This window comes from Ovis canadensis, chromosome Y, assembly GCF_042477335.2.
Source record: "Ovis canadensis isolate MfBH-ARS-UI-01 breed Bighorn chromosome Y, ARS-UI_OviCan_v2, whole genome shotgun sequence".
Classification (NCBI taxonomy): Eukaryota; Metazoa; Chordata; class Mammalia; order Artiodactyla; family Bovidae; genus Ovis; species Ovis canadensis.
The window spans coordinates 14319754-14463932 of NC_091271.1; the positions used below are offsets into that span (position 1 = coordinate 14319754).

Below are 144179 nucleotides of genomic sequence, written 5' to 3' on the forward strand. Positions count from 1 at the left end.
TCTCTTGTGTGTCTTGTATGTTCTGTGTCATTTCACTCGTAGTAACCAATATCTACCCCTTTCTTTGTGGAGTTTTCTCTTTTCCTAATAAAACAGTTCCATTCTAGCCCATGTCACACAAAAAAAATTTAACATTAAGAAAATATATATGCCTTATCTTGTTATTCTGCCTGTTACCAGTATATTATGCAGACCTAGACACAGAATCCAGCAAGATGGAGGAAAATTTTCCTTCTCCTATGGAGAAGGAAAAACAACAACAACAACTTTGCTTATCTGTCTACTTTAACAACCAGAAAGGAAGAATGAAAAGGCTGAGACAACCTACTCATTCTAGGATACTACAGTTGAGGTCTGAGACAACAGGTAAAGCTGCCAAAGAAAATAATTGTTACCAAAGGCAGTCTTCTGAATTTCTGTCTGGTAGAAATAAAATTACATTTCTTGCTGGTATGGTTTGGTCAATAGAAAATAATGTTCCCTGGTTTCATCATCTTCAAATTTAGATTAACAAGAGAAAATATTTGAATAAATTTTATCTTTAGGTTTCTGTGACTTTGGCCATAGTTTTTCTCTATTCTCTGTCAGGGTAGCCACAGTTTTCCTATGTCTCTCTCTTTTATATCAGTGATCTTAAGGAGGAGAATCCCAGGGTAAAATAGTAACATGGATTTTGTAAGCCTGTTTTTTGATGCAGACTTACACACTTATGAGCTTATAGTTTTTGTTTTCTTGTCTTTGTTTCTCCGCCCACCCCCATCCCCACCCCTGGCCAGTGTCTATCTTAAAAAAATTTGCTGAGTGAGTCATCAATAAAAAATATAGAGGGTGGTCCCAAGATAGCAGAATAATAGGACAGGAAAATCACTTTCTCCCCCACATATTCATCGAAAGATCATTTGAAGAAAGCTAGGTAACTTCCACATAACAACTTGTGAATGCTAATGGAGGATATCAGATAACCAAAAACGCTGCCCAATCTCTTTGAAAGGAGGTAGGACAAAATATAAAAGACAAAGTCTGAGACAAAAGATTTATGGATGGAGATCCATCCCAGGAAGGGACTTGGGAAGGAGGAGAAATATCCATATAGTAGGAAATCCTCTCACATGTGTGTCTGTGGGGAGCTTGGGTATCTCAGAGGGAAATATAACCATTAGGAAAAACAAAGCAAAACAAAACAAAACATAGAATAAGCACCCAACATCAGCTTCTAGCAGAGAAGTGTCTAAGACTTACAGAGGAATCAAAAATAAACAAAGTAGGTGAAACCATGCTGGAAGTAATATGTGCAACAGGTTAAAACTCTACATTTAATACCGGAGACATTTGAGGGGCATCTATATGCCTTGAGAACAAGCACTAGATGGAGCAAGGGACTTTCTGATAGAGAAATGACACTACATGGGCCACAACAACTCCAGAGAAATCTTAGATAAATCTTTACTATTATCATTTTTATTTAAAAAATTGCTCTTTTTTATTTCTTTAAGTTACAGTTTTATAGCCTACTATTACCGCCCCCCCCAAAAAAGAAACACTATTTAAAAAAGAAAAAAAAATCAAATTCCATAATTTTTAATTATTGTGATTGATTATCCCTTGCATTTTTTATAGTGTAGTTTCAATAGTCTAACCTCATCCTAGGATTTAATCTTTGATTTTTGAAAATTATTATCAGATTTGTACCTCTAAGAACCTAATATTCAGTATCCATTTTCACTTATGGGTTTGATTGCCAGCTTGATTGCTCTCTCCCCTTTTGAAGCTCCCCTTTCTCTTCCAGGTCACTACTATCATCTTTCTTCCCCTTATCTTCTCTTCATAGTCTGTGAATCTCTTTGGGTGTTCCAGGCTGTGGAGAACAGTTAGGGATAAGATTACTGGTTAGATTACTTTCTCCACTTTTGACTCCTCCCTTTCTCCTCCTAGTCACCCTTATTTCCCTCCTCCCTCCTCTCTTCTCTATATAACTCTGTGAATCTCTCTGAGTGTTCCTGTCTGTGGAGAATTGTTTCACCAATAAACTCAGGGGTTTGACCTATAAATTATGGATGGAGAAGTCTTGAGGCTACTGTAAGAGAAGGACCAAAAGCCAGAGCCAGGAGGCTTAACTCCAAAACTTTAGAACATCAGATAATTCCTAACACCAGGGACTATTAACAGACAAGAGCTCACAAAAAAAGTCTTCACACTTATACTAAAATAAACTCCACTCAAGAGCTAACAAGATCCGATGTGAGACACTTCACAATAATACATTCCAGCAAGACAAGAACACAAACCTGAACATTAAAAGAGGCTGCCTAAAGTCATACTAAATTCATAGACATCCCCAAACCCACTACTGGACACTTCATTGAATTCCAGAGAAATGAAATCCAGATCCATACACCAGAACACAGACACAAGTTTCCCAACATGAAAACTTGACAAGCCATTAGGCCAACACCATCCACAGGGAGCTCACTCCATAGTGGAAAGAAAACTCTAAATTCCAGCCTACAGAAAGGGCACCCCAAACACAGCAATCTAAAGGAAAAGGCAGATAATATTCAGCAGGTAAAGAAACATGATAAAAGACAACCAAATCAAACAAAAGAAGAAGAGATATGGAGTCTATGTGAAAAAGAATTGAGAAGATACAAGAAATTCCTTACAAGGACCCAGAAAAAATTAAGAAGCAATCTATAATGAGTAACACAATAACTAAAATCAAAGCATTCTGGAGGGAAGCAACAGTAGAATAACTGATTCAGAAGAGAGGGTAAGAGAAGTGGAAGATAGAATGGTGGAAATAAAAGAAGCAGAAAGGAAAATAATAATAATAATTTAAATTAAAAATAAAACCTCAGAAACCTCTGGGATAATGTTAAATGCCCCAACATTTGAATCACAGTTGTAACAAAAGAAGAAAACAAAAAGAAAGGGCATAAGAAAATGCTTGAGGATATAATGGTTAACAATGTCCTAAAATGAGGGAGAAAATAGCCTTTCAAGGAACCCAAAGAATCTCAAACAGGAAAAACTTAAGACAAAACACCACAAGCCACATATTCTTCAAAGTAACAAAGGTCAAACACAAAGAGCAAACATTAAAAGCAGCAAGGGGAAAGCAATGAATAACACACAAAGGGATCCCCATAAGAAAACAGCTGACCTTTCAATAGAAACTCTGCAAGTCAGAAAGGAATAGCAGAACATATGTAGAAGTGATGTAAGAGAAAAATCAACAAACAAGATTATTCTGCCCAGCAAGGATCTCATTCAGATATGAAAAAACTTGACAGACAAGCGAAAGCTGAGGGAATACACAATCACCAAACCAAGTCTTCAACAAATGCTAAAGGATCTTCTCTAGACATGAAACACAGTAAAGTTTTGTAAAAATGAACCCAAACAACAAAGTAAATGGCAAAGGGATTACACTTATTAATAATTACCTTAAATGTAAATAGGTTAAATATTCAAATCAGAAGACATAGGCAAGACAAATGTGTACAAAAGCAAGATCGCTTTGCAACAGTCCTACCTTAAACCTAGAGACGCATACAGACTGAAAGTGAAGGGCTAGAAAAAAGAGATTTCATGTAAATGGGGGGACCAAAAGAAATCATGATTAGCAATATATTTATCGATAAAATAGACTTAAGAGACAAAGAAAGCTACTACATAACAGTCAAATAATCAACCTAAGAAGAAAATATAACATTGATAAATATATATGTACCCAATATAGGAGCCCCTCAATATGTAAGGCAAATGTTAACAAAGATGAAAGGGGAAATTAACAGCAACACAATAATAGTGGGTGACTTTAAAATGCCATCACATCTGTGGATAGATCAAGCAAAGAGAACGTTAGCAATGAAAAATAATCACTAAGTGATACACTGGAAAATTTAGACCTAATTGATGTCTGTAGGTTATTTCACTGAAAAGCAAAGGAATTCATTTTTTTTTTTCTCAAGTACACACAGCGTTCCTCAGGAATAGGCCATAAATCTAACTTGGTTAACTGAAGAAGAAGAAATCATTTTAAGATGTTTTCCAATCACAATATGGTAAGGTCAGATGTCAACTACAGTGGGGAAAAGTACTATTAAAAATGCAAACATATGGAGGCTAAGCAACACGCTTCTGAATAACCAAAGATTACAGAAGAAATCAAGAATAAAATAAAAATATGCATAGGAACAAGTGAAAATCAAAACAGCAACTCAAAACCTATTTGATGCATTAAAAGAAAAGCTAAAAGGAGATTCATATCAATACAAGTCTACCTCAAGAAAAAGGAGAAGCATCAAATAAACAATCTAAGAATATTTAAGTAACTAGAAAAAGGAGAACCCCAAAGTTAGTAGACAGAAATAAGTCATAAAAATCAGAGCAGATAAATGAAAAAGAAATGGTGACTATAGCAAAAATCAACAAAGCTAAAAGCTGGTTCTTTGAGAAGACAAATAAAATAGAAAAAACCATTAGCCATACTCATCTAGAAAAAGAGAGAGAGAGAGAGTCTAAACAATCCAATAAATTTAGAAATGAGATTCAAAACGGATAACACAAAAATAGAAAATATAGGAGGGCCATCCTAAGATGGCGTAGGAATCGGATGGGAAGACCACTTTCTCCCTCACAAATTCCTCAAAAGAACATTTCAATGCTGAGCAAACTCCACAAAACAACTTCTGAATGCTGGCAGAGGACATCAGGCAACCAGAAAAGCAGACTATTGTCTTTGAAAACAGGTAGGAAAAAATATAAAAGATGAAAAGAGAGACAAAGGAGGTGGAGAGGGAGCTCCATCCCAGGAAGGGAAGTTTGTCCTGGGAAGGGAATTTTATGAAGAGAGGTTTCCAAATACCAGGAAACAATCTCCCTGCCGAGTCTGTGATGACCCTTGGAAACACCGAGAGCAACATAACAGGAAGTAAAAATGAATAAATACTTAAAACCAGCAGATTACAAGCCCAACAGTAACTCCCTCAGTGGAAAAGCAGCACAGACACCTGCATCTGCCACTAGCAAGTGGGGGCAGGGCAGGGAAGCGCAGGAGGCACGGGCTGCAGAGATTTGTAAGAATTGGGCAGGAATGCCCCATGCGTAACCAGAACGATCTAACTTGGGCTAGCAAACCAGACTATGGGATAGCTAAACGTGAAAAGCTCGAACATAAGACACCGCCAGGACCACGCACAGAACAAAGGACAGAAAGGACATAGCCGCTGCAGACCATCCCCCGCCAGGGACAGGCAGCCAGAGCCGTAAGGGCTGGAAAGGGACAATTGCAGCCCTGGAGAGACTCTACCTACCAAACTGCAAGCAGGCTTCTTTGCTAAGTCTTCTGGGGGTGCTGGACAGTCACCATCTGCCTCACAAGGGGAGCCAGCAGTACAGTCAGAAAACTGAGCAGCAGAGACAGAAAAGGTGACTAGTTGCAGCGACTGCGCTCACCAAACTCCTGAGCTACTTGGACCTGGGAAGGGCACAAAACACAGTCCCAACTGAATCTGAGCCTCTGAGGGCTACCTAAGCGCCAAACCTGAGCGTCTTAGACCAGGGAGGTGCACCGCAGCCTAGGGCCAGCCTCAGACAGTTCCTGGCTGAGCATCGTAGAACTGGAGCGGTTTGTGCACCACAAGAAGGGACAGGTCCAGCGGGACTGAGACATTGTGTGCACACGACAGTGCTATTTGTTTGCAGCATCCCCACCTCCCCACAGCACGACTGAATTAGTGAGCCTAAAAAACTAGCAAACAGAAGTTGAACAGAGGAAACCGCCTTGGAAGTGACCCCACACTGCCCACATCAGAGAAGGGCTAGAAATATCTTTATTATTTTTACAATCATTTCTTTTTCTTTTTTTCCCCTCTTTTTTATCTTTATCTTTTTTTTCTTGCCTTTTTTTCTAACTTTTTAAAAAATTATTGTCTTCTATTTCTCCTCTAATTTATATTTCTATAGCCTACTATTACTTTTCAAAAAAAAAAAAAAGAGAGAGACTCTTTTTTTAAGGCAAACACCATATATAGTCTTTATGTGGTGTGTTGGAGTTTTTTTTTTTTTTAATAATAATTCTTGTGTTTTCTTTTTTTTCTATTTTTTAATATTTCCTTCTGCTTCTTTTCTTTAATATTGTATTTTTGAAAATCCAACTCTACTCTAGATGTTTAATCTTAGCTTTTTGGGTTTTGTTGTCAAGTTTGTACATTTAAAAACCCAAACTTCACTATCCAATTTTCCCTGAGAGTGAGATTACTGGCTTGACCACTCTCTCCACCTTTGCACTCTCCTTTTCCTCCACCAGTTGGCCTCTGTCTCTTTCCTCCCCCATCGCTTCTCTATCCAACTCTGTGAATCTCTGTGTGTTCCAGACGGCGGAGAACACCTAAGGAACTGGCAGGATTTGTCTCTCTCCTTCTCATTCCTCTCTCTTATCCTCCTGGCCACCTCTGTCTACTTCCTCCCTCTCCCCTTCCCTATATAACTCCGTAAATACCTCTGAGCAACCCAGACTGTGGAGTGCACATAAGGAAGTGACTACTGGCTAGCTTGCTATCTCCTCTTTTGATCTCACTGCATCTCATTCCAGTCACCTCTAACTACCCCCTCCCTCTTCTCTTCTCCGTGTAACTCAGTGAACCTCTTTGGGTGTCCCTCAATGTGAAGAAACTTTTCATCTTTAACCTAGATGTTTTATCATCAGTGCTGTATAGATGGAGAAGTCTAGAGGCTACTGTAAAATTAAAACTGAAAACCAGAAGCAGGAGGCTTAAGTCCAAAGACTGAGAACAACAGAGAACTCCTTAATTGAGGGAACATTAAGCAATAGGAGCTCATCAAATGCCTCCCTACCTTCACAAAAACCAAGCTTCACCCAAGGACCAACAAGTTCCAGAACAAGACATACCACGCAAATTCTCCAGCAACACAGGAACACACCCCTGAGCTTCAATATACAGGCAGCTCAAAGTTACTCCAAAACTTTTACGTCTCATAGCCCATTACTGGTCACTCTACTGCACTCCAGAGAGAAGAAACCCAGCTCCACCCACCAGAACTCCAACACAAGCCTCCCTAATCAGGAAAACTTGACAAGCCACAGATACAACCCCACCCACAGTGAGGAAGGACCATAATAAAGAGAACTCCACAAATTACCGAAATATTAAAAGGCCACCCCAAACTCAGCAATATAACCAAGAAGAAGATACAGAGGAATACTCAGCAGGTTAAGGCACAGGAGAAATGCCCACCAAACCAAACAAAAGAGGAAGAGATAGGGAATCTACCTGAGAAAGAATTCCGAATAGTGATAGTGAAAATGATCCAAAATCTTGAAATCAAAATGGAAACACAGATAAATAGACTAGACAAAAGGATTGAGAAGATGGAAGAAAGGTTTAACAAGGACCCAGAAGAAATAAAAAAGAGTCAATATATAATGAATAATGCAATAAATGAGATCAGAAACACTCTGGAGGCAACAAATAATAGAATAATGGAGGCAGAAATATAAGACAGAATGGTAGAAATAAATGAATCGGAGAGGAAAAAAGAAAAATGAATTAAAAGAAATGAGGAAAATCCTAGAGACCTCCAGGACAACATGAAACACTCCCACATTCGAATTATAGGAGTCCCAGAAGAAGAAGGCAAAAAGAAAGACCATGAGATAATAGTTGAGGAGCTAATAGTTGAAAACTTCACTAAAATGTGGAAGGAAATAATCACCCAAGTCCAATAAACACAGAGAGTTCCAAATAGGATAAACCCAAGGCAAAACACCCCAAGACACATATTAATCAAATTAACAAAGATCAAACACAAAGAACAAATATTAAAAGCAGCAAGAGAAAAACAACAAATAACACACAAGCGGATTCCCATAAGGATAACAGCTGATCTTTCAATAGAAACTTTTCAGGCCAAGAGAGAATGGCAAGACATACTTAAAGTGATGAAAGAAAATAACCTACAGCCCAGATTACTGTACCTAGCAAGGATCTCATTCAAATACAAAGGAGAAATCAAAAGCTTTACAGACAAGCAAAAGCTGAGAGAATTCAGCACCACCAAACCAGCTCTCCAACAAATTCTAAACGATATTCTCTAGACAGGAAACACAAAAAGGGTGTATAACCCGAACCCAAAACAATAAAATAAATGATAACGGGGTCATACTTATCAATAATCACGTTAAACGTAAATGGGTTGAATGCCCCAACCAAAAGACAAAGATTGGCTGAATAGATACAAAAACAAGACCCCTCTATATGCTGCTTAAAAGAGACCCACCTCAAAACAAGGGACACATACAGACTGAAATTGAAGGGCTGGAAAAAGATATTCCACGCAAATAGAGACCAAAAGAAAGCAGGAGTGGCAACACTCATATCCGATAAAATAGACTTTAAAACAAAGGCTGTGAAGAGAGATAAAGAAGGCCACTATATAATGATTAAAGGATCAATCCAAGAAGAAGATTTAAAAATTATAAATATATATGCACCCTATATAGGAGCACCGCAATATGTAAGACAAATGCTAACAAGTATGAGAGGGGAAATTAACAATAACACAATAATAGTGGGAGACTTTAATACCCCACTCACACCTATGGACAGATCAACTAAATAGAAAATTAACAAAGAAACGCAAATTTTAAATGATACATTAGACCAGTTAGACCTAATTGACATCTATAGGATACTTCACCCCAAAACAATGAATTTCACCTTTTTCTCAAGTGCTCACGGAACGTTCTCCAGGATAGATCACATCCTGGGCCATAAATCTAACCTTGATAACTTTAAAAAAATAAAAATCATTCCAACCATCTTTTCTGACCATAATGCATTAAGATTAGATCTCAATTACAGAAGAGAAACTATTAAAAATTCCACAATATGGAGGTTGAACACACTACTGAATAATTAACAAATCACAGAAGAAGTCAAAAAAAGAAATCAAAATATGCATAGAAACTAATGAAAATGAAAACACAACAACCCAAATCCTGTGGGACACTATAAAACCAGTGCTAAGAGGAAGGTTCATAGCAATACAGGCATACCTCAAGAAACAAGAAAAAAGTCAAATAAATAACTAACTCTACGCCTAAAGCAACTACAAGAGGAAGAATTGGAGAACCCCAGAGTTAGTAAAGGAAAGAAATCTTAAAAATTAAGGCAGAAATGAATACAAAAGAAACAAAAGAGACCATAGCAAAAATCAACAAAGCCAAAAGCTGGTTCTTTGAAAGGATAAATAAAATTGACAAACCATTAGCCAGACTCATCAAGAAGCCAAGAGAGAAGAATCAAATCAGTAAAATTAGAAATGAAAATGGAGAGATCACAACAGACAACACAGAAATACAAAGGATCATCAGAGACTACTATCAACAATTATATGCCAATAAAATGGACAACATGGAAGAAATGGACAAATTCTTAGAAAAGTACAATATCCCAAAACTGAACCAGGAAGAAATCGAAAATCTTAACAGACCCATCACAAGCACAGAAATTGAAACTGTAATCAGAAATCTTCCAGCAAACAAAAGCCCAGGTCCAGATGGCTTCATAGCTGAATGCTACCAAAAATTTCGAGAAGAGCTAACACCTATCCTACTCAAACTCTTCCAGAAAATTGCAGAGGAAGGTAAACTTCCAAACTCATTCTATGAGGCCACCATTACCCTAATACCAAAACCTGACAAAGATATTACAAAAAAGGAAAACTACAGGCCAATATCACTGATGAACATAGATGCAAAAATCCTCAACAAAATTCTAGCAATCAAAATCCAACAACACATTAAGAAGATTACACACCATGACCAAGTGGGCTTTACCCCAGGGATGCAAGGATTCTTCAATATCCGCAAATCAATCAATGCAATTCACCACATTAACAAAATTGAAAAATAACAGCCATATGATTATCTCAATAGATGCAGAGAAGGCCTTTCACAAAATTCAACATCCATTTATGATAAAAACTCTCCAGAAAGCAGGAATAAAAGGAACATACCTCAACATAATAAAAGCTACATATGACAAACCCACAGCAAACATTATCCTCAATGGTGAAAAATTGAAAGCATTTCCCCTAAAGTCAGGAACAAGACAAGGGTGTCCACTTTCACCGCTACTATTCAACATAGTTCTGGAAGTTTTGGCCACAGCAATCAGAGCAGAAAAAGAAATAAAAGGAATCCAAATTGGAAAAGAAGAAGTAAAACTCTCACTGTTTGCAGATGACATGATCCTCTACATAGAAAACCCTAAAGACACCATCAGAAAATTAGTAGAGCTTATCAATGAATATAGTAAAGTTGCAGGATATAAAATCAACACACAGAAAGCCCTTGTATTCCTATACACAAATAATGAGAAAGTAGAAAAAGAAATTAAGGAAACAATTCCATTCACCATTGCAATGAAAAGAATAAAATACTTAAGAATATATCTACTTAAAGAAACTAAAGATTCATATATAGAAAACTAAAAACACTGATGGAAGAAATCAAAAAGGACACTAATAGATGGAGAAATATACCATTTTCATGGATCAGGAGAATCAATATAGGGAAAATGAGAATACTACCCAAAGCAATTTACAAATTCAATGCAATCCCTATCAAGCTACCAGCGATATTTTTCACAGAACTAAAACAAATAATTTCAAGATTTGTATGGAAATACAAAAAACCTCGAATAGCCAAAGTAATCCTGAGAAAGAAGAATGGAACTGGAGGAATTAACTTGCCTGACTTCAGGCTCTACTACTAAGCCACAGCCATCAAGACAGTATGGTACTGGCACAAAGACATATAGATCAATGGAACAAAATAGAAAGCCCAGAGATAAATCCACACATATATGGACAGCTTATCTTTGACAAAGGAGGCAAGAATATACAATGGAGTAAAGACAATCTCTTTGACAAGTGGTGCTGGGAAAACTGGTCAACCTCTTGTAAAAGAATGAAACTAGATCACTTTCGAACAATGCACACGAAAATAAACTCATAATGGATTAAAGATCTAAAAGTAAGACCCGAAAATATAAAACTCCTAGAGGAGAACATAGGCAAAACACTCTCCGACATAAATCACCGCAGGATCCTCCATGATCCACCGCCCAGAATTCTGGAAATAAAAGCAAAAATAAACAAATGGGATCTAATTAAAATTAAAAGCTTCTGCACAACAAAGGAAAATATAAGCAAGGTGAAAAGACAGCCTTCAGAATGGGAGAAAATAATAGAAAATGAAACAACTGACAAACAACTAATCTCAAAAATTTACAAGCAATTTATGCAACTCAATTCCAGAAAATTAAATGGCCCAATCAAAAAATGGGCCAAAGAGCTAAATAGACATTTCTCCAAAGAAGACATAAGTATGGCTAACAAACACATGAAAAGATGCTCAACATCACTCATTATTAGGGCAATGCAAATTAAAACCACAATGAGGTACCGCTTCACACCAGTCAGAATGTCTGCTATCCAAAAATCTGCAAGCAATAAATGCTGAGAGGGTGTGTAGAAAAGGGAACCCTCCTACACTGTTGGTGGGAATGCAAACTAGTACAACCACTCTGGAAAACGGTGTGGAGATTCCTTAAAATATTGCAAATAGAACTGCCACATGACCCAGCAATCCCACTTCTGGGCATACACACTGAGGAAACCAGAATTGAAAGAGACACATGTATCCCAATGTTCATCGCAGCACTGTTTATAACAGCCAGGAGATGGAAACAACCTAAATGTCCATCAGCAGATGAATGGATAAGAAAGCTGTGGTACATATACACAATGAAGTGTTACTCAGCCATCAAAAAGAATACATTTGAATCAGTTCTGTTGAGATGGATGAAACTGGAGCTGATTATACCGAGTGAAGTAAGCCAGAAAGAAAAACACCAATACAGTATACTAACACATATATATGGAATTTAGAAGATGACAGTGATGACCCTGTGTGCAAGACAGCAAAAAAGACACAGATGTGTAGAGCGGACTTTTGGACTCAGAGGGAGAGGGAGAGGGTGGGATGATTTGGGAGAATGGCATTGAAACATGTATACTATCATGTAAGAATCGAAGCACCAGTCTATTTCCAATGCAGGATACAGCATGCTTGGGGCTGGTGCACAGGGATGACCCAGAAGGATGTTGTGGGGTGGGAGGTGGGTGGGGGATTCATGTTTGGAATGGCATGTACACCTGTGGTGGATTCATGTCAATTTAGAGCAAAACCAATACAGTATTGTAAAGTAAAATAAAGCAAAAATAAAAATTAACAAAAATATATATATATATTTTGAGCTGAAACTCCAGTACTTTGGCCACCTCATGTGAAGAGTTGACTCATTGGAAAAGACTGATGCTGGGAGGGATTGGGGGCAGGAGAATGGGACAACAATGGATGAGATGGCTAGATGGCATCACCAACTTGATGGATGTGAGTTTGACTGAACTCTGGGAGTTGGTGATGGACAGGGAGGCCTGTCATGCTGCAATCCATGGGGTCACAAAGAGTTGGAAACGACTGAGTGACTGAACCTTGAACTGATGAGCAATTACATGCCAATGCAGTCGACAATTTGGGGGAAATGGACAAATTCTTAGAAAAGTGTAACCTTCCAACAATAAACCAGGAAAAAATATAAAATATTAAAAGATGAATCACAAGCACAATAATCAAAGCTATAATAAAAAATCTTCCAACTAACAATAGCCCAGGACTAGATGCTTCACAGGTGAATTCTACCAAAAATTTAGAGAAGAGCTAAAATCTTCCAGAAAAATTGCAGAGGAGGGCTAACTCCTAAACTCATTTTATGAGGCTATCATCACCCTAATACCAAAACCAGACAAAGTTACCACACACATACAAAATAAGCCAAAATCACTGATGAACATGGGTGTTAAAATCCTCATCAAAGTTCTAGCAAACAGAATCCAACAATATATTATAAAGATCATACATCATACCAAGTTGCCTTTAACCCAAGGATGCAAGGATTCTTCAGAATTCACAAATCAAGCAATGTGATGTACAACGTTAAAAACCTGAAAGATAAAACTCACATAACTAACTCAACAAATGTAAAGAAAGTTTTTGAAAATATTCAAAACCTATTTATGATAATAATTAATTATAAATAATTAATGCAGGCATAGAAAGAACACACCTCAACATATTAAAAGCCATAAACGACAATACCATTGCAAACATTATTGTCAATGCTGAAAAATGAAAGAATGTCCTCTAAAATCAGGAAGAAGATAAGGGTTCTTGTTACTCTCACTACTAGTATTCCACATAGTTTTGCATGTCCTAGCCATAGCCATTAAATAAATAAATAAATAAATAAATAAATAAATAAATAAATAAATAACAGGAATTCTCTCACTGAAGATGACATGATCCTTTACATAGAAAACCCTAAAGAAACCACCAGAAAATTACCAGAGTGAATGAATGAATATAGTAAATTTGCAGGATGTATAATTAATATTCAGAAATTCCTTGCATTCCTATACACCAGCAATGAGAAAACAAAGAGAAATTAAGGAAGAAATCACATTCACCATTGCTGTGAAAAGAATAAGATACTTAGGGATAAATTTGCCTAAAAAAGCAAAAGACCTATATATAGAAAAGTACAAAACCTTGATGAAAGAAATCAAAGTTGGCACAAATAGATGGTGAAATATACCTTGTTGTGGATTGGAAGACTCAATAAAGTGAAAATGAGCATATAACCCAAAGCAGTCTATAGACGCAATGCAATTTCTATCAAGCTAACAGTGGTATTATTATTATTATTATTATTTTAAGAACTAGAGCAAATAGTTTCACAGTTTATGTAGAAAAACAGAAAACCTTGAATGGCCAAAGCGATCTTGAGAAAGAAAAATGAAACTGGAGGAATCAACCTGCCTGACTTCAGACTATACTACAAAGCTACACTTATCAAGACATCACGGTACTGACACAAAAACAGAAATATAAATCAATGGAATAAAACAGAAAGCCCAGAGATCAATCTATGCACCTATGGACACTTTATCTTTGACCAAGGAGACAAAAATGGAGAAAATAAAATGGAGAAAAGACAATATATTTAACAACTGGTGCTTGAAACTGGTCACACACTTGTAAAAAAAATGAAATTAGAAAACTTGCTAATGCCATACACAAAGATAAAGTTAAAATATATTAAATATCTAAATGTAAGTCCAGAAACTATAAAACTCTTAAAGAAAAACATTGGCAGGTCACTCTCTGGCATAAATCACCACAAATTCTCTATGATCCATCTTCAGAGTAAAGGAAATAAAAGCAAACATAAACAAATGGGATCTACTTAAATATTTTGCACAACAAAGGGAACTAAAAGCAAGATGAAAAGGCAGCTTCAGAATGGGAGAAAATAATAGCAAATAAAGCAACTGACAAAGAAATAGTCTCCAAAATATACAAGCAGCTCATGCAGCTCAATACCAGAAAGAGAAAAACACAATTAAAAAAAAAAAGGGGGGGGGGGCAAAGAACTAAACAGGCATTTTTCCAAAGAGATACAGATGGATAACAAACATATGAAAAGATGCTCAACATTACACATTATTAGAGAAAGGCAAATCAAAACCACAGTGAGTTTCCATCTCATATTGGTCAGAATGGCTGCCATGAAAATGTCTAATTCATACAATAAAATATCACTCAGCTATTTAAAAATAATGCTTTTGAATCAGTTCTAATGAGGTGGATGAAACTGGAGCCTATTATACAGAGTGAAATAAGTCAGAAATAAAAATACCAATGCAGTATACTAACACATATATATGGACTTTAAAAGATGGTAACAATGACACTATATGTGAGACAACAAAAGATACAGATGTAAAGAACAGACAGAACATTCATGACATCAAGATCCTTTTTACTCCATAGCATCACTTAGTAATCAAAAGGCAATAAAAACAACTGTCAAATATATGTAATAAACTAAGCTGCTAAACATTCTTTAAAAAAAATTATAGACTTTTGGATTCTGTGAGAAAAGGCAAGGGTGGGATGATCTGAGAAATAGCATTGAAACCTGCATGTTATGATATGTGAAATAGATCACCAGTCCAGGTCTGATGCATGAGACAGGGTGCTCAGGGCTGGTGCACTGAGATGACCCTGAGGGATGGGATGCAGGGGGAGATGGGAGGGGGGTTCTCAATGGGGAATACATGTATACCCATGGCTGATTCATGTTAATGTATGGCAAAAAAATAAAGAAAGAAAGAAGTAAGCAACACTGCAATATTGTAAAGTAATTAGCCTCCAATCAAAATACATAAATTGTTTAAGTGTAAAAGATAAAAAAAAAAGGGATAGAGAGAGAGAGAGAAGTCTCCTAACAATAAATATTAGAGAGGATGTGGAAAAAAGGGAACACTCTTATATTGCTGGTGGGGAAGCAAACTAGTACAGCCCATTATGAAGAACAGTGTGGAAATTCCTTTTAAAATTGGAAATATAAGTGCCATACAACCCATCAATCACACTGCTGGACATAAACACTTAGGAAATCAGAACCGAAAGATATATGAGTACCACAATATTAATTTCCACACTGTTTACAATAGCTAGGTATGGAAGCAACCTAGATGTCCATCAGCAAACAAATGGATAAAGAAGTTGTGGTACATATACACAATGGATTATTACTCAGGTTTATAAAAGAACTCATTTGAATCAGTTCTAATAACGTGGATGAAAATGGAGCATATTTACAAGGTGAAGTAAGCCAGAAAGAGAAACAGCAATATAGCTTATTAATGTATATATATGGAATTTAGAAAGATGGAAATAATGGCCCTTTATGAAAGACAGAAAAAGAGACACAGATGCAAAGAACAGACTTTCAGATTATACGGGAGAAGGTGAGGGTGAATGATATGAAAGACTGGCATTGAAACATGTGTATTAGCTTATGCAAAATAGATGACTTATGCAAGCTCAATGCATGAAGCGTGTTACTGAAAACAGGTTCTCAGGTGCAACCCAAAGGGATACGTTTGGGAGGGATGTGATAAGGTGTTCAGGATGGAGAGAGACATGAACACCCTGATTCACGTCTATGTATGGCAAAAATCCCCACAATATTGTAAAGTAATTAGTCTCTAATTAAAGTAAATTAAATAAAAATAACATAAAGAAAAGATACGGGTAAGGATCTCCTATTTCATTTTGTTTCCTAGAAGTTGGCATGGATCCAGTGAAGAGTGTACTCACCCTGATTTTTACAGAAAGTAGGGTGCAGGTTGTTGGACAAGTGCCTGGAAACTAACTGTCATGTTAAATAACCCAGGAGGTAAAATGTTATCTCTGAGCTTGCTAGCTCTCAGGAAAGTTTCCTAATAAGGTGTCTCATTCTTGAGATCTTGTGCCTTTCTCTGTTCTGGGAAAATTCCATCTCAGTATCATTTGCCCTATGCCACAGATTAGCAGGTCTGTAGAGACATCTCAGCTTTATGGGAGAGACAAAATAAAAGTTTTTAAAAATATCATCCTTACCACTTAGAGCAACAGGGTTAATTTTATTTGGCTATCTTTGGAAATGGCCATTTTGGACCATGCAGGCTATATCATCTGTACCCACTCCAGGGATGGATCTTGGGTTCTTGGTAAAAATTTACTGTAAGTGGAAAGCTGCATGGAGGTTGTTCTTCCTTTTGTTCAGTGGGTCAATCATGTCCTCTTTATGACCCCACAAACTGCAGCATACCAGCCTTCCCTGTTCTTTACCATCATCTCCCAGAACTTGCTCAAACTCATGTCCACGGAATCAGTGATGATATCAATGATCTCATCATCTGTCATCCCTTTCTCTTCCTTCCTTTTCCAGCATCAGGATCTTTTCTAATGAGTCAGCTTTTCACAACATTTGACCAAACACTGAAGCTTCAGCATAGAATATTTCCACACACACACACACACAAAGTTTCCTGATTTATGTCAAACTTTGGATTCATGCTTGGAGATCCTACCCATTGATGCCCAGATAAGTTTTTTTTTGGGGGGGCGGAAACAATAACTTTTATATCTAAATTAACTTTTAGAAAATTCTCATTACACACAGGAAGATCAACTTGAAAGAACAAAGTGAAAAAAAATTCTTAAGGACTCCATTTTAAAAAAATAAATAAATGAATCTGCAAAACAAAAATTAGACTGCTGGGAGCAACATTAAGCATTACTGACAAAAAGGAGGCAAGGCCCTAAACCCTCTCCCTTTGTTCTGTAGGCATGGAACCAGAATGAAGGAATTAGACTTTGTGATTCTGTTTCGTTTTTTTTTTTTTCCTTTCCTCAGCTGAGTTGACTGAAGAGAATATTAAGGTCGTTATTCTTTTTGAGAGGAGCATGAGAAGGCATAAAGCCTTCTGGAGCTGTGCTCAAAGAATAATTCCTAAAGTTAATCACTGACATTTGTTCAAGTGCTTTTACAAAAAATAGTGTTCTAGGTTTAGCACACAGGCCACAGCTCAAGGCCATGGGAGGGATTGCTATCTGAAGCCTATTTGTGAGAAAAGTGTTTACGGCAAAGAGTTTGATGAATTTAGAGCTTAGGAATAATTAAAATAGTTAGAAGCCAAAGATTTAAGGATTGCTATAATGTTAGCATATTCTACGATAGCTTATAGAAAGAAGGGGCTTTAGAGATATTATTAGATAGAAGCCCTTTCTAAGAAATAGTGAGCTTAGGATACTAGAGGCAAACAGGACTTAGAAAGATAAGAAATAAACTGAGGAATGTGGTTTGCAGCCCAGACATTACCATGAATTACAGTGTGTTCACAAGCACGCATGAGAAAAAGTAGATAAGAGAATCACTGAGGAAGGCACTCCTTTTGAGGGGCAACAATGATTTTTGAAGAAAAATAAATATGGGTCAATGGGAACTAAAAATATCAAACCTCTGACTTAATGCTTTTGTAAAAGTATAAAAGATAATCACAAACTTGAAATAAACATGCAGTCCAAGAAAAATTAGAGGCTGCCTCAGTTTCTCGCTGACACTGCTCACCCCTTGAGGTTGAATCCCTGGCAGCTGAAGATGGACTCTGACATTAGACCTCAAAAAAGGAAAAAAAAAAAGTGAATATTCATACTCTCTGTATGAGATTTGTATGTCCCTTCTGTAATTCCCTCCTTCTTATATATTTTAATATTCAAGAAGGCTTTTTGGATTTCTAGTCCCCTACTGTAAATACCTAATCCCCAAAATCTGGCACCACCTCAAGTCTCTTTAGTCTCTAAAACTCTTATTTCTCTAAAAAATCCCTCATCCACCCAACTGCGTTTTTCACTTTCCCTTCCTTGAAAGAAGTTCAGAAAGTTCTTCTGCCTGACCTCCATCTGTATTTCTTCCAATTTAAGGCATACAAGTTATGGCAAATACTGAGAGCCAGAAGATATCATTAAGCATTAAGCTCAGAAAACACATAGTAAGTCTTATTATACTCTTACCTATTATTCCATTTACATCCCAGGTCTCTATAAAATGACCATGCCAGCTCCAGTTCTGCCAATGCAGTGTCATTCGTGAATGTGTCTTAGATAATTCATGTCAATAGACTGCCACGGATCTATTAAATTACAGAGCTCCAATATTCCCCTGGTAAGAAGATCCTATCAAATGCAGAGACAAACTAGGAAGATTCACTTCAGTTCAGTTACTCAGTTGTGAATGACTGTTTGTGACCCAATGAACCGCAGGGGTCCCTGTCCATCACCAACTCCTGGAGTTTACCCAAACTCATGTCCAGTGAGTCAGAGATGCCATCTAACCATCTCATCTTCTGTTGTCCCCTTTTCCTCCTGCCTTCAATCTTGCCCAACATCAGGGCCTTATCATCTGAGTTAAATTCATCTATTCCAGCCCATCTTAGTTCACTGATTCCTAGAATGTCAACATTCAGTTTTGCCATCTCGCCTTTGACCACTCCCAATTTGCCTTGATTCCTGGGCATAACATTCCAGTTTCATATGTAATATTGCTTTTTACAGCATTGGACCTTGCTTCTATCACCAGTCACATCCACAGCTGGGTGTTGCTCTTGCTTTGGCTCCAACCCTTCACTCTTTCTGAAGTTATTTCTCCATTGATCTCCAGTAGCATATTGGGCATCTACTGACTTGGGGAGTTCATCTTTCAGGATCCTATCATTTTGCCTTTTCATACCGTTCATGAGGCTCTCAAGGCAAGAATAATGAAGTGATTTGCTATTCCCTTCTCCAGTGGACCACATTCTGTCTGACCTCTCCACCATGACCCATCCACTTTAGGTGGCCTCCCACATCATGGCTTAGTTTCATTGAGTTAGACAGTCTGTGGTTCATGTGATCAGATTGGCAACTAGAAAAATTAGTGGCTATTTAAATAACCCCACACCCAGAGATCCTGACTGCCTTGTAAAGGGTGTCCTTACCACCAAAGAATGAACTACAATTATACTCTAAGCCGATGTTCTCCTGGAAAAAAACTCAGTTTTCAAGAGAAATAGATGGCTATGCATCCTCTGGGAACCTTGTGTAAATGACAAGGAAAAGGCTCAGCTTGAGGTTGGCATTCAAAACCTAATAGAAGCAATAATAGAGACTTGATTCCCTAAGGCCAACTGGTCTAAAATCGATGTGTCCACTCGGAGAGAGTGAAAGCATCCCCATGCCATCTTGAAACACTTTATACAGATTTTCCAAAGACACACTGCTTTAAACCCAGAAGCCCAATAATATAGAAATCTTTCTTTTTTTCCATTCTTGTAAAAAATGCACTCCCTGCTACATGAGACAAATTGAAGATAGGATAATTTAGGTGTGCAGAAAACTTACTCACAGAAAGTGTTACATTTAATGACAATTTCTCTAGACACAAAAACTCTCATATGATCTGCTTTTCCTCTTCTATAAGAAAATCGACAGGGCTAACTGACCTTCATTCAGTTGTCACGTAAATTGTTACCTAATGATTTGAAAATAATTTATAAGGAAGGGGAAATTGTAGGAAGGCAGTAAGAGAAGAGGAAAAAGGAGAGAGATGGATAAAACAATTTAAAACAGTAGACTTTGCCTAGCAATCTCTCTCTCTCTCTCTCTCTCTCTCTCTCTCTCTCTCTCGGATAAAACATGAAAATAATTCAGTCTCCTCATCAAGCTCTGGTTCTACCCTATCTGTCTCAATATTTATGGAAATACTGTTTATATCTAGACATTGAAAATACCACTTGCCCTGAAATTTTTTGAAGGAAACATTTAATGACAATTTCTCTAGACGCAAGAACTCTCAGATGATCTGCTTTTCCTCTTCTATAAGAAAATCGACAGGGCTAACTGACCTTCAGTCACCTTCCTGGAATCAATGAACAAATATAACATAGAGAATAAAAAAGTGTTTGTTTCATTTTTTTCTCTAGTTTTACTCAGGGTCAATTGATATATGTCACTGGATTCATGTTTCAGGTATACAACATGATGTTTTGATTTACAAGCATTGTCAAGTTAGCAGTCATCATCTCATATAGACAATAAAAATGGAAAATAGCTCTCCCTGTGATGGCAGTTCTCACAATCTCCTGTTTCAATGATTTTTGCATGCCAATAAGAAAACACACACACACACACACACACACACACAAAACAAAACAAAACAAAATGAAGATCATCTATGTATTGCTGATCCTGTTTGTGATGCCAGTTGTTTTGCTGTTCACACTATTCACTGAACCCAGGGTAGGCAAGAGCAATAGGCTGGAAGATGTGAGTAGCTATAGGAGTTTCAGACAGTGTTATTCTCTCCTGGCTGATGCAACAGCCATAACAGCAGATGCATTGTATGCTCTCCTCTCATGGTTGTCCCATTGGATGAACCTGTCATACAGCCTCATACAGCCTTGGCACTTTTTCAGGTGGAACTCATATAAACACACCACACAAAGTAGCCTGTTACCAAGAGAGTACTTTGTGATGAGTTTGTGTAATGCTATGTGATCTCAGATGCTCATAACAGTGGAAAATCATTGTTTACAAAATGTGGAGTGAGAAGACATGAGAGTGTGGGGCAAGAGAGCTTGACTGACAACATTACATTAATTTCTACATAAGCTACTATACTTTCAGTAAGGGTTCATTTTCCTAAAGACTATATTGTTTTGGGGAATTCCACTCACATGGTAAATACTAATTTAATTGAAAATGCACACACACACATTTACACGCACACACACACACACACACACACACACACACACACACACATATATATATATATATATATATATATATATATATATATAATGATCTAAATGTTGAAAGTTAGATTTTATTTGAGGAATTTACTGAGGATTATATCCCAGTGGACAGACTCTCTGATAGCCCTGAGGAATCAGTTTGAAGACATAACAAATGAATCCGATTATCCAGGAGTTTTTGAGAATAAAATCTTCCGTTTTTGAGAAAACAAAATAGTTAAACACGGTTCAACATCAGAGGTTTACTTCTAATCACACACACACACACACACACACTTAAAACATCTCTAATGATTTCATTGCTTTTCTATATAAGAAAGATATAATAATCTGGACTCATTGAAATTATTATCCCTTAGATATGCATCTTAAACTATCTAGCATCAGTATACAAAGCACTGAATAATAACCATTTTTCTTCACCCTTAGTTCCACCCAGGACACAATGTTGATGACAACTGCAATTGCTAATGCTTGATGGCAGGGGATATTAATGTTGCCTTTTAGCTGCCCAGTAATGCCTAACTCTTCAGTTAAGTTCCGTTCAGTCACTCAGTCGTATCTGACTCTTTGCGACCCCATGAACTGCAGCACGACAGGCCTCCCTGTCCATCACCAACTCCCGGAGTGCACTCAGACTCAAGTCCATAGAGTCACTGATGTCATCCAGCCATCTCATCTTCTGTTGTCCCCTTCTCCTCCTGCCCCCAATCCCTCCCAGCATCAGATTCTTTTCCAATGAGCCAACTCTGCACATGAGGTGGCCAAAATACTGGAGTTTCAGCTTGAGCATCATTCCTTTCAAAGAAATCCCACGGCTGATCTTCTTCAGAATGGACTGGTTGGATCAACTTGCAATCCAAGGGACTCTCAAGAGTCTTCCCCAACACCACAGTTCCAAAGCATCAAATATTTGGCCCTCAGTCTTCTTCACAGTCTAACTCTCACATCCATACATGACTACTGGAAAAACCATAGCCTTGACTAGATGGACCTTAGTCAGCACAGTAATGTTTCTGCTTTTGAATATGCTATCTAGATTGGTCATAACTTTTCTTCGAAGAGTATGCACCTTTTAATTTCATGGCTGCAATCACCATCTGCAGTGATTTTGGAGCCCCCCAAAATAAAATCTTAGACTGTTTCCAATGTTTCCCCATCTATTTCCCATGAAGTGATGGGACCAGATGCAATGATCTTCATTCTTTGAATGTTGAGCTTTAAGCCAACTTTTTCACTCTCCACTTTCAGTTTCATCAAGAGGCTTTTTAATTTTTCTTCACTTTCTGCCATAAGGCCTAACTCTTAGATGAAATGAACTTAACAGACCTACACAGAGCAATCCATCCAAGAGCAGCATTCTTCTCAGCAATACATTCACATAATATAAGTTTTTCAAAATTAGGAGAAACTTATTTGTGACTTGACTGTGCTTTCCTGGGGGTAGTGAAGTTATGCTGAGAGGGCCACTTCAACACGACATCAGAAATAGATAAGCGTAACACTGCCAAAGCCACTTTTGTGGTTCTCCCTTCTCTCTCTCTCTTTTTTTGTTTTTCTTGCTAAATTTGTAAAGAGTTTTTCCTCTCTTTAATGTAACTTTTAATTTTTCTTTTGCTCTGTTTGACTATTACTATTTTTCTTATCATCCTTTACCTGCTGTAGCTATCCCTGAATATATAGAAATCTTTATTGCATATGTCTACCTATCTCTGGTCTTCTATTTTTCTCTTTTTTTTTTTCTGACTGTCTCTTCAACTTCTCCCTTTTCTCTTATCTCTCCCTTCTTTTCTCTTTTTTTTTTCTTCAATTATTTTTTATTCACTTTTTTTTTCCACATGTAAGTTAAATTGATGCAGTTTCTTTGCTATATTCCCCAGCTGGCACTCTGCTCAGATTCACTTTTCCAAATGAGAGTTAATTCTGCTTTCAGTTGGTAAATATCACTTGGTGTTTCCTTTCCTCATCAAGTAAATCTCCTTTACTCTCTTTTGCTTAGGAATACTTTGGTTATATCGCTCTGTGTGTAAGTGTGTCTCATTATTTTTGTAATAATCTGTCTGCATATTCACTACCTATCTGAATTCACCCATTACTTCATTTTATGTTTTGCTTTTGTCTTGGTGTGTTTACTTTAACCCCGTTTAATTCCATAACAAATGACTTCTGGAATCTTGGTCCCCTAGTAGCACCTGAACAACTGAGGTGGGAACACTGAATCCAAGATCTCAAACTGCCAGAGAGCTCTGAACTCCATGGAATATTAATCAATGAGAACTTCAACACCTATACACGACTGGTATCACCCAAATGTTGAAACCATCCAAACCAGCACACTTTATCCAAACAACAAGCAAGACAAACACACAAAAACAATAATCAGCAGACAATAGTCCCACACACACTCCAAAATATACCATATCACACAGCCCTGAATATCAGAAGAAAAAAATAAAACTTGCCTCCCCCAACTAGAATACAGGCACAAGTCATGCCTAGCAAACACAATTCTAGCAAACAAAATTCAAAACTACATAAAAAGATCATACACCTTGATCAAGTTGAGTTTACCCCAGGGATGTAAGAACTTTTCAATATATGCAAATTGATGAATGTGGTACACCATGTTAACCAATTGAAAGATAAAACCATATGACAAACTCAATAAATGCAGGGAATGCTTTCAACAAAATTCAGCACCCATTTATGATTTTAAAAACTCTTTAAAAAATGGGAGGGAGTGAACCCTAAATATTCATTTGAAGGATGGTTGCTGAAGATGCTATCCCAATACTTTGACTACCTGATGGAAAGAACCAATTCATTGGAAAAGACCTTGATGCTGGAAAAGATTGGGCATAATAGGAGAAGGGGACAGCAGAGTATGAGATAGTTAGATAGCATCAATAATTCAATGGACACAAATTTGAGCATACTCCAGCAGACAAAGGACAGACAAGACTGTTGTGCTTCAGTTAATGGGATTACAATGAGTGAGAAATGACAGTGACTAAAGAAGAATTTTTAAAAAAAGTCATTTGAAAAACAGGAAAAGAGAGAAAAATACAAATGACAGTCATTTTTGTATTGTGTATATTCTACCACAGCTAAGAAATTTTTGAAAACATTTCTTTAGAGCATTCTATGAAGATATGAAAGAAAACATTGAAACATAAGAAAATAAATGTGAAAGAAAATCCGTGAGCAATTATGAAGAATGAAAAAAAATAGTCCTATTAATTATACTTCAAAAGCACAATCTAGGGGTGCAGAGTCAAAAGATAGTGGAGGAATAGGATAGGGAGACCACTTTCTCCCCCCACAAATTCATCCAATGTTAGTTTGAATACTGAGAAACTTCCAAAAAAACAACTTCTGAATACTGGCACATCAAGCACAGAGAGGCAGCTTAATCTCTTCAAAAAGAGGTATGATAAAATAAAAGAGACAAAAACAGTGACAAAATATTTAGTGACAGAGAACATTTTGGGGAGGGATCATGAAGAAGGGAAAGTTTCCACATAGTAGGAAATCATCTCACACAGGTGTGTCTGTAGGGAGATTTGGAATCTGAGAGGGAGACGTAACCAAGGGGGGAGGGGGGGAGGGGAACACACAGAATATGCACCTAACCATAAATACAGGAAGAGATGGAAAAGTGGCCCAAATGTTCCCATCTGCCCCCAGTAAGTAGGGACTGGGCAGGGAGTTGCATGCTACATCATCAATCCTCAGGGTAAAGGCCCAAGCCTGACTGCCTGGAGGACAATCTGAGGGAGCTTACATGAGATAGCAACCCAAACCTTGATATTTCCCGAAAGGGAATTAAAAAAAAAAAAATTTCCTGACAAAGACGCTAACACTGAATGGTGACCCATGGCGCCCTCACAGAAAAAAAAAAAAAAAAAATTGAGAAAATACCAAAAGAGAACAAGTCAGCTGCCATATAGGGCCCTCTCTCCCCAGAGACAGAGAGGCAGGCATGCAACACCCAGACCAAGAAGACAAGGGGCTGCTGCAGTCTCAGATCCAGAGACGACGTTTTCCACCAAACTGACAGCAAGCTCCAATTGCTAATCACATTTTCCTAGGATCCTGGAAGGTTGACATCTGCCAGGAGTGTCAGCCTGAGACCAGCACCCCAGAGGAAACATGTGGTACCCTTGGGACTGTGCTCTCTTGGGAAACCCAGGAAATGAAGGGGCCTGGACCAGGGAGGTGATTAAGATCTGTGGGCCACATGGGGCAGTGTACTCACCAAGCACCCAGTCACCTGAGCTGCTTAAAGCAGAGAAAGGCACAAAATGGATAGCCCAACCAAACCTGTACCCTTGCAAACACCTGAGAACCTGAGCAGCTTAGTCTCGGGGAGCACATGCCACCTTGGGCTGAGGCAAATCCAGTGTGGTCCATCCACTGCAAGCACTCCCATACATGTGAGCAGTATTTGTTTACAGTGTCCCTCCCTCCCCACAGCACAACTGAACAAGTGAGCCTAAATAAGCAGCCATCTTTACCCTTTTGTGTCAGGATGGAAATTAGACACTAAAGAGACTACCAACTAGAGGAAACCAAAATAAACAAAGTAGGGGGAACCACTCTGGAAGACAGGTGCAACTGATTAAAACCCTGCATTTAATACTGGAGACTGTATTTGAAGAGCACCAATAGACATTAAGGAAAAAATATAAGCCAGATCAAGAGACTATCTGAAACAATTGATCTGACCCCACACTGTCCACAGCAGCTCCACAGAAATTCCTAAATATATTTTTTACTTATTATCATTTCTTAATTTAAAAAGTACTATATTACTCTTTTAACTTTAATTTTATAGCTTAGTATTACCTTTTAAAAAACTCCTAATTAAAAAAATATTCATTTTTTTGTCTTTTCAATTGAATTTGTTTTGTAGATTTTATATTGTATTTTTGAGAGGTTAGCATCTCTTCTAGGTTTATTAATCTTTGCTTTTTATATTTGTATCAATTTTGTACCTTTAATAATCTAATCTTTGCTGTCCATTTTTCACTTAGGGAGTTGTTTGCCAGCTGATTGCTCTCTCCCTTTTCTTCTCAAGGTCATCTCTATCTCCTTCTTGCCTTTTCTCTTCTCTATTTAAATCTATTAAACTCTTTTGGTACTCCTGGCTGTAGAATTATGGCTACTCATGGCTGGAGAATTATTTCGCTAATAATCTATGGGTTTTACATTTTATGCTGAATGGATGGAGAAGACTTGAGGCCACTGTAAGAGAAGGACCAAAAACCAGAGGCAGAAGACTTCACTCCAAAACTTCAGAACATCAGAGAACTCTTGAGTTCAGGGACTTTAATATAGAAGAGATCACCAAAAATTCTCAAAACCTACACTGAAACTAAGCTCCACTCAAAAGCCAACAATATCCAGTGCAAGACACACCAGGCTAATTATCCAGCTAAACAGGCACACAAACCTGAACATTACCAAGTGGACTCCCAAAGCAATTTCAAATGCATAGAAACCACAAAGTCACTACTAGACACTTCATTGCACTTCAGAGATATTGAGTGCAACCCACCAGAAAAAAGATACAAGGTAACCTTGTAAAGCCATTAAGCCAACCCCACCCACAAGGGGCAGACTCCACAATTAAGCAAAACCGCAAACATCCAGTCTGCAGAGAGGGTACCCCAAACACTAAAGTCTAAACAAGCTAAAAAGACATATAAATTATCAGTAGATGAAGGAATATGATAAAAACCCATTAAACTAAACAAAAGAGGAACAGATAGGGAATATACCTGAGAGAATTCAGAATAATATTAAAGGTGATCCAAAATCTTGAAAACAAAATAGAGCTAAAGATAAATAGATTATAGACAGGATTGAGAAGATGCAAGAATATTTAACAAGGAGCTAGAATAAAAACGAGTAAATCAATAATGGAACATGCAATAACAGATTAGAAGCATTCTGAAGGGAATCAAAAGTAGACTAACTGAGGAAGAAAAGAGGATAAGTGGGGTGGAAGATAGAATGATGGAAATAAATGAAGCAGAGAGAAAAGAAGAAGAAAAAAAGATAAGAATTAAAAGAAATGAGAACAACCTCAGAGGCGTGTAGGACAACATTAAATGCCTCAATATTCGACTTATAGTTGCCATAGAAGAACATGAAAAGGAAGGACATGAGAAAATAGTTGAAGTAAAAATAAATAAATAAATAATTTAAAAAAATAGTTGAAGTGACAATAGTCAAAACTTCCTTAATATTGGTAAATAAATAGCCACAGAAGTCCAAAAAATCAAGAGAGATCCAAATAGGAGAAACCCAAAGCAAAATACTCCAAGACATATGTTCTTCAAAGTAACAGAGATCTAACACAAAGAGGAAATACAGAAAGCAGCAAGGGAAAATCAATAAATAACACACAAGTGTAATAGCTCATCTTTCAATAGAAACCCTTCAGGTCAGAAGGAAATATCAGGATATACTTAAAGTGATGAGAAAGAAAAACCTAGAGCCAAGATTACACTAACCAGCAAGGTTCTCATTAAAGCATGGAATAGAAATGAAAGGCTTTACAGACAAGCAAAAGCTGAGAGAATTCAGAACCACCAATCAACTCTTCAACAAATGTGACAGGATCTTTAGACAGAAAACAGAGAAAAGATTTTTTGAAATTGAATCCAAAACAATTAAGTAAGTGATAACAGATTCATACTTATCAATAATTACCTTAAATGTCAATGGGTTAAATTCCCAAAACAAAAGGCAAATCCTGGATGAAAGGATACAAAAATAAAACCTTTGTATATGCTGTTTACAAGAGACATACCTTAATCCTAGGGACACATACAGAATGAAAATGAAGGGCTGGAGAAAATTATTTCATGCAAATAGAGACCAAAATAAGCAGAAGTGGCAATACTTATGTAAGAAAAATTAGATTTTTGAATAAAGACAATGATAAGAGACAAAGAAGGACACTACATAATGATCAAAGGATCAACCCCAGAAGAACAAACAATAATTATAAATACTATGTACCCAACATAGGAGCACCTCAATATATAAGGTAAATGCTAACAAGAATGACAGGAAAACTTAAGACTACACAATAATAGTGGGGGACTTAATACCACACACACACACCTATGGATAGATCAACCAAACAGAAAATTAGTAATTAAACATAGGCTTTAAATGAAACAATAGACCAGTTAGACGGAATTGATAAATCTAAGGTATCTCACCCAAAATGAACTGAATCCACCTTTTTCTCAAGGGCGCATAGAACATTTTCAGGATAGTTTTTTTTTTTTTTAATTTTTTTTTTTTGAGGGGGAAGCATTTTCTTTTTTTCTTTTTTTTTAAAGTTTTTTATTTTTTAAATTTTAAAATCTTTAATTCTTACATGCGTTCCCAAACATGAACCCACCTCCCAACTCTCTCCCCATAACATCTCTCTGGGTCATCCCCATGCACCAGCCCCAAGCATGCTGCATCCTGCGTCAGACATAGACTGGCGATTCAATTCTTACATGATAGTATACATGTTAGAATGTCATTCTCCCAAATCATCCCACCCTCTCCCTCTCCCTCTGAGTCCAAAAGTCCGTTATACACATCTGTGTCTCTTTCCCTGTCTTGCATACGGGGTCGTCATTGCCATCTTCCTAAATTCCATATATATGTGTTAGTACACTGTATTGGTATTTTTCTTTCTGGCTTACTTCACTCTGTATAATCGGCTCCAGTTTCATCCATCTCATCAGAACTGATTCAAATGAATTCTTTTTAACGGCTGAGTAATACTCCATTGTGTATATGTACCACAGCTTTCTTATCCATTCATCTGCTGATGGACATCTAGGTTGTTTCCATGTGCTGGATATTATAAACAGTGCTGTGATGAACATTGAGGTACATGTGTCTCTTTCAATTCTGGTTTCCTCGGTGTGTATGCCCAGCAGTGGGATTGCTGGGTCATAAGATAGTTCTATTTGCAATATTTTAAGGAATCTCCACACTGTTCTCCATAGTGGCTGTACTAGTTTGCATTCCCACCAACAGTGTAGGAGGGTTCCCTTTTCTCCACACCCTCTCCAGCATTTATTGCTTGCAGATTTTTGGATCACAGCCATTCTGACTGGTGTGAAGTGGCACCTCATTGTGGTTTGGATTTGCATTTCTCTAATAATGAGTGATGTTGAGCATCTTTTCATGTGTTTGTTAGCCATCCGTATGTCTTCTTTGGAGAAATGTCTATTTAGTTCTTTGGCCCATTTTTTGATTGGGTCGTTTATTTTTCTGGAAATGAGCTGCATAAGTTACTTGTATATTTTTGCAATTAGTTGTTTGCCAGTTGCTTCATTTGCTATTATTCTCCCATTCAGAAGGCTGTCTTTTCACCTTGCATATATTTTCCTTTGTTGTGCAGAAGCTGTTAAGTTTAATTAGATCCCATTTGTTTTTTTTTTTTTTTTGTTTGTTTGTTTGTTTGTTTTTAGAGCTCTGGTTACTTTTTTTTTTTTATTTTAAAATCTTTAATTCTTACATGCATTCCCAAACATGAACCCCCCTCCCACCTCCCTCCCCACAACATCTCTCTGGGTCATCCCCATGCACCTGCCCCAAGCATGCTGTATCCTGCGTCAGATATAGACTGTCGATTCAATTCTTACATGATAGTATACATGTTAGAATGCCATTCTCCCAAATCATCCCACCCTCTCCGTCTCCCTCTGAGTCCAAAAGTCCGCTCTACACATCTGTGTCTTTTTTCCTGTCTTGCATACAGGGTCGTCATTGCCATCTTCCTAAATTCCATATATATGTGTTAGTATACTGTATTGGTGTTTTTCTTTCTGGCTTACTTCACTCTGTATAATTGGCTCCAGTTTCATCCATCTCATCTCAACTGATTCAAATGAATTCTTTTTAACGGCTGAGTAATACTCCATTGTGTATATGTACCACAGCTTTCTTATCCATTCATCTGCTGATGGACATCTAGGTTGTTTCCATGTCCTGGATATTATAAACAGTGCTGCGATGAACATTGGGGTACATGTGTCTTTTTCAATTCTGGTTTCCTCGGTGTGTATGCCCAGCAGTGGGATTGCTGGGTCATAAGGTAGTTCTATTTGCCATTTTTTAAGGAATCTCCACACTGTTCTCCATAGTGGCTGTACTAGTTTGCATTCCCACCAACAGTGTAGGAGGGTTCCCTTTTCTCCACACCCTCTCCAGCATTTATTGATTGCAGATTTTTGGATAGCAGACATTCTGACTGGTGTAAAGTGGTACCTCATTGTGGTTTTGATTTGCATTTCTCTAATAATGAGTGATGTTGAGCATCTTTTCATGTGTTTGTTAGCCATTCGTATATCTTCTTTGGAGAAATGTCTATTTAGTTCTTTTGCCCATTTTTTGATTGGGTTGTTCATTTTTCTGGAATTGAGCTGCATAAGTTGCTTGTATATTTTTGAGATTAGTTGTTTGTCAGTTGCTTCATTTGCTATTATTTTCTCCCATTCCGAAGCCTGTCTTTTCACCTTGCTTATATTTTCCTTTGTTGTGCAGAAGCTTTTAAGTTTAATTAGATCCCATTTGTTTATTTTTGCTTTTATTTCCAGAATTCTGGGAGGTGGATCATAGAGGATCCTGCTGTGATTTATGTCTGAGAGTGTTTTGCCTATCTCCTCTAGGAGTTTTATAGTTTCTGATCTTACATTTAGATCTTTAATCCATTTTGAGTTTATTTTTGTGTGCAGTGTTAGAAAGTGATCTAGTTTCATTCTTTTACAAGTGGTTGACCAGTTTTCCCAGCACCACTTGTCAAAGAGATTGTCTTTATTCCATTGTATATTCTTGCCTCCTTTGTCAAAGATAAGGTGTCCATATGTGTGTGGATTTATCTCTGGGCTTTCTATTTTGTTCCATTGATCTATATGTCTGTCTTTGTGCCAGTACCATACTGTCTTCATGACTGTGGCTTTGTAGTAGAGCCTGAAGTCAGGCAAGTTGATTCCTCCAGTTTCATTCTTCTTTCTCAAGATTGCTTTGGCTATTCGAGGTTTTCTGCATTTCCATACAAATCTTGAAATTATTTGTTCTAGTTCTGTGAAAAGTGTGGCTGGTAGCTTGATAGGGATTGCATTGAATTTGTAAATTGCTTTGGGTAGCATACTCATTTTCACTATATTGATTCTTCCGATCCATGAACATGGTATATTTCTCCACCTATTAGTGTCCTCTTTGATTTCTTTCACCAGTGTTTTATAGTTTTCTATATATAGGTCTTTAGTTTCTTTAGGTAGATATATTCCTAAGTATTTTATTCTTTTTGTTGCAATAGTGAATGGAATTGTTTCCTTCATTTCTTTTTCTACTTTCTCATTATTCATGTATAGGAATGCAAGGGATTTCTGTGTGTTGATTTTATATCCTGCAACTTTACTATATTCATTGATGAGCTCTAGTAGTTTTCTGGTGGAGTCTTTAGGGTTTCCCATGTAGAGGATCATGTCATCTGCAAACAGTGAGAGTTTTACTTCTTCTTTTCCAATTTGGATTCCTTTTATTTCTTTTTCTGCTCTGATTGCTGTGGCCAAAACTTCCAGAACTCTGTTGAATAGTAGCGGTGAAAGTGGACACCCTGTCTTGTTCCTGACTTTAGGGTAAATGTTTTCAATTTTTCACCATTGAGGATAATGTTTGCTGTGGGTTTGTCATATGTAGCTTTTATTATGTTGAGGTATGTTCCTTCTATTCCTGCTTTCTGGAGAGTATTTATCATAAATGGATGTTGAATTTTGTCAAAGGCCTTCTCTGCATCTCTTGAGATAATCATATGGTTTTTATTTTTCAACTTGTTAATGTGGTGAATTACATTGATTGATTTGCGGATATTGAAGAATCCTTGCATCCCTGGGATAAAGCCCATTTGGTCATGGTGTATGATCTTTTTAATGTGTTGTTGGATTCTGATTGCTAGAATTTTGTTGAGGATTTTGGCATCTATGTTCATCAGTGATATTGGCCTGTAGTTTTCTTTCTTTGTGACATCTTTCTCAGGTTTTGGTATTAGGGTGATGGTGGCCTCATAGAATGAGTTTGGACGCTGACCTTCCTATGCAATTTTCTGGAAGAGTTTGAGTAGGATAGGTGTTAGCTCTTCTCGAAATTTTTGGTAGAATTTAGCTGTGAAGCCGTCTGGACCTGGGCTTTGTTTGCTGGAAGATTTCTGATTACAGTTTCAATTTCCGTGCTTGTGATGGGTCTGTTAAGATTTTCTATTTCTTCCTGGTTCAGTTTTGGAAAATTGTACTTTTCTAAGAATTTGTCCATTTCTTCCACGTTGTCCATTTTATTGGCATACAACTGCTGATAGTAGTCTCTTATGATCCTTTGTATTTCTGTGTTGTCTGTTGTGATCTCTCCATTTTCATTTCTAATTTTATTGATTTGATTTTTCTCTCTTTGCTTCTTGATGAGTCTGACTAATGGTTTGTCAATTTTATATATCCTTTCAAAGAACCAGCTTTTGGCTTTGTTGATTTTTGCTATGGTCTCTTTTGTTTCTTTTGCATTTATTTCTGCCCTAATTTTTAATATTTCTTTCCTTCTACTAACTCTGGGGTTCTCAAATTCTTCCTTTTCTAGTTGCTTTAGGTGTAGAGTTAGGTTATTTATTTGACTTTTTTCTTGTTTCTTGAGGTATGCCTGTATTGCTATGAACTTTCCTCTTAGCACTGGTTTTATAGTGTCCCACTGGTTTTGGGTTGTTGTGTTTTCATTTTCATTAGTTTCTATGCATATTTTGATTTCTTTTTTTGATTTCTTCTGTAATTTGTTGGTTATTCAGAAGTGTGTTGTTCAACCTCCATCTGTTGGAATTTTTAATAGTTTTTCTCCTGTAATTGAGATCTAATCTTAATGCATTATGGTCAGAAAAGATGCTTGGAATGATTTCGATTTTTTTTGAATTTATCAAGTTTAGATTTATGGCCCATGATGTGATCTATGCTGAAGAAGGTTCCATGAGCATTTGAAAAAAAGGTGAAATTCATTGTTTTGGGGTGAAATGTCCTATAGATATCAATTAGGTCTAACTGATCTAATGTATCATTTAAAGTTTGCGTTTCTTTGTTAATTTTCTGTTTAGTTGATCTGTCCATAGGTGTGAGTGGGGTATTAAAGTCTCCCACTATTATTGTGTTATTGTTGATTTCCCCTTTCATACTTGTTAGCATTTGTCTTACATATTGTGGTGCTCCTATATTGGGTGCATATATATTTATAATTGTTATATCTTCTTCTTGGATTGTTCCTTTGATCATTATGTAGTGGCCTTCTTTGTCTCTTTTCACAGCCTTTGTTTTAAAGTCTATTTTATCGGATATGAGTATTGCCACTCCTGCTTTCTTTTGGTCTCTATTTGCGTGGTATATCTTTTTCCAGCCCTTCACTTTCAGTCTGTATGTGTCCCTTGTTTTGAGGTGGGTCTCTTGTAAGCAGCATATAGAGGGGTCTTGCCTTTGTATCCATTCAGCCAATCTTTGTCTTTTGGTTGGGGCATTCAACCCATTTACGTTTAAGGTAATTATTGATAAGTATGATCTCATTATCATTTACTTTATTGTTTTGGGTTCGGGTTTATACACCCTTTTCGTGTTTCCTGTCTAGAGGATATCCTTTAGAATTTGTTGGAGAGCTGGTTTGGTGGTGCTGAATTCTCTCAGCTTTTGCTTGCCTGTAAAGCTTTTGATTTCTCCTTCGTATTTGAATGAGATCCTTGCTGGGTACAGTAATCTGGGCTGTAGGTTATTGTCTTTCATCACTTTAAGTATGTCTTGCCATTCTCTCTTGGCCTGAAAAGTTTCTATTGAAAGATCAGCTGTTATCCTTATGGGAATCCGCTTGTGTGTTATTTGTTGTTTTTCTCTTGCTGCTTTTAATATTTGTTCTTTGTGTTTGATCTTTGTTAATTTGATTAATATGTGTCTTGGGGTGTTTTGCCTTGGGTTTATCCTATTTGGAACTCTCTGTGTTTCTTGGACTTGGGTGATTATTTCCTTCCCCATTTTAGGGAAGTTTTCAACTATTATCTCCTCAAGGATTTTCTCATGATCTTTCTTTCTGTCTTCTTCTGGGACTCCTATAATTCGAATGCTGGAGCGTTTCATATTGTCCTGGAGGTCTCTGGGATTGTCCTCATTTCTTTTAATTCATTTTTCTTGTTTCATCTCTGATTCATTTATTTCTACCATTCTATCTTCTATTTCACTAATCCTATCTTCTGCCTCCATTATTCTACTATTTGTTGCCTCCAGAGTGTTTCTGATCTCATTTATTGCATTATTCATTATATTTTGACTTTTTTTTTTATTTCTTCTAGGTCCTTGTTAAACCTTTCTGGTATCTTCTCAATCCTTGTCTCTAGGCTGTTTATCTGTGATTCCATTTTGATTTCAAGATTTTGGATCATTTTCACTATCAATACTCAGAATTCCTTCTCCGGTAGATTCCCTACTTCTTCCTCTTTTGTTTGGTTTGGTGGGCAACTCTCCTGTTCCTTTACCTGCTGAGTATTCCTCTGTCTCTTCATCTTGGTTATATTGCTGAGTTTGGGGTGGCCTTTTTATATTCTGGTAATTTGTGGAGTTCTCTTTATTATGGAGCTTCCTCACTTTGGGTGGGGTTCTATCAGTGGCTTGTCAAGGTTTCCTGGTTAGGGAGGCTTGTGTTGGAGTTTTGGTGGGTGGAGCTGGGTTTCATCTCTCTGGAGTGCAGTGGAGTGACCCGTAATGGGTTATGAGACATCAAAGATTTTGGGATAATTTTGTGCTGCCTGTATATTGAGGCTCAGGGGAGTGTTCCTGTGTTGCTGGAGAATTTGCATGGTAAGTCTTGTTTTGGAACTTGTTGGCCCTTGGGTGGAGCTTGGTTTCAGTGTAGGTATGAAGGCAATTGATGAGTTCCTATAGCTTAATGTTCCCTGAATTCAAGAGTTCTCTAATGTTTTCAGGCTTTGGATTTAAGCCTCCTGCTTCTGGTTTTCAGTTTTATTTTTACAGTAGCCTCTAGACTTCTCCATCTATACAGCACCGATGATAAAACATCTAGGTTAAAGATAAAAATTTTCTCCACATTGTGGGATACTCAGAGAGGTTCACTCTGAGAGACCCCCCAAGAACAGGACCGGGTCCTTCTGGGCCACTGGTGTTTAACACCGCCGTCGAGTACCAGGTCTGGCTCGTCGGTACTCAGTTTCCACTCCTTGGCTTCTCCAGAGGGTGGTGTTCGCCTGGCCCCTACAGGTTCCAAGTGTGGAGGAGCCGCGGAGCAGGGAGGGAAGGAAAGCTCAGTCCATCTTGTTGAGTCAGTTGATGAATCTCTAGCTCATTCCACATAGCGCTGCAGCTTCCTCTCAGGGGGCGACTTGACCTTGCAGACGGTGTCTCCCGTGCTCATGGTGCCTGCCTTCCCTCTGGCTCGGCCCAGGAATGTCTTGTTTATGTTTTCACACATTGACGTATTTGCAAATGCATATCCCATTTTTAAATGTGAGCTTCACATCTTGTTTTTCAGAGAACATACTTGATATGATTTAAAATACTAAGAATTGTGTTATGCCTTAATGTAAAGCATATTTTTGCGAATATTCCAGAGAAAACTTCAGTACAATTGGAAATATGTGTGTGTGTGTATACATTTGAGTAGAGACAAATATATACACTATATATATGTATATATATATGTATGTATATATATATATACATATATATATATGCCTATTTGAACATATCAGTTAGGTACACAATTGTAAATATACATATATGCATTTATATTTACCCTTCCTTGATTTTGAAGTGTTTTGGGTCATTTTCTTCTGATTTATAGTTTGCCGTCAGTCTCCTGTATCTTTGGGGTTTGTAGTAAACCTATATTAGGTATTTTCACATTACTTTACGTCCTCTGACTCTGATACTGGGAGGGATTGAGGGCAGGAGAAGGGGAAGACAGAGGATGAGATGGCTGGATGGCATCACTGACTCAATGAATGTGAGTCTGAGTGAACTCTGGGAGTTGGCGAAGGATAGGGAGGCCTGGTGTGCTGCAGTTCACGGGGTCGGAAAGAGTCGGACATAACTGAGCAACTGAACTGAACTGAACTGAACTGATGTCCTGTTGAAGTAGAAGCCCACAGTCAACTTATTTGAGGATGTAAGAATCTTTCTAGAGATTAGTAAGTTTTTCTGAGGTTGTAGAGAATAGAGCACACTGTGAACCAAGAAATTTGCCAGCCTTATCATTAAACAAAGGATGCTGCAGTCATCAAGTCATAAGCCATTTTATATATCCATAAATGTGGAACTCTTGATGAAATCAGGTTGCCTACTTTCAAGTCCTTAGTTACTGGACTTGCCACCTATGTTGCCTGAAGAACTGACTTGAGACAGAAAGAATAGATACTAGCCTAGTTAAGGTGCTTATCAAATGAATTATTTCAAGGAGCCCAGATTCTTGCATCTTCCAATAGGTAGAAAATATCTGAATCCATTCACTTTTGGTGTCCAGTTTTTCTTTCGTTAACCATAATATTTGGACATTTTCCATACCTGATCATTGTACCAAAACTTCTGTAAAACCTGGATCCTCCTATCCTTCTTCACAGCAATACTTGAGAAGTTGCTCCTCATGATTAAATCCTTCTTAGAATGAAAGGCATGATGAAGCAAACAAAATTTTCCAGTTTTGGACTATGCATTTTTCCCAGTCAGTGGAACACATTTTAGAATTGCAATATAAGGGATTCTTGTGCAGCACCTCAGTGTTAACCTATGTTTGCTTATTACTACTTAGCATAGTACCGAAAGTCAAAGGTTAGCTATTACTTATTAAAACTTGTGGGGATTCATGGTTTAATAAATTGGTGACATCAGTTTATGAAAACATATAACCATATATGTTTACTTTTAGAAAGCCGTTCTTTACTTTTAGAAACAATGACAAATTAGTGAAGGACACAAGTGTAGAGTCTGAATTTATTCTGACTAAAATAGCTCTGCAGTTAATTTGTTTGATTGTTTGTTTGTTTGTTTGTTTTGCTTTTGCTTTGTCTATATGTTCTAAAGCCATCCTGGGTACACATTTTACTTGACATGCACTGTGATGCTTTACTTGTCACTAGCACCAGTTAGCCAAGTACTGGTTTGCTTTATTTACAATGTTGTGTTAGTGTCTGCTGCCCAGCGAAATAAATCAGTTATTAGTAAATATAGCTGAACCTCCCTTTGAGCAGTCCTGCCATCTCCCTCTTTGGCCTCCACTCCTACTGCAAAATCAACTCCATTAGAGCACTCCACACCAACAGCTCTCTACTACATACTTGGTATGTTACATATGTCCTGGCACTGTGTCCACAAGTCTGTTTTCTATGAGTCTATCCCTTCCTACACTCGAAATGGATTATTTAGCACCTGTTTTCTGGATTCCACTTAAATGCATTAATATGCACACATATATATTTACTTCTTTATTTGGTGGCTGCAAATCTCAACCGCTGTTTGTGGAATCTAATTCCATGACCAGGGGTCAAACCCGGGACTCCTGCATAGGGATCATGGTGTCTTTGCCACTGGACTAACAGGGCAGTTCCCTGCTGCAGATTTTTTTTTTTAATGATGGTCATTTGGAATAGTAAGAGGTGGTATGTTGTAATTTTGATCTATGTGCCTTTGATAAGTTGAGGTAGATTTTGCTATGTTCAGTTTTGGAGAGTTTCTATCAAAAACACTTGTTGAATTATATCAAAATTTTTTCACCAATTACAGGTGATCATATGGCTTTAATCCTTCACTATACATTGATGTGCAGCCACTGAAGAATGTTTCCATATAAGGAATAAACCCCACACTTAATAACAGTGTTCAATCCTTTTATGGTATTGGTGGATTTTTTGCTTGTATTTTGCTAAGGATATTTGCCTCTGTTCATCTATGTGATATTGGTCTCTAATTTTTTTTTTCTGTTATCTCTGTTGGTGTTGGTATCAGTGTGATGGTGACCCTGTAGGATGAGTTTTGGGTTTTCTTTCCACTCTAGAATTTTGGAAGAGTTTCAGAAGTGTATATGCTAGCAGTTCTCTGACTGGTTCATACAATTTCCATGTGAAGCCATCTGGCTTTAAGTTTGTCAGCTGGATTTTTTTTCATCACAGTTTCAATATTAGTGCTTATAATTGGTCTGCTCATATTTTCTCTTTCTACTTAGTTGAATTTATGAGCATTTGCCCATGGATAAGACTCTAATATTTATTGACATAGTTGTTTGGTAGTCTCTTATGATTCTTTGCTATTTCTGTGGTATCAGTTATAATGTTGTCCTTTCTCATGTCAAATTTGATTGATTTGTCTGTCCTTTTTTTCATGATAAGTCTGGACCTTGATTTATCTATTTTGTTTCTCCTCTACAAGACATCCCTTTTAGTGATACTGATTTTGGCTTTTTTCATTTGTTTGTTTTCATCACTTCCTTTCTTTAATTTCTGCTCTGATTTTTATCATTTCTTCCACTTCTATTCACTTTGGGGAATTTTGTCTGCTTTTTCTGCCTTCTCTAAATGCTTCAGATTTAAGGTTATATTGATTGCTTGAGATATGTAGTATTTATTAACTCCACTCTTTTACTGCTTTAGTATGCTCCATAATTTTGGATAATCATGTTCTTAATATCATTTGCTTCTAAGATTTTTCTTTCCTTTTCTGTCAGATTTATGGGTGATTTCATGGCCAGGTGGAGTTGTATTTATTATTCTACATGGATCCGTGTTTTTCAAGTCGTTAGCCAGAAAATAAGGTATGTAAATCATATCATTGTAGTCTAAAAATTTTTTTGATACAATTGAAACAATATTAAATTTATCAACGCTTGATTGGAGATCCACATTGTGATATATCCTGAAGATATGTTATTTTCTCTTTAGAAAAATATATATTCTGCTGTGTTTCAGTGAAGTGTCCTATAAGTATCAATTAACTTTGGCAGGTAACTTGTGCCTTTGAACACTTGTGTTTCACTTTAAACTGCATTTCTAAATTGTAGGATAATTTCTTTCCAATGTTGTGTTGGCGTCTGCTGTACAAGAGTGTGTATTAGCACACAGGTGACCAAAGTCATTTTTTGTGTTTTTAATTGTTGTTACTTATTCATTTTTCTAGGCCCTTCTGAAATGTTTCTCATCTTTTCTCCATTCCATTTCTAGAGTGTTTTATGAAATTTATTACAACATACAAGTCAGTTTCAGAGAGCCTACCCATTTTTTCTTTCATTATGTTTTGAGTTTTTACCACATTCCTTTGAGCACAACATGTTTCTCTGTCTTCACATTTCCCTGCTTACTATGTTAATGGTTATTTCTTTACAAACTGCTGTGTTATAGTTATTGATCCTTGTCTCCACTCCAAGTCGATAAAGTTGATTGAGTTGCTAGCTTGGGCTTTGAAGTGGAGAGACTGACAACAATGTTCTTGAGGCTGCATCTGAGTCTTCCTTCTCTAACGGTGGGACCGTATCTGTTCATGTCATTTCTGGTGTCTATGGGATTAGTCTGACAATAGGCAGTCTATCTGCTGATGGTTGGCTGTGTTTTCCTATCTTGCTTGTGGTGTGGTGTGAGACATCAGTCCTGGGTTGTGCAGGCAGTTGGGTGCTGTGCTTCTGAGATTAAGAAAGAGACCTTCATGGAGACTGTCAGCACTTAATATTAACAGTAGAAATAAATTCTCTTGTGTCCCATGATCCTGGTCTCAGTGTGAAATGTTGTAGCAGAATGAAAATACGGCAGGATTCTTGGACTCCAGAGGAGAGGAATTCAATCCAGGCCAGACACAGGCTGGATTGCTCATAGCTTTGTATAATAAAGTTTTATTAAAGGATAAAAGAGATGGAGAATACTTCTGACATATGCATCAGAAGGGAGCAGAAAGAATACCCCCTGTTAGTCTTCTGCTGGATTTTATATAGTCACTAGCAGTCTGTTAATGAAAGAAAGGAATGTTTTAAAACTCAGAGTGATACCAGGCCCCTTCACCCATAAGATGCATTTTGGATTAATCTTGACATCAGACTATTCATCTTGGGCCATAAAGTGATTTACTTGAATCTTGGAGAAGGACAGATTTCAATACAAATAGTTTTTTACATAGATTAGGAAAATAATACATAAGTTTGTCAAGTAGGTTCTCAGTCATTAAGTGGAACTGACTTGATGATAGAGTTTGGGGTAAAAGCACAGTACAATAACATAGTTTAAGACAAACATTTCCATAAGAAAAAGGCATTGTTTATCTCAAGGTTTGAGAATAGTTAACTTCAGATGAAACCAGGTGTCATTATGGCAACACAATATTTTAAGAGAAACCGCCTTTAAATTTTGTATAGAGAGGGAGTGGGGGTGGGGGGAACAAACCCAAATATTGCTAGTTTGTCCTGCCACTTAAAAGAGATAAAAATGTCTGACATTTGTAGGCTATTTCCTCTGTTTGGAGACCCCTGGCCTTCCTGCCTGTTACCCTCTCAGGTGCTGACACCCGAAAAGATCAGGCCCAACTTATGCCCAGAGAAATACAATACCATAGTAATAGACTGAGGAGATTTAAAAAAAAGTAACATAGATAAAAGGCAAATAAATAAATGAAAGGCACCACAAGCAATAAACACTACAGAGAAGACAACAGATTCATAAAGAGAACCAATCAAGTAAATCTTAAGACAAACAACACCAGAGCAGACTGTCAACTGAAGAATAAAGAAAGATAATCTGACAAGACGATCAGAACAGCCCCCACAGAATAACAGAAAACCAGAGTTAATGTAAAAATGCATACCTGTGTTAAAAAATGAAGTGATGGAACAGGGACAAAAGGCACAGAAAATAAGAAACCAAAGTAAAAGTGGAAATAGCTATACAAAAAGTAAAAATATGATTGAAATAATCTTCAAAGACCAAATCAATTTGTAGTAACAAAGAAGCATATAACTGAGAAAAATGGTCCACAAACAACACACCAATTCAATGTATCAAAAGAATAACACATATCCCCTAGTGTCACATCTGTCAGTGTCCTAGTCCTCAACATGAGCCAGGACAACTACACCTCTTTGGGAAGTTCTCCAAAGATGGAGAGTACTGGCTCTGGATCTCTCTAAGGACAGTTCAGTTTCAAAACTGCTGTAATTCCTGTGCATTCTTACAGCTGCCTGAGACTAGACTTTTTTTTTTTTTTGACCTCTTCTCATCTTTTCATGTGTTCCATAGATACAGGGTCTGTGTCATTAATCCTGTGTATTTAATCTGCAGAATGCTCAACTGATTGGAAAATTCCCAATCCTCTTCCTTAATGGCTCTGTCCCTGGGTCTCAGGTTTAATTTTCATCCTTTCTCACATGTGGTCACCAAAGAAATCTGTCCTGAGACACTTGTGGCACACTGGGGTGTGCTGTAATAAGCACGGGAGGTGGTACAGCTGCTAGAAATGCTGGAACCATGGTGGTGTCAATTATGAATAGGACCATCAGCAGAAGAGATTTGGCCTTAATGGGATCCTTTTCTAGCCTGTGTTTTCAGGAGCATGAGTAGTACTTCTGCTGGTCTTTCTGTATTGCCTTGTGGGAAAAGGCAATGGCACCCCACTCCAGTACTCTTGCCTGGAAAATCCCGTGGGCGGAGGAGCCTGGTGGGTAGCATTCCATGGGATCGCTAAGAGTCAGACACGACAAAGCGACTTCACTTTCATTTCTCACTTTCATGCCTTGGAGAAGGAAATGGCAACCCACTCCAGTGTCCTTGCCTGGAGAATCCCACGGATGGGGAAGCCTGGTGGGCTACCATATATGGGGTCACACAGAGTCGGACACGACTGAAGTGACACAGCAGCAGCAGCAGCAGCAGTAGTAGGTGTTAACAAGTAAGAGTCAATAGCAGTTCTCTCCCAGGATGGCTCCCTAACTTTTGCCCTTCGGCTTCTGTTCTCCATGCACACTGAGTGAGCTTTATTGCAGTTTGGGCTATATAGGGCCATGACACACATTGTCTGTGTGACTCTCACTCTATCCAAATTATATTTCATCAGCTGTTTTACCTTGTTTCCTTTCAGTCCAAAGTAATTTACCTTTTAGTGAAGAGGCTTGCATCATTCTGGAAATCTCTTCCCTGCTTCTCCATCTCCCACCTGAGGCACAGGTTTTGTCTTGCTTCCTCTTATTCTCCTTCTCCCTACTTAAATCCTTTCTACCCAGGTATGTCTGGAACTCACACAGGACACTCTGGTGATCAGGGTCTTCTGCTATATATTTATCTGATTCTGTGGAAGAACTATTGTCCTTGTAGAAGTGTTATTTGTGTTCCATTCATTGAGAGAGTTGAATTTCACATCTGCCTACAATTCTGCCTTCTTGGAACTTCTCCATTTTTCCTGGAAAGCTCTATTTTTCTTTATTCCTTGACAGTAAAACCGGAAACATTAGTTGCCATGAATTAATCTGTTTGATGGGGCGTTGCTTACCTACACATATAACTGATACTACTTTAACTTCCAACATGGAATCAAGCATACTGTGTTAGTTTTTCTTTCCCCCTTGGAAAGTTCTCTTAATGAGGAATTGTCATAGCATGAAGAAATGAAGAATTTTTGTCATAAAATATAAAGGCATAATTGGGCTCAAAATGTCAGCACTTGAATATATTTAGCTATTTTTTGAACGTCCCTAACATTTTCTCAGAATACAGATGTCTGATTTCGGATCTTGATGTGTAACTCCATTCAATGGCTATCAAAGGTCAGAGACTGCCATGGGCATAATTTAGTTCATGTAGAATAAGATGTTAAGTTCATAGGAAATTACCAGTTGGTATTTGACTACTTGAAAAGAGAGCAAACGGCAAAGCAACAATGAACAAAAAATAAAAAAATAAAAACCAACAAACACAGGAATGTGTAGTTATTTAATCATAAGAGGTACTCATGAATTGATGTTTGTATCATAGAATAATCAAGGAGATAGCATACAATCAACATCTGCTTAACTTTCTCTGCTAGTGACTTGGACACTGCAAATAACACAAAAACTGAAAAAAAAAAAGAACAAAAATAATTTTGTAAAATTCTTAGAGATAATACAAGAATACCTTATATGTCTCCTAGGAAACGTGTACACTAGTAAAATGGCAACAGTTAGAATTGGACACGGGGCAATGAATTGATTCAAAACTGGGGAAAGAACAAGTCAAAGCTATACATTGTTGTCCTGCTTATTTAACTTTTAGGCAGAGAACACTATGAAAAAAAGAAAAAATCTGGATGAAGCTCAAGTTAGAAACAAAATATATTTTGGAAATATGAATAACCTTAGTTATCCCAATGACAATACTGAAATGACAAAAGAAAAATAATGATTAAGGCACATCTTGATGAAAGTATTATCTGTTTTAAGTATAGACATCTGAAATGAGAGTGTCCTACATAAAAAATGAAATTCTCAGTTTCACATATGAAACTCTAGATGCAGATATCAGAATATGAAACATAAAATTCTCTACTATTCACATATACAAATCTGGAGAAAGTTTTTCCAAATTAAAATACAGAATTATCTGTACATCATACAGGAAAATATTGAACAAAATATTCTGGAGAAAATATAGAATATTTTAGTTAGAGTTATGAAAATCAGGATGCAGATTCTTTGACAGGAAATACAAAAATGTCTATGTCACATATCCAAACATGGTCACATGAAACATGGATTTTTTCATATTTGTAATTTGAAAATGTGAAGTCTTTCATTCATGCAATAGTGAATACTGTCTTTTTAACATTTGAAAAAACTCTGTTAATTTTCCTAGAAGAAATATAGAATTTGCCCACAAATGGACATCAACAGATGGTCAACATTGAAATTACATTGATTACGTTTTTGCAGGTAAAGATGGAGAAGTTCTATACAGTCAACAAAAATAAGACAAGAAGCTGAATGTGGCTCAGATAATGAACTCCTTATTGCCAAATTCAGATTTAAACTGAATAAAGTAGGGAAAACTGCAAGACCACTCAGGTGTGACCTAATCAAATCCCTTATGATTACACAAAGGAAGTGAGAAATAGATTTAAGGGCCTAGATCTGATAAATAGAGTGCCCGATGAATTATGGAATGAGGTTCGTGATATTGTACAGAAGACAGGGATTAAGATCATCCTCATGGAAAAGAAATGTAAAAAAGCAAAATGGCTGTCTGGGGAAGCCTTACAAATAGCTTTGAAAAAAAGAGAGGTGAAAATCACAGGAGAAAAGGAAAGATATAAGCATCTGAATGCAGAGTTCCAAAGAATAGCAAGAAGAGATAAGAAAGTCTTCTTCAGCGATCAGTTCAAAGAAAGAGAGGGAAAGAATAGAATGGGAAAGACTAGAGATCTCTTCAAGAAAATTGGAGATACAAAGGGAACATTTCATGCTAAGATGGGCTTGACAAAGGACAGAAATGATATGGACCTAACAGAAGCAGAAGATATTAAGAAGAGGTGGCAAGAATAAACAGAACAGTCCAAGAAAGATCTTCATGACTCAGATAATCATGATGGTGTGATCACTCATCTAGAGCCAAACATCCTGAAATGTAAAGTCAAGTGGGCCTTAGAAAGCATCGCTACGAACAAAGCTAGCGAAGGTGATGGCATTCCACTTGAGCTATTTCAAATCCTGAAAGATGATGCTGTGAAAGTGCTGTACTGAATATGCCAGCAAATTTGGAAAACTCAGCAGTGGCCACAGGGCTGGAAAATGTCAGTTTTCATTCCAATTACAAAGAAAGGCAATGCCAACAAATGCTGAAACTATCGCACAATTACACTCATCTCACATGCTAGTAATGCTCAAAATTCTCCAAGACAGGGTTCAGCAATACGTGAACCATGAATTTCTTGATGTTGAAGCCAGTTTTGGAAATGGCAGAGGAAGCAGAGATTAAACTTCCAACATCCGCTGGATCATGGAAAAAACAAGAGAGTTCCAGAAAAACATCTATTTCTGCTTTATTGACTATGCCAAAGCCCTTAACTGTGTGGAGCAAAATGAACTGTGGAAAATTGTGAAAGAGATGGGAATATCAGACCACCTAACCTGCCTCTTGAGAAATCTGTATGCAGGTCAGGAAGTAACAGTTAGAACTGGACATGCAACAACGGACTGGTTGCAAATAGGAAAAGAAATATGTCAAGGCTGTGTATTATCACCCTGCTTATTTAAATTATGTAGACTATGTCATGAGAAACACAAGACTGGAAGAAACTCAAGCTGGAGTCAAGATTACCAGGAGAACTATCAATAACCTCAGACATGCAGATGACACCACCCTTATGGCAGAAAGTGAAGAGGAACTAAAAAGCCTCTTGATGAATGTGAAAGTGGAGAGTTAAAAAGGTGATTTAAAGCTCAACATTCAGAAAATGAAAATCATGGCATCTGGTATCATCACTTCACGAGAAATAGATGAGGAAGAGTGGAAACATTGTCAGACTTTATTTATAAGAGCTCAAAAATCACTGCAGATGGTGATTGCATCCGTGAAATTAAAATAAGCTTACTCCTGGGAAGAAAAGTTATGACCAACCTAGGTAGCATTTCCAAAACCAGAGACATTACTTTGCCAGCTAAAGTCTGTCTAGTCAAGGCTATGATTTTTCCAGTCGTCATGTGTGGATGTGAGATTTGGACTGTGAAGAAGGCTGAGCACTGAAGACTTGATGCTTTTGAACTGTCTTGTTGGAGAAGACTCTTGAGAGTCCCTTGGACTGCAAGGAGATCCAACCAGTCCATTCTGAAGGAGATCAGCACTGGGATTTCTTTGGAAGGAATGATGCTAAAGCTGAAACTCCAGTACTTTGGCCACCTCATGCGAAGAGTTGTCTCATTGGAAAAACGCTGATGCTGTTAGGGTTTTGGGGGCAGGAGGAGAAGGGGACGACAGAGGATGAGATGACTGAATGGCATCACTGACTCGATGGATGTGAGTCTGAGTGAACTTCTAGAGTTGGTGCTGGACAAGGAGGCCTGGCATGTTGCGATTCATAGGGTCACAAAGAGTCAACTGAGCAACAGAACTTAACTGAACTTCATGCATGAGCTCTTAAATTCTCTATATTTCCAATCAAGTAAGTTTGAATTAAAGTCTTCAGATATTAAATTTGGAATTCTGTCTTTTTCACATTTGATAATCTGGAGAGAAATGTTCTCATATGGAATATGAATTCTCAAATCTTCACATTTGAAACACTTTCCAGATTCACATATCAAAGGAAATTTTCCATGATTCAGAAATTAAGATCTGAGCTAAAAGGCAAACATCAAATAACTATGTTTCATGTATTTACCGAATAACATATAGAGTTTTCTGTATTTCTGTGATGAAAATCTGGGTGACGTTTTCCCTACATGAAATAGGGAATGAATATATTTTACATATTTAAAATCAAAACCCTTATGATTATAAAGTGGAAGTGATAAATAGATACAGGGGATTCTATCTGACAGATGAGTTCCTGAAGGCTTATGGATGGAGGTTTTTGTTATTTTACAGGAAGCAGTGATCAAGACCATCCACATTGAAAAGAAATGCAAAATGGTAAAGTTACCAGGCTTCACAAAGAGCTGAGAAGAGAGGCGAAACTAAATGAAAAGAGGAAAAGGAAAACTATACACATTCGGATGCAGAGGCCCAAAGAATAGCAAAGAGGCGGGACCTTCCTCAGTTATCAATGCCAATAAATAAAGGAAATAAATAGAATTGGAAATGTTACTTGTCTCTTCAAGACATTCAGAGATATCAAGGGAAAAATTCATTCAAAGAAGGGCACAATAAAGGACACAAATGGTACGGACATAACAGAAGCAGAAGCTATTAAGAAGAAGTGGGAAGAAAACAGGGATGAACTATGCCCAAAAGATCTTCATGACCCAATTAAGCACGATGGTGTGATCACTCACCTAGGGCTGGACCTCCTGGAATGTGAAGTCTAGTGGGACTTAGGAAACTTACCTACAAACTAAGCTCATGGTGGTGATGGAATTCAGTTACGATATCTCAAATTCTAAAAGATGATGCTGTGAATGTGCTGCCCTCCATATGCCAGCAAATTTGGGATACTCAGCTGTGGCCAGAGGACTGGAAAATATCAGTTTTCATTCCAACCACAAAGATAGGCAATCCAGAGAATATCCAAACTACCACTTAATTTCACACATCTCACAAAGTCGCAAAGAACTGCTCAAAATTGTGCAAGCCATACTTCAACAGAATGTGAACCATAAGGTTCCAGATGTTCAAGCTGGGTTTACAAAGGCAGAGGAACCCGAGATTAAATTGTGAACACCCTCTGGGTCCTTCAAAATGCAAGAGAACGTCAGGAAAGCATCTACTCCTATTTGACTATGCCAAAGACTTTGATTGACACAAAAAATGACACAAGCGAACAATCACATGAAAATATTGAATAATCTTCAAAACACGGGAATACATGCCTTCCAAGAAAGTTTACATCCATGTAAATATAATAAATATTTATCAACTTGGAAAAATTTCTCAGTAAATAGGAAATGTGAATTATGATAGTAGTGCAGATAAAAGAAGCTTACTCCTTGGAAGAAACGTTATGACCAACATAGGTAGCGTATTCAAAAGCAGAGGTATTACTTTGCTGACTAAGGTCTGTCTGGTCAAGTCTATGGTTTTTCCAGTAGTCATATATGGATGTGAGAGTTGGACTATGAAGAAGGCTGAGCACCGAAGAATTGATGCTTTTGAACTGTGGTGTTGGAGAAGACTCTTGAGAGTCCCTTGGACTGCAAGGAGATCCAATCAGTCCATTCTGAAGGAGATCAGCCCTGGGATTTCTTTGGAAGGAATTATGCTAAAGGTGAAACTCCAGTACTTTGGCTACCTCATGCGAAGAGTTGACTCATTGTAAAAGACTCTGATGCTGGGACGGATTGGGGGCAGGAGGAGAAGGGGACGACAAAGGATGAGATGGCTGCATCGCATCGCTGACTCAATGGAGGATGTCTGAGTGAACTCTGGGAGTTGGTGCTGGACAGGGAGACCTGGCATGCTGCGATTCATGGGGCAAAGAGTTGGGCTTTACTGAGTGACTGAACTGAACTGAACTGAGTGCAGGTTATAGAATGTGGCTGAGTAATGTGTAAAGCATTTGATTGCTTATTACATTTCTTTATTGATAATTCAGTAAGCACTTAAAATGTGTCATAGGCAGGCTTTATGTTACAGCTGATGTAAAATATACATAAAGTGAAGAGGGTAGTCCCAAAACACATTGACGACCTGATATCTCTGCTCTTTTTAGTAGGAAGGCAAACAGAAAGTTCCTTCCAATCCCAAGAAAGAGTTGAGACAAAGTTATGAGAAGGGGCTTAGCATGACTGAAAATAATTTGTGTGATTGTAGCTTTACAAGCACAGTATAAGAGAAAAATAATGAAATTACTAAGGAAAACAGATATCATGTCTTCCAAGAACTTTTTAACCACGCTGATGTGCTGCAGTCACCACCAGGAATTTATTCTGTCTCTGTGGTTGACAGATATGCAAAATCTAAACATGCATTTGGAATTATGGGATGGGATCTTGGTGTCAGGAAATAAATACGGGCCTTAAGGAGAGCAGAACAAAAATGACCCTATAGAATACCGCTTGTAAAGTACATATCTTGTGCTGACCATGGGCCAGTCACTGATTATATCATGTTGTCTTTGTTATCACAGTGATGGTATAATTGTGATCATGATTTTAGAAGTGCTACAATCTCTATATTTTCAAGTACAAAATGAATTTCTATGATGAAAACAAGCTGCTGTCTATCCTTTTAAGACTCTACCAGTAACATAATATAATATGTGAACTCAATAAAGTTCATACTGTGCAGTTTCATTTTTCTAATTTTATTTGCACACCATCCTAATTTATACACCCCTTATATCAGCAGGGATGATTTCAGGAATCACTTTACATCCATTACCTCTTTTCCCTTTGCTCTCATTTTCTTGCTTATAAATACACTAGGTGTCATTTACTTAGGATGCATAAAAATGTTTTGAACTGAAGAATTTATAAAAACGTGCAGTAAAATAGCCATACATTGAACTAAAGCCTCATTTTAATCTTGTTTAAAAATGGAAAATGAAACTGTGAAGATGAATGTGTAAATTTATTGTTCAGATAAAATAATTGTAGGTATTTGTTGACATCTCCAAATAAATTTCAATATTCTTTAGGCTCGTATTTGATAGGTCAGTCTTAATTAGTATGGTTTCCACATAATGATGATTATTGATGAGTTTAACTTGAAAGAGAGGAGGCAGATGTATAAGCGATTGTTGGCACTGAGGACCATGAGTTGCCTCTATCTTGCAGGTTAGGAAAAGGACTGTCATGGGCTGACATATCGCTATGCCTGACTGGAAATTTAGAAGGTTCCACCATCAGTCCAGAATAAATGCTCTGTATGAAAATGTGATGTGGTTCTGAGAAGTAGATGTAGTTGTAGTAGAAAAGTCCTCAACTTCGTCATTTACTTGAGTGTAGCTGCTCTGTGACTGCCAATTAAAAATGTTCAACTTTTTTAAAACAACAGATTGATCTACCACAGTCTGGTCTGTTTGTCTAATTGATGTTGATGATGGGGTAGATAAGTCACATGGAGATAGGGCACTTTTATTAGCGACTATCTCGCTGGTATGAGGCTTTTGTATGAAAGGCACACAAAAACTTGTGGAGGCTGAAAATGTGCTCTCTTCATCTATTTCTGGAAGATATTCAGAATGTCATCTTTTTTGAAATGTCATCGTTTTTGACACTTGCTTTCACATGATTCTTGTTATCTTGAACTAATGAATATATTGGAGACACATTGTTATCCCAACTCTTCTTTGCGTTCTTACTAAAAGTTGGAGATGGCCTCTTTTGAAATTTGGATTGTAGTAGGTCTGTAACTAAAATCAAAGGATTAAATTATTTAGTTTCTTTATAAAACAAGGTAAAATTGACAGAAAAAGCTAAGTTATAAAAATGTATTAATGAAACCAATTAACTAACATCAAATAAAACCACTCTGTTAGTAGTTTTAACAGGTAACATTTTAGATAGAATATGCTTCTCAACTAAAAATATGTTGTATACATACAGTAAATACCATTTTAATTAGCTTGAAGACTTATATCTAGTTTCAAGTTGCTAGGAAATTTTGCTTAACATCCAAAATTCTAAACTCCAGCTGTTCTCAACTTCAAAAAATAAAACTTTTTTCAAGAATATATTATCTTAAATTTGAATTCCGTTTTAGCTACATATGTGAACATGTTTTCTAGGTCACATGATTTAATCTTACATATTGCCAGTAAGTGAAAATGTTGAAATACCTTACTCAAAAGAGAGATGTTGTTTTCTTCTTCCAGAAAGACAGGTAGTGAAGTAGATCTTTACAAAGTTCTTCACTTTTTACTAAATCCATAAAGGTTAAGCTGTTGAATTAAACATTTTATACTCTTGGTTTCAAATATTCTGAAAGGTGATTTCTTTCCAATACTTATTTCTTAGAGTTTTTCATTGATCACTATAAATGTACCTCTGTCATCCCACCAAATACATTGAAACTGATCACTTTCAACTATATTCCAAAATTTTTGTGGAAATGTGAGTGAAAGAAAATCATTCACCTCATCTGTTTCAGAGACGGAGTATGTGTAGTGTGGCCTTTTGATCACAAGATTCTCAGACAAAGCCTGAAAGCACATTCTTCAATCATAGATCTCAAAACCGAGTCCCCAGTAAGTGTATAATCATACAAAGAAGATCTAATGGAGGTTTCTGAACCAATATATTCATCTTTAGGTAGCCCATCTTGAATTTCTGAAGAAATATGTGCCATCTCAGAGAAATCTTTCTTCAGGTACTTTTCTCATTTGTCTGATTTTACATACTGCAACTTCAAATGTTACTTGGCTGGCCTGTGGAGAGAAACTCTCTAAACCATCACAGAGATCCTCAAAGTTCAAAAGCTGTGGCATCACAAAATCACTGGTCTCCTAGCAATCGAAGATTAGCTGTGACATCACAAAGTCATTAGTCTCCTAGCAATTGTAGGGTAATGTTCTACCAGTGTTTACTTCAGAATGAACCTAAAATACAGACTTTTACAGAAATAGTAACCAAAGTTATGAAGCATGCAAAATCTCATTCCTAAAGAATTTTTACACAGAAAAATCACATCAATAAATTTGCTTGGTTTCTGAAATAAAAGTGATTTATCACACTTCTATTCACACATTCTTAAAATTCAGTATTGTTTAATCAGCTCCAGTTTCATCCACCTCATTCAAACTGACTCAAATGTATCCTTTTTAATGGCTGAGTAGTACTCCATTGTTTACATGTACCACAGCTTTCTTATCCATTCATCTGCTGATGGACGTCTAGGTTGTTTCCGTGTTCTGGCTATTATAAGCAGTGCTGCGATGGACATTGGGGTACATGCGTCTCTTTCTATTCTGGTTTCTTCGGTGTGTATACAGAGTGAAGTAAGCCAGAAAGAAAAACACCAATACATTATACTAACACATATATATGGAATTTAGAAAGATGGTAATAATGACCCTGTATGCAAGACAGCAAAAGAAACACAGATGTATAGAATGGACATTTGGACTCTAAGGGAGAGGGAGAGGGTGGGATGATTTGGGAGAATGGCATTGAAACCCGTATGCTATCATGTAAGAAACGTGTTGCCAGTCTATGTTCAATGCAGGATACAGGCTGCTTGGGGCTGGTGCACGGGGATGATCCAGAGAGATGATATGGGGTGGGTGGTGGGAGGGTGGGATCATGTTTGGGAACTCATGTACACCCGTTGTGGATTCATGTCAATGTATGACAAAGCCAATGCAGTATTGTAAAGTAAAATAAAGTAAAAATAAAAAAAATAAAATCAGTACTGTTACCTTACCAAACTTGGTCTACTGGCTTCTGTGAAAAAAAAAAAAAAAAGAAAAATCAATGAACTAACTGTGGGTTTCAGTGGGAAAAAAAAAAAAAGTGTCTATTGTAGAACCAAGGAAGGTGCCTTAGCAGCTGATGCTTCAAAGACCCAAATCCCCAAATACTTTCAGGGAAAGGATTTTAATAACAGAGTGAGGGTAGGACATTGTGTCTTTGATCAATATTGCGACATTCTACTAATGGCCTGTTAGTGAGGATATTGGGAGTCCACATCATCGACCGTCTAGTTTCAACTATGTACTTAAACTTCAGCCTCGTTGGGGCTTTAGCATCTCTAAAACTTTTCACAGGATATTGCTCAGAATGTTATTGATGGCCCTTGAGGAGAAATAAATACCCTTGACTTTGCTTAATGGCTAAATCATTATTCTATATCACTTGATTATTTTCCTTATTTTCTGTCTTTTCTCACTTCTCTGATTAAAATTACTTTCGAACACGAGGAGGTCTACAATCTCCTACCTCTCTCTTTCGGTTTTCATACTTTTCAATCTTGAGAAGGGACTGATTAATACAAGAAAGGAAATAAAATGTTGGACTTGGAGCTCGATCAAAAATGTAACAAAAAATCTCAGTTGAATGTTCGATTTCTTTTTCAGATTTCCCAGCTCTTGGAGTGCTTGAGTCAATAACAACTTTGGCTCTTTCCTGTTGAGATGGAGCATGAAGTTGGAAATATTTATGAAATCTAAGTTGGTATCAATATTTTATGTTATGAAAACATATCCCTCTGTTTTATATATGATATTTGTATATATATTTATATATCTATATTTCTGTCATTAAACTGGACAAATATTTGAAAATTGGTAGATATTTATTAAAAGGAGAGAAATGAGTGAAATGAAAGAATCCTCATATTTTACATGCAGCCAAGAAAACATATTTTGAAGTATTTCCACTTACATATAACAACCGAGTAGACTTTTGAATCATTCTACAATTGGGTTTTATTTTTTCTTTCTATTATACTTAACAATAATTAAAAGCCATTGCACATTTTTATGCACACACTCATGCATAGACAGGTGTATATATGTATATATGTCAAAATATAATTTTAGGCAACTTTATTTAGATGACCAAACTCATCGCCAGCTCCCAAGATCTTAAACGAACTATATGAGAAGCCCTACAGTGCTTAATAACTTTCTGGCTGAATCATTCAGATCCTGTTGCTGAAAAGCTCTCCTTTAATCTAGCTTATCTCCCACTATTCTTTCAGTAATAAGAGGTAGGGCTTATAAGGACACCTTGAACCCATAAAATTGCAACTCTCATTTACTTAGACATATTGTTCAAAAAATGCTGTTGGTGTCCTCATGTTTGACACAATTTTATTTTATTTATTTTTAATATAAATTTATTTTAATAGGAGTCTAATTGCTTTATAATATTGTACTGATTTTGTCATACATTAACATGGGTCTTCCATGTGTGTACATGTGTTCCCCATCTGGAACCCCCTACCACCTCCCTCCTCATACCATCTCTCCTGGTTATCCCAGTGCACCAGCCCCGAGGATCCTGGATCATGCATTGAACCTGGTCTGATGATTCATTTGACAAATGATATTATACATGTTTCAATCCCATTATCCCAAATCATCCCATCCTTGCCCTCTCTCACAGAGTCCGAAAGACTGTCATATACATCTGTGTCTGTTTACTTAACTGAACTGATACAGGGTTATTGTTACTATCTTTCTACATTCCACATATATGCATTAGTTTACTCTATTGGTATTTTAATTTCTGCCTAACTTCACTCTGTATATTAGGATTCAGTTTTATCCACCTCATAAGAACTGATTGTAATGTATTATTTTTAATGGCTGAATACTACTCATTTGTGTATATGTACCACAGCTTTCTTATCCATTCGTCTACTGATGGACATCTAGATTGCCTCCATGTCCTGGCTATTAGAAACAGTGCTATAATGAACATTTGGGTACACTTCTCTCTATTTTGGTTTTCTCAGTGTGTATGGCCAGCAGTGGGATTGCTGGGTCATATGGCAGTTCTATTTATAGGTTTTATTTTTATTTTTCTATTTTAAGGAATCTCCACAGTATTCTCCATAGTGGGTTTACTGGTTTGCATTCCCACTGACAATGTAAGAGGGATCCCTTTTCTACACACACTCTGCAGGATTTATTGCTTGTAGAGTTTTGGATAGCAGCCATTCTGACTAGCATGGAATGGTACCTCATTGTAGTTCTGATTTGCATTTATTTGATAATGAGTGATGGTGTGCATCTTTTCATGTGTTTGTTAGCCATCTGTATTTCGTTTTTGGAGAAATGTCTGTTTAGTCCTTTGGCTCATTTTGTCATTGTGCCGTTTATTTTCCTGGAGCTGTACTTCAGGAGGTGCTTGTATAATTTTGAGATTAATTATTTTTCAGTTTCTTCAGTTCAGTTAAGTTCAGTTCAGTCATTCAGTCATGTGCGATTCTTTGAGGCCCCATAAATGGCAGCACACCAGGACTCCCTGTCCATCACCAATTCCTGGAGTTCACTCAAACTCACGTCCATCGAGTCAGTGATGCCATCCAGCCATCTCATCTTCTGTCACCCCCTTCTCCTCCTGCCTCCAATCCCTCCCAGCATCAGAGGTTTTCCAATGAGTCAACTCTTTGCATGAGGCGGCCAACGTACTTGAGTTTCAGCTGTAGCATCATTCCTTCCAAAGAACATCGAGGCAGATATTCTTTAGAATTGACTTGTTGGATTTCCGTTCAGTCCAAGGGACTCCCAAGAGTCTTTTGCAACACTACAGTTCAAAAGCATCAATTCTTTAGCACTCAGCTTTCTTCACAGCCCAACTCTCATATACATACGTGACTACTGGAAAAACCAAAGCCTTGACAAGACGGAAGTTTGTTGGCAAAATAATATCTCTGCTTTTCAATATACTATCTAGGTTGGTAATAACTTCCCTTCTAATGAGTAAGCATCTTTTAATTTTATGGCTCCAATCACTATCTGCAGTGATTTTTGTAGCCCCCCAGAAATAAAGTCTGACACTGTTTCCACCATTTCCCCATCTATTTCCTGTGAAGTGATGGGACCAGATGCCATGATCTTAGTTTTCTGAATGTTGAGCTTTAAGCCAACATTTTCACTGTTCTCTTTCACTTTCATCAAGAGGCTTTTTAGTTCCTCTTCATTTTATGCTATAAGGGTGGCATCATCTTCATATCTAAGATCATTGATATTTCTACCGTCAAACTTGATTCCAGCTTGTGTTTCTTCCAGTCCAGCGTTTCTCATTATGTATTTTGCATATAAGTTAAACAAGCAAGGTGACAATATACCGCCTTGAAGTACTCCCTTTCCTATTTGAAACCAGTCTGTTGTTCCATGCCCTGTTCAAACTGTTGCATCCTGACCTGCATATAGATTTCTCAAGTGGCAGATCAGGTGGTTTGGTAATCCCATCTCCTTCAGAATTTTCCACAGTTTATTGTGATCCACACACTCATTTTGACATAGTCAATAAAGCAGAAATAGATGTTTTTCTGGAACTCTCTAACTTTTTTAATTATCCAGCAGAAGTTGGCATTTTGATCTCTGGTTCCTCTGCCTTTTCTATAACCAGCTTGAACATCTGGAACTTCACAGTCCATATATTGCTGAAGCATGGCTTGGAGAATTTTTAGCATTACTTTAATAGGTTAGATATGAGATGAGTGCAATTGTGCGCTAGTTTTCCCTGGTGGCTCAGAGGTTAAAGAGTCTGCCTCCAATGTGGGAAACCCGGGTTTGATCCCTGGGTCGGGAAGATCCCCTGGAGAAGGAAACCCCCTGCTATATTCTTGCCTGGAGAATCCGATGGACAGAGGAGCTTGGTAGACTATAGGCTACGGGGTCACAAAGAGTTGGACACAACTGAATGACTTCACTTGAGCATTGTTTGGCATTGCCTTTCTTTGGGATTGGAATGAAAACTGACCTTTTCCAGTTCTGAACCAATACTGAGTTTTTCAAATTTGCTGGCATATCGAGTACAGCACTTCCATAGCATAATTTTTAGGATTTGAAATAGCTCAACTGGAATTCTATCATTTCCACTAACTTTGTTCACAGTGATGCTTCTTAAGGCCCATTTGGCATCACATTCCAAGATGTCTGGATCTAGGTGAGTGATCACAACATCATGATTATTTGAGTTGTGAAGATCTTTTATATACAGTTCTTCTGTGTATTTTTTGGCACCTCTTCTTAATATATACTGCTTCTGTTAGGTTCATACTATTTCTGTCATTTATTGTGCCCATCTTTGCGTGAAATATCCCCTTGTTATTTCAAATTTTATTGAAGCTATCTCTAGTCTTTCTCATTCTATTGCTTTGCTGATAACTGAGGAAGGCTTTCTCATCTCCCCTTGCCATTCTTTGTAACTCTGTATTCAAATGGGTATATCTTTCCTTCTCTCCTTTGCCTTTTGCTCCTCTTCATTTCACAGCCATTTGTAAGCCCTCCTCAGGCAGCCATTTTGCCTTTTTGCATTTCTTTTTCTTGGGCATGGTCTTTATCCCTGTCTCCTGTACAGTGTCATGAACCTCTGTCCATAGTTCCTCAAGCACTCTATCAGATCTAGTCCCTTAAATTTATTTCTCACTTACACTGTATAATCATAAGGGATTTGATATATGTCATACCTGAATGTTTTAGTGCCCTTCCCTACTTTCTTCGATTTAAGTCTGAATTGGGCAATAAGGATTTCATGATCTGAGCCACAGTTAGCTCCCGGTCTTCTTTTATGCTGTCTAGGAAGAGTAAGCATCTTTGAATTTCATGGTGGTAGTCATTATCTGCAGTGATTTTGGAGTGCCCAAAAATAAAGTCTGTCATCACTTCCACTGTTTCCCGATCTATTTTCCATGAAGTGATGGGACAGAATGCCATCTCAGTTTCCTTAATGTAGAGCTTTAAGCCTCCTTCTTCACTCCCCTCTTTCACCTTCATAAAGAGACTCTTCAGTTCCTCTTCAATTTCTGCCATAAGGGTGGTGTCATCTGCACATCTGAAGTTGTTGACATTTCTCCTGGCAATCTTGATTTGTTTTTTTTTTTTTTTTCTTTCAGCACAGCATTTCTCTACACTGAAGTTAAATAAGGGTGACAAATATACAGCCTTGAGGTACTCCTTTTCCTATTTGGAACCAGTCTGTTATTCAATGTGCAGTTCTAACTGTTGCTTCCTGACCTGCATACAGGTTTCTCAGAGGCAGGTCCTGTGGCCAGGCATTCCCATATCTTTCAGAATTTTCCACAGTTTATTTTTACCCATACAGTCAAAGGCGTTGGCATACTCAGTAAAGCAGAAGTAGATGTTTTTCTAGAACTTGCCTGCTTTTTCGAAGATCCAGCAGATGTTGGGAATTTGTTCTCCGGTTCTTCCGTATTTTCTGAAACAAGCTTGAACATCTCAAGTTCATGGTTCACATATTGCTGAAGCCTGGCTTGGAGAATTTTGAGCATTACTTTGCTAGCATATGAGATGAGTGCAATTGCATGTCAGCTTAAGCACTCTTTGGCATTGCCTTTCTTTGAGATTGGAATGAAAAGTGACCATTTCCAGTGAAGCCACTGCTGAGATTTTCAAACTTCCAGGCATATTGAGTGCATCACTTTCACAGCATCATCTTTGAGGATTTGAAATAGCTCAACTGGAATCAAATCCATAATAGAGCCCTCTAGAAGATCCCTTGGAGAAGGAGATGGCAATACACTCCAGGACTATTGCCTGGAAAATCCCATGGACAGAGGAGCCTGGTAGGCTACAGTCCATGGGGTTGCAAGGAGTTGGTCACGACCAACTGAATTCACTTCACTTCACTAATTACCTAATGGATACTCTATTGCCTCTCAGAAAAAAATGAGATCCACAGCCATCTTCTATAATAACAACAACAAAAAAAGTTCCCTCAACTAGAAAAGCTTCACAAGCCACTGGTCCCACCACATTCACTAGGAGGAGACTACCCAATTAATAGCAATGATGACCCTCCAGTTTGCAGAAAATTGACCCCAAAGACAGCCTTCTAAACAACATGAAACTGCAGAGACATATCCAGCAGATGAAGTAACACAATAAAAATCAACAAGCCAATTAAAAAGGAGGAAGTAGGAAGTTTACAGGAAAGACAATTCAGCATAATAATAGTCAAAGTCTTGGAAACAAATGGATCTACAGATAAATAGACTTTAAACATGGATTGAGAGGACATAAGAGGTGTTTTAAATGGACCTAGAAGAAATAATGCATAATCAGTAAGGAACAATGAAATGACTGAGATAGAATTCACTCTGGACAATAGAAACAGTAGAGTAACTGAGGAAAAAGAAAGACTAAATGAGCTGGAAGATAAAATGTTGGAAATAAATGAAGCAGAACAGGAACATAGAGAGAGAAATGAAGACAACCTCAGAAATCTCTGGGACAATGTTAAATGCCCCCACATTTAAATCATTGTTTTCCTGGAGAAAGAAGACAAAAGAAAAGGGCATGAGAAAATATTTGAGGAGGAAATAGTTAAAAAATTCCCTGAGATGGGAAAGGGAATAGACACCTATGATGAAAAAATCCCAGTGTGTCCCATAGGGATAAATCCAAGACAAAACTTATCAAAACACACATTAATCAAAATAAAAACAAACAAACAAATACATATATACAATGAACAAATATTAAAGGCAACATAGGAATAACAACAAACATAGAAGGGAACCCCCATAAGGATAACAGCTGATCTAACAAGAGAAACACTTCAGCTAAGAAGAGAATGGCAGGATATACTTAAAGCGCTGAAAGGCAAAAATCGAAAACCAAGATTACTCTATCCAAGAAGGATTGCATTCTAATTCAAAAGAGAAAACAAAAGTTTTACAGACAAACAAAAGCAATTAGAATTCAGAAATACCAAACCAGCACTTGAGTAAATGCTGAAGGATCTTCTCTAGATAGGAAACAGAAGAGTCTTATAAAAAGAAAACCACAAAATATATAGTAAATGGTAACAAGATCATGCTTATCAACAACTACCTGCCTGGAGCCAGCACAGGAGATCCCACACATGACAAGGTCATGTGGATGGGCAAGGCAAGTCAGGCTTCATGGGCTTCTCCTGAGTTTTCCTGAACATCTATCCCCAATAACCAGAGTCTGCCTGCTTTATTACTGTGCTTTCTACTCTTCTAACATTCTCTGGGAAAAAAAGTCAACTCAGGGCTTCAGTCTCCTGCATATAAAAAGAATGTCTCGGCTTAAAGCCCCTTTGGTGGCTTTCTAACCTATCTGACCAGTCTGCTTTACAACTTGTGGATTGTTTACAGCCCCCAACTGTGAGAGGCATGAAGCTCAAAACATCTTAAAGATATAGAGCCTTTTAGAGTTAAGAATTAGTTTGGTGAAGACTATGTTGAGTTAGTGTTTGCCACCAGGCCTCCATATTCTTTATCTTTTAGGCACCTGGGAGGATATTAATCAATGTAATCGGGATGCAGAAATAGGAATATAGTAGTTTTGATGTTAGCAACACTAGACTTTTGAGTTAATTACTTTTCTCTTTGTTATAAATCACTGTACTCCTTTTTCCTTGTTATAAATTTTTGTATCCTTGCTATGTAAGAATGTAACTTTATTTAGTGCTTTCTGAGTGTGGCACCAGACTTTGGGAAGAACAACACTATTACCCTTATCAGAAAAGGGCTGTAAAATTTTAATTGGCCTTCTGGCCAGAAGATGACATAAATCACCTAAGACAGGTATGCAGAGAGAAACCTGGTCTCAATAAGAGTCAGGGCTGTGAACACTGCATAATTTTGTATTATCCATTGATCTCTATGTACAATCAAAAGTATAAAAGGCCTTCTGAACAATAAAGGATGGACCAGTTTCTCAGATTAGTCTCTCAAAATAATTTCTTGGAAATCTGGTTTCCCCCCTGTCTCTCTCTCTCTCTCCCTCCCTGCCTCCCTGGCTCCCTCCCTCCCTCGCTCCCTCGCTCCCTCTCTCTCTCTCTGTGTCTCTCTTTCTCTCTCTATCTCTCTCTCTCTGTCTCTCTTTCTCTCTCTCTCTCTCTCTTTTTCTCCCTCTCCCTCCCTCTCCTTCTCTCTCTCTCCTCTCTCTCTCTCTCTCTCTCTCTCTCTCTCTCTCTCTCTCTCTCTCTCTCTCTCTCTCTCTCTTTTTCTCCCTCTCCCTCCCTCTCCTTTTCTGGCTGAATTCCCATCTGGAGCGAGGAGGGTCGCCATGTCTGCTAATTTGCCCCGGCTTTTAAGTCCTGTGAGAGAGGGAGCACACGGCAGGGCAAGCTCTGCTAGTCAAACAAGCACCAGTGGCCTAACACAGATGGTGCAAATTTCTTGTCCTGAAGTTTTATTGGTTCTCCACATAAACCAAGTTATTCAGGCACTTTTCTCCACTAAATTTTCCTGCTACACTATTTCTTCCTAATCTCTCTTTATATTTCTGACTAAATAAATAATTTTTCCTTGCCTACCCATCTCCCCTTTTAATTCCCTGGATCCACCAGGGTAGGACCCTGACAACCACCTTAAACAGAAATGGGCTAAATGCTCCAATGGAAAGACAAAGACTGGGTGAATGAACACAAGAATATACTGTTTGCAAGAAAACCACCTTATAACTAGGCGCACATACAGACTGAAAGTGATAGCCAATAAAAAGCAATTTTGTGAAAATGGAGAGCAAAAGAAAATGGGAGGAGCAATACTCATATCAGATAAATGGACTTTAATTAAAGACCACTAAAGGAGACAAAGAAGTTTGCATTACATAACAATCAAGGTATCAGTCCAAGAAGAAGCTATATGTACCCAATGTAGGAGTGCTTCAATACAAGAGGCAAATGCCTACAACTATTAGAGCAGAAATAGACACTAAGCAATAGCATTGTATGATTTTAATACTCCACTCATAACATGGACGGATCATCCATACAGAAATAAAATAAGGAAAACTCAAGTTTTAGATGATACATTAGACCAGTTTGAGCTACTTGATATCTACAGGGCATCCCACCCCAAAAGAACAGATTTCACCTTTTTCTCCTTTTTCTCATGTGCAAATGGAACATTATATTAGGACAAATCACATCCAAGGACAAATCTAACCTTTGTAAACTTCAGGAAATTGTAATCTTTGCAAGCATATTTTCTGGTCACAATGTTGTTAGATCAACTACAGGAAAAACAAATAATAACTAGAGGAAACACAAATAATTTGGAGGCTAAACGGCCCAAAATTCAAATTTGAATTTAACACAATTCAGAGTTTTTATGAAAAACACAAACAAAACAAACAAATAAAAAACTATGCCAAATCAGTCATAGATGGTACATACTCAACATAATGAAAGCCAAATATGACAAAACCACAGCAAACATTATTGTCAATAATGAAAAACTTAAAACATTTCCTTTAAGATGAGCATTAAGACAAGGGTGTCCACACTCATCACCAATAGCTCTGGGAATTCTAGCCACAGCTTTCAAAAAAGAATAAGATATAAAAAGAATCCTCGTTGGAAAAAAAGAGGTAAAACTCTCTCTATTTAGACATAATATTATCCTTTACACAGACAACCCAAGAGATGCCACCAGAAAATTACTGGAGTGAATCAACGAGTAGAGTAAATGTGCAGGGTATAAAATTAATACACAGAAACCCTTTTTTTCCTATACATTAACAATGAAAAATCAGAGAGAGAAATGAAAAAGAATCTTGTTCACCATTGCAATGAAAGGATTAAAATTAACTAGAAATAAACTTACATAAAGAGACAAAGGGCTTCCCTGATAGCTCAATTGGTACAGAAACTGCCTGCAATGCAGGAGACTCCTGTTCAATTCCTAGGTCAGGAAGATCCCCTGAAGAAAGGATAGGCTACCCACTATAGTATTCTTGAACTTTCCTTGTGGCCTAGATGGTGAAGAATCCTACTGCAATGTGTGACACCTGTGTTTGATCCCTGGGTTGGGAAGATCCTATAGAGAAGGGAAAGCCTTTCCATTCTAGTATTCTGATCTGGAGAATTCCAAATTCCATACACTGTATAGTCCATGGGATTGCAAAGATTCGGACGTGACTGAGTAACTTTCACTTTTTCAGAAGGATTTTTTTAAAAAAAAGCACTGAGGAAAGAAATCAAAAATATATAAATGGAGAAACATATCATGTTCTTGGATTGGACTAATTGATATAGTTAAAATGAATATTCCATCAAAAGCAATCAATAGATTCAGTGCAACACCTCTCAAACTACCAATATTATTCATAAAAGTAGAACAAATTATTTTATAATTTGCAAGAAAACACATAAGACCTCGAAGAACCAAAGCAATTTTGAGAAAGAAGAATGTAACTAGAGGAGTCAAACTTCTGACTTCAGACAACACTACGAAGATATCAAGAGAGTATGAAACTTGCACAAACATAGAAATATAGACCAATGCAACAAAATATAAAGTCCAAAGATAAACTAATACACCCTTTATACTTGACAATGGAGGCAAAAATATGCCACAGAAAAAGATATTTTCTTCAAAAAGTGTTACTGAGAAAACTGGACAGCTATGTGTAGAAACTAGAACAATATCTAACATGAAGTTAAAAAATAAACTCAAAATGGATTACAAATGTAAATGTAAGACCAGAAAATATAAAACCCTTAGAGTAAAACATATGTATAAACACTGCAAAATAAGTTACAGCAACATCCTCTATGACCCATTGCCTAGAGTAAAGCAATAAAAATATTTTTTAAAGGAAACTTATTAAACTCTATAGCTTTTGTACAATGAAGTAAACTATAATTAAGGTGAATATGTATCCTTCAGAATTGGGAGGATGAATATAATAGCAACTGAAAAACTAACTAAAAAATTAATTTTCAAAATATGCAATCTGCTCATGCATCTCAATACTCAGCTACAAATACTACTCAGAAAAACAAACCACCAATCAAAACATAGCCAAAAGCCCCCTCCAAAGAAGATATACAGATTGCTAAGAGACACAGAAATGTTGCTCAGCATCACTCATTATAAGAGAAATCAAAGCCACATTGAGGTTTCATTTCACATTGGTCAGATTGGCCATCTTAAAAAATGTCTACAATATAATTGCTGGAGAGGGTGTGAAGAAAAGGGAACTTTTTACATTGTTCATGGGAATGCAAACTGGCTCAACCATTATGGAAAACTTTGTGGAAACTCCTTAGAAAGCTGGAAATAGAATTTCCATATGACCCAACAATCCCACTCTTTGGCATGAACCTCAAGGAAACTAGAATTGAAAGAAATGCAGTACTCCAATGTTTATTGAAGCACTGTTTACAATAGCTAGGATGCGAAAGTGACCAAGAGGCCCATCAGCAGATGAATGGTTAAGGAAGTTTTGCTATATATATATATGTATGAAATATTACTCTGTTATAAGAAGTCATGCATTTGAATCAGTTCTAATGAGTTAGAAGAGAGTGAAACCTATTACACAGAATGAAGGAACTAAGAAAGACAAAGACAAAGCTGTATATTAACTCATATATGTGGAATTTAGAAAGATGGCCTATACACAGACCAGGAGAAGAGACAGATCTAAAGAACAGACTTTGGACTCAGTGGAAAAATGTGAAGGTGGGTTGATTTGAGAAAATAGCATTTAAGTGTGTATGGTTCCATATGTAAAAAATAGATGACCAGTGTGAGGTTTTACAACATGGGTGCTATAGAATATCCATGTCACAACTTCTGAGCTTGCAGTATAATGCATGCATCAGCCATCAATTAGCCTGCATTCCAGTGCACATCACACATGTCTAAGCTTGCAGCCTGGAGGTCTCATTTTACCCCTTCTGACCCCACAATCCAGGGTAGGCTGAATTTGCACTTTAGGGGAAGCATCACAAAATTATTAAGCCCACATTCTAATGCAAACATGCTGCGTCTTGAAGCTGAACTCTGGAGCATCTTGCCACTGATAATGTTTATCATCATCTAGTGTTTCACCGTCATGACATGTTTCCATTGCTTCGTCATCTCTGGTCATCACTCTGTGTCGTTTATCACCATCCAGGGTTTATTTCAGTCCTGTAACCTGTTTCGAGTGCTTGTTCAACCCCCTCCAGGTCAAACATATCTAGTATTCAGTGCTGTGACAGGTTAATTGTTTCTTCATCCTTCCCTGGTTAAACACATACAGTAGTTTACCACCCTTAGTGTTTCATTTTGTGACGGGCTTCTATTCACTCCAGGTCTAACACACTCAGTAGATTATTATCATCCAATGATTCAACTGTGGAACATTCCAGAAGTCTTCTTCATGCAGCCCATGTGAAACATATGCAGTAGCTTATCACCATCCTGTATTTCAGTGCAGAGAGAGGATTCAAGTGTTTCTTCTTTTTCTCCAGGTAAAGCACACTCAGCAGTTTGTCACCAGTGTTTCACCTGAGACGTGATTCTTCTTAATTTATTTAGTTGGCTGTGTTGGGTCTTAGTTGTGTCACATAAGACAGTCCTTGAGACAAGCCAACTCTAACCATGGCATTCAGTCTCTGGAGTGTGAGAACTTCAGTATTTGCAGCTATGCAGGTTTAGTTACTCTGTAGCATATGGGATGTTCAGTCCCAATCAGGGACTGAACCTTCATCCCCTAAACTACAAGGTGGATGCTTAACCACTGGACCACCAGGAGAGGCCCTGTGACATGCTGTAAGTGCCTGCTTTTACACCCCATATCAAAAAGACACATTGTTTGATGGGAATATATCAGCATCCAGGGTTGCAAAGATTGGACATGCTTCAGGAACTTCTTCATCCGCACTGGTGAAAAACAACCAGCTGTTTCTAACCATACAGTGCCATTCCATGTGCTTCTTCATTGATTACTCACTGAACACATCTAATAGAATATCATCGTCTACTGTTTCATTGTGGTGACACCTCAAGTTATTCTTCACACAACCTGGGTCAAACACATCCAGTTGTGTATCTCCATCCAGTGTTTCACTGCTGTGACATGCTTTCAGTGTTTCTTCATCCACCCCAGGTCAAACATGCTAAGTAGCATATTATTATCCACACTTCAGAGAGGAGGTTCAGCCACATCTTTGTCCACCTCAGCTAAAATAGTTTCAGCAGCTTATCACTTCCTGCTTTTCACAGCTGTCACAAGTTCAAGTGCATCTTTATCAAACACACCTGTAGTTTATCAGTATCCAGTATTTTCAAGCTGTGACACAAACTGCTTTATCATCCAGACTGGAAAAATACATCCAGCAGTTATCAAAATCAGCATTTTAGTGCTGTGATGTGATTCAAGTGCCTATTCATCCACTGTCTGGAAAAACACACTCTGTAGTTTATCGCCATGCAGTGCTCAGTGCCTTGACAGAGGACATGCTCCAAATGCTTCTTTGTCCACCTGGTCTCAAATACTCAATAGTATTTCAACATCTATATTTCAGTACTGTGAATCACTGCATATGCTTCTTTGTCAATCCTGGCACATCAATACTTGGAGTTTACCACCCTTCAGTGTTTCACTGCTGTGATATCCTTCAGGTGCTTCATCCTCTCCTGTAAAACATACTCATTAGTGTATCATCATCCAATATTAAGGACGGTGATATGCTTCAAGTGCTTAATTGTTCATATGAGTCAAAAATTCACAGCATTTTATCATTAAACAATGTTTCATGGCCATAATTTGTGGCATATATTAGGTGTTTTTTTGACCGCCAGAGGTGAAACTCAACAAGTGTTTTATCACCATTCAGTCTATCAGTGCTGTGACATACTACAGTGCTTCCTTATCTTCTCTGGGTTAATACACACATCCATTCTTTCAGTGCTGATTAATACACAAGTGCTTCCTTAACTATACTGTTCCAAATAAGTTAAAATAAGTGGGGTGGCAACAAGACAGACTTGACGCACTCCCTTATCAATTCTGAACAAGTCCATTGTTCCTGCCTGCTTGTGTTACTTCTTGACCTGCATACAAGTTACCCTGGAGCCAGGTAAAGTGGTCTAGTCTACCCATCTCTTTAAGAATTTTCCACATTTTATGTGATCCACACCGTCAAAGGTTTTAGTATACTGAAAGAAGCTGCAAACTAGATCATTTTCTGGAATTTCCTGCTTTTTCTATGATCCAATGAATGTTGGCAATTTGATCTCTGGTTCCTCTGCCTTTCCTAATCCAATTTCTACATTTGAAAGTTCTCAGTTCACATATTGTTGAAACCTAGATTGAGGCATTTTGAGCATTACCTTGCCAACATATGAAATGAGCATGACTATGCAGCAGTTTGAGCATTCCTTCACAATGCCCCTCTTTGGGATCAGAATGAAACTGACTTTTACCTGTCCTGTGGTCATTGATGATTCTTTCCAAATTTCCTGGCACATTGAGTGCAACATTTTAACAGCATTATCTTTTACAATTTGAAACAACTGAGCTTCAAGTCTATCATCTTGTTTAGCATTGTTTGTGGTAATTCTTCCTAAGATCCACTTGACTTTACACCCCAGGTTGTATTCTTTATGTGAGTGATCACACCATATTGTTATCTAGGTGATTAAGTGGAGAAGGCGATGGCACCCCACTCCAGTACTCTTGCCTGGAAAATCCCATGGACGGAGGAGCCTGGTAGGGTGCAGTCTATGTGGTCGCGAAGAGCTGGACAGGATTTAAGTGAGTTAGCAGCAGCAGCAGCAGCAGCAGCAGCAGCACCAGCAGCAGCAGCAGCAGCAGCAGGTGATTAAGAACTTTCTTTGGTACAGCTCTTCTCTTATACTCTTGCCAACACTTCATCACATTTTTCAGCTTCTGCTAGGTTCATACCACTTCTGATTGTGCCCATGTTTGCCCATGTTTTCATGAAATATTCCCTTGGTGTTTCAAAGTTTCTTGGCAAGATTTCTAGCCTTTCCTATTCTATTGTTCCCTCTATTTTTTTGGCATTAAATACACACACAGTGTTATATCCCCACCCAGTGTTTAAGTTTAGATATGCTTCAAGTGTTTTTTAATCCACTCCAGAAGAAATTAATGTGATAGCTTATCACCATCCATTTTCTCTGTATTGTGACATGTTTTGAGCCTCCTCCATTCCCTCCAGGTAAAACACACCCTGTAAATTATCACCATTCATTGATGCTGTGCTATTACAGTCTTGAAGTGTCCCTTTGTCTCATTTAGTCAAGTACTCCCTGTCGTTTACCACTATCCAGTATTCCAATACTGTGGCATGCCTCATGTACTTCTTTATCCTCTCCTAATAAAATATGGTCAGTAGCTTATCACAATTACTGTTTCAATTCTGTGATTAGTTTCAAGTCCTTCTTTAGTCCATTCTAGATAAAACACATTCAGAAGTTTACCATGGTCCATGTTTTACTCTGTGCCATGCTTCCAGTTTCTCTTCATTCAACATGTTTCAAACACATTATATAGTTTATTGACTTCCAGTATTTCAGTGCTCTTTCCTGCTTAACTGCTTCTTCATTCTCTGCAGAAAATACACAACCAATATTTTATCACAATCCATTGTGTTAATTCTGGTATATGTTTCAAAAGATCATTTGTCCACTCAAGATTGAGCACAATCTTAGTTTATTAGCTTCCACTGATCCAGTGCTATTAATACATCTATTGATTTTTCAGCTACCACAGGTCATCATACACAATGATTTATCACGATCCAGTTTCAGAGTTGTGACATGCTCCATGTGCTTTTTTCCCTATACAAGATCAGATACAGACCATCTGAAGGGTGAACATATGGTGTTTCAGTCATGATGAAACATGTTTCAGGTGGTTCTTCACTTACTCCACAACAAATACACCATATAGGTTATCAACATTCATTGTTTCAATGCTGTGACACATTTCAATGGCTGCTTCAATAACGCTAAGTCAAATACATTCAGTGTTTTACCACTCTCTTGGGTTTTAGATCTGTGACATGCTTCAAGGGCTCCAGAAACTACTCAAGGTCAAATGCACTCAATAGATTCGTTGTTGCTGGCTATTTGTTGTTCAGTCACTCAGTCATCTCCAACTCTTTATAATCCCATGGACTGCAGCATATCACACCTTCTTGTCCTTTACCGTCTCCTGAAGGTTGTTCAAACTCAAATCCATTGGGTCGGTGACGTCGCTCAAGCATCTTATCCTCTATCTTCCCCTTCTCCTGCTCCAATCTTTTTCCAGCTCAGTGTGTTTTCTAATTGAGTTGGAGTTTCACATCAGATAGCCATAATATTTGAGCTTCTGCCTCAGCATCAGCCCCTCCAGTGAATTTTCAGGATTGATTTCCTTTAGAGTTGACTGGATTAATTTCCTTGCAGCCCAAGGGACTCACAAGTGTCTTATCTGAGATCGCAGTTCAAAAGTACAAGTTTCTTAATGTTCAGCCTCCTTTATGGTATAACATACATTGGCACATGACTACTGAAAAAAACACAAACATAGCTCTGACTATACGGATCCTTGTTGGCAAAGGAATGAGTCTGCTCTTTAACAAGCAGTCTAGGTTTATCACAGCTTTTCTTCCAAGAAACAAGTGCAATTTAATTTCATAGCTGCAATCATCTTCTGCCATGATTTTGGAGTCCAAGTAAACAGATGTCTGCCACTGTTTCCATTGTTTTCCCATCTATTTGCCATGAAATGATAGGACCAGATGCCATGATCTTAGTTTTTTGAATGTTGAGTCTTAAGCCAGCTTTTTCACTCTCCTCTTTCACCTGCATCAAGAGGCTCTTTAGATATTCTTTTCTTTATGCCTTATGGATGGTATCATCTGCATATCTGAGGTTAGTAATATTTCCATTGAATATGATAAAAATTCACTGTGTGGATCACAACAAACTTCAGAAAATTCTTAAAGACATGGAAATACCAGACTACCTACCTGCCTCCTGATAGATCTGTATCCAGGTCAAGAAACAACAGTGAGAAGCAGATACAGAAGAACAGATGGTTTGAAGTTGGGGGAAAAAAACCACTATTTTATTGTCACCCTGTTTATTTAACTTATATGCAGAACATATAACTTATATGCAAAGCATTCCTTTGCATTGTCCTTCTTTGGATTTCAAATGGAAAACTGATCTTTTTCAGTCCTGCAACAGCTGCTGAGTTTTCCAAGTTTTCTGGCATACTGACTACAGCACTTCAACAGTATCATCTTTTAGAATTGGAAATAGCTCAGCTGGTGTTCCATCACCTCCACTATCTTTGTTGGTAGCAATGCTTTCAAAGAGCCACTTGATTTCACATTCCAAGATATCTGGCTGTCTGTGAGTGATCACACCATCATGGTTAGCTGGGTCATTAGGATCTTTTTGGATAGTTGTTCTATGTATTCTTGCCACCGCTCCTTAATATCTTTCACTTCTATTAGGTTCATATCTTTTCTGTCCTTTATTGTGCCCATATGTGCATGAAATACTCCCTTGATACCTCTTATTTTCCTGAAGAGATCTCTAGTCTTTCCCAGTCTCTCATCCCCAGTCTTTCCCAGTCTCTCATCCCCACTCAGCAGTTTAGCAACATTTATTGCTTCATGGATGTGACATGCTTCCAGTGCTTCTTATTCCACTTGAATTCCGACACTCCCAGTAGTGTATCACAATCCCATGTTTCAGAACTGGGACCTGCTTTTTCTGCTTCTTCTCAACCCCAGATCAAACACATTCAGTAGCTTATTACCATAGAGTATTCAGTGCATTAACATGTGGCACTTTCCATTGTTTCCTTTCCACCTGGGAGTAATCACCCAGTGATATAAGTGTCATCCTCTATTTTAGTGCTATTACACGGTTCAAGTGCTTCATTTTCTGAAGATGAAAGACACTCATCATCCAGTGTCTTAGTGTGGAGACGTGCTTGAAGAGCTGCTTCATACACCCAGTCAAACACTCCCAGGAGTTTTTCACCATCCAGTTTTCAAGTTCTGTGACATGCTTAAAGTGCTTCTTTGTGTACACTGTGTCAAACACACGCAGTAGTTTGTCATTATCAAATGTTTCAATTATGCAACATGCTTCTGGGTTTCTTCATTCCCTCAGGTCATCACCCCAAGTAGTTTATGACTATCCATTGTTTCAGGGTTACAGCATGCTTCCGGAGCTTCTTTTTCTCCCTGGGTCAAACATACCAAGTAGCTTGTCCCCGTTCACGTTGGAGTTCTGTGAAATGGATCATGTGCTTCTTGTTCACCCTGAATCAAGCACACTCAATAGTTTGTCACCATCCAGTGTTTCATGTTGGTGACAAGGTTCAGATACTTCCCCATGCACTCTGGGTTATACACACCCTGTTGTTTATCACCTGTTTCAGTTTTTTGACATGCATCAATTGCTTCTTGTCTATCCTGGGTCAAACCAACCAGAAGTTTAGCAATGTTATTCAATGTTTCAGTACCGTAACATATTTCAATAATTTGTCATACAACACCATTCAGAAGTACTCAGTTTATCAGCATCCCATGCCTCAGTTGCCTCAAGTGCTTTTTCACAGCCTTAAAACACACCCAGTAGATTATCACCATCCATTGTTTCAGTCCTGTGGCATGTTTCATGTGCTTCTTTATCCTCTCTAGGTGAAGCACATACAGTAGCTTATGAGCATTTAGTGTTTCCATTTTATGGCAGATTCCAGGACTTTTCCATCCTCACCAGGTCAAACACATTCAGCAGTTAACACCATCCAATGTTTTACTGTGTAAGATTCATCAAGTCTTCTTCATTATCCCAAGTCAAACACACCATAACATTCACCACCTACTGTTTCAATGCCAAGATCCACTTCAATGGTGTATTCATTCTCCCCATTTAAAGACATTCACTAGTGCTCATTTCAGCAGCACATATACTAAAATTGGAACGATACAGAGAAGATTAGCATGGCCCCTGTGCAAGAATGACACGCAAATTCGTGAAGTGTTCCATATTTTTCAAAAAAAAAAAGACATTCACTAGGCTATCACCATACAGTGTTGAAGTTCAGTGACATGCCTCAAGTGCTTCTCCTTCCATCCAATGTCAAGCCCAGCTGGTAGTTATTGACCATTCAATGTTTCATTGTGTGACATGCTTCAAGGGCTTCTCTATTCACACAGGTCAAACGTGCCCAAGACTATTAAAAGAAAGAAAGAAAAAATAACTATTTAAGAGGTGTTCAGTTCAGTTCAGTCGCTCATTCATGTCCAACATTTTGTTAGCCCATGAACCGCAGCAAGCCAGGCCTCCCTGTCCATCAGCCACTCCCACAGGTAACACAAACCCATGTCCACTGAGTTGGTGATACCATCCAAACATCTCAACCTCTGACGTTCCCTTCTCCTCCTGCCCTCAATCTTTCCCAGCATCAGGATGTTTTCAAATGAGTCAGCTCCTCACATCAGGTGGCCAAATTATTGGAGTTTAAGCTTCAATGTCAGTCCTTCCAAAGAACACAAAGGACTGATTTCTTTTAGGAGGGACTGGTTTGGTTTCACAGCAGTTCAAGGGACTCTCAAGAGTCTTCTTAAACATCACAGTTCAAAAGCATCAATTCTTCAATGCCCATCCTTTTTTATGGTCCAACACTTACATCTATATATGACCACTGGAAAAACCATAGCCTTGATTAGATGGACCTTTGTTGACAAATAAAGTATCTATTTTTTAATATGATTATTAATAATCATATAATCAATAATAAGCAATTATCAACAATAATTAATAGTAATCAATAATTAATAATCTAGGTTGGTCATAAGTTTCCTTCCAAGGAATAAGCCTCTTTTAATTTCATGGCTGCAGTCACCATCTGCAGTATTTTGGAGCCCAGAAATGCAAAATCATCTTCTGTTTCCCCTGTTTCCCCATCTATTTGCCATAAAGTGATGGCATCGGAAGCCATGATCTTATGTTTTTTAATGTTGAACGTTAAGCCAACTTATTCACTCTTCCAATTCACTTTCATCAAGAGGCTCTTTAGTTCCTCACTTTCTCTCGTAAGGGTGGTATCATCATGATATTTAAGGTTATTGATATTTCTCCATCAATCTTGTTTCCACTTTGTGATTCCTCCAGCCCAGCGTTTCTCGTTATGTAGTCTGCGTAGAAGTTAAATAAGCAGGGTAACAATTAAACAGCAATGAGGTACTCCTTTTCCTTTTTGGAACCAGTCTGTTCTATTTCCAGTTCTAACTGTTGCTTCCTGACCTGCATACAGATTTCTCAAGAGGCAGGTCAGGTGGTCTGGTATTCCCATCTCTTCCACAATTTCCCAAGGTTTATTATAATCCACACAGTCAAAATCATAATAAAGCAGTAGATCTTCTGGAACTCTCCAGGTTTTTCAATGACCCAGCAGATGTTGGCAATTTGATCTGGGTCCCTCTGTCTTTTTGAAAACCAAATTGAATATCTGGAAGTTCACGGTTTATGTATTGCTGAAGCATGGCTTGGAGAATTTTAAGCATTAATTCAGGAGCGTGTGAAATTAGTGCAATTGTGCAATAGTTGGAGATTTCTTTTCCATTGCCTTTCTTTGAGATTGGAGTGAAAACTGAGCTTTTCCAGTCCTGTGTCCTGTGCTGAGTTTTCCACATTTGGTGGCACATTGAGTGCAGCCCTTTCATAACATAGTCTTTCGGAATTTGAAATAGCTCAACTGGAATTCTATCACCTCCACTAGCTTTCTTTGTAGTGATGCTTCCTAAGACCCACTTGAGTTCGCATTTCAGGATGTCTGGCTTTAGGTGAATGATCACACCATCGTGATTATCTGGGCCATGAATATATTTTTTGTGCAGTTCTTCTGTGTTTTTTTTGCCACCTCTTAATATCCTCTGCTTCTGTTAGGCCCTTACCATTTCTGTTCTTTATTGAGCCCATCTTTGCATGAAATGTTTGCTTGGTATCTCTAATTTTTTTGAGGCGATCTCTGTCTTTCCCGTTCTGTTGTTTTTCTCTATTTCTTTGTTTCAACGTGCGTGGCACAATTCAAAAGCTTCTCTTTACACTCTGGTCAGTCATAGCCAATAATTTGTACCTACCAGTGTCCAGTGCTGTGACATATGATCGATTTCAATTCTTCATTAATGAAATGGGTAAAAAACACCCAGGAGTTTATCAACACACAGTATTTCATGGCTGCCACTGGGTTCAAGTACTTCTTCACCCACTTCAGGTCACAATAGTCATTGAAACCATAGTCATAAGCATCCATTTTTTCAGTACGCTGACATGCTTCAAAATGTTCCTACATTAATCCTGGTGCAAATTTTCTAGTGCTTATAAACATCCAGTGTTTTAGTTTTAGAGCATGACCCAATGGCTTCCTCATTCTCACCAAACTCCATGTTTTGTCACCATCTAGTGTATACATACTGTGACATGCTTAAAGAGCTTCATCATCCACCCTAGATCTAGACAGTCAGTATTTTATCACTATAACAGCGTTTCATTGCTGTGACATGATTTGAAATTTTGTTTGTCCACGCTGAAGCATACAAGCCAGTAGTTCATTATCCTCCAGTTTTTTAGGCCTTTGATAAAATGAAATGTGTTCTTGGTCCCAGTAACATCAATATATTCACCATTTATAACCATCTTGTTTCACTGCTGTGACATAATGTCAACCGCTTCTTCATCCATTCCTGTGTCAAACAAATCCAGTAGTATTTTCCCCATCTAGTGCTAGTGTTCAGTACTCTGAAATGATTCTGGAGCCTCTGTGTCCATCCCAGCTCAAACATAGTCAGTATTCTCAATCAACGCTTCAGTAATGTCACATGCTTCAAGTGCTTTCTTCATTCACTCCATATCAAGTACATTCAGTAGATTATAAACATGCAATGCTTCAGTTGTGTGAGATGCTTCAAATATTTCTCTAATCCATTTGAGCTGAAACATATCCAGTAGTTTATGGCCATTTGCGTTTCAGTGCTGTGGCATGTTTCAAATGCTTCTTCATCTACTCCATGGTAAACACAAGCAATAGTTTATCACCATCAATTGTTTCAGTTCTGTAACTGTCTTCAAGTCTTTTTTCATATACTCTGGTTCATATACACCTTGCAGTTGTTCACCATCAAGTTTTTAGTTCTGTGATATGTTTCAATAGTTTCTGTACATACCAGTTCATACACACTCATAAATTTATCACCAACCTGTGTTTAGGGCTGTCATATGATTAAATGAGTCCCCATTCTACCCCAGGTCAAACACACCCAGTATTAATCAACATCCTGTCTTTCAGCTATGTGATATATTTCAAGTACCTTTTCATCCATTCTTGGAAGATGCATCCAATAATGTATCAAAGTCCAGTGCTTCAGTGCTGTGAAGTTTTTAAGTGTTTCTGCATACAAATGATTAATAGATTAATGATTAATAGATCATAACCACCACTGGTTCTAGTTTTATGACATGACTGAAGTATATATTCATTTACTTTAGGTGGAACACACTCAGTAATTACCACCATCCTATAAACCAGAAGTAAAACATTCTTGGAATGCTTCTTTATCTACTGTGGGTCAAACACACCTAGCAGTTTTTCACCATTCAGTGTTTCAGTGCTGTGACAACTTCCACTGCTTCTTTGTGTACTACAGGTCATCACATCAAGTGTCTTGCAACTACTAGCTTTCACCCTAGAGAACATATCTCTCTTCTACTGAGACTGAGTTGTAGAGCATGCATCTCACCACTATTAAGACCCCATTCTAAGCACACATGCCACTTCTACAGTGGCTAAACTCTGGAGGAAATGTGACAACACTATTTATCCTGTATTCTAGAACACACACCTTACCATTACTGATCCAGTGTTCTACAGCAGGCTTATCACAACTACTGAGCTTGCATTCTGGAAGTATCATCCAACCTGTACTCAGTCAACATTATATGGCATACAGGATCCAGCTTCTGAGTTTGCAGTATGGAATACACATTATGCCACTACTGAGCAAGCTCTAGTGTACACATGACAAAGTACTGATCCCCACATCAAAGGGCAATGCTGAAAATTATCCAAAGTACTGCACAATTGTGCTCATTTCACATACTAAGCTAGATGATGCTCAATATTCTTTGTGGTAGGCTTCAATGTCTGTGAGCCAAGAACTTCCAAATATGTACGATGGATTTAGAAAAGGGAGAGGAATGGGGGCCAGTGTGAGGAACTCCACCCATGGCAAAGGTCATGAAGGAGGCTTGGCATATGCAAAGGCGTGATCAAGCCTCAGGAAACCCCCTGTTCCCGAGAATCTAACCCTAAAACCAGAGTCTGTTTTATGCTCTCACTTATGGCTCTGACTTTACGGGGGACTCTCCCACATAACCGTTTCTCTTGGAGAAGGAGTAAACGAGCAGCTCCAAGGCAATAAAAATTCCTGGGCGTGACAAGAGTGTTTCAGCTTACAAACTCCTCTGAAGGTTATCTAGCTCACCTGTATAGGTTTGTCTTGCCACATGTGATTGTTTACAGCCTCCCAACCTGAGAGGCATGAGATGTTTTAGATTTACTAAAGGCAAATTCTTTTGGGGAGTTAAAAATTATTAGTATAGTGGGTTGTTTAGGAATTATATCGGTGAAGGGTTTTTCATTTGTTGTGTCAATAATCGCTACTAATTCCCTGCTCTGGGTGTGACAAGGGTGTCTCAGGTCAAACCTCTCTGCTGACAGACTAGCTTGTGTGACAGGATTATCCATACTCCTGCCACTACTCACATGGTTGTTTACTACCTCTCAACCATAAACAGCACAGAGAGTTTTGGAGTATTTTGAGAGTCTTGATTAGCACAGGGCTTTTCTCATTGTTGAGTCAATGATTGCCGCCAGGCCTCCGTATCCTTAGGCACCTGGGAATATATTAATCAATGTATTTGGAACATAGTAAAGGAAATATAGTAGTTTTTAAGGTTAGCAATACTAGACTTTTTGAGTTAATGGGTTTCTCTTTTGTAACAGATCACTGTGCTTTGTTATAAATCACTGTGTTCTTGTTATGTAAAAATGTAACTTTATTACTATCTTAAGACTAAATAGATCTTAAGGGGAGCATTGGTGTAAGGATTTTCATTTGTTGGGCTGATGTTTGCTGCTAAATCTCCATGCTCCCTGCCCTTATAACGAATATAGCTAACATATGGAAGAAATAAGCATTAACCTTTAAGCATATAGGAGAAATAAGTATTAACCTTTAAGATTAATCATGTTAACATTGGGTTAAATAAATTCCTTTCTTGATTGTAACTTACTACACCCTCATCCTATAGGAATGTAACTTTATTTGGAGGGTGGTGCCTGGTTTAAGAAAAAACACCCTTGGAAAAAATAAGTTTTTGATTATCAGAAAGAAAGGATTGTAAAATGTCAGCAGGTCTCACTCATGGCCAGATGATGTAATATTCCTAAGACCTTTTTTTTTTTACATTTATGTGAAGCACCTGATTTTGATAAAGGTCAGGACTGCTGATCCCCACATGACTCTTTACTCATCCCTATGTGTAACAAAAGGTATATAAGCAAACCTACAAATAACGAAAATGGGATCAGTTTCCGGAAAGACTGATTCTCCCATGTAGCTTCTTTCTTGCTCTCGTTTTTCTGGCTGAATTTCCACCTGGAGCATAGATGCTATTCCAAGTAATCCAAGTTAGTCAGCCTCTTTTTCTCCACTAATCTTCCTACTACACTATTCGTTTCTAATCTCTCTATATATCTGTAATTAAATATGTATTTCTCCAAAGATGCCAACTCTGTCTATCCACCTTCGAATCACCCTGGATCCACCGGGGCTGGACCCTGGCAAGGGCTTATACTGCCCACATCCATTGCCTACTAGAGAAAGTAGGAAGTCAAGAGATACCGGGAATAACAGGCAAGTTTGACCTTGGAGTACACATAAAGTACAGCAAAGCCTAACAAAGTTTCCTAAGAGAACTCACTATTTCTAGAAAACACCCTCTTCTAACAACACAAGAGATGACTCTAGAGATGGTCAATGCTGAAATCAGATTGATTATATTCTTTGCAGCCAAAGACAGAGAAGCTCTATATAATTGGCAAAAATAAGACTAAGCAGTGACACAGCTCAGATCAGGAGTGCCTTAAAGCAAAATTCAGACTTAAATTGAAGAAAGTATGGAAAAACACTAGACCATTTGGTTTGATGAAAATCAGTCCCTTATGGTTACACAGTGGATGTGACAAATAGACTTGAGGGATTAGATCTTATAGGCAGACTGCCTGGAGAACTGTGGACCAAGGGTCATGACATTCTGCCTGAGACAGTGATTAAGACCATACCCAAGAAAAACAAATGCAAAAAGGCAAAGAGTTGTCTGAGGAGGACTCACAAATAGCTTAGAAGAGAAGCTAAGGCATAGGAGAAAAAGAAAGATAATCCATTTGTATGCAGTTTTCCAAAGAGCAAGGACAGATAAGAAAGCCTTCCTCAGCAATCGATGCAAAGAAATAGAGAAAAACATTAGAATGACAAAGAACAGAGTTTGCCTCAAGAATGTTACAGATACCAAGGGAATATTTCATGCAAAGATGGATGCAATAAAGGAGAGAAACTATATGGACCTAACAGCAGCAGATATATTAAGAAGTAGTGGAAAGGATACACAGAAGAACTGTACCGAAAAACATAAAAATAAAAAGCTTAATGACCCAGATAACCGTGATGGTGTCTTTCAGTTCAGTTCAGTGGCTCAGTCGTGTGCGACTCTTTGCGACCCCATGAATCACAGCATGCCAGGCCTCCCTGTCCATCACCAACCCCTCTAGAACCAGACATCCTGGAATGTGAAACCAAGTAGTCCTTAGTATATCACTATGAACAAAGTTACTAGAGGTGATGGGTTTCCAGTTGTGCAGTTTCAATCCTACAAAATTATGCCATTAAAATCCTTCACTCAATATACCAGCAAATTTGGAAAGTTCGGCATTGGCCACAGAATTGGAAGAGATTAGTTTAAACTCTAATCCCAAAGAAAGGCTATGCCAAAGAATGTTCAAACTAACACACAAGTGCACACATCTCACATGAAAGCAAAGTAATGCTCAAAGTTCCTTAAGCCAGACTTCAACAGTGCATGAACCAAGAACTTCCAGATGTTAAAGCTGGATTTAGAAAAGTCAGAGGAACCAGAGATCAAATTGCCAACATCCATTGGATCAGAGAAAAAGCAAGGGAGTTCAAGAAAAACATCTACATCTGATTTGGACTATGCCAAATATTTTGACTGTGTGGATGACAACAAACTATAGAAAATTCTTGAAAAAAGATGCAAATACAAGATCTCTTTAGCTGCCTCTTGAGAAATCTCTAGGCATGTCAAGAAGCAACAGTTAGAACTGGACATGGAAAAATGCACTGGTTTCAAATTGGGAAAGAATTGCATCAAGGCTGTATAATGTCATGTGGCTTATTTAACTTATATTCAGAGCACATCATGTGAAATGCCAGGCTGGATGAAGCCCAAACTAGAATCAAGATTACCTGGAGAAATATCAATAACTTCAGAAATGCAGTTGAAACCACATATACAACAGAAAGTGAAGAATAGCTAAAGAGCCCATTGATGAAAAGAAAAAAGAGTGAAAAAGCTGGCTTAAAACGCAACTTTGAAAAAAATGAAGATCATGGCATCTGGTCCCATCACTACACATCAAATCCAAAATCACTGCAGATGGTGACTGAGGCCATGAAATTAAAAGATGCTAGATCCTTGGAATAAAAGCTGTAACCATGTAAAGAGCATATTCAAAGCAGAGGCATTACTTTTCAATTAATGGCCTATCAGGTCATACCTATGGAGTTTCCATTACTCATGCATAGATGGGAGAGTTAAACTATACAGGAAGCTGAGCATGAAATAATTGATGCTTTTGCACTGTGGTGTTGGAGAAGACTGTTGAGAGTCCCTTGGACTGCAAGGAGATCAAAGCGGTCAATCTTGATGGAAATGAAACTCTGATACTTTGGCTACCTGACGCAAAGAACTGACTATAGGAAAAGACCCTAAGCTGGGAATGCTTGAGGGCAGAAGGAAAAGGGCCTGGCAGAGGATGAGACGGTCAGATGGTAAAACTAATTTAATACACATGAGCTTGAGAAAACTCTGGGTGTTAGTGATGGACTGTGAGGCCTGGTGTGATGCAGTCTGCAGTGTTGAAGAGAGTTGCTAAGACTGAGCAACTGAAAAACAACAGAATGATACATTTCAGTAAGAAGTGAAGACCCAACATTTGAGAAGATTCTCAGAGAAAAATAGAGAAAAAAATATCAATCCACTTCTCATACAGCTATTTTTACTATTATTGAAACAAGTTTTTCCATATTTAAACATGACTTTCCTGAAGTATGTGAATTCTAATTTGTTTTTCATTTCAAGAGGTGTATTGATGAAATCATGATGCACAGAGAAATTTTAGTTCTCACAGATTTGCTTAATAAAATCATGAAGTACTTAAGGAGTTAGAGGTATTTTTTCCATGGGAATTAAATATTTTGATGAGTAGCTTTTTTAATTCTTTTTTTTTTTTTTTTTTTTTAAAGGGTGATAAAAACTGTATTTATTTTTTTTTCTTTTTTTTTTTTTTAGTTTTAGTTTTTTATTTTTTAAATTTTAAAATCTTTAATTCTTACATGCATTCCCAAACATGAACCCCCCTCCCACCTCCCTCCCCATAACATCTTTCTGGGTCATCCCCATGCACCAGCCCCAAGCATGCTGCATCCTGCGTCAGACATAGACTGGCGATTCAATTCACATGATAGTATACATGTTAGAATGTCATTCTCCCAAATCATCCCACCCTCTCCCTCTCCCTCTGAGTCCAAAAGTCCGTTATACACTTCTGTGTCTCTTTCCCTGTCTTGCATACAGGGTCGTCATTGCCATCTTCCTAAATTCCATATATATGTGTTAGTATACTGTATTGGTGTTTTTCTTTCTGGCTTACTTCACTCTGTATAATCGGCTCCAGTTTCATCCATCTCATCAGAACTGATTCAAATGAATTCTTTTTAACGGCTGAGTAATACTCCATTGTGTATATGTACCACAGCTTTCTTATCCATTCATCTGCTGATGGACATCTAGGTTGTTTCCATGTCCTTGCTATTATAAACTGTGCTGCGATGAACATTGGGGTACATGTGTCTCTTTCAATTCTGGTTTCCTCGGTGTGTATGCCCAGAAGTGGGATTGCTGGGTCATAAGGTAGTTCTATTTGCAATTTTTTAAGGAATCTCCACACTGTTCTCCATAGTGGCTGTACTAGTTTGCATTCCCACCAACAGTGTAGGAGGGTTCCCTTTTCTCCACACCCTCTCCAGCATTTATTGCTTGCAGATTTTTGGATCGCAGCCATTCTGACTGGTGTGAAGTGGTACCTCATTGTGGTTTTGATTTGCATTTCTCTAATAATGAGTGATGTTGAGCATCTTTTCATGTGTTTGTTAGCCATCCGTATGTCTTCTTTGGAGAATTGTCTATTTAGTTCTTTGGCCCATTTTTTGATTGGGTCGTTTATTTTTCTGGAGTTGAGCTGCAGAAGTTGCTTGTATATTTTAAGAGGACACTAATAGATGGAGAAATATACCATGTTCATGGATTGGAAGAATCAATATAGTGAAAATGAGTATACTACCCAAAGCAATTTACAAATTCAATGCAATCCCTATCAAGCTACCAGCCACATTTTTCACAGAACTAGAACAAATAATTTCAAGCTTTGTATGGAAATACAAAAAACCTCGAATAGCCAAAGCAATCTTGGGAAAGAAGAATGGAACTGGAGGAATCAACTTGCCTGACTTCAGGCTCTACTACAAAGCCACAGTCATCAAGACAGTATGGTACTGGCACAAAGACAGACATATAGATCAATGGAACAAAATAGAAAGCCCAGAGATAAATCCACACACATATGGACACCTTATCTTTGACAAAGGAGGCAAGAATATACAATGGAGTAAAGACAATCTCTTTAACAAGTGGTGCTGGGAAAACTGGTCAACCACTTGTAAAAGAATGAAACTAGATCACTTTCTAACACCGCACACAAAAATAAACTCAAAATGGATTAAAGATCTAAATGTAAGATCAGAAACTATAAAACTCCTAGAGGAGAACATAGGCAAAACACTCTCAGACATAAATCACAGCAGGATCCTCTATGATCCACCTCCCAGAATGCTGGAAATAAAAGCAACAATAAACAAATGGGATCTAATTAAAATTAAAAGCTTCTGCACAACAAAGGAAAATATAAGCAAGCTGAAAAGACAGCCTTCTGAATGGGAGAAAATAATAGCAAATGAAGCTTTTTTAATTCTTTAGAAACTGTTAATTACTATAATCAAATTTGTTTGGAATATTTGTAGTTTTTCCTTCAGTATAAGATTTGTAGTATCAGAAGATACTACAGCCTTAACAATAATGCAGGGTTTTCCAACCAAAACCCTGAAACAGAACAGCTCACTATACTCCAAAAGCACATTAGAAAAGTGTTAATTTGCTATTAAAATCAGTGAGCATTATACCCAAATTAAAGAATGGCAAAAACAGCTTGAAGAACATCACTAGAGCCTGCTAAAAGAAATGCAATATGGGGTTAGTGGCATGAAAGTTTAGAGTAGATGAAACTTGAAATATAGTAATGGAAAATATATTAAAAGTTTCCTAGTGTGTGGGCAGAATGAGAAGTCTACTCATAAACTAAAACAAACATAACAAATGTTGCACATTCTTTTAGAAAATCCAAATGGTTTTTGCACCAAATCCAAGATGCAGAAGAGAGAGCTAACAGCTTCAGTAGATATATGTATACTAGAATTATATGAGCAACATGATGCTTCATAGGCTTTTAGGCATTCAGACCACAAATCTGAACTCTGATGGTTGGGATACCCTTACCTCTCATCCTGGTGAAGTACTGCATAGAATATTTTTATTTTGTGATAAATTTGTTCTAATCAGTATTGTTCTAACATGTTTTGAAAAATAAGTATTTTTGTGCTTTCAACATTCAAAGTCCATTTGCTTTTTGCTACATATATGTAACTATACTTCTATGTTAAACAAACTCACTGATTTTTCTTTAAAGTCTTATTTATTTTATTATTTTTAAAATTTTATTTATTGTTTTGGGGGGGGGGGCAAGTAGTCATGGATGTTCAAGGGCTTTCTCTAACTGAGGCAAGTGATATAGTTCACTTTGATATGGTACATAGCCTTCCCATTGTGATGTTTCTTTTGTTGCAGAACACTGGCTCTAGTTTTAGCACATGAGCTCATGAGTTGTGGCCCATGAGCTTAGTTACACTTCAGCATGTGGGGTCTTCCCAGACAAGGATCACTGGAAAGCTGACTACCAATCGGTGGATCACCAGGGTAGTTCTGAACAAACACAGACTATACAGGCTAGAAGTTTGATACAACACATACTGAAGTACTTCTTAAGTAAACATTGTGTTGCTTTGGGGGATTCTCCTGGTAGCTCAGTGGTAAAGAATCCACCTCCCAATGTAGATGACCCAGGATTGAGAAATCCCTGAGTTAGAAAGACAGATCTTCTGGAAGAGAGAATGGAAACCAAGCTCAGTATTCTTGCCTGAGAAGCCCCACGGGCAGAGGAGCCTGGTGGTCTATGGTCCATGCAGATGAAAAAGAGATGGAAATGACTTAGCAACTAATCACAACCACCACCACCACCATGCTTTTTGGCAGATAAAGAAGATAGTTTGTTTAAATGATCTTAGTCTGGAATGTCTGAAAAGTAGTCAGCGCTTTTGATTTTTAAAACTATGCATAAGTAAAAGGCATTTTACCAGCGTCCAGCTGGTTGGATCCAGGGTATCCTCAGGGGGAGAGCATCAGCGACCTAGACAAATGATTTATTTAGAGATATAGAAAGAGATAAAGAAGGAATATAGCAGTTAGGAAAATATAGGAGAGAAACAAGCTTATATTCCTTGGTTTACCCAGAAAATAAAAAAAATCTCTAGACAAGAGACTTGCACAATTTACATAGGCTGCAGAATACCCTCCTGATTTCCAGAGGGAGTGAGGATGCAGGGTGCCTTCCCTTTCAGGTCTTAGAAGCCCAGGCAAATAAGTAAACACAATGGACCTCTGTGCTCCAGATGGGAATTAGCCTGAAAATGAGAGTAAGAAAGAAAAGATGACACAGAGGAACCAGACTTTCATGGAACTGGTCCTGGTCCTGATCCGTCTCTTTATTTTTTAGTGGAACTTTTATACTTCAAGTTGTACATAGAGATAACTGTAAGAAGCAGAGTGGCTTCCGGCAGCATTTTTATTTTATTGTGTGTAAAAATCATTTAAAATGTTGACTGTGAATTTTTCTAATGTATTTCCAGAGAATTTAGCCAGTCATTATATACATTTATTTAGTTCTCTTTTGAAGCCATTTCTTTCAACAGCAACTGATTTCAATTATGTTCTTGATTTGGTATCCGTCTTGAATTAGATTTTTTTTTTTGAAAGCAATATTTCAGTAGGTTTAAATAATTTATTTAATCATTTAGTTTTTTCTATTACAACAACTAGCCTCTAAAAAGGAGAATGACACTCCATTTCTTCTCTGATTTTATAGGGACAAGTGAGTAGTAAAGTTTATTGCTTTATGTATTTTTTCATGGTTAAAATACTCTTTCTAAGGCAGACCTCCACATTTCCAGCTTTTCAAGCATTTTTTAAAAAATCTATTTTTGTTTATGGTCTGCTTAGTCTCATAGTCATGCCTGACTATGTGTTACCCTCTGGACTATAGCCCATCACGCTCCTCTGTCCATGGGGGTTCTCCAGGTAAGAATACTGCAGTGTGTTGTCAGGCCACTCTTCTAGTGGATATCTCATAGCAGATGTATTTTTTACCATCTTAATCACCAAGAAAGCCTAAAGAATACTGGTTGAGAGTGTCCTATTGCTTCTCCAGAGAACCCTCCCAAACCAGAAATCAAACTGGGGTCTCCTGCATTGCATCAGATTTTTGAGCAGGTGACCTACTGGGAAGTGCTGGATTCTGCTAAAAAGTACCTTATTATGTGGACACACTGATCATATGTCATGATTAAGTAAGGGACAATTTTCAGTACAAAGCTTCATACTTCAGTGAAAAACAATTTTTTTCTTTGAAGAAAATTATACCATATTGATGAAAATATGCAATAAACAATATATACTAAAATTAGAAAAAAAAACAAAGAAATCCAAGGACCATAGCCTGGGAAATGGTCTATGTACAGTTTAAAGAGGAGTGTTCTGAAGCTGTAGGGGCAGAGCCAGTACACATACAAATTTCTTTAAAGTGGAAAATACATGAGTGAAACATATATCATGGTAAAAGTATCCTGTTAACCACAAAATATACATATGGCAACAGTGATGTTAGTGTTTTCCTAGGCAAGAATCTAGAATCATTAAACTCTTAATTACATTTACTGACTGGGAACACAGAACTCCAAAGCACAGAGATGCAAAATCTCATTTTTGTATCCTGATTTTCCCAGAGGGTACACTGATGATAGACAACGGCAGTAGATTTTTACTTCCTCATTCAAGTGGATACCCAGTGACTATTCTCCATGGTTAAAGCAGTTGTACAATATTTGTTTTACAGGTCAAAAATAGAGTGTCTAGCATACAGTTCAGGGAAAATTATATCTAGCCAGAATGTTCACTCATACTTAAATATGTGAAAAAGGACTTGAATCACTATGACAAACAATCCTAAGCATTTTATTAAGTATTAATAAGAGAATACATATTAATAAGTATTAAGTATTAAGAGAAAGTATTTTTTTGGTTTGTTTGTCTACAGTAACTTCAAACTTTATTCCTTCACTCCAACATTGAATACACAGATCATGGTCTCTACCCCTGCCACCAACAGTCCCTAGCTTAGTGGACCTAAACATTTCAAAGAGAGGGATCTGTAATGAACCTCAGGAGGTTCCTGTCTCCCAAACCGAAGGTAGATAGACAACCGTTCTCTTTAATTCCTCCACCACTTTTATTACACTAGATTTCTAATAGAAGCACCCTGATGGGATTTGTTTCTCCAAGAAGGAAGACAATGGATATGATTGAAGTGAAGAAATGGTCAGGCAAGAGCACTTATTAACAGGTAGCAGAAGTCTATTCAGTAGTATGAGTTAGCTCAAGTGATTTCCAACTAGAGAAATGCACGTGGTCTCTATTGACACATCTTTCAAGCTCAATGTGGCGTTCTCCAAAAATCTATCACTCTTTACTGGAATCTGACACAGCTTGCCTCGCATTGTTGAGTACCAGGAAATCGGTTGGTTTGGGCTACACGTGCTCCATATGGCAGAAGAGACTCTGCTTGGGAGATAGGCCAGTAGTGTCATGCGCGAGGAAAGTGAATTAATCCCGTGACACCAGCCAGGTTGCCGTTTTGCTGCTGCTAAGCCTGGCTACGTGCCTATCTCTCCGGAATTCTCAATTCGGAGACCGTAACTTTGTTCTTTGGAAGCCTTGGAGGATTACCTGGTAGTGGCAGCAGCACAGGAAGTCGCTTGGAAACAGTGAGCCTGCCGCTACAGCTATGCCCAAGAATAAATGTAATGACTCAGTTTCCCAGAACCAGCTATTACTCAGCCGCTGTCAGTGGTAGTTCCTGCTTGTTACCGTTGGCTGATGGCTTTGAGTGGGACTGCACAGTCCACATAGGAGCAAGAAGCTGCTCCTACTTCCTTCTGTTCAAATAGCGGTATAATTTCCTCTCCCTTTTGGTCAATTTTACCCTGAGGGTAATAAAATACTATTAGGTTGGATTCATACCAGTTTAACTGCAGGTGCCTTAATAAATTGGCAGAAGCCTCCTTTTTTTTTTTTTTTTTTTTTTTTGGTCAGCCGAGGCTTCTCGCCTGCAGCCTTCATCCCTTCCCAGGACTCTTTCTTAGCTTTGTGACACACTGATTCTTTCTTTTGGGGCTGTTAAATATTTGTCCATACTTTATGGAGAGTTCACTACTGGTGAAAATACTGCTTCTTTGCAAGTGAAGTGAAGTTGCTCAGTCTTGTCCGATTCTTTGCAACCCCATCGACTGTAGCTTACCTGGCTCCTCGGCCCATGGGATTTTCCAGGCAAGAATACTGGTGTGGGTTGCCATTTCCTTCTCCAGGGAATCTTTCTGACCAAGGGATGGAACCCGGGTCTCTTGCATTTTAGGCAGGCACTTTACCATCTGAGCAAGCAGAAAAGGGTAAATCCATGTTGCATGGTTAGGTTCATGTCTGCTGGTTTACTTTCCTCTACCTGTCACAAACCTTAACCTTTTTTTTAAAAGGCACACATATCCCAATGTGTTCAGCCTTCTTTTCTCATAAAACAGATGCTGGCACTATGTATTTCTATTTATCTTTATTCTGAGGTAGACAGTTCACAAATAACCAGATTTGACAATAACTGCACTTGTAACTTCCAAAACGGTACTTCTAAGCTAACTGAAGGAGGGCACTGGGACAGTCATTCCTTGAATTCTCCTTTGTACAGTCCTGAGTTCTGCTTGTGTCATGTTTAATGTCCTTGTAACGCCTCCTGGAAAACTGTAACTAAAGGAATGAGAATACCTCTTTCAGAATAGCACCACTTTTCACATTCCACAACAAATCTCTCTTCATTATTCATTCTTGGCACTTCATTTTAGCTCTCAAGGCTTACTTAACCTTTGCTATATTTGGTCACACTTCTTTGCCTTTGAGTTCAGTGCTCTCTAGATTCTCCAAACCAACTGGCACAGCCTTTCTCTAGCAAATGTTTTGCTGCTAACTATTCAGGGAAACTCTAGGAATGTCTTTTTCATAATGAGTTAGGTAAATTACAAACTTCCACTTTTTTTAAATCTATTTAATTCACTTCTAACTTACAAATAAATGTACATTTCCATATATTCCTTGTTTCCTCTGTTTCTAGAAATGAAGTTTCAGATGCCCATGTTAGATTGTGTATTCTTAAGAGAATAGTAATTATTTTATGAATGCAGAATTACCACAACTTGCTGCTTAATAGATGTTCAACACATTTTTGTTAATATTATCTTCCTAGGCTTCACTGGGCAACTCTCCTCTTCCTTCAGTGAGACTTTTAAACCAGCTACTCCTCTCAGGCCAAACTGAAGACATTCTGACATATGATTTTTCAGTTTTCATTGCTTTATAAATATATGGACAATTTTGGTTTATTAATTTGCAAATGAATTATGGAACGGAATGTATAGAACCTAGTTTTAATTGGAAAGCATGAGTAATAAAAAATACTAATGGTTATCTCTGGTAATGGGTTATGTGGTTGATAATATATTTATCTGCTAAGGGATTAGAAGAAAGTCATCAACAATTTGTAAGTGGCTAATCAGTAAGCAGATTAGGTTAAACTGTAAATCTCTTTTGAGGTCTGTTAATATTTTGCTGCTATTTAAATGATAATCTGTTTGTTTCCCTGTTTATAAAATGTTTAGCAGCTTATGTTAGCTTGTTTGATGAATTTGTTAACTATTGTACAGATGATTAGACTTCCATTTTTATTCACTTTTTAATTCACTTTTGAGGTAAAGGAGGCAAGGTAAGCTAAAGGACAAGGGAAGAAGTCTTTAGCTATTTATATGCTGGGCCTTCATTACTGTGCACGGGCTTTTCTCTAGTTGTGGGGAATGGGGTCTGCTCTGTAGTTGCCACACATGGGTTTATCATTGGGGTGCCCTCTACACTTGTGGAGCATAGGCTCTAGGGAGATCAGATTTCAGTAGTTGCAGCATATGGGCTCAACAGTTGGAGCTTCCAGGCTGTAGAACATAGGCTCTATAGCTGTGGCATAGGGGCTCAATTGTTCTGAGGCATGTGGGTTCATCCTGGACCAGGGATCAAACTGGTGTCTGCTGTATTGGCAGGTGGATTCCCTACTACTGAGCCACCACAGAAGCCCCTCATAGCTCCAATGTTTCCCCATTTGCAGTGCCATACATTTCTCTAGAATTTCTATATTAAATAATTCACTTTACACTGTTTCTCATGGAGGCTTAATGTGGCATTTCTGTAAACAAAGTGTTCTGTTTTTACTCTATGGAAAAACATGGTATAACTGAGAGTGAATTTTAGGGTTCAGAGCAGAGTAAGGCTGTCTTCCAACATTGAAAATTCCCTACTATTGTAATATTTTTCAGTAGAATATGAAAAATCCATGCCAAGACCTCAGACCATCAGTACTAAAATGTCATTAGCACATGATCATATTTAATAAAGTTATTGAATAACTGACTCTTATTTAAGTAAATGCAGACTAAAATGAGTAAAATAATTGATTGAAGCACCTACTTTTTTCCCTTTAATGAAAATTTAAGCCCACGGAAACGTTGAAATGTGAGTACAAATCCCATGCTTTTCACTTAGACTCACTAATCTTTCCTGTTTTCTTTTCGTACTTTCTTTCTATATGTGGACATTTTCCTTCTAACATTTTAAATTTTGTTATAGGCAGGTCTAGTTACATAGATATGGACTTGAGCCCCCATCTCCTAAGAGTGAAGCCTTGTGAATGATCACAAGGCATTTAAGCTTACCATTCTATTGTCACTTAGTAAACCATAACCTTGACTAGACAGACCTTGCATGGAAAATAATGTCTGTGCCTTTTAATATGCTATCTAGTTTGATCATAATATTCCTTCCAAGAGTAAGCATCTTTGAATTCCATGGCCACAATCACTATCTGCAGTGATTTTGGAGCCCCCTAAAATAAAGTATGACACTGTTTCCACTGTTTTCCCATCTATTTCCCATGTAGTTATGGGACCAAATGCCATGATCTTCATTTTCTAAATGTTGAGCTTTAAGCCAACGCTTTCACTCTCCTATTTCACTTTCATCAAGAGGCTTTTTATTTCCTCTTCACTTTCTGCCATAAGAGTAGTGTCACCTGCATATCTGAGGTTATTGCTATTTCTCCTGGCAATCTTAATTCCAGCTTGTGCTTCTTCCAGCACAGCATTTATCACAATGTACTCTGCTTAGAAGTCAAATAAGCAGGGTGACAATATACAGCCTTGAGGTACTCCTTTTCCTATTTGGAACCAATCTGTTGTTCCGTGTCCAGTTCTAACTGTTCCTTCCTGACTGCATATAAGTTTCTCAAGAGGCAGGTGAGGTGGTCTGATATAACCACCTCATGACCAACCTAGACAGCATATTAAAAAGCAGAGACATTAGTTTGCCAACAAAGGTACGCCTAGTCAAGGTGTTGTTGTTGTTGTTGTTGTTTTGTTGTTTTCCCCCAATGGTCATGTTTGGATGTTTGCAAAAGTAGTCTCTGAAAGTGTGGACTAAAAATGGCTGATCTCTCACGGGTGCAACTCAGTAAGGAGGAGAAGGGCTTGCCTTCACACAATGGCTAATCTTCTGGTATGAGTGCTGGTTTCCAGGGGGTGGCAGACAGCAACAGCACCACTTAAAGAGACAAGAACCACAGACAACAGCCCTTGGTACAGACATAGAAGGATTGCCCAAAACAGTGCTATGCCAGAAATAGAAGTAGAGACACAGAGCGATCTCTGTACCCCAAGGCTCTGGTGTCCCTGAACAGTGAAGATCAACTATAGCTAGGGGAGTTTTTCCCTACTCCCCTGGCATCTGGACAGCAACAGGTTCTCTGCCCCATGGAGAAAAGTATCCAGCCACATGGTGCCCCTGCTTATCCTTTGGATACTCAGGTAAAGTTCCTAGTTATCGACATTCCTGTGGGATACAGGAGTGTGCAGTTTGGACTGAGGAGCAGGAAACCGTGGTTGGAATTTCCAGAGCCCTGTCGATGATAGCGCCTAGGGTATCAGCAGACACAAAAGCCACCTACTCCCTGGAGCAGAATATGTCAGGTGGGCATGCTGGAGCTGACTAACTGTGGAAGATGCCCTCCATTTGAGGGACGTGTCCATAAGGGTTCCGCCTACCACCCTGTCTGCCATTGAACTAGATTTGGGCCAGCAGCCTATGCGTGGCTCACAGTCTAGGGCCCTGCCTATTTTCTATTTGGCTGATCTCCCCAGGGTCTGTTCACTCTGTCCTGCACTGTCTGCCACCCCTTTCTTCAGCCTCAGGCCACCCCACGCACACCAGCCCCCGCTTCCCTACCATCACCCTCTCTCCCCACCCCCAAAAAGCTAGTGGGTCCCAGAGGATTACTGCAGTCTGAGCTGCATTTGGACCCATTTGTTGTGCTATTATGTCCTGTCCGTTCGCATCTGAACCAGCCTGGGGTCATGACCACGGCCAAGAGGAGTGTGACAGGCAGTCAGAGGAATGCGGGAACATCCTGGGATCCTGGACTTTCCTAGTTTTGAGCACTGGTGCTCAGGGTGCTGGGGCTGGTGGCCTGCCATCCTGATGCTTTGTGTGACTGGGACCTTGCAGCCACCAGTTATCATGCCAGGCAAAGAGGCCACCCTCTTCAGGGTGGAGGTGGTGCACGACAGTTAGCCCCTGGTGGATGGAGATGTGGTGGGGTTTGGGAGGCTGTTCAAGCTGCTTGCAGAAGATGTTATGGAGGAGGTGGAGGTTGTGGCAGATGAGCAGCAATAGGGGTGCTCCCAGGATCTGAGGAGAATATGGTAGATGAGCAGGGCCAGGAAGGCCCAGGAACATGACTGAGCTTCTGGGTCAAGATGCACTGCAGGTACTGGCCACCCTGCATGGCGAACTAAGCTCTGAGCATGAGAAAAACTGCAGGGCCTACTTCCAGTTCATGTGCAAGAAACATTAGAGGAGGAAGCCTGACATGGCTCAAAGGAATGTCATCATCCTGGACATCCCTTTCTTCTGGGCCATAGTGGTATCCTTTCTGCTGCTTGTTGGGGTCCAGTGCTCAGGAGGAGGTGCAGGAAACTTTTCCCTCCTCCCTATCCTGGCAGGTGCTGTTGTGGAGCCATCCATGGCCCCACTGCAAGGTGATATTTTCCTTTTAGGACCACCCCTACTTCTTGAATATGGTGATCGCTAAGTAGAATTACCTTGACATCGCTTGTAAAATGTGTTTCCTGGGGTGATGAGTGTGGGTGTGCAAGGGTGTGGAATGTCCACCTTTGGGATCCACATTTGTCTCTCCTGTCTCTCTGCAGAGTATAGGGCACGTCATTCTACTCCTGTCCACTGGTTCTGGGACTTCAAACAGGGAGCATCCAGCCACAGGTTGGACATGAGGAGCCTTAAATTTCTCAGCTGGCTGTCAGGTCACAACTTCCCAGAATCAAACAGGATTGCTCAGGTGTGGTGGCTTTTGATCTGCACACAGTTAGCAATTGATTTTGGAATTCTTGGCTGATGGCTCACCTTGCACGTATTGTCAGCGGTTTGTCAGTGAAGATGTGTGGGATGATCCCCTGAGGTAGTACCCTGGGGAGGAAGGGTCTTCCATGGATATAACTGACAGAAAACTATGTGGAGAGAGGGTATGGAGATGGGCCCTGAAGCGACAGTCGTGTAGTATCCGGGACACTGTCTTTTTCCAAATGGGGATGCTCAGACTCATGTAAACTGGCTGTGAAGCCTGAATTTGGGTCGTGCATGTAGCAGGTGACCTCCTGAGACTGTGTATTTGGGGACTTGGTGTGTCCTTGAGTGAAGCAAGTCTCCCTCAAATCAGCAGTGGTTGCGGCACCTGAGTCCAGGTGATACTACTAGAGACAGTGTGAATTAAGTATCTTTGGCAGAATCATCCTTTGCGGGTCCTGAAATAACTTGGCTTCCTGCTGCTCACTGAGTTTGAGATTGCCTGGGCACTTCACACCTGCCCCTTACCCTGGGAAGGCCTATCATTGAAAGGGTGTCCTCTACAGGGTCCCAGGGCACCTGTGTGCTGACTTTGGAATATTCTGTGAATTTCCACATTCACCATTCGGCATATCACAACCACCAAACATGCTACACTGGAAGAAGCTTCAGGCTTCCTTGAGAAAATATGGAAGAGTTCATGGAGGAGGTGGACAGGGAGCCCGAAGGGTAGGACATGGTGCCTACTGTCACCATCTCTGACATTGCTGGGCTTGGTGGTCTTCACCTCTTGAAACACCTGTGTTACCTGTTTGTGTTTGCGTACTCATGCTGAGCATGTATGTGTATACATATGTGTGCTTGTGTCAGCTGTGTTTATGTGTGTGTGTGTGTGTGTGTCCAGCCCAGGGCAGATGCTCAGATGAAGGTGACAAGAGAGGAGGTTCTGAGCAACCAAAGAGGAGGCATGAGGTGACCCCAGCCTGAAGATGGTTTGTCACCATATCTCTGCATTGACCCTGTCCAGAATGGGAACTAGGAAAGGATGGCCAGTGATAACTCTGGACCGTGGCTCCAGATATCTGAAATTAGACCAGATACAAAACACGCTCACCATTTCTACTGTGTTCTTGTGTGTTTTGACCAGGAAGAGGGGGTTCATGGTCTAAGGATTCACAAAGAGCAACTCAGATAGGGTGGGGCTTTGAAACCACTGCCTGTGGAGCCCAGTCTGGGGGGCTGTGGGCCCACCTGTGGAAATGGTGGCCATAGCTATGGCAAGACCCAGGATAATGTGGAGGCTAAGGTCCTGGAGAGATGGCCAGAGACCCGAAGGAGAAAGAGGCACAGATTGCCGGCTTCACTGGAGACTTGTTCCACACACGTGAGAAGAAGAACTGGGAAGGTCCTGGGCCAGTGCTGCCCAGGATCAGCCCATCAGCCAGCACACTCAATGCCTGAGGGTGGCACACACAGGCACGATGTGACACAAAATGCAAGACATACTAAAGTAAGCTGTGCCTGCATAACCACAGGTATCCTAGGAGAGAAAGGGTATGAGTGTGGCATGCCTCCATGCACTTCCTGCCTGCCTCCATGGCAGTGAAGAAAGGCAAGGAAAGCACAGGTGTGGTATACATGTGTGACCCTCTGCCTGGATATGCCTGTGAGGGTGGGAACAGAGAACAAGCAAGTACGTGGGTTAATTGCATGTCCCAAGGGACCTCAGGAGAGTGGGAGACAGGGAAGCCACTATGGGTAGTTTGGGCCCTGCTGGTTTTCACGGTCCAGACAATAGTGGTCTTGCCAAAGATACCCCTTGGTCTGTGCTGAAAATCCTGACATTCCTTCTTTTCACTGGGGTCTTGCCCCTGGCTTTGGGGACCTGAGCAGCAAAGGTGTGGGTCTGCACCTGAGGGAGGATTCTGGCAGCCTCGCTGGGGCAAAATCTCTGATTTTGTCTTAGGGGATCTGCACCAGGTGACACTCAGAGGGATGCTGCATTCCAGGTGACAGTCCTGGATGTCCCTGGGCCCAACTGAGCACTGGCTTCCTTGGCACATCGGCTGTGTAGGAAAACAGGGATGCATGACTGTGGGAAGTCCTACCTGGGCCTAATGAGAGTAACTGAAAGAGAAACTTGACATTTAGCAAATCACTGAAGCATGGGTGGTTCAAGCCCTCTTGGTGCATTTGAGATAGAAAAGCTGCTTTCTGCCCAAGGGAGGCATTAGCTGTGGGCTCAGAAAGTGCAAGTTTCCCAGGGCATCATCTGTTTGGGGACTCCATGCTCATGGGTAGTGTTAAACAGAAGGCACAACATGTAGGGATGCCACCTTATTTTTATGGCCTCAGATTCCATTCTTTGTATTGGAAGAGACCCTGTATCCATGTTCACCTTCTTCACAACAATGGATGAAACCCAGGCCTATCACAGTCTCTGGGGGCTTTTGAAGCCTCAGGCATCTCTTTGACCTTTTTCTGCTTCATTGAGATAGCACTTGGGGGCACAGGTAGACAAGTGCACATAGAAAGCTACACAGATAGGAAGAGCAGGGGTCCTCACCCAGAATGTTGTGGGCTGTAAGGGGTGATAGGCTAGGAAGAGGGGCACAACATTGACAAGGAATGACCTAGATAGCTGCACACCGAGAAAGCAGTTCTCCAAGTCAGCTGAACTCAAAGGTCCTTGTTTTCTGGTCCTCTGAAGGAATGCACAGGCAATGGATCAGGGCAAAGTGACTGGTACTGTGAAGCTGTCCAAGGTGATGGGAGAATGCAGAAGGCAGATGCATGTTATACAGCTGTTCATGGCAAGTGCTTCCAACCCTGCCCGCTGCTCTGCAGGTCAGTCCCTGTCAACAGCAAATGCCACGATTTTGTAACCTTTGAGGATAAGTCACAGAGTTAGAAGTGCAATGTGACATGATCAATGAGCAAGTGAAAGAAAACAACCAGTACAAAGAAATTTGGGTGCTTACCAAAATTAATATTTCTGGGAAAGAAAGCTTATACTTCTTCATATGTGCAAGTTTCCTCTTAGGGATATTACTGTGTACACACACATTAGTGCACATGTGTGCATAGAAGTCCCTGCCAGTATGCTTGTGAGTATGATCTGTATGATAATTTAAAAATTGGTCATGAAAACAAACTTCCAATGTAAGGAAAAAATATGAAGGTCAAGGACTGGATTAACTTTAGCCACACATCTGAACACTTTTTAAAAATTTCTTCATATGTCTTTAAAAAATTATTCATTTTAATTAGAATAGAATTACTATGTATTACTGTGATGTTTTTTGACATATACATTAACATGAATCAGCCATATGGATACATGTGTCCCCGTATCCTAAACACAACCCAAACCTCCCTTGTTACCCATGCTTCTGGGTTCTTCCACAGCACAAGAGTTGCATGTGTATTTCATGCATTGAATTTGCACTGTCATCTTTTTTATATATGGTAATGTACCTGTTTCAATGCTATTTTTCTCAAATCATCCCATCCTTGAACTCTTCCATTGAGTCTAAGAGCCTGTTCTTTATATGTAGACCTTCTTTACTAGTCTTCATGTAGGATCATTGTTACTGTCTTCCTAAATCCCATTTATATACATTAATAAAAAATTGTTGCCTCTCTCTCTCTTTTTTTTCACTCTGAATAATAGGCTGTAGATTGAACTGCCTCATTAAAAGTGACACAAATATATGTCTTTCTGTGGCTGAATAATATTCCATTTGGATATATACCATAACTTCTTTATATATTCATCTGCTGATGTGCATCTAGATTACATCCATGTCAAGATTGTAAAGAGAATTGCAATAAATATTGGGGTACATATGTCTCTTTCATTTCTAATTTCCTCTGGGTATATGCCAAGAAGTGGGGTTGCTGGGTCATATGACAGTTCTAGTCCAGGTTTCTCAAGGAATCTCCAAACTGTTCTGCATACATGTTGTACGAGTTTGTGTTACCACCAACAGTGTATTAGGGTTAACTTTTCTCCACACCCTCTCCAGGATTTCATGCTTGTAGAATTTCTGGTGATGGCCACTCTGAACAGTGTGAGATGAATACTGATTAAAATTTTAATTTTCATTTCTCTAATAATGAATAATGTTAAGCATATTTCATGTGTTTGTTAGCCATCTGTAAGTCTTCTTTAAGAAAATGTCTTTTTGGGGCTTTGGGTCCTCTTTTAAGCATGCTGTGAAACTGCTGCAGTCAATATGCCAGAAAATTTGGAAAACTCAGCAGCGGCCAAAGAACTGGAAAAGGTCAGTTTTCATTCCAATCGCAAAGAAAGGCAATGCCAATGAATGTTCATACCACAGCATAATTGCAATCTTCTCACACGCTAGTAAAGTAATGCTCAAATTTCTCCAAGCCAGGCTTCAGTAATACATGTACTGTGAACTTCCAGATGTTCAAGCTCGTTTTAGAAAAGGCACAGGAACTAGAGATCAAATTGCCAACATCTGCTGGATCATTGAAAAAGCAAGAGAGTTCTGGAAAAACATCTATTTCTGCTTTAATGACTACATCAAAGCCTTTGAGTGTGTGGATCACAATAACCTCTGGAAAATTATGAAAGAGATAGGAATACCAGGCCACCTGACATGACTGCTGAGAAACCTATATGCAGATCAGGAAGCAACAGTTAGAACTGTACATGGAACAGACTGGTCCCAAATAGGAAAAGGAGTACATCAAACCTGTATATTGTCACCCTGCTTGTTTAACTTCTATGCAGAGTACATAATGAGAAACGCTGGACTGGAAGAAACACAAGCTGGAATCAAGATCGCTGGCAGAAATATCAATAAACCTCAGATATGCAGCTGACACCACCCTTGTGGCAGAAAGTGAAGAGGAACTAAAAAGCCTCTGGGTGAAAGAGGAGAGTGAAAAAGTTGGCTTAAAGCTCAACATTCAGAAAATGAAGATCATAGCATTTGGTCCCGTCACTTCATGGGAAATAGATGGGGGAATAATGTCAGAGACTGCAGCCATGAAATTAAAAGATGCTTTCTCCTTGGAATAAAATTTATGTCCAAACTAAATATTATATTGAAAAACAGATACATTACTTTGCCCAAAAAGGTCCATCTAGTCAAGGCTCTGAATTTCCAGTAGTCATGTATGGATGTGGAGTTGGACTGTGAGGAAGACTGAGAGAAGAATTGATGCTTTTGAACCGTAGTGTTGGAAAAGACTCTTGAGCGTCCCTTGGACTGCAAGTAAATCCAACCAGTCCATTCTAAAGACAATCAGTCCTGGATGTTCTTTGGAAGGAATGATGCTACAGCTGAAACTCCAGAACTCTGGCAACCTCATGGGACGAGCTGACTCATTGGAAAAGACTCTGATCCTGGGAAGGATTGGGGGCATCTAGAGAAGTGGGTGACAGAAGATGAGATCGCTGGATGGCATCACTGACTCGATGGATATGAGCATGATTGAAATCCAGAAGTTGGTATTGGACAGGGAGGTGTGGTGTGCTAAACTTTATGGGGTCGCAAAGAGTCGCACATGACTAAGCGACTGAACTAAACTGAGCTGAAGCAACTGACAAAGAATTAATCTCAAAATATACAAACCACTCCTGAAGCTCAATTCAAGGAAAATAAACAACCCAATGAAAAAATGGTCCAAATGACTAATCAGATATTTCTCCAAAGAAGACATACAGATAGCTAACAAACACATGAAAAGATGGTCAACATCATTCATTATCAGAGAAATGCAAATCAAAACCACTATGAGGTATCATTTCATGCCGGTCAGAATGGCTGCTACTCAAAAGCCTACAAGCAACAAATGCTGGAGAGTGTGTGTAGAAAAGGGAACTCTCTTACACTGTTGGTGGGAATGCAAATTAGTACAGCCACTATGGAGAACACTGTGGAGATTCCTTTAAAAAAAAAAAAGAAAGAAAGAAAGAAAAAAGAAAACTTGGAAATATAACTGCCATAAGACCCAGCAATCCCACTGCTGACCATACACACAGAGGAAACCAGAATTGAAAGAGACACATGTACCCCAATGTTCATAACAGCACTGTTTCTAATAGCCAGAACATGGAATCAACCAGATGTCCATCAGCAGATGAATTGATAAGGAAGCTCTGGTACATATACACCATGGGGTATTATTCAGCCATTAAAAAATAATACATTTCAGCCAGTTCTAATGAGGTGGATGAAACTGAAGCCTGTGATACAGAGTGAAATTAACCAGAAAGAAATATACCAATAGAGTAAACACATATGTGTGGAATTTAGAAAAATGGTAACGATAACCCTATATGCGAGACAGCAGAAGAGACAGAGATGTATAGAACAGTCTTTTGGACCCTGTGGGAGAGGGCAAGGGTGGATAATTTGGGATAACGGCATTGAAACATGTATAATATCATTTGTCAAATGAATCGCCAGTCCAGGTTCAATGCATGATAAGGATGCTCAGGGCTGGTGCATTGGGATAACCAGGAGGGATGGTATGAAAAGGGAGGTGGCAGGGGTTTTAGGATGGGGAACACATGCACACCCTTGGCAGATCCATGTTAATGTATGGCAAAACCAATACAGTATTGTATAGCAATTAGACTTATATTAAAATAAATAAATTTACATTAAAAATAAATAAAATAAAAGTGTCCAACGTGAGGAGAGCAACAGCCTTCTTTGAACAATATCTCTAAGTAAATGAGAGTTGCGATTTTACGGGTTCAAGGTCCTAATAAGTATGAGCCCTACCTCTTATTACAGAAAGAATAGTGGAAGAAGAGCTCAATTAAAGATCTTTTCCACAACAGGATCTGAATGATTCAGCCAGAAAGTTATTAAGTAATGTAGGGCTTCCTGAACAGTTCATTTAAAGATCTTGGGAGCTAGCAAGGAGTTTGGTCACCTAAATAAAGTTGCCTAAAATTATATTTGGACATATATACAACTGTGTGTGCATGAATGTGTGTAAACAAACAAACAAACAAACAACAACAACAACAACAACAACAAACCACGGGCAAAGGCTTTTAATTCCTGTTAGGTATAACAGAAATGGAAGCAATTAAAACCCAAACGTAGAATGATTCAAAAGTCTACACATTTGTTGAATATATGTAAGTGGAAATATTTCAAAATATGTTTTCTTGACTGCATGTAAAATATGAGGACTCTTTTAATCACTCACCTCTCTCCTTTTAATAAATCTCTACCAAATTTCAATTTTTTTTTCCTTTTAGTGACAAAAATAGACATATATATATATATATATATACACATATCATATATAAAATAGAAAAATATGTTTGCATAACAGAAAAAAACTGGTACCAAGCTTATATTTCAGAATTATTTCTAACTCCATATTCCATCTCAACAGGAAATAGACAAATCTGTTGCTGACTCAAACACTCCAAGTGCTGGGAAACCTCAAAATGAAGTTGAACCTTCAGCTGAGATTTTCTGTCACATATATGATCGAGCTCTAAATCCAACACTTTATTTCCTTTCTTGTAGTAAGCAGTCTTTTTAAAATTGAAAAGTATGAAAACCGAGACAGAGAGGTAGGATATTGCAGACCTCCTCGTGTTCAAAAGTAATTTTAATCAGAGAAGCTAGAAAAGACAGAAACTAAGGAAAATAATCAAGTAATGGAGAATAAAAATGATTTAGCCATTAAACAAATTCAAGGGTCTTTCGTTCCTCCTCAAGGGCCATCAATAACATTCTGAGCAATATCCTGTGAACAGTTTTAGAGATGCTAAAACCCAAACCAAGCTGAAATTTTAGTACATGGTTGGAACTGGATGGTCGATGATGTGGACTCCCAATATCCTCAGTAACAGGTTATTAGTAGAGCGTCCCAATATTGATCACAGACCCAATGTTCCTCCCTCATTCTGTCATTAAAATCCTTCCCAAGTACTGCGGGATTTGGGACCTTGAAACACCAGTTACTAAGACACCTCTCTTGGCCCTATAATAAACACTTGCTTTCCCTGAAACCCACAGTCATTTCATAGATTTTATTGCACAGAAGCCAGTAGATCAAGTTTGCTAGGGTAACAGTACTGAGTATTAAGTGTGGGTATAGAAGGGTGATAAATGCCTTTTCTTTCAGATATCAAGTAGATTTATTGATGTGATTTTTCCGTGTAAAAATTCTTTAGGAATGAGATTTTGCATGCTTCATGATTTTGGTTACTATTTCTTTAAGCAGTCTATATTTTAAGTTGATGCTGAAGTAAATACTTGTTGAACATTACCCTTCAATTGTTGGGAGACCAGTGACTTTGTGATGTCACAGCTAATCTTGGATTGCTAGGAGACTAGTGGTTTTTGATGTCACAGTTTTTTGACTTTGAAGTCCTCTGTGATGATCTAGAGAGTTTATCTCTGTAGGCCAGACAAGCAGCATTTGAAGTTGCAGTGTATAAAATCAGACAAATGAGAAAATATCTGAATAAAGATTTCTCTGAGATGGCACATATTTCTCCAGAAATTCAAGATGGGCCGTCTAAAAATGAATCCACTTGTTCAGAAACCTCCATTACATCTTCTTTGTATGATTATACGCTTACTGGGAACTCGGTTTTGAGATCTATGATTGAAGAATATGCTTTTCAGGTTTTGTCTTAGGATCTTGTGATCAAAAGTCCACGCTGCACATACTCTGCCTCTGAAACAGATGAGGTGAATGATTTTCTTTCACTCACATTTCCACAAAAACTTTGGAATATAGTTGAAAGTGATCAACTTGAATCTATTTGGCTGGATGAGAGAGGCACATGTGTAGTGATCAATGAAGAACTTTTTAAGAAAGAAGCCTTGGAAAGAAATCACTTTTCAGAATACTTGAAACCAAGAGTACGAAATGTTTAATTCGACAGCTTAACCTTTATGGATTTAGTAAAAAGTGACAAACTTTTCAAAAACCTGCTTCACTACCTGTCTATCTGAAAGAAGGAAAAATACATTTCTCTTTTGAGTAAGGTATTCCAATATTTTCACTTATTGGCAATATGTAAGATTAAATCATGTGACCTAGAAAGCATGTTCCCATATGTAGCTAAAACAGAATTTAATCTTGAGATAACAAATTGTTGAAAAAGTTTTTTGAAGTTGAGAACAACTGGAGTTTAGAATATTGGATGTTAAACAAACTTTCCTAGTAACTAGAAACCAGCTACAAGCCCTGAAGCTACTTAAAGTGGTATTTACTCTATGTATGCAACATATTTTTAGTTGAGGAGCATTCTTGTTTCTAACGTGTTACCTGTTAAAACTACAAATGGAGGTGTTTTATTTGATGTTATTTAATGGTTTCTTTAAAGGAATACATTTTCATAATTTAACATTGTCAATTTTACCTTGGTTTATAAAGAAACTAAATTATTTGATACTTTGATTTTAATTATAGACTTACTATAATCCAAATTTCAAAAGAGGCCATCCCCAACTTTTAGTAAGAATGGAAAGAAGAGTTGGGATTAATATTGTATCTCCAATATCTTCATTAATTCAAGATAACAGTACAGCAGAGTTCAGTTGCTCAGTCGTGTCCGACTCTTTGCGACCCCATGAATCGCAGCACGCCAGGCCTCTCTGTCCATCATCAACTCCTGGAGTTCACTCAGACTCACATCCATCGAGACAGCGATGACATCCAGCCATCTCATCCTCTGTCGTACCCTTCTCCTCCTGCTCCTAATCCCTCCCACCATCAGAGCACTATCCAATGAGTCTACTCTTCTCATGAGCTGGCCAAAGTACTGGAGTTTCAGCGTCAGCTTCATTCCCTCCAAAGAAATCCCAGAGCTGACTTCCTTCAGAATGGACTGGTTGGATCTCCTTGCAGTCCAAGGGACTCTCAAGAGTCTTTTCCAACACCACAGTTCAAAAGCATCAACTTTTCAGTGCTCAGCTTTCTTCACAGTCAAACTATCCATACATGACCACTGGAAAAACCATAACCTTGACTAGTCAGACCTTTGTTGGCAAAGTAATGTCTCTGCTTTTGAATATGCTATCTAGGTTGACCACTGAAAACACCATAGCCTTGACTAGTCAGACCTTTGTTGGCAAAGTAATGTCTCTGCTTTTGAATATGCCATCTAGGTTGGTCATAACTTTTCTTCCAAGGAGTAAGCGTCTTTAAATTTCATGGCTGCAATAACCATCTGCAGTGATTTTGGAGTGCCCCAAAATAAAGCATGTTAAAGAGAATGTCAACAAAGATGATCTTAACTCAGAAACTCGTGGAGAGAGCACATTTTCAGCCTCCACAAGTTTAAGTGTGCCTTTCATACAAAAGCCTCATACCAGTCAGATAGTCTCTAATACTAGTGTCCTATATCCATGTGACTGACCTACCCCATCAGCAATATCAGTTAGACACACAGACCAGATTGTGGTAGATCAACCTGCTGTTTTAAAAAAGTTAAGCAGGGAGGGAGGGAAAGATGGCGGAGGAATAGGACGGGAAGATCACGTTCTCCCTCACAAATTCCTCAAAAGAACATTTCAACGCCGAGCAAACTCCACAAAACAACTTCTGTAGGCTGGCAGAGGACATCAGGCAACCAGAAAAGCAGACCATTCTCTTCAAAACAGGTAGGAAAAAATATAAAAGACGAAAAAGGAGACAAAGGAGGTGGGGAGGGAGCTCCGTCCCGGGAAGGGGAGCCCGTCCCAGGAAGGGAATTTTAAGAAGAGAGGTTTCCAAACACCAGGAAACACTCTCCCTGCAGAGTCTGTGGCGAGCCTTGGAAACACAGAGGGCAACATAACAGGAAGGAAAAATAGATAAATAATTAAAACCAAGAGATTACAAGCCCACCAGTAACTCCCCCAGCGGAAAAGCAGCACAGACGCCTGCATCCGCCATTGGGAAGTGGGGGCAGGGCAGGGACGCGCGGGAGGCGCGGGCTGCAGAGCTTTGTAAGAATCGGGCAGGAATGCCCCACGTGCAACCAGAACGATCTAACCTGGGCTAGCAAACCAGACTGTGGGATAGCTACCACGCGAAAAGCTCGAACATAAGACACCGCCAGGACTGAGCACAGAACAAAGGACGGAGCGGAAAAAGCCGGCTGCAGACCATTCCCCCCGGGGACAGGCAGCCAGAGCCGTAAGGACTGGAAAGGGGCAATTGCAGACCCGGAGAGACTTTACTTACCTAACTGCAAGCAGGCTCCTTTGCTAAGACTTCTGGGGGTGCTGGACAGTCACAGTCTGCTTCACGGGGTGCGCCAGCGGTCCACCCAGAAAGCTGAGCAGCAGCGGCGGAAAAGGTGACAAGCCCCGGCGATTGCACTCGCCAAACTCCTGAGCTACTCGGACCTGGGAAGGGCACAAAGCGCAGTCCCAGCCGCATTTGTGCCTCTGAGGGCTGCCTGAGGGCCGAACCTGAGCAGCTTGGACCTGGGAAGTGCACGCAGCCTAGGGCCGGCCCCAGAGGGTTCCCGGCTGAGCATCATAGAGCCGGAGCGGTTTGTGCGCTGCGAGAAAGGACAGGTCAAGCGGGGCAGAGATACTGTGTACACACGACAGTGCTATTTGTTTGCAGCATCCCCCCTCCCCACAGCGCCACTGAACTAGTGAGCCTAAAAACCAGCAAACAGAAGAAGTTAAACAGAGGAAACCACCTTGGAAGTGAGCCCACACGGCCCATAACATCAGAGAAGAGCCAGATATATTTTTAATTTTTTAATATTTTTAAAATCATTCTTTTTTTTTTTTGCCTTTTGCTTTTTTTTTCTTTTTTTCCAAGCTTTTTTTTAATTGTTAAGTCTTCTATTTCTCCTCTAATTTTTATTTCTATAACCTAGTATTACTATTTTTTTTTTTTTTTAAACTTTTTTTTTTTTTTTAAGGCAAACACCATATATACTCTTTGGATGGTTGTTGGTGTTTTGGTTTTTTTTGTTTGTTTGTTTGTTTGTTTTTTAATAATTCTTTTTTTTTCTTTCTTCCTTTTTCCTTCTGCTTTTCTTTAATATTGTATCTTTGAAAATCCAACCTCTACTCCAGATTTTTAATCTTTGTTGTCAATTTTGTACATTTAAAAACCCAAACTTCACTACCCAAGTTTACCTGAGAGCGAGATTACTGGCTTGTCCACTCTCTCCTCCTCTGGCCTCTCCTTTTTCTCCACCAGGTGGCCTCTGTCTCTTTTCTCCCCCATCTCTTCTCTATCCAACTCTGTGAATCACTGTGTGTTCCAGACGGTAGAGAACACCTAAGGAACTGGTTACTGGCAGGATTTGTCTCTCTCCTACTCATTCCTCTCTCTTATCCTCCTGGTCACCTCTGTCTACTTCCTCCCTCTCCTCTTCCCCGTATAACTCTGTAAATACCTCTGAGCAGTCCAGACTATAGAGCGCACATAAGGAAGAGACTACTGGCTAGCTTGCTCTCTCCTCTCTTGATCTCAAGGCATCTCATTCCCGTTACCTCTAACTACCCCCTCCATCTTCTCTTCTCCTTGTAACTCAGTGAACCTCTCTGAGTGTCCCTCAAGGTGGAGAAACTTTTCATCTTTAACCTAGATGTTTTATCATCGGTGCTGTATAGATGGAGAAGTCTAGAGGCTACTGTAAAAATAAAACTGGAAACCAGAAGCAGGAAGCTTAAACCCAAAGCCTGAAAACATTAGAGAACTCTTGAATTCAGGGAACATTAAGCAATAGGAGCTCATCAAAAGCCTTCATACCTACACTGAAACCAAGCTCCACCCAAGGGCCAACAAGTTCCAAAACAAGACATACCACTCAAATTCTCCAGCAACACAGGAACACTCCCCTGAGCCTCAATATACAGGCAGCTCAAAATTATCCCAAAACCTTTGATGTCTCATAACCCATTACGGGTCACTCCACTGCACTCCAGAGAGAAGAAACCCAGCTCCACCCACCAAAACTCCAACACAAGCCTCCCTAACCAGGAAACCTTGACAAGCCACTGATAGAACCCCACCCAAAGTGAGGAAGCTCCATAATAAAGAGAACTCCACAAATTATCAGAATATAAAAAGGCCACCCCAAACGCAGCAATATAACCAAGATGAAGAGACAGAGGAATACTCAGCAGGTAAAGGAACAGGAGAGTTGCCCACCAAACCAAACAAAAGAGGAAGAAGTAGGGAATCTACCGGAGAAGGAATTCCGAATATTGATAGTGAAAATGATCCAAAATCTTGAAATCAAAATGGAAACACAGATAAATAGCCTAGAGACAAGGATTGAGAAGATGCAAGAAAGGTTTAACAAGGACCTAGAAGAAATAAAAAAGAGTCAAAATATAATGAATAACACAATAAATGAGATCAGAAACACTCTGGAGGCAACAAATAGTAGAATAACGGAGGCAGAAGATAGGATTAGTGAAATAGAAGATAGAATGGTAGAAATAAATGAATCAGAGAGGAAACAAGAAAAACGAATTAAAAGAAACGAGGACAATCTCAGAGACCTCCAGGACAATATGAAACGCTCCAACATTCGAATTATAGGAGTCCCAGAAGAAGAAGACAGAAAGAAAGATCATGAGAAAATCCTTGAGGAGATAATAGTTGAAAACTTCCCTAAAATGGGGAAGGAAATAATCACCCAAGTCCAAGAAACACAGAGAGTCCCAAATAGGATAAACCCAAGGCGAAACACCCCAAGACACATATTAATCAAATTAACAAAGATCAAACACAAAGAACAAATATTAAAAGCAGCAAGGGAAAAACAACAAATAACACACAAGGGGATTCCCATAAGGATAACAGCTGATCTGTCAATAGAAACTCTTCAGGCCAGGAGGGAATGGCAAGACATACTTAAAGTGATGAAAGACAATAACCTACAGCCCAGATTACTGTACCCAGCAAGGATCTCATTCAAATACGAAGGAGAAATCAAAAGCTTTACAGACAAGCAAAAGCTGAGAGAATTCAGCACCACCAAACCAGCTCTCCAACAAATTCTAAAGGATATCCTCTAGACAGGAAACACGAAAAGGGTGTATAAACCCGAACCCAAAACAATAAAGTAAATGGCAACGGGATCATACTTATCAATAATTACCTTAAACGTAAATGGGTTGAACGCCCCAACCAAAAGACAAAGACTGGCCGAATGGATACAAAAACAAGACCCCTCTATATGCTGCTTACAAGAGACCCACCTCAAAACAAGGGACACATACAGACTGAAAGTGAAGGGCTGGAAAAAGATATACCACGCGAATAGAGACCAAAAGAAAGCAGGAGTGGCAATACTCATGTCCGATAAAATAAACTTTAAAACAAAGGCTGTGAAAAGAGACAAAGAAGGCCACTACATAATGATCAAAGGAACAATCCAAGAAGAAGATATAACAATTATAAATATATATGCACCCAATATAGGAGCACCACAATATGTAAGACAAATGCTAACAAGTATGAAAGGGGAAATCAACAATAACACAATAATAGTGGGAGACTTTAATACCCCACTCACACCTATGGACAGATCAACTAAACAGAAAATTAACAAAGAAACGCAAACTTTAAATGATACATTAGATCAGTTAGACCTAATTGATATCTATAGGACATTTCACCCCAAAACAACGAATTTCACCTTTTTTTCAAGTGCTCATGGAACCTTCTCCAGGATAGACCACATCCTGGGCCATAAATCTAAACTTGATAAATTCAAAAAAATCGAAATCATTCCAAGCATCTTTTCTGACCATAATGCATTAAGATTAGATCTCAATTACAGGAGAAAAACTATTAAAAATTCCAACATATGGAGGTTGAACAAACACACTTCTAAATAACCAACAAATCACAGAAGAAATCAAAAAAGAAATCAAAATATGCATAGAAACTAATGAAAATGAAAACACAACAACCCAAAACCTGTGGGACACTATAAAAGCAGTGCTAAGAGGAAAGTTCATAGCAATACAGGCATACCTCAAGAAGCAAGAAAAAAGTCAAATAAACAACCTAACTCTACAACTAAAGCAACTAGAAAAGGAAGAGTTGGAGAAACCCAGAGTTAGTAGAAGGAAAGAAATCTTAAAAATTAGGGCAGAAATAAATGCAAAAGAAACAAAAGAGACCATAGCAAAAATCAACAAAGCCAAAAGCTGGTTCTTTGAAAGGATAAAGAAAATTGACAAACCATTAGCCAGACTCATCAAGAAGCAAAGAGAGAAAAATCAAATCAATAAAATTAGAAATGAAAATGGAGAGATCACAACAGACAACACAGAAATACAAAGGATCATAAGAGACTACTATCAGCAGTTGTATGCCAATAAAATGGACAACATGGAAGAAATGGACAAATTCTTAGAAAAGTACAATTTTCCAAAACTGAACCAGGAAGAAATCGAAAATCTTAACAGACCCATCACAAGCACGGAAATTGATACTGTAATCAGAAATCTTCCAGCAAACAAAAGCCCAGGTCCAGATGGCTTCACAGCTGAATTCTACCAAAAATTTCGAGAAGAGCTAACACCTATCCTACTCAAACTCTTCCAGAAAATTGCAGAGGAAGGTAAACTTCCAAACTCATTCTATGAGGCCACCATCACCCTAATACCAAAACCTGACAAAGATGTCACAAAAAAAGAAAACTACAGGCCAATATCTCTGATGAACATAGATGCAAAAATCCTCAACAAAATTCTAGCAATCAGAATCCAACAACACATTAAAAAGATCATACACCATGACCAAGTGGGCTTTATCCCAGGGATGCAAGGATTCTTCAATATCCGCAAATCAATCAATGTAATTCACCACATTAACAAATTGAAAAATAAAAACCATATGATTATTTCAATAGATGCAGAGAAGGCCTTTGACAAAATTCAACATCCATTTATGATAAAAACTCTCCAGAAAGCAGGAATAGAAGGAACATACCTCAACATAATAAAAGCTATCTATGACAAACCCACAGCAAACATTATCCTCAATGGTGAAAAATTGAAAACATTTCCCCTAAAGTCAGGAACAAGACAAGGGTGTCCACTTTCACCGCTACTATTCAACAGAGTTCTGGAAGTTTTGGCCACAGCAATCAGAGCAGAAAAAGAAATAAAAGGAATCCAAATTGGAAAAGAAGAAGTAAAACTCTCACTGTTTGCAGATGACATGATCCTCTACATGGAAAACTATAATAAAAGCTATCTATGACAAACCCACAGCAAACATTATCCTCAATGGTGAAAAATTGAAAGCATTTCCCCTAAAGTCAGGAACAAGACAAGGGTGTCCACTTTCACCGCTACTATTCAACATAGTTCTGGAAGTTTTGGCCACAGCAATCAGAGCAGAAAAAGAAATAAAAGGAATCCAAATTGGAAAAGAAGAAGTAAAACTCTCACTGTTTGCAGATGACATGATCCTCTACATGGAAAACCCTAAAGACTCCACCAGAAAATTACTAGAGCTCATCAGTGAATATAGTAAAGTTGCAGGATATAAAATCAACACACAGAAATCCCTTGCATTCCTATACACGAATAATGAGAAAGTAGAAAAAGAAATTAAGGAAACAATTCCATTCACCATTGCAACAAAAAGAATAAAATACTTAGGAATATATCTACCTAAAGAAACTAAAGACCTATATATAGAAAACTATAAAACACTGATGAAAGAAATCAAAGAGGACACTAATAGATGGAGAAATATACCATGTTCATGGATTGGAAGAATCAATATAGTGAAAATGAGTATACTACCCAATGCAATTTACAAATTCAATGCAATCCCTATCAAGCTACCAGCCACATTTTTCACAGAACTAGAACAAATAATTTCAAGATTTGTATGGAAATACAAAAAACCTCGAATAGCCAAAGCAATCTTGAGAAAGAAGAATGGAACTGGAGGAATCAACTTGCCTGACTTCAGGCTCTACTACAAAGCCACAGTCATCAAGACAGTGTGGTACTGGCACAAAGACAGACATATAGATCAATGAAACAAAATAGAAAGCCCAGAGATAAATCCACACACATATGGACACCTTATCTTTGACAAAGGAGGCAAGAATATACAATGGAGTAAAGACAATCTCTTTAACAAGTGGTGCTGGGAAAACTGGTCAAACACTTGTAAAAGAATGAAACTAGATCACTTTCTAACACCGCACACAAAAATAAACTCAAAATGGATTAAAGATCTAAATGTAAGATCAGAAACTATAAAACTCCTAGAGGAGAACATAGGCAAAACACTCTCAGACATAAATCACAGCAGGATCCTCTATGATCCACCTCCCAGAATGCTGGAAATAAAAGCAAAAATAAACAAATGGGATCTAATTAAAATTAAAAGCTTCTGCACAACAAAGGAAAATATAAGCAAGGTGAAAAGACAGCCTTCTGAATGGGAGAAAATAGTAGCTAATGAAGCAACTGACAAACAACTAATCTCAAAAATATACAAGCAACTTCTGCAGCTCAACTCCAGAAAAATAAACGACCCTATCAAAAAATGGGCCAAAGAACTAAATAGACATTTCTCCAAAGAAGACACACGGATGGCTAACAAACACATGAAAAGATGCTCAACATCACTCATTATTAGAGAAATGCAAATCCAAACCACAATGAGGTACCACTTCACACCAGTCAGAATGGCTGCGATCCAAAAATCTGCAATCAATAAATGCTGGAGAGGGTGTGGAGAAAAGGGAACCCTCCTACACTGTTGGTGGGAATGCAAACTAGTACAGCCACTATGGAGAACAGTGTGGAGAATCCTTAAAAAATTGCAAATAGAACTCCCTTATGACCCAGCAATCCCACTTCTGGGCATACACACCGAGGAAACCAGAATTGAAAGAGACACATGTACCCCAATGTTCATCGCAGCACTGTTTATAATAGCCAGGACATGGAAACAACCTAGATGTCCATCAGCAGATGAATGGATAAGAAAGCTGTGGTACATATACACAATGGAGTATTACTCAGCCGTTAAAAAGAATTCATTTGAATCAGTTGAGATGAGATGGATGAAACTGGAGCCAATTATACAGAGTGAAGTAAGCCAGAAAGAAAAACACCAATACAGTATACTAACACATATATATGGAATTTAGGAAGATGGCAATGACGACCCTGTATGCAAGACAGGGAAAGAGACACAGATGTGTATAACGGACTTTTGGACTCAGAGGGAGAGGGAGAGGGTGGGATGATTTGGGAGAATGACATTCTAACATGTATACTATCATGTGAATTGAATCGCCAGTCTATGTCTGACGCAGGATGCAGCATGCTTGGGGCTGGTGCATGGGGATGACCCAGAAAGATGTTATGGGGAGGGAGGTGGGAGGGGGGTTCATGTTTGGGAATGCATGTAAGAATTAAAGATTTTAAAATGTAAAAAATAAAAAACTAAAAATAAAAAAAAAACAAAACCAAAAAAAAATAAAAAATAAAAAAGTTAAGCATTTATAATTGGCACTCACATAGCAGCTATACTCAAGTAAATGGCCACGTTGAGGATTTTGTTACTACAACTACATCTATTTCTCAGAACTGCATCATATTTCCAGTACAGAACAGTTATTCTGGACTGATGTTGGAACCTTCTAAATTTTTAGTCAGGCAGAGTGATATGTTAGCTCATGACAGTCCTTTTCCTAACTTGCAAGAGAGAGACAACTCCTGGTTCTCACTGCCAACAGTCGCTTATACATCTGCCTCTTCTCTTTCAAGTAAACTCATCAATAATCACCATTATATGGAAACCATGCTAATTGAAAATGACCTATCAAATACATGTCAGATCATGGAGCCTAAAGAAGATGGAAATTTATGTTTAGAGATTTCAATAAATACCTATAATTCCTGTATTTGAACAATAAATTTTCATGTTCACCTTCAAAGTTTTATTTTCTATTTTCAAAAAAACGAGTAAAATGAGACTTTAGTTCAATGTTTGGCTATTTTACTGCACGGATTTATAAACTCTTCAGTTTAAGAAAACATTCATTATGCATCCTAGGTAAATGACACCTGATACAATATTTGTAAGAAAAAAAAAATGAGAACAAAGGGAAAAGAGGTAACGGATGTAAAGTGATTCCTGAAATCATCCTTGTTGAAATGAAGAGGTTCCTAAATTAGGATAGTATGGGTGAAGAAGGGAGAGATGCAAATAAAATTAGAAAAGTGAAAACACACAATATGAACTTTAGTGCATTCACATTATATTCTATTTGTGACTGGTAGAGTCCTAAAAGGTTAGAGCCAGATTATTTTCATTATAGAAATTCATTTCCTCATTGAAAATATAGATATTGTAGCATGTTGAAAATCTTGATCACAATTATACAACCACTGTGATAACAAAGATACCATAACATAATTAGTGACTGGCCCATGATCAGCACAAGATATGTACTTTACAAGTGGTATTCTATAGGGTCACTTTTTTTCTCTGCTGTCCTTAAGGCACGTCTTTATTTCCTGACACCAAGATCCCACCGTATAATTCCAAATGCATGCTTAGATGATGTTTATCTGAACCCAGAAAAAAAAATAAAACCCTGCTGGTAACTGCAGCACATCAGCATGGTTAAAAGGTTCTTGGAATACATGATATCTGTTTTCCTTAGTAATTTCACTGTCTTTCTCTTATACTGTGCTTCTGTAGTTACAATCACACAAATTATTTTCAGTCATGCTAAGCCCTTCTCACAACTTTGTCTCAACTCTTTCTTGGGATAGGAAAGAACTTCTGTTTGCCCTCCTACGGAGGAGAGGAGAGATATCAGGTCTTCAACGTGTTTTGGGGCTCCCTGCTTTACTCTATGTATCTTTCACATCAGCTGAAACATAGAGCCTGCCAATGATACATTTTAAGTGCTTACTGAACTATCAAAAAGAAATGTGATAACCAATCAAATGCTCTACACATTACTCAACAACATCCTATAACCTGCACTACTATCATAATTCACCTTTCCTATTTACTGAGAAATTTTTGCAAGTGGATAAATATTTATTATATTTACATGGATGTAAGATTTCTCAAGAGGCATGTATTCCCAAGTTTTGAAGAATATTTCACGTTTTGATGTGATTGTTCCCTTGTGCCATTTTTTTATGTGTCAATCAAAGTCTTTGGCATGGTTAAATAGGAGTAGATGCCTTCCTGGAGTTCTCTTGCTTTTTGGAGGACCCAATAGGTGTTGACAATTTAATCTTGGGTTCCTCTGCCCTTTGTAAATCCAGCTCGATCATTGGAAACCTCATGGTTCACATTCTTTTGAAGCCTGGCTTGGGGAATTTTGAGCAGTTCTATATGAATGTGTGAGATGTGTGCAATTAAGCAGTAGTTTTCACATTCTTTGGATTGCCTTTCTTTGCGGTTGAAATGAAAACTTACCATTTCCAGTCCTGTGGCCACAGCTTAGTCTCCCAAATTTACTGGCATATGAAGGGCAGCACAATCACAGCATCATCTTTTAGAATTTGAAATATATCAACTGAATTCCATCACCTCCACGAGCTTTGTTTGTAGGTATAAGTCCCACTAGACTTTGCATTACAGGACATCCAGCCCTAGGTGAATGATCACACCATTGTGCTTAACTGGGTCAAGAAGATATTTCGGGTATAGTTCATCTGAGTATTCTTCCCACTTCAAAATAACTTCTGCTTCTCTTAGGTCCATACCATTTCTGTCCTTTATTGTGCACATCTTTGCATGAAATTTTCCCTTGGTATCTCTGATTTTCTTGAAGAGATCAGTAAGCTTTCCAATTCTATTTATGTCCTTTATTTATGGGCATTGATACCTGGGGAAGGTTTTATCTCAGCTTGCTATTCTTTGGGCCTCTGCATCCAAATTTGTATAGGTTTCCTTTTCACCTTTCCATTTAGCCCCACTCCTCTTCTCAGCTCTTTGTGAGGCTTTGTAACTTTATCATTTTGCCTTTCTTTTCCATGCAGATGGTCCTGATCACTGCTTCCTCTACAATACCACAAACCTCCATCTATAGGTCTTCAGGTACTCATCTATCAGATAGAATCCCCATGTATCTATTTATCATTGCCACTGTGTAATCATGAGTTTTGATTTTAACTGTGTTCAGTTCAGTTCAGTTCAGTTCAGTTCAGTTCAGTTCAGTCCCTCAGTCATGTCCGACTCTTTGCGACCCCATGAATCACAGCACGCCAGGCCTCCCTATCCATTACCAACTCCCAGAGTTCACTCAGACTCAGGTCCATGGAGTCAGTGATGCCATCCAGCCATCTCGTTCTCTGTCGTCCACTTCTCCCCCTGCCCCGAATCCCTCCCAGCATCAGAGTCTTTTCCAATGAGTCAACTCTTTGCATGAGGTGGCCAAAGTACTGGAATTTCAGCTTAGCATCATTCCTTCCGAAGAGTAAATATATTAATTCCCTATTTCATGTAGAGAAATATTCACCCAGATTTTCATCAAAAAAGTAAAGAAAACTCTTTGTGATATTCGGGAAATACATGAAATATAGCTGTTTGATGTTTGCCATTTAGCTCAGATCTTAATTTCTGAAACATGGAAAATTCTCTTTCATATGTATGAATCTGGAAATTGTTTCACAGGTGAATAACTGCAAATTCACATCTCATATGAGAACATTTCCCCCCAGATCGTCAAAGGTTGAATACACAGAATTCCAAATCTCCTATCTGAAGACTTTATTAACAATTTTCTTTATGGAAATATAGAGAATTTCAGAGCTCAAGGATGAAAATCTGTGGGAAAATTCTATATTTCTTGTAGGAAAATTAATACTTTTTTCAAGTGTTAAAGAGTATTCAGTATTTCATGAAGGAAAACTTCAAAATACTTTCAAATTACAAATATGAAAAAAATTCCCTCTTTAATGTGACCATGTTTGGATATGTGACATAGACATTTTTGTTTTTTTCCTGTCAAGTTGGCATCCAGATTTTCATAACTCTAATGTAAAAAATTCCACATTATCTACAGAATATTTTCTGTCCATACATTCACGTATGGTGTACAGAGAATCCTGTATTTTAAGATGGAAAATACATTTATTTCAGATTTGTGAATGTGAATAATAGAGAATTTTATGTTTTACATCCTGAAATCTGCAACTAGAGTTTCATATGTGAAACTGAGAATTTCATCTTTTATGTAAACACTCTAATTTAAGATGTCTATACTTGAAACAGATAATACTTTAATCAAGTGGTGCCTTACTTACTATTTTTCTTACATCATTTTGGTGTTGTCATTGGGATAACTAATGTTATTCCTATGTTCCTCATAAATTTTGTTTCTAACTTGAGCTTCATCTAGATTTTTATTTTTTAATGGTGTTCTCTACACAGAAGTTAAATAAACAGGGCAACAGCATAGAGCTTTGACTTGTTCCTTTGCCGATTTTTGAATCAGTTCATTGTCCCTTGTCCATTTCTAACTGCTCCACCTTTACTACTGTACATGTTTCCCCGGAGACATATAAGGTATTCTCCTATTCTTATCTCTAAGGATTAAAAAAAAAAAAGAAAAAAAAAACACCACTTTTATTTTATTTTTTTTGGTTTGTTTGTGATTCGCATTGTCTAAGTCATTAGCAGAAACAGTTAAGCAGATATAGATGATTGTATGCTATCTCCTTGCTTATTCTATGATACAAACATCAATTCATTTCTACCTCTTATGATTAGATAACTAACTGCACATTTCTGAGATTTTTTTTTTTAACTTTAATTTTTGACCATTGTTCCTGTTGCCATTTTCTTTTTCAAGTAGTCAAGTACCAACTGGTACTTTCCTATGAACTTGCCATCTTATTCTACATGAATTTAATTATGTCCATGGCAGTCTCTGACCTGTGATAGACACTGAATGGAGTTACGTTTGAGATCCAAAATCAGACATGTGTATTCTGGGAAAATGTCAGGAACGTTAAAAAATAAAATAGCTAGATATATTCAAGTGCTGACTGTTTGAGCCCAATTCAGCAATACGTGAACAGTGAATTTCCTGATGTTTAGGCAGGTCATTGAAAAAGCAGAGGAACCAGAGATCAAATTACGAACATCTGCTGGATCTTGAAAAAAGGAAGAGAGTTCCAGAGAAAAGCATATATTTTGCTTTATTGACTATGCCAAAGCCTTTGACCCTGTGGATCACAATAAACTGTGGAAAATTCTGAGAGATGGGAATACCAGACCAGCTGACCTCCCTTTTGAGAAATCTGTATGCCAGTTAGGAAGCAACAGTTAGAACTGGACATGGAACAACAGACTGGTTCCAAATAGGAAAAGTAGTACATTAAGGCTGTATATTGTCACCCTACTTATTTAAGTTATATGCAGAGTACCTCATGAGAAATGCTGGGCTGCAAGAAGCACACGCTGGACTCAAGATTGCTGGAAGAAATATTAACAACCTCAGATATGCAGATGACACCACACTTATGGCAGAAAGTGAAGAGGGACTAAAAAGTCACTTGATGAAAGTGAAAGAGGAGAGTGAAAAAGTTAGCTGAAAGCTCAATATTCAGAAAATGAAGATCAATGGCATCCGGCCCCATCAATTCATGGGAAATAGATGGGGAAACAGTGGAAACAGTGTCAGAGACTTTATTTTGGGGGGCTCCAAAATCACTGCAGATGGTGATAGCAGCCATGAAATTAAAAGATGCTTACTCTTTGGAAGAAAGGTTCTGAGCAACTTAGATAGCATATTCAAAAGCAGAGACATTACTTTGCCGACTAAGGTCCATCTAGTCAAGGCTATGGTTTTTCCTGTGGTCATGTATGGATGTGAGAGTTGAATTGTGAAGAAGGCTGAGCACTGAAGAATTGATTCTTTTGAACTGCGGTGTTGGAGAAGATTCTTGAGAGTCCCTTGGACTGCAAGTAGATCCAACCAGTCCATCCTGAAGGAGATCAGCCCTGGGATTTCTTTGGAGGGAATGATGCTAAAGCTGAAACTCTGCCAGGAGCCAGCATGAGGAATTCCGCCTGTGACAAGGTCATGAGGAAGGAAGTTGGCATACGCAATGTCATGATCAGACTTCAGGATTTCCCCCTGACATTTCCTGAGAATCCACTCTACCATCCCCCAGCCCCCACCAATATATATATATATTTATATTTTTATATATATTTTATATTTTTAAATATATTTTTATATTTTAAATATATATATATTTAAATATATATATCTATATATATATCTATATCTGCCAGCTTTTCCACTCTTCTCATATTCTCTGGAAAAAAGTCAGCTCAGGGCTTTAGCCTTCTGCATTTGAAAGGGATATTTCAGTTAAATCCCCTATGATTTCTCTCTAGCTTGCCTAACAGGTTCCCCAGACCTCTTACAGCTTGTGAATTGCTTACAGACCCCCAACTGTGAGAGGCACAAGGCTTAAAAGCATCTTAAAGATACAGAGCCTTTTCTAAAGAGTTAAAAATTATATTGGTAATGGGTTTTCACTGTTGACTCAAAGATTGCCACCAGGCCTCCATATTCTTTATCTTTTAGGCACCTGGGAGGATATTAATCAATGTAAATGGGATATGGAAAAAGATATATAGTAGTTTTGATGTTAGCAACACTAGAGTTTTGAGTTACTTACTTTTCTCTTTGTTATATATCACTGCACTCCTCTTGTGTCCTTGCTATGTAAGAATGTAGCTTATTTAGTGCTTTCTGAGAATAGCACCAGACTTTGGGAAGATCAACACAAATAAGTCTTCTGGTTGACAAACCCCTATCAGAAAAAAGGCTGTAAAATGTTAATTGGCCCTTTTGGCTGGAAGATGATGCAAATTACCTAAGACTTGTGTATACAATTAGGTATGCAGAGAGGAAAGCCTCGTTTTGATAAGAGTCTGGATTGCTACCACTGCATAACTTTGTATTACCCATTGATCTCCATGTTTTGTAAAAAGTATAAAAGGCCTTCAGAACAATAGAGGCTGGAGCCAGTTGCTGGACTGGTTTCCCCCGGTGTCTCTCTCTCTCTCCTTTTTCGTTTCCTCTTTACTTTACTTATTTTTCCCCCCTCTTTACTTTAATTTTAGGCTGAATTCCCATCTGGGCCAAGGAGGCTCACCAAGTCTACTTATTTGCCTTGCCTGCTAAGACCCGCGAGAAAGGGAGCCTAAGGCGAGGTACCCCTAGATATTCAAGTGAGTGCCGGTGGCCCATTGTAGATGGTGCAAGTTCCTTGTCTGGAATTTTATTGGTCTTCCATGTAATCCAAGTTATTCAGCCTCCTTTCTCCACTTAATTTTCCTACTACACTATTGTTTCTTAATCTAATCTTATATGATTAAACAAATATATTTTTCCTCACCAACGCTGTCCATGCTTTGAATTCCCTGGATCCACCGGGGCTGAAGCCCAGCAAAACTCTAGTACTTTGGCCACCTCATGCGAAGAGTTGCCTCGTTGGAAAGTACTCTGATGCTGGGAGAGATTGGGGGCAGGTGGAGAAGGGGACAAAAGAAGATGAGATGACTGAATGGGATCACTGACTCAATGGACATGACTCTGAGTGCACTCCGGGAGTTGGTGATGGACAGGGAGGCCTGGCATACTGCAATACATGAGGTCGCAGAGTCGGACACGACTGAGTGACTGAACTGAATTCAACTAAGGCTATTATATTTTATGTGGAAAATTCTGCATTTCTTCATGCTGATGACAATTCCTCATTAAGAGAAATTTCTACTTTGGAAAGAAAACAAACAGCAGCACCTTATGCTTGATTGCATGTTGGAAGTCAAAGTAGTACCAGTTACATATGTACATAAGCAACGTCCCATGCAACAGATTAATTCACAGGAACTAGTGTTTCCTGTTTTACTGTCAAGGAAAAAAAAAAAAAGTAGGGCATGCCAGGAAAAACTGAGAAGTTCCAAGAAGGCAGAATTGTAGGCAGATTTGAAATGCAACTCTCTCAATGAATGGATCACAAATAATACTTCTACAAGGACAATAGTCCTCCAACAGCATCAGATAAATACTAGCATAAGACCCTGGTCATCAGAGTGTTCTATGTGGGTTCCAGACACACCTGGGTAGAAAGGAATTAAGAAGGGAGAAAGAGAATAAGAGGAAGCAAGACAAAACCTGTGCCTCATGTGGGAGATGGAGAAGCAGGGAACAGATTTCCAGAATGAGGCAAGCCCCTTCACTAAAGGGTAAATTACTTTGGATTGAAAGGAAACAGGATAATACAGCTGATGAAATGTAATTTGCATAGAGCGAGAGTCACACAGACAATGTGTGTCGTGACCGTATATGGTCCAAACTGCAATGCAGCTCAGCTAGTGTGCATGGGGTCTGAAAGCTGGAACAGTGATTTAGAGGGATCCTGGAAGAGGGCTGCTCTTGACTATATGGAAATGGCCTCACAAAGCAGGTACAAGCAGTTGTGTAGCAGGGAATGTCTTTTGAGAGTTCCCAAACTGCCAAAGAGGAGGTATTATGTCACACTCAGAAGGTAGAGATACCTTGGTAGACCCTCACCTTCCTACCTGTTAACACCTGCTACAAGGCAATAGAGAAAGACCAGCAGAAGTACCACTTATGCTCCTGCAAACACAGGCTAGAAAAGGATCCCATTAAGGGCAAATCTCTTCTGGCTATGGCTGCTGGCTCCTATTCATAATTGGCACCTCCATGGTTCTAGCATTCCAAGCAGCTGTATCACCTTCTGTGCTCATCACGGCAGACCCCAGTGTGCCACAAGTGTTTCAGAGCAGACTCCTTTGGTGACCACGTGTGAGGAAGGGTGAAAATTACACCTGAGACTCAAGGACCGAGCCATTAAGGAAGAGGATTGGGAATTTTCCAACCAGTTGATCATGCTGCAGATTAAATATACAGGATTAACCCAGACCCTGTATCTATGGAAGACATCAAAAGATGAGAAGAGGTCAAAAGAAAAAAGAAATGCCCAGCTTCAGGAAGTTGTACAAACACACAGTTTTGAGTCTGAGGCGTCCTTAGAGAGATCCAGAGTCCAGTTCTCTCCATTTTTGGAGAACTTCTGAAAGAGGTGTAGTTGTCCTCTGGCTCATGTTGGGGACTAGGACACTAACAGATGAAATACTAGGGAATATGTATCATTCTTTTGATGCATTGAATTGCTGTGTTGTTTCTGCACTATTTTTCTCAGTTGTAGGCTTCTTTGTTACTACAAATTGATTTGGTCTTTGAAGATTATTTCAAACATATTTTTATTTGTTGTAAAGCTATTTCTACCTTTACTTTGGTTTCCTATTTTCTGTGCCTTTTGTTGATGATGTATCATTTCAGTTTTTTAATGCAGCTATGCATTTTATATTAAATGTGGTTTTCTGTTATTCTGTGGGGGGTTTTCTGATCTTGTCATTTCTTTATTATTCAGTTGGCACTTTGCTTTGGTATTGTTGTTTGCCTTGATTGGTTCTGTTTATGAATCTGTTGTCTTCTCTGTAGTGTTTATTACTTGTAGTGCCTTTTATTTATTTATTTGCCATTTATCTATGTTATCTTTTTAATCTCCTCAATCTATTACTATTGTATTGTAGTTGTCTGGGCATAAGCTTGGTCTGATTTTTTCGGGTGTCAGCAACTGAGAGGGTAAGCGGCAGGAACACCAGGAGTCTCCAAACAGATGAAATAACCTGCAAGTGTCAGACATTTTTATCCTTCTTAAGTGGCAGGAGGAAACAAACCAGCCATATATATATATTTCCTTTTCAATACAAATATAAAGGGAGATTTCTCTTAAAATATTCTGCTGCCATAATGACACCTGGTTTCATCCAAAGTTAACTATTCTCAAACCTTGATACCCAATGCATTTTTCTTATGGAAATGTCTGTCTTTAAGTATGCTATTTTACTATCTTTTACTCCCAACTCTGTCCTCAATTCAGTTTTGCCTAATGCCTCAGACCTACTTGACAAACCAGTATGTTATACTCATATATTATTTCCCTAATCTATGTAAACAAAACTATTTGTGTAGTAATCTGTCCTTCTACAAGATTCAAGTTAATCATACTATGGCCCAGGATGAATCATGTGATGTCAAGATTATTCCAAAATGCATCTTATGGGTGAGGGGGCCTGGTACCACACTGAGTTTGAAACATTCCTTTCCTTCATTAACAGACTGCTCAGTTTACATCAGTTCAGTTCAGTGGCTCAGTCGCGTCCAAATATTTGCGACTCCACGAATCGTAGTAAGGAAGGCCTACCTGTCCTTCACCAGCTCCTGGAGTTCACTCAGACTCACATCCATTGAGTCAGTGATGCCATCCAGCCATCTCAAACTCTGTCGTCCCCTTTTCCTCTTGCCTGCAATCCATCCCAGCATCACAGTCTTTTCCAAAGAGTCAACTCTTCACATGAGGTGGCCAAAGTACTGGAGTTTCAGCTTCAGCAACATTCCCTCCAAAGATATCCCAGGGATGTCCTCCTTCAGAAAGGGCTGGTTGGATCTCCTTGCAGTCCAAGGGACTCTCAAGAGTCTTCTCCAACACCACAGTTCAAGCATCAATTCTTTGGTGCTCAGCCTTCTTCAGAGTCCAACTCTCACATCCATACATGACCACAGGAAAAACCATGGCCTTGACTAGACGGACCTTAGTCAGGAAAGTAATGTCTCTGCTTTTGAATATGCTATCTAGGTTGGTCATTACTTTTCTTCCAAGGAATAAGCATCTTTTAATTTCTTGGCTGTAGTCAACATCTGATGTGATATTGAAGCCCAAAAATTAAATAAATAAATAAATAATAAATAAATAATGGCTGATACTGTTTCCCCATCTATTTCCCATGAAGTGATGGGACTGGATGTCATGATCTTCGTTTTCTGAATGGCTTTAAGCCAAATTTTTCACTCTCCACTTTCACTTTCACCAACATGCTTTTAAGTTCCTCTTCAATTTCTGCCATTAGGGAAGTTCCTCTTCACTTTCTGTCATCTGCATATCTGAGGTTATTGATATTTCTCCCAGCAGTATTGATTCCAGCTTATGTTTTTTCCAGTCCAGCATTTCTCATAATGTACTCTGTGTATAAGTTAATCAAGCAGCGTGACAATATACAGCCTTGACGTAATCCTTTTCCTATTTTGAAACAGTCTGTTTTTCCATGTCCACTTCTAACTGTTGCTTCCTGACCTGCATACAGATTTCTTAAGACACAGGTCAGGTGGTCTGGTATTTCCATCTCTTTCAGAATTTTCCAGTTTATTGTGATCCACACAGTCAAAGGCTTTGGCATTGTCAATAAAGCAGTAATAGATGTTTATTTTTTCTGGAACTATGATTCTTTTTCCATGATCCAGCGGATGTTGGTAATTTGACATCTGGTTTCTCTGCCTTTTCTAAAACCACCTTGAACGTCAGGAAGTTCACAATTCACGTATTGCTGAAGCCTGGCTTGAAGAATTTTAAACATTACTTTACTAGCATGTGAGATGAGTGCAATTGTGAGGTAGTTTGAGCATTCTTTGGCACTTCCTTCTTTGGGATTGGAATGAAAACTGACTTTTTCCAGTCCTGTGGCCACTGCTGAACTTTCCAAATTTGCTGTCATATTGAGTGCAGCACTTTCACAGAATCACATTTCAGGATTTGAAATATCTCAACTGGAATTCCATCACCTCCACTAACTTTGTTCATAGTGATGCTTTCTAAGGCCCACTTGACTTCACATTCTAGGATGTCTGGCTCTAGATGAGTGATCACACCATCGTGATTATCTGGGGCATGAAGATCTTTTTTGGACTGCTCTTCTGTGTATTCTTGCCACCTCTTCTTAATATCTTCTGCTTCTGTTAGGTCCATATCATTTCTGTCCTTTATCGAGCCCATCTTTGCACAAAATACACGCTTGGTATCTCTAATTTTCTTGAAGAGATCTCTAGTCTTTCCCATTCTGTTCTTTTCCTCTTTTTCTTTGCATTGATCACTGAAAAAGGCTTTCTTATATCTTCTTGCTATTCTCTGGAACTCTGCATTCAGATGCTTGTATCTTTACCTTCCTCCGTTGCTTTTTACCTCTCTTCTTATAACAGCTATTTGTAAGCCCTCCCCAGACAGCCATTTTGCTTTTTTGTGTTTCTTTTCCATGGGGATGGTCTTGATCCCTGTCTCCGTATAATGTCACTAACCTCATTCCATAGTTCATCAGGCACTCTATCTATCAGATCTAGGCCCTTAAATATATTTCTCACTTCCACTGTATAATCATAAGGAATTTGATTTAGGTGATACCGGAATGGTCTAGCAGTCTTCCCTACTTTCTTCAATTTATGCGTGAATTTGGTAATAATGAGTTCATGATTTCAGCAGCAATCAGCTCCTGGTCTTGTTTTTGTTGATTCTATAGAGCTCCCCCATCTTTGGCTGCAAAGAATATGATCAATCTGATTTTAGTGTTGACCATCTGGTGATGTCCATGTGAGAGTCTTCTCTTGTGTTGTTGGAAGAGGGTGTTTGCTATGACCAGTGCATTTCCTTTGCAAAGCTCTATTAGTCCTTGCCCTACTTCATTCTGCATTAAAGGCCAAATTTGCCTGTTACTCCAGGTGTTTTTTGACTTCCTACTTTTGCATTCCATTCCCCGATAATGAAAAGGACATCTTTTTATGGGTATTAGTTCTAAAAGGTCTTGTAGGTCTTCATAGATCCGTTCATCTTCAGGTTCTTCAGCATTACTGGTTGGGCATAGACTTGGATAACTTTGATATTGAATGGTTTGCCTTGGAGACAAACAGAGATTATTCTGTCATTTTTGAGACTGCATCCAAGTACTGCATTTCAGATTCTTTTGTTTATCATGATGGCTACTCCATTTCTTCTAAGGGATTCCTGCCCACAGTAGTAGATATAATGATCATCTGAGTTAAATTCACACATTCCAATCCATTTTAGTTCACTGATTCCTAGAGGGTCGATGTTCACTCTTGCCATCTCTTGTTTGACCACTTCCAATTTGCCTTGATTCATGGATCTGACATTCCCAGTTCCTATGCAATATTTCTTTACAACATTGTACCTTGCTTCTATCACTAGTCACATCCACAGCTGGTTATTGTTTTTGCTTGGCTCCATCCCGTCATTCTTTCTGGAGTTATTAGTCCACTGATCTCCAGTAGCATATTGGACACCTACTGATCTGGGGAGTTCCTCTTTCGATATCCTATCATTTTGCCTTTCACACTGTTCATGGGGTTCTCAAGGCAAGAATACAGAAGTGGGTTTCCATTCCCTTCTCCAGTGGACCACATTCTGCCTGTCCTCTCCACCATGACCCACCCATCTTGGGTTGCCCCGCAGGCATGGCTTGGTTTCATTGAGTTAGACAAGGCTGTGGTTCTAGTGTGATTAGATTGACTAGTTTTCTGTGAGTATGGTTTCAGTGTGTCTGCCCTCTGATGCCCTCTTGCAACATTTACCATCTTACTTGGGTTTATCTTACCTTAGGCTTGGGGTATCTCTTCACGGCTGCTTCAGCAAACTGCAGCCACTGCTCCTTACCTTGGATGAGGGGTATCTCCTCTCCTTCCTGACCTTCTACGTGGGATAACTCCTCTAGGCCCTCCTGCGCCCCTGTAGCCACCTCTCCTGCTAGTGACTATATTACATCCAGCTGAAGGCTAGTGTGTGTGTGTGTGTGTGGGGGGGGGGTACTCTTACTGCCCCATTCTGATGCCTATGTCACATATTTTCTGTATCTCCTTTATACTTTAATTAAACCTTATTATACAAAGCTCTGAGAGATCCAGGCTTGTCTCTGACACCAGATTTAATTCCTCTCCTCAAGAGGCCAAGAATCCTAGTGTCTTTTCATTCTGCTACAACCTTTCATGCTGAGACCAGGATCATGGGACACAAGAGAATTCCTGTCTTCAGTGAATATTAACTGGTGGCAATCTCCATGAAGGCCTCTTTCTTAATCTCAGATGCACTGCACCCAACTGCCTGCATAACCCAGGGCTGATGCCTCACAGCACACAACAAGCAAGACAGAAAAACACAGCCACTCATCAGCAGATAGACTGCCTAATGTCAGACTAATCCCATAGACACCTACAAATGACATGAACAGATATGGTCCCACCAATAGAGAGGGAAGACCTATCTGTGGACTCAAGAACATAGCTGTCAGTCTCTTCAACACCAAAGCCCACACTAGCCACTCAGTCAACTGTATTGACTTGGAGTGAAGACGAGGAGCAATAATTATAACACCGCAGTTTGTGAAGAAATAACCAATAACAAAGTAAGTAGGGGAATGTGAAGACAGAGAAATATGTTGTGGGCGAAGGAATGTGGTAAAAATTCAAAACATAATGAAAGAAAAACTGGGCAGACTCCTTGAAAATGACTTGGATGTTGTGGTAGTAAAGGTGATAAAACACTCTAGAAATAGAATGAAGAAAAGACGAGAAATATTTCTGAAGGGCCTGGAAAATTGAATAAGTAACAGTAAACAATTAAGAACACAAAAAATTACTTCGGCCTCCTATATGGCTAAAAATGAAACACAAGTGTTCAAATGCACAAGAGACCTGACAAAGTTAATTGATACTTATAGGACATTTCACTGAAACACAGCAAAATATTTTTTTTTTCTAAAATGAAAATAAAATATCTTCAGGATATATCACAAGTTCAGTTCAGTTTAGTTGAGTCCAGTTTAGTCACTCAGTCGTGTCCGACTCTTTGTGACCCCATGAATTGCAGCATACCAGGCCTCCCTGTCCATAATCAACTCCCAGATTTCACTCAGACTCACGTCCATCAAGTCAGTGATGCCATCCAGCCATCTCATCCTCTGTTGTCCGCTTTTCCTCCTGTCCCCGATCCCTCCCAGCATCAGAGTACTTTCCAATGAGTCAACTCTTCGCATGAGGTTGCCAAAGTATTGGAGTTTCAGCTTCAGCATCATTCCCTCCAAAGAAATCCCAGGGCTGATCTCTTTCAAAATGGACCAGTTGGATCTTCTTGCAGTCCAAGGGACTCTCAGGAGTCTTCTCCAACACTACAGATAAAAAGCATCAATTCTTCGGTGCTCAGCTTTCTTCACAGTCCGACTGTCACCTCCATACATGACCACTGGAAAAACCATAGCCTTGACTAGACAGACCTTTGCTGGCAAAGTAATGTCTCTGCTTTTCAATATGCTATCTTGGTTGGTCATAAATTTTCTTCCAAGGAGTAAGTGTCCTATAATTTCATGGCTGCAGTCACCATCTGCAGTGATTTTGCATCCCACAAAAAATAATGTGTAACACTGTTTCCCTATCTATTTCCCACGAAGTGTTGGGATGAAGTGCCATGTTCTTTGTTTTCTGAATGCTGAGTTTTAAGCCATTTCCACTCTCCACTTTCACTTTCATCAAGAGGCTTTTTAATTCCTCTTCACTTTCTCCCATAAGTGTGGTGTCATCTGCGTTTCTGAGGTTATTCACATTTCTCCCAGAAATCTTGATTTCAGCCTGTGCTTCTTCCAGTCTAGCGTTTCTCATGATGAACTCTGCATATCACTTAAATAAGCAGGGTGACAATATCACACATTTGATCACAAATCAACCTTAGTAAATTGAAGATAGTGGTAATTGTATCTTTTTTTTTTTTTTTTAACCACAATGCTATGATTTACATACCAGATTTTGCAGGCAAGGATTCGAAAAACATGAATCCGTGTAGACGAATAAATACAACTCTACATGGCCATGAGATCACTCATGAAATCTGAGAGAAAATGAAAGAAAAATCTTAGAATCAAATAATGTTTAAAACATGATTATCTAAAACTTATGCAGAATGTTAAAGCAGTAAAAGAGTGATGTTGATAAATACTAAACATCTCAAGAAATCAACATAACCTTAAATCTAGAACACTTATAGAAGGAAGAATAAGCAGACAAAATACCCCCAAATGAATAGAAGGGGAAAAAAATATAAAAAGTCAGAGCAGAAATTAAAGAAAGAAAATGATTTAAAAAAAAAAAAGCCAAAATCAGTATCATAAAATGGGGTCTATTGGAGAGGAGAAACAAAATAGATAAATCATGGTCCAGAATAATCAAGAAAAAAAGGACAAACAAATCAATCAAATCTGACAAAGGATGTCATTATAACTGATACCACAGAAATAAAGGATCATAAGAGACTACAGCAAAAAACTATGTCAATAAAAATTAGAATCTTATCCATGTAAAAATGCTCAGAAATTCAACTAAGAAGAAACAGAAAATATGAACATAGCAATTATAAGCAATAATATTGAAATAGTGATGAAAACTTTCCAGTTAACACACTTAAAGCCAGATGGCTTCACATGTAAATTTTATGAACCAATCAGAGAACTGTTAGCACATGCACTTCTGAAACACTTTCAAAATTCTAGACTGGAAGGAAAACCCAATACTCATCCTACAAGGTCACCATCATCCTGATACCAACACAGAGATAACACAGAAAAAGAAAATTAGAGACCAATATCACATAGATGAACAGAGGCAAATATCCTTAGCAAAATACGAGCCAAAAAATCCACCTATACCGTAAAATAATTGTATATCATTATTAAGTGTGCGGTTTATTCCTGATATGGAAACATTCTTCAGTACTGCATATCTATGTGTAGTGAAGGATTAAAACCATATGATCTCGTTGTTGGTGAAAGTTTTTTGATATAATTCAACAAGAATTTGTGATAGAAACTCTCCAAAAGCTGAAGATAGCAATAACTGCCTCAACTTATCAAAGGCACACAGATAAAAACTAAACATATCACCTCTTACCATTCCAAATGGCCATTATTAAAATAAAATAAAACAAAAATCTACAACAGGGGACTGCCCTGTTAGTCCAGTGGCTAAGATACCATGATCCTTATGCAGGAGTCCCGCATTTGATCCATGGTCATGAAATAAGATTCCACACACAGCGATTGAGGTTTGTGGCAATAAAATAAAGAAGCAAATATATGTGTATGCATATTAATACATTTAATTGGAATCCAGAAAACCGATGCTGCATAATCCATTTGTAGTGTAGGGAATGATGCAGTCAGAAAATAGATTTATGAACACAATGCAGGAAGGACAAGTGTAACATACCAAGTATGGAGTAAATAGCTATTGCTATCGAGTGCTCTAGTGGACATGGTTTTGGAGTAGGAGATGAGGCCCAAGTGGGAGGTGGGAGGACTGCTCAAAAGGGAGATTCAGCTATATTTACTAATTAGTGATTTGTTTTGCTGGGCAGCAGACACAATACTGTAAAGAAAGAAAATCAGTCCTTGGCTAACTTGTGCTAGTGACAAGTAAAGCATCACAGTGTGTGTCAATTAAAATGTGTACCCAGGATGGCTTTAGTACGTGTAGACAAAGCAAAAGCAAAAGCAAAAATAGAAAGGAAAAAAGAAAAACTTAAATGCAGAGCTGTTAGCCAGAATAAATTCAGTCTCTACACGTGTCCCTCCACCTCACAAGTTGTCATTGTTTCTAAAACTAAAGAACGAATTTCAAGAATTAAAGTAAACATATATGGATATGTTTTCATAAACTGATGTCACCGATTTATGAAACCACGGATCCCTTCAAATTTTAATAAGTAACTGCTGACCTTTGACTTTGAGAACTATGCTAAATAGGAATTAGTAAACTTAGTTTAACACTGAGGTGCTGCACAAGAATCCCTTATATTGCAATTCTAGAATATGTGCTACTGACTGGGAAAAATGCATAGTCCAAACGTGGAGAATTATGTTTTCTTCATGAGGCTTTTCATTCTAAGAAGGATTTAATCATGAGAAGCAACTTCTCAAGTATTGTGAAATGACCACTCTGAAGAAGGATAGGAGGATCCACGTTTTACAGAAGTTTTGGTGCAACGATCAGGTATGGAGAATGTCCAAATATAGTTAAAGAAAGAAAAACTGGACATCTCAAATGAATGGATTTAGATATTTTCCACCTATTGGAAGCTGCAAGAATCTGGGGTCCTTGAAATAATTCCTCTGATAAGCACCTTCACTAGGGCTAGCATCTATTCTTTCTGTCTCAAGTCAGTTCTTCAGGCAACACAGGTTGTGGTTCAGTAACTAAGGACTTGATAGTGGACAACCTGATTTCATCAAGAATTTCTCCCAGGTTTCACATTTATGCAATGGCTTATGACTTGATGACTGCAGCATCCTTTGTTTACTGATATCACTGGCAAATTTCTTGGTTCACAGTGTACTCTATTCTCTACAACTTCAGAAAATGTTACTATCTCTAGAAAGATTGTTACACTCTCAAAGAAGTGGACTTTGGTTTTCCATCTCAACAGGACATCAGTTCAGTTCAATTCAGTTCAGTCACTGATCGTGTCCAACTCTTTGCGACCCCATGAATCATAGCACACTAGACCTACCCATCTATCACCAAGACCCAGAGTTCAGTCAGACTCAGGTCCATTGACTCAGTGATGCCATTCAGCCATCTCATCCTCTGTTGTCCCTTTCTCTTCCTTCCCCCAATCCCTCCCAGCATCAGAATCAAAGGATCAAAACTAATGTGAAAATACCTAATATAGGTTTAGTACAAAACTCAAAGAGACAGGACACTGAAAGCAAACTATAAATCTGAAGAACATGACCTGAAATAATTCATGATCAAGGAAGGGTAAAATGTATGTTATATAAGTATATTTACAGTTGTGTACCTAACTGATATGTTCAAATAGACATATATTCATATACTGTGTATATATTTATCTCTACTCATATATATATATATATATATATATATATATATATATATACACACAAATACATATATTTCCAATTTTACCTGTACTTTCTCTGGAATATTCTCAAAAATATGCTTTACATTAAGGCATAACAAAAGTCTTGGTATTTTAAATCATACCAAGAATGTTCTCCGGAAACAAAGATGTGAAGCTAAAATTTTAAAATGGGATATGTGTTTGCAAATTTGTCAACGTGTGAAAAATTAAACAAAATATTCATAAAGAAGCAATATTTCATAGGTAAGTCACAAAGGAAATTATATAATTCTCAGAGGCAAATGTAAATGAAAACACTTTTAGCAAATCACCAGATCCTGCAAAAGTGCATACCTGCAGTTATATATCTCCTGCAAAATATATACGGCTACCTCTAGACAGCAAAATTTTATACCCAACCTTTTGACATGTACATACACATATTCCCTGGTGGCTCCTCGTGTCTCAGAGGTTAAAATATCTGCCTGAAATCCGGGAGACCTGGGTTCGACCCCTGGGTCGGGAAGATCCCCTGGAGAAGGAAATGGCAATCCACTCCAGTATTCTTGCCTGGAGAATCCCATGGATGGAGGAGTCTGGTGGGCTACAGTCCGCGGGGTCAGAAAGAGTCGGACACGACTGAGTGACTTCACTTATGCATGTATATGTGTAGCTATATATAAACTAATGGTTGCCCAGGTAGTGCTAGTACTAAGGAACCTGCCTTCTAACATAGAGATCATAGACATGCAGGTTTGATCCATGGATTGGGAAGATCTTCTGGAACTAAGAATGGCAACCCATCCCTAATAATTCACCTTGAGAATCCCATGGATTGAGAATACAAGATGGTGACAGTCTGTGTGACACAGAGTGTCAGACAAGAGTGTAGTGACTTAACACATGATATATCAGTTGAACGGGTATAATATAGTACAACAGCGTATAGTACACTTTTCCTTTCATATATTATCAATAACATGCTCAGCAAAAACAAAAGAAACAAACAACAACAACAACAACAAAACACTGTACTTACTCATTTTACTTCAGTCGCAAAGTCATGTCTGCTTCTTCGCAGCCCTATGAATCGTGCCACATCAGGTCTCCCTGCCCATCACCAACTCCAGGAGTTCAGTCAAACATATGTTCATAGAGACAATGATGCCATCCAGCCATCTCATCTTCTCTCATTCCCTTCTCCTCCTGATCCAAATCCTTCCCATCATCAGAGTTTTTTATTAGTCAACTCTTCACATGAGGTGGCCAAAATACTGGAGTTTCAGCTCTATCATCATTCCTTCCAAAGAACATCCAGGACTGATTTCCTTTAGAACGGATTGATTGGATTTCCTTGCAGGCTATGGGACTCTCAAGAGTCTTCTACAATCCCACAGTTCAAAAGCATCAATTATTTGGTGCTCAACTTTCCTCACAGTCCAACTCTCACATCCATACATAACCCTTGGAAAAACCGTAGCCTTGACTATACAGACTTTAGTTTGCAAAGTAATGTCTCTGTTTTTAAATATGCTATCTTAGTTGGGCACAACTTACCCTCCATGAAGTAAACATTTTTTTTTTTTTAATTTAATGGCTGCAGTCACCATCTGCAGTGATTTTGGAGCCGAAAAATTAAAGTCTGACACTGTTTTCACTGTTTCCCCATCTATTTCCCTTGGAGCGATGGGACAAGATCCCATGACTTTCATTGCAGAATGTTGAGCTTTAAACCGAGCTTTTCATTTCCTGTTTCAATTTCATGAAGAGACTTTACAGTTCTTCATTTTCTGCCATAGGGTGCTGTCATCTGTATATATGAGGTTATTGATATTTCTCTTGGCAATCTGGACTCCAAACTGTGTTTTTTCCATCCCAGATTTTCTCATTATGTACTCTGAATACAAGTGAAATAAACAGGGTGGCAATAGACAGCCATGACATCCTTATCTTACTATTTGGAAACAGTCTGTTGTTCCATGTCCAGTTCTAATTGTTGCTTCCTGACCTGCATATAAGTTTCTCCAGAGGCAGATCAATTGGTGTGGTATTTTCATCTCTTTCAGAATCTTCCACAGTTTATAGTGACCCACATAGTCATAGGATTTGCCATAGTCAATAAAGCAGAAATAGGTGTTGTTTTTTGTTTGTTTGTTTTTGTTTGTTTGTTTGTTTTGTTTGTTCTGGAAACCTCTTACTTTTTCAAGGATCCAAGATTTTTGTCATTTGGATCTCTGGCTCCTCTGCCTTTTCTAAAACCACTTTGAACATCTGGAAATTCACGGTTCTCATATTGGCGAGGCCTGCCTTGGAGAACTTTGAGCAGTAATTTATTAGAGTGGGAGATGAGTGTAATCGTGTGGTAGTTTGAGCATTCTTTGCCATTGTGATTCTTTGGGATTGGTATGAAAGCTGACCTTTTCCAGTCCCGTGGCCACTGTTATATTTTCCAATTTGCTGGTATATTGAGTCACAGCATCATCTTTCAGAATTTGAAATAGCTCAAAAGAATACCATAACCTCCCCTAGCTTTGTTCATAGTGATTCTTTCTAAGGCCCACTTGACTTCACATTCCAGAATGTCTGGCTCTGGGTGAGCAATCACTCCATCGTGAATATCTGGGTCGTGAATATCTTTTTTGTATAGTTCTACTGTGTATTCTTGTCATCTCTTTTTAATATCTTCTGCGTCTCTTAGGTCTGTACCATTTCTGTCCTTTATTGAGCCCATGTTTGCATGAAATGTTCCCTCAGTATCTCTAATTTTCTTGAGGGGATTTCTAGTATTTCCCATTCTTTTGCTTTCCTCTATTTATTTGCACTGATTGCTGAGGAAGGCTTTCTTATCTCTCCTTGCTAATGTTTGGAACACTGCATTCAGATACTTATATCATAACTTTTCTCCTTTCCTTTTCACTTCTTTTCTTTTCACAGCTATTTCTAAGGCCTCCCCAGACAACTATTTTGCTGTTTTGCATTTATTTTCATGAGGATGATCTTGATCCCTATCTCCTGTACAATGTCACCAACCTCTGTCCATAGTTCATCATGCACTCTATTTACCAGGTCTAGTCCCTTAAATCTGTTTCTTACTTCCACTGTGTAATCATAAAGCATTGAATTTAGATCATACCTGTAAAAGTTGGCTTAAAGTGCAACATTCAGAAAACCTAGATCATGGCATCTGTTCCCATCACTTCATGGGAAATAGATGGGAAAACAGTGGAAACAGTGTCAGATTTTTTTTTGGGGGGGGGGCTCAAAAATCACTGCAGATGGTAATTGCAGCCATAAAATTAAAATATTTTTACTCCTTGGAAGAAAGGTTATGACCAACCTAGATAACATATTCAAAAGCAGAGACATTACTTGGCCAACAAAGGGCAGTCTATATTTTTTCCAGTAGTCATGTATGGATGTGACATTTGGACTGTGAAGAAAGGTGAATTCCGAAGAATTGATGCCTTTCAAATGTGGTGTTGTAGAAGGCTCTTGAGAGTCCCATAGACTACAAGGAACTCTAAACAGTCCTTTCTAGAGGAGATCAGTCCTGGGCGTTCTTTGGAAGGAATCATGCTAAACCTGAAACTCCAGTACTTTGGCCACCTCATGCGAAGAGTTGACTCAATGGAAAAGACTCTAATGCTGGGAGAAACTGGGGGCAGGAGGAAAAGGAGACTACAGAGGAGGAGATGGCTGGATGGCATCACTGACTCGATGGACGTCAGTTTGAGTGAATTCTGGGAATTGGTGATGGACAGGGAGGACTGGCATGGTGCAATTCATGGGGTCGCAAAGAGTGGTACACGACTGAGTGACTAAACTGAACAGAATATGTGGAAAATTAAACAGCACATCCTGTAGTGCTCAGTGAGGCAAAGAATAACTCACAGAGAAATGAGAACATATTCTGAGGTGATCCGGAATGAAACACAGTGTAGAAAGTCATCAGATAGAGCAGAAGAAGAACCCATATATATTTAAGGTTACACAAAAATAAAGCTATCTAGTTCTGGGAAGAAGCTAATGCCTTCTTCAAAAGCTGAAAAATGAATCTTATTTCACAAAAGAAAGAGGAAAGGAACTGATATTAGTATGTTAATATAAATATAAAAATAATACATAAAGTTGAACACAAAACAAAAATAGTAAAAAGAATATTAGGTAAACTAAACAAAAAAAGAGCAGATTTAGTTACTTAAATGAGAATGAATAAGACCCCATTATTAATAAACATACTAAAAAAGGAGGGATTTTGGTATCGATGACAGGTATATCTGTCAACAAATGTCTCAATCTATTTGATGCAGTCAAATTTTTAGAATAACAGAGTGACAAAAAATTAAATATTGGGAAAAAAATGAACAGATTCTTTAAAAAGTTATTGAGTTGGTTATTCCATTATTTGTAAATAAGCCCTTAGAACCAGATTTTTTAATGCTGTACTATTCAGGTTGGTCGATGTCCAATATGCTACTGGGGATCACTGGAGAAATAATTCCAGAAAGAATGAAGACATGGAGCCAACGCCAAAACAATACACAGTTGTGAGTGTGACTGTTGATAGAAGTAAGATCTGATGCTTCAAATAGCAATATTGCATAGGAACCTGGAATGTCATGTCCATGAATCAAGGCAAATTGGTGGTCAAACAAGAGATGACAAGAGTGAACATCAACATTCTAGGAATCAGAGAATTAAAATGGACTAGAATGGATGCATTTGTCTCAGATGATTATTATATCTACTAGTGTGGGCAGGAATCCCTTAGAAGAAATGGTGTAGTCATTATAGTCAAAAAAAAAGTCTTAAATGCAGTACTTGTATGAAACCTCAAAAATGACAGAATGATTTATGTTCCAGGAAAACCATTCAACATCACAATAATCCAAGCCTATCCACCAGCCGGAAATGCTGAAGAAGCTGAATTTGAATGGTTCTGTGAAGAACCACAAGACCATTTAATTCTAAACCAAAAATTTATCCTTTTTATTATAGAGGGCTGGGATGCAAAAGTAGGAAGTCAAGAAACACCTGGGACAAAAGGCAAATCTGGCCTTTAATGCAGAATGAAGCAGGGCAAAGGTTAATAGAGTGGCCAAGAGAATGCACTTGTCATAGCAAACACCTTCTTTCAACAACACAAGAGAAGATTCTACACATGGACATCACCAGACGGTCAACACTGAAATCAGATTGATTCTATTATTTCCAGTCAAAGATGGAGAAGCTCTATACAGTCAATAAAAAACAAGATGAGGAGCTGACTGTGGCTCAGATCATGAACTCCTTATTGCCAGATTCAGACTTAAATTCAAGAAAGTAGGGAAAACCGCTAGACCATTCAGTTCAGTTCAGTTCAGTTCAGTTCAGTTCAGTTCAGTTCAGTTGCTCAGTCATGTCTGACTCTGCGACCCCCATGAATTGCAGCACACTAGGCCTCCCTATCCATCACATTTTTCAAATTTTCCTCAAATTGTTGATTACAATTTACATGGTTTGGAGGACAGAGACCATATTTCGTATGATTTATGTTATTAATGGTTATTCCATGGCTTAATATAAACCCAATTACCAGGAATATTCTAGAGATTATTCCATGTGCAATTGACACAGATGTGTATTCTTCTGTTTGTTTTGGGTAGAATGTTCTGCACATCTGTGTTTGGTCTACAGTATGTATTCTCATTTAGATTTGCTCTTCCCTCAGTGGTCTCATCTTCTTCTTGTATTATTTGAATATTTATTGCTGGATATTTATTCCTGGACTATAATTCTTGCTCATGTTTTGCAGTTTTTGCACTTCATGTTAGCCTAAAGTCAGAAAAGCCTTTCAAGTATTATTTACCTGTAACTCTTTGATGATGTGAACTTATTTGCGTGTGTGTGATATAACCATATATCTTTAATATAAAGATACTATGAAACATATATAATTAATATAATCATTGGAATGACTGATGCTGAAGCTACAACTCCACTATTTGGCCACCTGATGTGAAGAACTTACTTACTTGGGAAGACTCTGTTGGTGGAAAAGATTGAAGACAAAAGGAGAAGGGAACAACAGAGGATGTATGGTTGGATGGCATTACCAATTTAATGGGTAGGAATTTGAGAAAACACTGGGGATAGGTTTTGAACAGGAGGGTATGGTAAATAATCATATATGACTATGTGACTAAACTGAGCATATTTAATCTCATTTATTTAATATCATTTTTGATTTAAAGTCTGTTTCATCTATTAATGTAGTGGCTATGGCACTCTGTTGCTTACTGTGTGCTTAAAATGTTTCTTAAAATGTAATATTGGAAATATATTCAGTTATAAGATTAGTCTCATAGTCTATAGTTGTCATATTAAAACAAACAAACAAACAAAAATCCATTATCCAAATCCCATTATCCCATCTTCTAGTACACCACATTAATATGTGGAAGTTGTTTTTTTTTTAATTGTTGTTGCTATTTCTTTTACTAAATATATTTTAAGATTAATATTTTAAGATATAGTTCTCGATATTTTGATTGCTGTTGTTCATTCATTGAGTCATGTCCAACCCTTTGTGACTCCCTGGACTGCAGCACACCAAGCCTCCCTCTGTTTCACCATTTCAAATAGTTTGCTCAAACACATTTCCATTGAATTGGTGATTTCATCCAACCATCTCATCCTCTATCAGCACCTTCTCCTCATGTCCTCAGTTTTTCCTAGTGTCATGGTGTTTTCCAAAGTTGGTTCTTTGAATCATTTTCGCAAAATCCTCGAGTTTCAGCTTCAGCATTAGTGCTTCAGAAGTGTATTCAGCGTTGGTTTCCTTGAGGACTGATTGGCTGGATCTCTTTGCAGTTCAAGGGACCCCTAAGAGTTTTCCCCAGCATAACAGTTTGAAGGCATCAGTTCTTGAGCTCTCAGCCTTCTTTAGATTCCATTTCTCACATTTTTACATGACTAATGGATAAACAATAAGATTTTGTGACTAAGGAGACCTTTGCTAATAAGCTCATGTTTCTTCTTTGTAATACAAGGTCAAGGTTTTTCAATAGCTTTTCCTCCAAGAAGCAAGTGTCTCTTCATTTCATGCCTGCAGTCACCATTCAAAGTGATTTTGGAGCCCAAGAAAGCTAAGCCTGTCACTTATTCCATGTATAAGACCAGACACCTTGTATTGTGCATTTGACTACTGAGTTCTCATCGAGGTTTCTACTGTCTTCATTCATGCTCATCAAGAATCTCTTCAGTTCCTCTTCACTTTCTCCTTTTACAGTGTTTTCATCTACATGTCTAAGGTTATTGAAGTTTATCCCAGAAACCTTGATTCCAGTTTATTATTCATCCAGCCTGGCATTTTGAATAGTATAGTCTGTGTATATTTCATAGAAGCCAAATGATAGCATGCAGTGTTGTCACTTGCCTTTCCCTGTTTAAACTGATCAATTGTTCCATGTCTTGTTCCAACTGTTGTATCTTGAACTGCATACACATGTCTCAGGTGACAGGTTAGAAGGTCTGTGACTCTTTCAAACTGTTCACAGTTTATTGTGATACACACAGCCGATGTCTTTAGTGGAGTTACTGAAGCAGAGGTTAATGCTTTTCTGAAATTCCCTCGTTCCCTCTAAGCTCCAGTGAATGTTTCCAAACTGTTCTCAGTTTGTCTATTGTTTCCAAGTCTAGCTTCCACCTCTGAAAGTTCTTAGTTTATGTACTGCTGTAGAAATTTGAGTTTTACGCAGCTGCATGTGAAAAGAGCAACAGAGCACACTTGTTTGAACACTCTTTGGCATTACCCTTCTTTGGCGTTATTGAAAACTGACCTTTTCCAATCTCATGGCCACTGATGAGTTTTCCAAATCTGATGACATATAAAATCAGTATCCCAGTTTAACAGCATAATTATGACTTTAGCAATTTCATGTTAATTACTGCTTAAATCATTTGATTTATCCTTCATATCTGAATAAGATCCTCACTAGTGTTAGTTTGGGCTCATTCATAATATTGAGAATATTCTACCATGCTTTACTGGCCTGAAGAGTTTCTATTGAAAGATCAGCTGCTATCTCTATGGGGATCTGACTGTATGATATTTATGTCTTTACTCTTGCTGCTCTTAATGTTGGTTTTTTTTTTATTTTTAGTTTTTTATTTTTTACATTTTAAAATCTTTAATTCTTACATGCATTCCCAAACATGAACCCCCCTCCCACCTCCCTCCCCATAACATCTTTCTGGGTCATCCCCATGCACCAGCCCCAAGCATGCTGCATCCTGCGTCAGACATAGACTGGCGATTCAATTCACATGATAGTATACATGTTAGAATGTCATTCTCCCAAATCATCCCACCCTCTCCCTCTCCCTCTGAGTCCAAAAGTCCGTTATACACATCTGTGTCTCTTTCCCTGTCTTGCATACAGGGTCGTCATTGCCATCTTCCTAAATTCCATATATATGTGTTAGTATACTGTATTGGTGTTTTTCTTTCTGGCTTACTTCACTCTGTATAATCGGCTCCAGTTTCATCCATCTCATCAGAACTGATTCAAATGAATTCTTTTTAACGGCTGAGTAATACTCCATTGTGTATATGTACCACAGCTTTCTTATCCATTCATCTGCTGATGGACATCTAGGTTGTTTCCATGTCCTGGCTATTATAAACAGTGCTGCGATGAACATTGGGGTACATGTGTCTCTTTCAATTCTGGTTTCCTCGGTGTGTATGCCCAGAAGTGGGATTGCTGGGTCATAAGGGAGTTCTATTTGCAATTTTTTAAGGAATCTCCACACTGTTCTCCATAGTGGCTGTACTAGTTTGCATTCCCACCAACAGTGTAGGAGGGTTCCCTTTTCTCCACACCCTCTCCAGCATTTATTGCTTGCAGATTTTTGGATCGCAGCCATTCTGACTGGTGTGAAGTGGTACCTCATTGTGGTTTGGATTTGCATTTCTCTAATAATGAGTGATGTTGAGCATCTTTTCATGTGTTTGTTAGCCATCCGTATGTCTTCTTTGGAGAATTGTCTATTTAGTTCTTTGGCCCATTTTTTGATTGGGTCGTTTATTTTTCTGGAGTTGAGCTGCAGAAGTTGCTTGTATATTTTTGAGATTAGGTAAACTTCCAAACTCATTCTATGAGGCCACCATCACCCTAATACCAAAACCTGACAAAGATGTCACAAAAAAAGAAAACTACAGGCCAATATCTCTGATGAACATAGATGCAAAAATCCTCAACAAAATTCTAGCAATCAGAATCCAACAACACATTAAAAAGATCATACACCATGACCAAGTGGGCTTTATCCCAGGGATGCAAGGATTCTTCAATATCCGCAAATCAATCAATGTAATTCACCACATTAACAAATTGAAAAATAAAAACCATATGATTATCTCAAGAGATGCAGAGAAGGCCTTTGACAAAATTCAACATCCATTTATGATAAAAACTCTCCAGAAAGCAGGAATAGAAGGAACATATCTCAACATAATAAAAGCTATCTATGACAAACCCACAGCAAACATTATCCTCAATGGTGAAAAATTGAAAGCATTTCCCCTAAAGTCAGGAACAAGACAAGGGTGTCCACTTTCACCGCTACTATTCAACATAGTTCTGGAAGTTTTGGCCACAGCAATCAGAGCAGAAAAAGAAATAAAAGGAATCCAAATTGGAAAAGAAGAAGTAAAACTCTCACTGTTTGCAGATGACATGATCCTCTACATGGTTTTTTTTTTTTTTTTCATTCAAAATTTCAGTGTTTGATAAAAATATTGTGGGATGTTTCACTTTGGGTTCATCCTGTTTGGAACATTCTGCTGTATTGGGACTCAGGGAGCTATTTCCTTCCCCATTTAATGGAGGTATTTAACTTTTATTTCTTGACTAATTTTCTCAAGCCCCACATCCACCCTTTTTGCTTTTTATCCTTTTCTTTCTTTTCTTTTTACTTTTGATCTTTTCCAAGAGGATATACTCACAGTAGGGCATTTAATATTGTCCAAGTATTCCCAGAGCTTTTCATGTTTTCCTTCTCTTTTAAAAAAATGTTTTTACACATACCACTGTGTTTCATCTATCCCATCCTTTCTCAGTTCAGTTCAGTTCAGTTTAGTCGCTCAGTTGTGTCTGACTCTTGGCGACCCCATGAATCGCAGCACGCCAGTCCTCCCTGTCCATCACCATATCCTGGAGTTCACTGAAACTCATGTCCATCGAGTCAGTGATGCCATCCAGCCATGTCATCCTATGCACTCACCTTCTCCTCCTGCCTCCAATCCCTCCCCAAAACAGAGACTTTTCCCAATGAGTTAACTCTTCGCATGAAGTGGCCAAAGTATTGGACTTTCAGCTTTAGCATCAGTCCTTCCAATGAACACCCAAGACTGATCTCCTCTAGAATGGATGGGTTGGATCCCATTGCAGTCCAATGGAGTCGCAAGAGTTATCTCGAACACCACAGTTCAAAAGCATTAATTCTTCGTCTCTCAGCTTTCTTCACAGTCCAACTCTCACTTCCACACTTGACCACTTTAAAAACCATAGCCTTGACTAGTCGGGCCTTCGTTGGCAAAGTAATATCTCTGCTTTTGAATATGCTATCTAAATGGGGCATAAATTTCCTTCCAAGGAGTAAGCGCCTTTTAATTTCGTGGCTGGAATCATCATCTGCATTGATGTTGCAGCCCCCCGTAAATAAAGTCTGACACTGTTTACTCTGTTTCACAATCTATTTCCAATGAAGTGACAGGACCAGATGCCATGATCTTCGTTCTCTGAATGTTGAGCTCTGAGACAACTGTTTCACTCTCCTCTGTCTCTTTCATCAGTGGGTTTTTGGTTGCTCTTGACTTTCAGCTATAAGGGTGGTGTCACCTGCATATCTGAGGTTATCGATATTTCTCCCTGCAAACTTGATTCCGGCTTGTGCTTCTTCCAAGCCAGATTTCTTCATGATGTACTCTACATATAAGTTAGTTCTTTCTCTGTCTGAGATATTTCACCATTGGTTTCTTCCTGGGCTTTGCTTATCTGTTACTGAATTGATTATTACTGCTTGATTCTTCTTTATTTTTTTTAGCTGCATCATAAACATGCTTATTTCTTCTCAGTCTGGGCCTCCAGTGTATTTGCTGGCAACTCCCCTTAGCTTTCAGGATTTGGGTCATCTTTACTCTCATTATTCTGAAATCTTTTTCAGGAAAACTTCCTATCCCTTCTTCTTTTGTTTGTTTGTTTGTTTGTTTTTTAATCATGTACCTTCATCAGCTACATATTTCTGTCCCTTTTCATTGTGTTTAGATTGCTGTGGTTTGCGTCCCCTTTCTGCAGGCTGCAGCATTTGGATCCAATTTGCGGTGGAACCTGTTCTTTGTGGGTGGGATTGGACCTTTAAGTTTTCAAGGTTTAATGTTTGGGATATTTTGTACCTGCGGTCTGTCAGGTGGAGCTGGATCGCTTCTCTATGAAGTGCAATGAATTGTCCTGTAATGTGCATTGAGATGTCTGTTGGTTTGGTATGGCTTCAGGCAGCACATTTTATAATATTGTGTGTGTGTGTGTGTGTGTGTGTGTGTGTGTGTGTGTGTGTGTTGCAGCTTTGCTGGAGAATAGGTGTGTGCTGTCTTTCACTGAAATTGCTGGCTTCAGCTTGGGGCTTCATTTCCATGTAGTCATGGAACCTTTTAATGTGCCTCTTTTTTAATGTCCGTTGGTGTCAGGAGTTCAAAAATAATTTAAAGATCCGGAATTAACTTCATGACCTCTGGGTTTTGGACCCTAAATTACAGTAGCATTAAGAATTTTTCATCCTCAGAACAGAAGATAAAACCTAAGATTGATGGTGCAGCAATTTTCCATAACCAATAACAGGTAAACAGATTCAAAGAGTTATATGAATCAGAGGAAAGTGAGGAGGGAGATAGAGGTTTCTAAAAGGGGAAAAGGGAGAGTAAAAAGGTGAGAGTGCAATGATCTCAGGAATGAAATTAGTGAGTGAAAATAGATTCTAAATATAGAATTCCTAAACTATAAATATTGATTAAAAAAAGCTTCAAAAAGCAAATATTAAGAAACTAGAATAGAATATAAACTGTTATAATTACTGGAGAAAAGGAAGAAGTTAAAATAATTATCAAATTTATATTGTAGTATATAGAAATGAAACTAAAGGGAATGATAAGGAACAAAGAAATTTTTAACTAAAAAAAAACCACATGAATGCAATAAAGAATCTAAGAATTTCTCTAGAGTTGCTGTGAATTTAGTGGTGTCAGATCAGCGTCAGATAATCTTCTTTTCCTGCTTCTACTTGTTTTCAAAGGCTACTTCTGTCCTTGCATTGCACAGTTCCTGCATTACCTTCAGTGTTTCAGTTTGTATCACCTGTCACTGCTGGACAAGCTCACCCTTCTTTGCTTATTTTCACTTACTCGTTTTGCAATTCTCTTCCATGACAACTTTACACATGACTGGCTTGCACCATAACACAAGGGGACAGCAGGCCTTTATTTGACCTCACCTGCTCAGTGGTGCAGTGGTGAGGAGGATCACACTGAAAACAAATACCTGTGGGATATGTGGGTGGGGCGCTTAAGGTGGATGGAGCACAGGGAGCTTGCCACTGCCATAGGTGATGTGTACTTTCTAGGTCCACCCTGCTCAGGTTTCTGGGTGATCTGCAAATTCACTGACCACAGTGGGGCCTGTGTTTCATAGACTTGCCAAGGCTAAGCCACTCAGGCTACTAGGTGCTCTGCAAGGGCACTGAACACAACCAGCTATGAGCTGTGTCTCCTTCCCAGATCCAAACTGCTCAGGCAACTGGGTGGTAGGCAAGGCACCACCAAGGTAGGTCATTCATCTTATGTACCTGTCAGGTCCCAGCTACTCGGTTTGTTTGTAGGATAAGGGAGTTAGAGAAGGCAAGGTTCAGAAAAAGGAAGAGACTCGTACTTTATAGGAACAGATCACCTTTAATGAGGCAAGAAAAGGCAGCAGTCAGATTAGTGAGCTGCTGCACTACCAGAAGACAAGAGCCTGAGGCTGATATAGGATGATATGAGAGAAGGAACACTATAAATCGAATTTAGAGAAAGCAAATGAACAGTATATAATTTAGTGGTTTCTCAGTTTATTATTTTATGTACATCATAGCAAAAAAAGCTGAGGTTAAAAAGCAGATTTTATTCATTTATATATATATATATATAAACTTTCACACTTGACAATGTAGATGTAGCCTACTACATAATCATGATCACTGTCATAACATGACTGACATATTCAAAGACTGCACCACAGTTAACAAAAGATAGGCATTTTACAAGTAGAATTATAGAAGGTCATTCTGGCTCACTATCCTTATGTCATGACTTTATTTCTTCCCACCAAGACACCACCCAATATTTCCTTAAGGTTATTTTGATGTTACTTTTGTACTGCTGCAAAGACAGACTTAAATCCTTGTGATGAATGCAGCATCTCAGCATGGTAATCAGTTCTTGGAAAATATATGTCATGTTTCCTTCATAGCTTCATTATCTATCTTTTTTTAAAATAAATTTAAAGAGCTTCAGTTAAGCAAAATATTTTCAGTCATATAAAGCCACTTTTCACAACTTTTCCTAAGCATTTTTTGGGATTGGAAAGAACCTGTCTTCCTCCCTACCAAGTTAATCACAGATTTCCAATTCTAAGTGTTTCATGTCTACCCAAGTTTTCTTCTATATCTTGCACATCAGCTAAGACATAGTGCCTGCCAAGTGATGTATTTTAAGTACTTACTGAAGTAATAAAAATATGATAGATAAATTAGCAATCAAAAGTCATATAAATTACTCAAAAACATCCAATGGTCTCCACTCTTATTAAAATTGACCTTTCTTATTTACTGAGAATTTAGTAAGGTGGTGGTCTTCTTCATAATGCAATGTCTAGGTTTGTCATAGCTTTCATGTCAAAAGCAAGTGACATTTAATTTGATAATTACAGCCACCATTTCTAGGAATTTTGAAGCCAAAGAAAATTAAGCTTGTCACTGTTTCCACATGATTACCCCTTCTATTTGCCAAGTATGATGCGACAAGATGCCCTTATCTTTGCTTTTATGAATGTTGTGTTTTCAGCTCGGGTTTTCACTCTTCTCATTCACCATCATGAAAAGGCTCTTTGTATCCTCTTCACTTTCTATTTGTTTCCATGTTACCATCTATATATCTGAGGGTTTGTTTTTTTTTTAAATGTTTCTCCCAGCAACCTTGATGCCAGCTTGTGATTCACTCAGCTGGTATTTTAATAGAATACTCTACATATGATTCACATAGGCAATGTCAATAAAGAGCTTTATCATGTTTCTTTCAGTTTTTAACTGGTCAATTGGTCCATGTCTGATCAAATTTTTGTGTCTTGATTCATTTAAGGAGGTTTCAACTTTTACTTCCTCAAGATTTTTGATGTACCCCATCCCATTTTGTTTCAGTGTTCTCAATCTAGACACCTATCTTTCTCATCATGGGGCATTTTTCATTGCCACATCAGACCTTTTCCTGGTTTCCTTTTTTTTTTTTTTCACACTACCCTCTGTTTCATTTATTTCCTCCTTTCTCAGTTCAGTTCAGTTCAGTTGGTCAGTCATAACCGACTCTTTGCAACCCCATGAATCACTGCAAACGAGGCCTCCTTGTCCAAAGCCAACACCCAGGGTACACTCAAACTCAGGTCTAATGAGTAGGTGATGCCATCCAGCTTTCTCATCCTCCATCATCCCCTTCTTGTCCTCACCAAAATCCCTCTCAGCATCAGGGTCTTTCTCAATGAGTCAACACTTCACATGAGTGGGCAAAGTATTGTGGTTTCAGCTTTAGCATCAGTCCTTCCAATGAACACCCAAGACCGATCTCCTTTAGGATGGACAGGTTGGACCTCCTTGCAGTCCAAGGAACTCTCAAGAGTCTTCTCCATCACCACAGTTCAAAAGCATCAATTCTTTGTCACTCAGCTTTCTTCATAGTTTAAATCTCACATTCATGCATGACCACTGCAAAAACCACAATCTTCACTAGACAGACTTTGTTGACAGTGTAATGTCACTAGTTTTTAATATGCTACCTATTGCTACTGCTATATCACTTCAGTTCAGTTCAGTCACTCAGTACTGTCTGAGTCTTTGCGACCTCATGAATCGCAGCACGCCAGGCCTCCCTGTCCATCACCAACTCCAGGAGTTCACTTAGACTCATGTCCACTGTGTCAGTGATGCCATCCAGCCATCTCACCCTCTGCCGTCCCCTTCTCCTCCTGCCCCCAATCCCTCCCAGCATCAAAGTATTTTCCAATGAGTCAGCTCTTCGCATGAGATGGCCAAAGTACTGGAGTTTCAGCTTTAGCATCATTCCTTCCAAAGAAATCCCAGGGCAGATCTCCTTCAGAATGGACTGGTTGGATCCCCTTGCAGTCCAAGGGACTCTCAAGAGTCTTCTCCACCATCACAGTTCAAAAGCATCAATTCTTTGGTGCTCAGCTTTCTTCACAGTCCAACTCTCACATCCATAC

The 144179-nt window shown here is 38.5% G+C and overlaps 1 non-coding gene and 3 pseudogenes across 1 annotated transcript; 3 read left to right on the plus strand and 1 right to left on the minus strand.

Moving 5' to 3' along the window:
- Positions 1-49607: 49607 nt before the first annotated feature.
- Positions 49608-51319, minus strand: LOC138431325 (heat shock transcription factor, Y-linked-like; annotated as a pseudogene).
- A 12722-nt stretch (positions 51320-64041) lies between these two features.
- Positions 64042-99361, plus strand: LOC138431326 (testis-specific Y-encoded protein 1-like; annotated as a pseudogene).
- On the plus strand, positions 71343-71449 carry LOC138431545 (U6 spliceosomal RNA). Its single transcript, XR_011253722.1, has one exon. It is a non-coding gene; the product is annotated as a U6 spliceosomal RNA (small nuclear RNA).
- Positions 99362-100308: 947 nt separating the features above from the next.
- On the plus strand, positions 100309-100820 carry LOC138431328 (heat shock transcription factor, Y-linked-like; annotated as a pseudogene).
- Positions 100821-144179: the final 43359 nt, after the last annotated feature.